Here is a 144,179-nt window from a genome sequence, read left to right as displayed (position 1 = left end):
ATCATGGAGGTCTCACGATTACTATCAAAATTAAAGCTCAGCCTCTCTCACTCAAACATTTGTTTTCTCCCCCCTTTTGTTTAGTTTTCTTTATTGAGTATGTGAGCTGAATTGGGCAAAATAGAAATGTGCTCGCACAAGAAGCAATTCAGAGTGAATGTTGCCAGCATTGGCTCTGTCATCCAGCATAGAGATTTCAACACGTACAGCTTGTCTCAGAGTACATTTGATTCATATGTGATAGCTCCCTCGACAAGAAAAGAAAGCATTTTGTATGGTTCGTCCCATCAGAGTGTCTCTAGAAGAAGTTATATTATGTCTAGAGCAAGAGAAAAAAATGTCTACCCTCTTCCTTGCTTAACAGTGTGTCTGGTTTCAAAGTTTTCCTGATTGCTTTTAGTTCCTGTTAGTAAATTGCAGAATAAAAATAACAGAGTTTATAATTTAAATAATTAGGAGATATTTCTTGGTATGGCTTTATGAATAACAGTAAAAATATTCGTGTGTGTTCCCCAACATGAGAAACAAAACTATTCTATACCTTCTTAACCCTTTGTGTGCACACCCTGACTGCAATACCCATTCTATTAAGGGAACTGAACTCCTGATTTTAGTAGCCACTTAATTGTTTTCTATGTATAGGTTTATCACTTTGTTTTGGATATTAACACCTTATCCAGTTTCTATATAAGTGACTTTTTCGTGTGTGTGTGTGTGTATGTGTGTGTGTGTGTGTGTGTGTGTGTGTCTTTTCCTGATGTTGCTCAATCCATTTCCCACCATTGATCATTGTGTCTTTTGTTTTTCTTTATCAGTTTGCCTAAAGGGTTATCAATTCCATCGATGTTTTTCAAACAATTGGCTTTTTCTGGCCTTCATATTTGCCACTGGCTTTTTTTTTAAATGGCTTTGAGGTTTTTTTCTATTTCTGCAATTATCATTAGTATTTGTTTTGTTTTTCTTGTTCTTGTGTTTCTTTCTCTGCTGTTTGTCTAGTCTTTAGTATAGAGTCAGGGACCTAATGGCATCTCTCCTTTATGTTTCCTTTCAGTTAATCTGTATCGCCACCCATGACCTATATCCCACACACTTTGCTACAGCCTGTTTGTATCATAAATATTGTCTATTTTTCCTTGACATTTACTATTTAATACCTGAGTTATATTGGAAGCCATTTTAGCCCCCATTGGTTGCAACTGTGCTCTTAATTGATTTTTAGCTTAGTTCCTTTGCGATCTATCTTGTGACTAATCAAACACATTTTGAGAACTTCGAACCTTTAAAATGTATTGAGATTTATTTTATAGCCTCAGATATGCCTTTTCTTGGTCTGGGTCTACACGCACTTAAAAAGATTATGTTCTGCTATTGTTGGTAGTGTGTCCCATTGTCATCTTCGGTTGGTGGCTTTGAGTTTTGTAAATCTTCTATTTCCTCATGGTTATCCTATTTCCCAGTTATGTCTTGTGAGGAAACTGCTGAACTTTGTAGCTGTAATTGTGGGTATTTCCTTTGAGGCCTTTCCCCCTTTGTGATACGTTTTATAGCTCTGTTCTAAGACAAAACAAAGTATAGCCATGTTGTCTTCTGTAAGCCTGTGCTATTCCTTGCTTCAAATTTTATTCTTTACCACGGAAGTGGCTTTCTCTCTAGTAACATTTCATGATATCTTTTACAATCCATTTGCTTTTAATTTGTGTTGTTAAAATTAAAGTTTATGGTGGATAAAATATGGTTTAAACGTCTTGGTTAATTCAGTACCACAGCTCTGTCATTTAATGTTTATTTAATTCATCTATACTGCCTTCTCTCTTTGAACAGTAGGATTTAAAATTTGTCTTTCTACTGATTTACTCAGTTTTGCTTCTTTGACTTTGCTCTGTTTTTAAATCTATTTTTCTATCGACTTTTAGGTTGAGTGTTCAGTATGAGTCTAATTCACCTAAATTATTGTCAACTATATGTCCCTGTTTACATTGTCACTTGCTGTGACACTATATATATTTTATACATTGTAGCAAACACTATTTTACATTTACATTTCCTTAATGTTTTATGAAAAAGAACTGCTTGAATTTTGTCATTTTCCACATTACATAATTCTTTTCAGTTGAGAGAAGAAATGAAGGTTATAGATTTTGTAAAGCTGAGTCCCATCATGATGTATATATCTTTTTATAACTTATTTACAGCCATCACTTTATTTTTGAGATTTTATCATATTCATATATGAAGATCTCAATCATTTCATGGTGTTCATCATAAGAGTAAACCGTAGTTTATATATTAATTAATCTACCTCTGGGCAACTAGTTCTTGTATTTTTCTTATAATTAATGCTATGATGAATATTTTCTTTATCTCTTTTTACACTCACCATTGCTTTTTGGTTAGACATATAGTGGGCAGCTTTATTTTACAAATGTCAACTAGAGCATTGTAGTATTGGTTTATTATTACTCAAGTATCACATATTCCAATCATATGCTATTACTCTGAATATTTATAACCATAACAAGAAAATGTTGCAATCAGTGATGCTAAACCCCCAATAAACTAAGGGGAGAAATTAAAAAAATCTATAATTATAACAAGAGATTCCAGTACCTCAATATCAGTGGATAGAACACATAAATGGAACATGTGTTATAAAAACAAAATTAAGGAACAAATGCAACAAACCAACTTGGCATCACGGAATGCACTCCACATAGGTTATTAAGGACACGGGCACATTCACTGAAAGGTAATATTCTGGCCCACTGAGATAAACCATCATCATTGTGTGTCTGTGTTTTGTTAAAATAGCAACAAATACTTGGGAAGAAACCTACAAAATCCCCAACATTTAAAACATTTATCCATACACCTCTCTGAACACTCCATGGGTTAGCTGAGAAGTTACGTGGAATATTAAACGTGTGCCTTTTGAAACAAAAAGTGTTAAAGTTGAGGGAGGTAGTGAATGTGGTTTTCAAAGGGTAATCAATAAGCATTGAATGTTTATATTGGAGTTTGAGCCTCAGATCAATGAGTTAAGCTTAGACTTCAGGAATAAATGTGAAAGGGGAAAATGTAAAACAAAGCTAAAAGTTAGGAAATGGTCTGAGTGCAGAAGTAAGTGACGTTGGAATCTGAAAACCAAACCAAACCAAACCAAACCAAACCAAACCAAACCAAACAACAGCAAACAAAACCCAAACTCAGAATATTTAAAGGAAATTGATGAAAACAGAAGGTCTTTGGAGAGAGCAATGAAGAAGGGGGTTGGGGGACTGAGTTGATCAAGAACACAAACAAGAGCCCAGAGCAGATATTTTCTATGTATTTCAAGATTCAAGGAAGAAATCCAGGAGATCTCTTGGGTATGGGAAGGATAATAAGAACTATACAATAAAAACCTTTGTGACTCTTTGACAATTTAAGGGACATGATCAAGTTTCTTGAAGAACAGAAACAAGTAATGCCCCTGAGAAGAATTAGAAAACCTGAAGAGATTATCCATCAGACACAACTGAAAACCTGTTAATGGCCTAGAAATTCCATACCCTGTTTCACTGGGTAGGTCACAGATGGCAGAGCAAACCAACAGCACTGCAGGAACTCTTCCACTGAAAGAACTGAGAGGAACACTCCCACTTTGCTTTTCTGGGGCTAGCATCAGCTCCAGGCTAAATCTAGACAGTGGCATTTATGAGATAATAACACCACAGACCAGCATTCCTGTGTACATGGCCTGAAATTATCCTTAAAGTGTGTGCTGTCATTTCAGACAGTGTTTGCTGTCATTCTCACAAAATATGTACTGTCATCCTAGCAGAGATTTGGGGATGCAAATTTGAATGGGAGTTTTTAGCATCCCACATGTTAAATTTGTTTTGTTCTAAATTTAAAGCCTGTCTCAGATTTTGACATTTGGACTTTCAATTAAAGTCAGACCTTTTGTTGAGTTTGAGTTGATTAACCTTTTGAGTTGATAACTTCCCTTTCAATAGTGCCAGGAGATCCTCTGAGGGAAGAATCTAGTGAATACTTACAGTCATAATATTACAACGTACCAGCCATTAATTTTTATATTTTAAATCAGATTAAAGTATTAACTATCAAGGAAAATTAGGCTTGCTTTAAATGTTTTATTTATTTTTTCAACCAAAGAACTAATGGATGAAGTTACTTGGCATTGTGTGTAGATAATTTTGGGATTAAAAGTCACTTATCTGAAACAAAACACAGTGTCTGCTTGCGTTGGAGTTTCAGAATAGAGTTCAGTGTCTGATTCTACCCTTGCCTTTGCCTGCTCATGCAAATATGTTCTGACCTGCACTAAAGTTTAGAGTGAAAATAAGCTTCAGTTCTACAGTTAATACCGTCTTAGCAATAACACCAAACATGAAGACAGCTTAGGGAATTCCTGGTAAATTCTCAGTGCTAAGTCTGGAGTAGACCTGGTTAACACTGGGCTGCATTGGGTTGTACCTGAAAAATTCTAAAGTTTTACACTACTGTGTTCTCTCTCTCTCTCTCTCTCTCTCTCTCTCTCTCTCTCTCTCTCTCTCTCTCTCTCTCACACACACACACACACACACACACATACACACACACACACACACACACATACAAACACACGCAGACTTTCTCTTTTTCTCTTGATCTCTTGCTCCATGACTCTTCTCTCTCCATGCCCTCTCCTTCCTCCTTCCTTCCTTGTCTCTCCCTCTCTTCCCTCTTCCCTCCTTCCTATGTCTTCCTGCTTTCAATGATTAATCTTTCCTGTGGCAAGTAAAAACAAATCTTATTTAAACAATTGAACACATAGCTCTGCCTACAAGCTTTTTGAATGTTATAGAAAATCACCTTCATTTTGCTGGTGGTACAACTTTCAGTGACTAAAACAAATGTCTGGGAAACACTGGGATTTCCCCTGTAGACTGTCTTGAACCAACAGTTGTCCAGATATGAATGGTATAACCACACCTTGTACTTTCTTGGGTAGAAGAAATACAAGTCATACTTATCCTTGAAAGGTTGTTGGTTCTGATTTTCCTTTTCTGGCAGGAATATGATACTAACCAAATTTTTAACAATTGAAAAATGTAAAGATGTTGAAATGATAAAGTTGAGAGTAGGAAGATGGTTACTAGAGGCTGGGGAGGTCAGGGAGGACAAAAAGTCAAAGAAAGACCACTCAGGGATGTTAAGTTAAAGTCAGAAGTAAAAGGCTTTGGTGTGGTAGTTCACAGGGTGACTACAAATAACAATTATGAAATATGTAGCTCAGGACTAGAAGAAAAGATAGGTGGTTGAAGAGATAGATGTGCTTAACCTGATTTAAACATACAATGTAGAATTGTTGAAGCATTACATAGTATCCAGTTATTGTGTGTAGGAGGAACATCAGAGAGTCCCACATAGCCATAAAGGTATTTCATGCAGGAGGACCTAATTGAAGACTGCCTGAGAGACCAATGGAGACAGTGCTACCCAGTCAGGAACTGCTGTTTAGAAGAGATACTTTCTTGGGATCTTAGAAGAGATGCTTTCTTGGGTCCAATGGGGGCCATGTGGAGGACTTAAAGGAGCTTGCAGCAGCATTTAGATGAGCTTGCCTTGGTGTTTCTCACCTGCTTCTTGGGTATGTGTCATTGATTCAGTGCTACCTCACCTTCATCCCCCAAGGGCAGGTAGGGTCAGGTGGTAAATAATAGTTTAGGGCACAGGCAATAACTGTATACAATTTTATGCTTATATGTATCAATTAAAAATGAAACCATTTAAAGCAACACTCATAGAAGACACCAACAATACCTTCATTTTTACCATGTGCTATGACACTTGAGAACATATATTGACTGCAGGTTAAATTATCTATAAATAGCAGGTTTGGCCCAGAATCTCACATGTGGATGTAGAACATGTTACCGATATGTTGTCTTCTATGAAAACCTGGACTGTTGGGTAGACTTTCCAGTGTTAAGAGTTCTAATAGGCAGATGTAGGCGGGTCTCTGTGAGTTCAAAGCCAGTTTCATTTACAGAGTGAGGGAGCATGGACTGTCTATGACTCTGTTGCTGCTTTTAGATCCCTTTCTCCTAACTGAGCTTATTTTATCTAGCCTCAGTAGAAGAAAACTCTAACTTAGTGTGCCCATGTGGATTGATATCCAGCGAAGGCCTTCCCTTCTCTGAGAAGAAAGAGAGGGGGTATGGGAGGAGGTAAGGTGAGTGGGAGAGAGTGGCAGGAGAGGAGAGAGGGGAAGCTGCAATTGGGATATAAAGTAAGTAGATAAATTAATAAACAAGAAAGTTAAAAACAAAACAAAAACAAAGCACACATACACACACACACACACACAAGCTTGTTTTTCAGTAGATGAATGAGTGAGTTGAACTTAGCCCTGATGAACTGATCATCAGTGTCTTGACTCCTTTCTCTACCTCCATCTCTAGGATTATCCGAACGTCATGTGTTGCAAAACAATCTTTAGAGTTCAAAAGCCAGCTCCCTTGTATAAGTCTCATAGTGATGAATCTTGGTCTGTAGCCTGGAGTTCTGCGAACAGTATGATCTCTGAGGTTTATAGCAAGTGAGATAACATGGATGTGAATCTTCCTGTATCACTGCCATTCACCCAGCCAGACTGAACAGAAACTAGAGTTATTAGCACTGGAGAGCCTTGCAAAGGTTTAGACTCTGGCACACATTAACCCTTTCATGCACATTGCAAAGTTTTCTCCTTTGTGGTCTTGTTTTTCACCATACAACTCCTCCAGACAGCACACAAACTTTCTACATAGTTGGAAAAAGGAAAGAAAATGTAGCCATGCCTCAGATCACTGTTTATTTGATGTCCACGTAATTTTTATCATCTAAATGATATTTTCTATAAAACAAGAAATCCTGTTGGTAGGATTACTTGAAGTGCATGTCTCTGTTTTTACAGATTCTCCAATGGCATTTAATTCATTCTATGGCATTCATTCATTCATTCATTCATTCATTCATTTCATTCATTCTATGGTCTAAAGAAGATATTCATTCCATACTCCCTTAACTTGTGTTTCCCACTGCCTTTAAGAGATTGTGTAGACCACATGGAAGATAAATCACGGCATCTATCTTCAATGAGTTTAAATACTTTCTGAGCCTTACTTCAAGGACAGCAGTTACAGAAGAAATTGAGTCAAAATTCAGAGCCTAGCAGTGTGTAATCCTATTTTAAAGTTGATGGAATCTTAGGGTAAAAATATGGGTTGGAGTTATATTTAGGAGGTGTCAAGGAAAGAAAATGCTTAGTGTACAAATAATTCTAGAAGCAAATATGAGTGAGTTTTCTCTGTGTTGTTGGTGGGAGGGATTGAGTGACTCATTCTATTCCTTCCAGTGGTGGGGATGTAGTGATGAGCGTGATGATTGATTGTTTGGGATGGATTGAAAGGTCGAGATGATGATTATCATTTGAAAGTATCTGGGGTGGAACTTCACATTCCACACAACAGTTGATAGGGAGTGGTTATAGATCTTTAGAGCAAGGAATGAATTGATTATAAAAGGGAATAACAATAGAAATGTAAATAAGAAATACTCAAGTTAATAAAGAAAAAAATGACTTTTCAAAGAAAAGAAGTATTCTTTTATTACTGTTGAATCCCTAAATATTTTTATTTATGTTTTGTCTGGATATATGTCTGTACATGATGTACATGTCGGGTACTTGCCGAGTCCAGAAGAGAGCATCAGATTTCCTGGAACAGGAGTTATAAACAGTTGTGAGCTGCCATGTGGGTGCTGAGAGTCGAACTCAGGTCCTCTGAAAGAGCAGCAAGTTCTCTACAATACTGAGCTATATATCTGTAGCCTCTACTGGTGAATATTTTGCAAACACTTATTCCATATATGTTTTGTTTTTATTATCAAAGCAAGTCAGTTCAATTGTGAAGTTCAAGCAAGAGACACATATAAGTCATCTTGCCTGTTTTTAACTCATATCTGAGGCTGCATGTAATAAACCTGGGTTATTTTTCTCAAAAATATATATGCTTGTACTGCAAATACATATTCATAACACAACACATATAATTTATGCAAAATTAGATTAAAAAATCTTTCTTCTGTACTTTGCTGGAATCTTTGTGACTAGATTTAACGGTACAGAGAAGACAGACGGTGATATGTCAGCAAGGATTAACTAATGTGACAAAAATTTCCCTAAGATATTTGAATAGGTAATAAAGACACACCAGGCAGGGTGTTTCTCCACCTTAAACTATTGACTCATCGATGATGGGAGAAAGAAAAAAAAATCATCAGGTGCTCATCATAGAAATAAATGAAATTAGTAAATTAAGAAAAATATTAAGATAATGAGGCCTTTTTGAAAAAGACCAATTAAGGAAAATGTTGACATTTTCATTGCCTCTAGAGTACAATGAAAAAATAAAAAGACCCAAGTGTGGTTTGATTAAATGGGACAGAGGAGGACAGACCCTGAACCAAATTGTGCAGTAGCAGATGAGATCACAGGTGGGGCATTTTCTTTAAATGAAAACAAACAAATGAACAAACCTTAGAACTTCCTTAAAATTCTGTTGCTGCACCCGATCTTTCACATTTCTTGGTAACTTTGTGTTTGGTGTAAATTGTGAGTCGGAGATTTTCACCCTAGTCACAAGCTAATGAATTAGCCTGTTACTATTTCCTGGAACCTAGTTGAAGACTATGGGATTTCTCAGTATGCTGGATAGTTTATGTTAACCTGGCACAAACTAGACAGAGTCATTGGAGAGTAGGGATCCCCAAGGGGAGAAGATGCCTCCATAAGAGTGGGCTTTAGGCAAGCCTATAATATAGAGGTAGTTTGGCTAAACCACTTTGCTCCCAGTTACCTGCCAGAGCCCTCTGGATTCGAGAATGAAACACACACACACACACACACACACACACACACACACACACACACAGACACACACAGACACACACACACAGATCCACACAGACACAGACACAGACACAGACACAGACACACACACACACACACACACACACACACACACACACACACACACACACACCCCAGTTAATTTTAAATGCCTCGACTAGCTCAAAGGCTGGGTAGTTCTAATCCTCTCTGCAGTTAGCACATATTTCCCTCCTGCAATCCTGGTATAACGCTCACTAATTCTATATTTTATCTTTATTGTCCTGGCTCTTTCTGGTCAGCTCCCTGGTCTTTGCTGCCCAAGGTGCTTCTGGGCAGCTCTTAAGGGAGGCCACATTCCTTCTCACCTATATTTCAGATGATTTTTTTTCTGTAACTTTAAATCTGATCCATCTCCATCTAAGTCATGATATTCCTTTTCTTCTTTTCTCCTAGTTCCTAGCCCATGAAAATCTAAAGGTCCTGCCTAAGTCTACACTGCCCTACCATTGGCTGTTGGATCTTTGTTGAACGATCAAAACCCAATTGGGGGCAAGGACCTCCAACATTTGCACACGCAGACTCCAGATTTTGGGGACTAGATTAATTCAAAGCATTAGAACCAAACCCCAACATTGTAGGACATTTTCTTAATTAGTGATTGAAGAGAGAGGGCTCAGCCCATTGTGGGTGGAGCCATCCCTAGGCTGGGGGTCCTGAGTTCTATTAGAAAGCAGGCTGAACAAGTAATATGGAGCAAGCTAGTAAGCAGCATTCCTCCATGGCCTCTGCATCAGCTCTTGCCTCCATGTTCCTGCCCTATTTGGTTTCCTGTCCTGACTTCCTTCAGTGATGAACTATAAATATGGAAGTGTAAGCCAAATATACCCTTTCCTCCCCAACTTTCTTTTGGTTATGATGTTTTATCACAGTAGTAGTAGCCTGGACTCAGATCTAGGATGTTGAGTTGGCCCACCTTAAACATTGAGTCATCTTTCTAGCTGCTTAAAAAAATAGACTAAGCCTTATGTTTATAATAAGCCAGCCCACTGTCACTGTGACCTCCTGTTCTATTCTCAGCTGCACATATTTGCATGTGGGCACTCACCTTTCTTTTTGTTTAATTGGATATTTTATGTATTTACATTTCAAATGTTATCCCCCTTTCCCCCTCTCCCATCCCCTTCCTCCTCTCCTGCTTCTATGAAGATGCTCCCACTCCCACTTCAACACCCTATCATTCCCCTACATTGGGGAGATGAGCCTTCACAGGACCAAGGGCTTCTCCTCCTATTGATGCCAGACAATGCTGTCCTCTGCTATATATGCGGCTGGAGCCATGGGTCACTCCATGTGTACCCTTTGGTTGGTGGTTTAGTCTCTGGGAGCTCTGGGGGCTCTGGTTGGTTGGTATTGTTCTTCCTATGGGTTGCAAACCCCTTCAGCTCCTTCAGTCCTTTCTCTAACTCCTCCATTGAGGGGACTCCCAATGGTTGGCTGTGACCATCGACCTCTGTATTTTTCAGGCTCTGGCAGAGCCTCTCAGGAGACATTTGCATCAGGCTCCTGTCAGCAAGCACTTCTTGGCATCAGTAATAGTGACTGGGTTTGGTAGCTGCATATGGGATGCCCCAGGTGGGGCAGTATCTGGATGACCTTTACTTCAGTCCCTGCTCTGCTCTTTGTCCCTGTATTTCCTCCTGTGAGTATTTTGTTACCCCTTCAAAGAAGGACTGAAGCCTCCACATTTTGGTCTTCCTTCTTCTTGAGTTTCATATGGTCTGTGAGTTGTTTCTTGGCTATTCTGAGCTTTTGGGCTAATATCCACTTATCAGCGAGTACACATCATGTGTGTTCTTTTGTGATTGGGTTACCTCACTCAGGATATTTTCTAGCTCCATCCAGTGGCCTAAGAATTTCATGTACTCATTGTTTTTAATAGCTGGGTAGTACTCCATTGTGTAAATGTACCACATTTTCTGTATCCATTCCTCCTTTGAAGGACATCTGGGTTCTTTTCATCTTCTGGCTATTATAAATAATGCTGCTATGAACACAGTGGAGCATGTGTCCTTGTTATATGTTGGAGCATCTTTTGGGTGTATGCCCAGGAGTGGTATAACTGGGTCCTCAGGTAGTACTATGTCCCATTTTCTGAGGAACCACTAGACTGATTTCCAGAGTGGCTGTACCAGCTTATAGCTGGGTTTTAAATGCAAGTATACATGTGTCTAAGTGGGTATGTGATATTACTGAATATTCACAATTTGGCTTTTGTGCTTTCCAGATATACCCATATTTTTTTTTCCCTAGCAGACCAGAAGTGTCACACAAAAGTCATCCAACTGTTTGATTTTGTTTCCTGAGGGCCACATAGTCTATTAGATTCTGTACTTTGGTCTATACTTTCAAGAAATGAGGGGGGCTGCAGTGGAAAAGAACTGTGGGTTGTCCTGTCTTTCCATGTTGTCCGTTTTCGGTGTTAGTGGCTGGCTAAAGAAAGAAGTTACAAGAATAGACAACAATACAATCAACTCTTTAGGTTGTTCGTGTTGTGTAAAATGTCATCTTTTTTTCCCCGAGTTCTAAGCAAGATTTGATGCATCGGAGAGTGTGGCATCCTGCTGCTAGTTGATGATTAGTTTTAATTGTCAATTTGACACAGTCTAGAATCAGTGGTGAAGAGAATCTCAGCAGGAGATTGTCTAAATTGGATTGGTCTGCTGACTTGGACCGCCTGTGGGAGATTATCTCTTTTATGATAAGGAGGTGGAAAGATCCTCCCTCTGTGGGTAGCACTATTTCCTGGGCAGGGCATTCTGGATTGTAGAAGAGTAGAGAAAGCAAACTGAACACAAACACGCTTGGGTGAGTTCATTGTTCTCTGTTGTTGACTGTGAGCAGTTACTTCTAGTTCCTTCAGCCTTGCCTTACTCATAATACTGGAACTGGAAGTCGGAAAAATCCTCCCTCCTGCAAGTTGCTTTCATGAGGGTACATTCCCACTACTGCAGGAGATAACTAAGGTGTCCTAGTGGAGCTCATAGTTAAAATTGTGACCCACTTCCTCATACTTAGAATTTTGTGCTGACATGACTCTACACATACGCTATTAGAGTGGGGTTGCAAGGATGGTGAGCATGCCTGAGTCTCATCTGCTCGTGGATATGTTTCATCGTCTCTTTGCCTATCATCTTCCAAATGCAAATTCAAAGACAACTATAGAGGATGTATTCTGATGTGGAAGGAGTATGTTAGACCCAGCATGCACATGGTTCTCCTGAATGTATGACTCTGAATCTCTACAGAGGAGGTGCCTGCAAAGGTGGCTCACTAGTATAGGTAAGGCATGGTGAACTTGGAGAACTTAGTACTTTTATAGGAGACAGTATGTAGGTATTCTCTTTGTCCTAGAAGAAGGCATAACCTCATGCTTCAAGGCTACTTTCTGGGATTACAACTCCAAGAAATGGGCTTAGATGAATCTTGTTAAAGGTCCTGGTTCACGGTGAATGTTGAGGGTAAGGGGTAGGCTGGATTGTTGTACGTCAACTTCACACAATCTAAAGTCATTTGACAGGAGGGAACCTTAATTAAGAAAATGTCTCTATGAGATCAGGCTGTAGGCAAGCACGCAGGTCACAGCATTTTCTTGATGGGGAGGGTCTAGCCTACTGTGGGTGGTAGCATCACCAGGTTTGTGGTCCTGGGTTCTATAAGAAAACAGGCATGAGGATCAAGCCAGCAAGCAGAACTCTTCCGTGGCCTCTGTATCAGCTCCTGTCTCCAGGTTCCTGCCCCATTTGAGTTCCTGCTCTGACTTCCTCCCGTGATAAACAGCAATGTGGAAGTGTAAGCCAAATAATCATTTCCTCCCCAATTGCTTTAGTCATTGGGTTTCATCACAGCAACAGTATCCCTAACCAAGACAAGGAGAAAGAGTTTTGTGTGTCCAGGAGGACTAAGCTGGAAGCATTCTTCTTGAACATGTAGTTAATAGAAACCTTTGGCCTCACCTGCTCATCTTCTTTGTGGCAGGTAAGGCTACATTCCCTACCTATTGGTTAGCCTGTCTCACTTAATGCTGTGATAGACACTTTAGGGAGGTGATGACGAGGGTTGGGTAGGTTTTGCTTCATAAAAATGAAGATCTAGACACACACACACACACTCATAGAAACACACACACAGACACACGAACAGACACACACACACATTCATACAAACACACACACTCATACAAACACATACACACTCACACACACAGACACACACAGACACACACACACTCATACAAACACATACACACAGACATACACACATACACACACATACTCATACAAACACACACACTCATGCAAATACACACACACATACACACACACACTCATACAAACACACAGTCATAGGAACACATACACACTCACACACACAAACACACACACATACACACACACACTCATACAAATGCATACACACTCACACACACAAACACACACATACACACACAGACAAACACACACACAGACACACAGACACACATACATACATACTCACACAAACACACACACAGACACATATACACATACTCACACAAACACATACACACACACACACACACACACACGTCTCAGAAGCTGCTTCTCCGATTATTTGCAATGTTACAGCAGTGGTTCTCAACCCTTTGGGGCTAGAGCAATGCTTTCATGGGAGTCCCATATCAGATATCCTGCATATCAGATATTTACATTATGATTCATAGAAGTGGCAAAATCACTGTTATGAAGTAACAACAAAAGTAATTTTGTGGTTGGGGTCACATGAGGAACTGTATTAAAGGATCATAGCATTAGGAAGATTGGGAACTACTGGTTTGGAGGCTGAGTTCTAGAGTCCAGAGGAGTAGCCAGCTTTGATTTAAGAGTTGTTCCTTGAGCAACGTTTCACTCAGTTTTATTATGTGCTGGGCACCATCCAAAGTGCTGGGGTATGGATGGCCATGAAGGCAGCTTTAGTTTCTGTCCACAACAGCGTGGGTAAGGAAGTTCAGTAGCTTGGGAAGTCAATAAATAAATGAAAACGTGTTGCAGATCCCCCAAGGGAAATTAAAATGATGAAAGGCTGGGAAATAACTGGATGGGAAAGGCTGAGAGTAGTTCCCTAGGAGGGACTAGTGGGTCTGCACCAGAGCGTTAAAGGCGAGGGATGAGTACTACAGCAAACTGAACTACAGGTGCTGACATCCTGGGGAGGAAAAGCATTATTTCCCAAGGTAGGACTTGCTCAGGGAGGCTGGAGACAGTGAATCCAGGGAAGGAGAGCATTGCAGGAGGTGCACATGGAACTCCTGAGTTCTTGTTACAGGTTACCTCTTGTGACAACTTTATGGTTTTCTTCCCTTCTCCCTCGAAGCCTCATCTCCCCTTTCCCCCTTTTCCTTTCTCCTCTCTTCCCTCTTTCTTCCATTCTCCCCTATCCCTCTTCCCTGCCTCTCATAGTTCTCACAAGGTATGCCAATGGTTAAGGACCAGAAATCTCCTCAACATTTAGAAGAACCAACTCGTCATCTCAGAGACTGTAGGCTCGCCTAAGGCTCACACAGCATGCTTTATATGTCTAAAGACTAAGTCGTTTTGTGAACTCTGACCTGAAAAGAATGGCAAAAAGGTGGCTCTTGGAGAGTCCTATTCACTGGAGATATGCATTTAGCTGTGTGCCAGCGTGGTGTAAAATTCCCCATGGTTGTAAGGGGGAAAAGGAAATGGGAAAAATTAATTCTAAATTGCTAAAGCAGACATGTAGAATGACCATTTCCAAGAAACTATTTTCTTGTGCGGTGTAGCCAGGTATTGTCAAGGAATTTGATTTTATTTCAAATTAGATAGCATATTATTTATGTCATGCCTAAGATCATATAGGGGAGATTATGTTTGAATATGTCCGTAACTTGGCTCAGCTGTGTCCTCTTTTGATGTAATTCTCCATCTAAGAAATCCTCCTCTTCTTGGGGGCTCATTTATTTTGTCTTTGGTCTTGTTAGGTTAGTTGGAGGTGTGGGATTCATGGATTTACTGTTTAAATTAAATTTTGTAAAGTATTTTTTATTAGTTCTCCTTTTTTTTTTTAAGTTGCCGGGAATCGAACCAAGATTTCTACGCATGTGAGGCAGGTCTCTACCACCGAGCTGCTTGCTCCCCTGCCCTTGGTCTGTTATTTCTTTACATATTATTTCCCATCGTTGTCATTCCTGCACAGACTCTGGGTTGATGAAAGGGTTGGCTTTGGCAGCAGATGTATCACGACTTGACCTTTTAGTGCCTACCTCCGACTTCACTTCCACTTTCTTAAATCACAAACTTGTTTGTTTGTTTAAACTGGAAGATCATTTACCAACAATAACCATTTACGGTATTCTTACAGCTTCCTTTCTCATTTTGTGTCTGTATTTTGGTAAGTTGGTCAGCGGCCAGTGAACTACATTTAATTCTCTGACACATTTTAACTCTTAATTCGGAAGCTACGTTTTATAACTCGCTGCGAGCTCTCATGTTGTTTCACCGAAAAGTAGAATCTGCGGTTACCTTTAATGGCCCCCTCGCACATGAAGCTAAATTTAGAAGGCAGGAATAGACATGCTATCCAGGGGGTTCTAATAGTAGAAAATATGGTTTGCTTTTCTCTACTTCAACATACCTGATTTAAATCCATAAATATCCATGCCTTCCAAGTGATGGGATAAAATTAGACTAAGTTCCAGTAAACACCATCTCTAAGCCGCAATATAAATAGGGTATCAATTATGAAGGAGTGGGAGTCACTATATGTATATAGCGATTTCTCATTAGCACAGGCAACATCCGAGCTCTTTTTACATTAGATTAAAATAGTAATTTAGCTGCTTAGTAAATGATTAAACGCAAAGAGCAGTTATGTAATCCGTTGGCTAAGAATTGGTAAATGTTGCCAAGTACTAATGATTCATTTCCTTAATAACGCAGGAAGTGCCAGGCCATAAGTTTCTGTTAAGGAGGTTCTGTCCCCACCAGATGCAGCTTGGCTGCGGGGGGGCGCAGCTCCTCAGAACGGCACGCATGCGCGGGGGGCCTCCAGCCCTATGTCCTCATGTTACCTCCTGGTACTCACAGAACTGTGAGCAAAATAACCCATCTGCAGGGTCAGCATTGCTTCTGTAGAAGCTCCATCAGGACAGTAAATAGCAATGCAGATGCCCAGTGTCTCCCTGCACTATTGTTGCCTACAGATGGTTCTCTGTTGTGCTTAAGGTTTGCTGGAGAAACTAGACCCTGTAAGTAGAGATTGGAAAAACTAGTGCCATGGTTTGATTGTGGGGGTTTTAGGGGCACATTGAGGCAGCTGGTTAGGGAAGATTTTATTGGTTTTTAAACCTCAGATTATTTCAGTGGGAAGAAGATAGAAAGTAAATATTCTGGAAACAAATGCCCGTTCAGTGTCTTTTACAGACAGTGTGGAATCTGAGGATAACTTATTTTTGTTGTTTGAAATATCTTACGACTAGAGAGCTCGGGGTTTCTTTAAATTGCACTGAAATTATAAAAGGGCTTAATTGTATTTGCTTCCAATAGCTATGCCTTTCCTTTAACTCATGGGAAGTTAATGGGGCAAGGTTAGAGAATTTGTGTTTAGAATTTAACAGACGATAACAGAGATAATATGAAACCATGGCCTAGCAGAAGAACGGTTCCAAATAGTCATTTAACGTAGAGCACCAACATCCAACAGGCTATAATAGCATCCTTGACAATGAGACTGCAGGAGGGTGAACGAAAAAATACAGTAGTTTTGATCCCGATGATGGTAATGAATGAGAAATATGCATGGTGGTGAGATCCCTAATCTCATATCCTTTCACTATGACAGTAACTGCTCTCAAATCCCCTGGTCCATAAATGGTGTGCTGGTTAGGGCTTTGTTGCTGTTTTTCTTTCAACTTGACATAATCTGGAAAGAGGGAACCTCAGTTTCGAAGATGGCTCCATCAGACTTGCCTGTAGGCATGTGTGTTGGCCATTTTTCTTGATTAATCATTGATGTGGGAGAGCTGGGCTTCTGGGGGCGGTGCCACCTCTGGGCAGCTGGTCCTGAGCTGTATGAAAAGCAAGCTGAACAAACCCCGGGGAGAGGGAGCAAACAGTAGCACTGTTCCTCCATGACTTCTCTGCTCGCTCTTGAGTTCCTGCCCTGACTTCCTTCAATTATGAACTGCGGATCAGGTTATGCACGCTAAATCAACCCTTTCCTCTCCATGTCTCCTTTTCCCCATTAATTTATTCATTTTACATCCTGATCGATCATTGCTGCCCCACTTTCCTCCCAGTTCCACTTCACTCAGTTCCTCACCCATCCTCCCTCCCCTTCTCCTTTGAAAAGGAAGAGTTCCCCTTGGGTACAAACTCACGCTGCCACATCAAGTCACTACAGGACTGGGCATATCCTCTCCTATGTAGTCAAGGCAGCCCAGTTAGGTGAAGAGGATCCACAGGCAGGTAACGGAGTCAGGGATAGCCACAGCTCCACGTCCTGGGGGACCACATGAAGACCAAGTTCCCTTACTTTTTATTATGTTATTTATCACAACGATAGAAGACAATCTTTGACACAAGGTAACACTACTGTGCACACTAATTGCATCTTCTCCATGTATCCAGACAAGAGGCGTTTAATTCATCCTTTAAATACAAATTCACTGTACAGCTAGACACTGAGGATGGGATATTAAATGAGTAGGCAACATTCCCACCACAATGGAGCGAATATTAGGGGAAGTCAGGCAATAAGCAGAATAAGAAAACATTTTAATGTATTGGTAAGTAATACTGTTATGAGGGAAAATAAAGTAGAAAACAAGGGAAGTACAATGCGAGTTGGGGATGCCTTGCTAAGGGGGTTGTGTTTAATCAATTACCTGAAGTCGATTCATAAATTACCTGTGGTGGTAGGTCTAGAGGAGAGGCCTTCCTTTGGAAGGGACCAGCCAGTGTGAAGGCTTTGTATGGGCTTCTGAATGGCCTCTTCTATTTGATTGACAGCTGGAGAGGGTGATGGGGAGGGATGTCAGCTATTATAGTGGTCCAGCTCATCAGGGCTTTCTGGGCTATTGTTACTTGATGTGAAATGGGAAGCCACTGCGGAGCTCTGAGAGAGGACAGATATGACCTGACATATTCTTAAAGGTTTAATGTAACTTCTGTATTGAGCCTAGTATTTAAGGGGCCTAGGAAGGAAACACAAAGAGTGTTAATCTATTAAGTAGAGCTAAGTTAGTGGGCTGCTGAATTGTGTCCTTATAGATGTGGCGAATACCCATTAAACTGTGGTGAGATTGGAAGGGTTGGTTTCCTCTAGGGGACTTCGAGTTCCTTTTGGCAGATAAGGAAGCATTCCTGGGTGATACAGAGGCATCCTTTCTCTTATTAGTGGTGACAGGAAAGCGAACTTGCTAGCTCTGGCCCACTGGATGTTTTAGATCTATTTCTGGAAAGCAGGTTTTACAAGGTATGCAAGGAACTTCTTTTTATTGCAACTTAAAAGCTCCCTAATTGGGTTGGGTTCAGGTTCTGTGTCATGGTTCTGTTTGCTGGGGAAGTCTAATAAAGAAGGAAGCTATGGATTCTTAGGACCAGTGCAGGATAGTAATTAGGCAGTAGGGTCCCGCCACTGGACAAAAGCCTTAAGCAGCTCAGGCAAGCACCAAAAAGAAACCTGCCACGTGCATACTGATGTAGACGCATGGCGAAATCTTAGGGAAAATGTGCTCACGTTTATTTTCCTGCAGTAATATTCTTTTCATGAACTGTTCCTCACTGTGGTAGCTGTGTCCTTAGGCTGGTAATCTCAAGGTAGCTTTTTATTGCTTTTCCCATGGTTTCCTTTGTGTATGTGGTTGGAGCTGAAAGCTGAACAACTCTCACAGATTCATCTATGATAGTGTGGATTCACCTCTGAAAAGGGGGTATGGTGGAATCACAAATGCAGTAAGTACTTTTAAGTAAATGGGTGTTTGGTTCTATTCAGCAGATGGCAGTTCGTTTCTGTGTGTCCCACACTGTGCCAGGTACAGAGGAACTGAATACGCTACCTGCCCCAGCCGAGCTAAGAGCTCCTTGGAGAGATTATTATGTTGGCATGAGACACAGCTAGCTGATGCTTAGCTGTGAGATTCCTATTGTTAAGTCCAGCGGGAAGTGAGCGAGTGAGAGACATGTGAGGCAGGGGGCAGCTGTCACACTGCTATGTGATTAATACAGTCAGAAATATCACCAGTAAAACTGGCTTCTCAAGATGTAACATTAGGGAGGGTTCCACTTACCTTTTCAGAAAAGTCTTAATAATTGACAATTCCTTATAATTAGGTCATTGAAATGCTTAGGAACATGACTGGTGGAGCCATGAGAAGATATCTGGCCATAATACTGAGAGCCTTGTTCAACTCATAGATGCCATAAATGGCTGGATGCTTGCTGAGACTTTGCTATAGCATTTTGACATACAGTTTTACAGTAAAAAGCATAAATCAAGAAACATTAAGACAACAATTGAAAACCCTCATTATTTCATGACTTCTAATGGCACCCACTGATGAATAATACCTTCAAGGTATGCTTTATGCGTTGTCTTCTGTTTCTCAATCATGTAGGTAATATATATCAGGGCAATGTCTAACTTGATAGCTTCCTTAATCATCCCACACCAAAGAGCATTGATTAGCCTCTTATTGAGCAGAACTCTTGCTATTTTGGTAAACTCAAAATGTCAGTGTCTTATGTAATCCAGAAAGTCTTTCTTTCCTTTCTTTCTTTCTTTCTTTCTTTCTTTCTTTCTTTCTTTCTTTCTTTCTTTCTTTCTTTCTTTCTTCCTTCCTTTCTTTCTTTCTCTCTTTTTCCCTTTTTCTTTTGGCCCACTTAAAGTGCACATATTGTGTCTGGGTGACTCCCTTGCATGCAATGGTTAAGTTATTGACACTGTTTCCACAGGAAGCTGTGTAGTTTCCTAGGACTTCACAGTTTTCTTCATTCAGTCAATAGTTAAGATTATTCCTGTCTGGAACAGGCACTCTTCTGTGCCCAGGAAACACATATTATTGGTGAACATGTATCTGAACTTTCTCATACAATTCTATTTTATGTGTGTGTGTGCATGTTTGTGTGTGAAGAGCTGCACATGTGTGTGTACATATGAAGGTCAGAGGCCAACGCCTGCTGTGAATCTTAATTGTTCTGCACTTCCCTCCCCCTCCTTTGGCAGCATCTCTCCTTGCACATAAAACTCACCAAGTGGCTAGACTACCTGGCCTCAGGATCCTCCTGTCTATGTCTCTCCAGTGCTGGGAATATAGGAATGTGTCATCTAAATACATGTCCATATTTACATGGGTACTGGTAATACAAACTCAGGTAGGCCCTCAAGATTTCTCAGTAAACATTTTACCCATTAAGCCACACCCCTAACCCATTCTTCTACTTTTTCTCATTTGCTAATAGCAGTACTTTTGTGTAGATTCTTTTTTTGTTTGAGGTTAATTTACTTGGCGTGCATTTTAAGAAGTGATGATACTTGGATACATTCTGTTTAATTGTAAAATGAGGATAATTTTGTTTTACTTAATACATATACTGAAGTTGTTACTGATGTGTCTGTCAGGGCTCTGGATGTATACCATGTTGTACTCCTTAAACAGCAACAGCGTGCAATCCTCTTTATTCACTTAACTCCGTGCTTTAGTTTGATGGACACAATAGCTAAGTCACTGGTACTGGCCTAGAACTTCTGACCTGAAATGGTCCTGCTACCTCAGCCTTCCGAGTAGCTAAGGTTATAGGCATAGCCCATTAACTGCTGCACCTGACTGATAGAGTTTTGAAATGACTTTAATTATATGAATCCACTTTAGTTTTTAAACATTTATTTGCCACAATCTGTTTGAAAGTCAATCTACAATCAATAGATTGCTTATAAATCTCTACATTATCAACAATGTTGCAATGAGGTCTAGGTGAATTGCTTTTATCTCCCAATATGTAGAACAGTCAATACACAGAGATGCCAAGTTAAAGGACATGTGTCATTTACAGTAGGGTATGTGTTGTCAAATTGCCCTCCAAACTGATTAGGTGCCATTTCTCTGCTTCCAAGAGTTTGTGAGAAAATCTGCTTTCCTTGATCTAGCAAAAATCCTGTTACAGCAAACTTTTTGATCTCCACCAAAATCATTTATTTTAAATTTTTTTATCTTAATTGAAATTAATCACTTTGCAGTTGGATGTCTTTTTAAGTATCTGTTGGCTTGAATGCCCCGTGTTTTCAAATTTGTATGTTGAATTCAAATTCCCATGGTGGTGATATTGGAAGGTGGGTCTGGGAGCTAATGAGGCTGTGCATAGTGAGGAGATTCATGCTTGCCAGAGAGGCCTCAGAGAGCTGCCATCCCTCTCTGCCTTCCATATGCAGAAACAGGACAAGTCAAATCCTGAACACAGGAAAGGCACTCAGCATCTGCCAATATAGTCTCTGGACTCAGTGTAAAGGATGGTGTGGTGGTTTGAATACACTTGGCCCTATTTGGGAAAGGCACTATTTGGAGGAAGTGTGTCACTGTGGGTGTGGGCTTTAAGACCCCCCCATCCTAGCTGCCTGGAAGCTAGTCTTTTCCTGTTTGCCTTCTGAACAAGATGTAGAACTTTCAGCTCCTCCTGGGCCATGCCTGCCTGGACATTACCATGCTCCTGCCTTGATTATAATGGACTGAACCTCTAAACCTATAAGCCAACCCCAATTAAATGTTGTCCTTATAAGAGTTGCCTTGGTCATGGCGTCTGTTTACAGCAGTAAAACCCTAACTAAGAAAAATAGTGAGAAATAAATTTCTAGTGTAGCTTGAGTAGACTGAGAAGCCCCATTAATTATTTTTACTTCCTTTGAATCATCTCTGTATGCACCTGTCCATTTTTTCATGCCAGACTGATCTTTTCATCAGTCAACTTTGGAGGGATTATTATGCATTTTATTTTCCAAGGATTAGGAGTGTGTGTGTGTGTGTGTGTGTGTGTGTGTGTGTGTGTGTGTGTGTATGTGTGTGTGTGCACATGCTTACTAAAGCTAACATGTGTGCATATGATCAAAGGGGCACAAATGCTGTGTTCATTATTAATATTGCTGAACTATAATATTTATAAATAATTGAATGCTTACCATGCCCAAGAAGTATGCTTAACATTTAGCAATATTGTTTTATGTATGTTTTATAAGTGTTTTTATCTTCATTTTGTAGGTGAGGAAATCAAATTACTTAGGGATTATAAGCAGTATGTTTAAGTACATGGCTGGAAATTGACTGAAGTTGGTTCAAACTCTGGCCTACCTGGTTCCAGTAAACCTGGTTCCAATTACTGTCATTAGTAGATAAATATGTACTGTTTTATTGTTTCTTTTCCAGAAACCTTAACTAGTCTATTTTTCTTATTTTATATGGGACTCAAACATTTGAAGAACTTTGGGAGTTGGGGAAGGGGAGATTATTGGCTTCTCAGCAGGACACAACATTCCAAGACTGTCACCCTTCCCTCCTTATTTATCTCTCTTTTCTCACTAGGGTTCAACAGTGGGACCTGAGCATAGCCAGGGTCACCATTGGCTGGCTTTGCCTCCCTAAACCTCAAGACTATCAGCAGTGTAATGCCAGGACTCAGAAGAAGGCTCTCTCATCCTTACCCCGCCCTACTCCTTTTTACTTTTCTAGACAGTGGCTGGCTTTTAAGACCACATGATCTACAGGATTGAGAGGTGCCAGGCTTGCAATTAGATTGCTTAGCAGCCTTGGAATGTTAAGGCCCTGGAACCTAGGGACCCCACAAAAGACATTCAGATTTAACAGACAATGGCTAACAAACCTCACGCTATACTAAAATCAGTGTCAGGCTCTTCCTGTCTGTGAACTGGAGCTACTGTTTCCATTTTGCATATGAAGAAGGTCCAGGTTCATGCCCCTGTTCTAAGAGCAGGTTCTTTGTCTCTGAGAGGGATTTGATTTTTAACTCAGATCTGTCTCTTCTCAGGGGCATATTTTATTTCTCCAAACTGGGGAGCAATATGCCAGATATATAAGAAACTGCCAGTCTAGGTTTTCATTGCTATGCTAAAGATTAAACCAAAAGCAACTTTGGGAAGAGAAGGTTTTATTTTAGTCTACCCTTCCAGGTTACAGAGCATCACTGAGGGAAGTTGGAGCAGGAACTGAAGAGGGAGGTCAGAGGAGTGCTATTAACTGACTTGCTCACCCGGTTCTCTTACCCAGTGACAGGTCCACCAGTCTAGTCCAGGGGTAGCACTATTCACAATGACTTGCTGGCCACCCCACATCAATCACTAAATGAGAAAATGCTCACAGCCTTCTCACAGGCCAATCTGGCAGGGGCATTTTCTTAATTGATAGTTCTCTCTTCCCAAATGACCCTAACCTATTTCAAGTTGACATGAAACAAGTCAGCATACCAAGAGTATTAAATTATGCATTTGGGAGCTTTGCTTTTTGGGAAATTTGATTACCTGTGGAGTACTACCTGGGATGCAGGGCATCTTCTCAGCCTTCAGTTTACATTCATAATTAGCTGTTGACTACTGACACTTGTCAGACATTGCCTAAGATAGATGTCCTTGCTCATGCACACTTACTGCGTCCCTTTGCTCTCCTACCCTCTAGCTCATCTTTTCTATTTTATTTGCTATCCCTTTGTCCTTCATGGGGGTCCTCTCAATGCTGTTATTTTTCAGTACTGTCTAGACTCTCTTCTTTCCTTACTCTACATGTCTCCCACATTCTCTAGGCAGTCAAACTCATTTTATTCGCCACCTAAAATAGATAATGTTCAAAACTCCAACCTCACACTGATCTCTCTGATTTGTATATTCAGGTACTCACTAGAACTGTCCATCGGTTTCTCCCACAGGCATTTTAAATATTGCAGGCACACTATTTCCAGATTTGCTTCGTTCTCAAGTCCTCCTCCTCCTCCTTCTCTCTCCCCCCACCCCCCTCTCTCTCTCTCTCATTTGGCCGATCATGTCTTATTGATCGTCAGCATTTTGAAATGTCAATTCCTTTCTATCCCTACTGCCAATCCTAAGAACAGCCTGCCACATTTTCCTCTGTACATCATGCCCCCAAATTGTCCTTTCTTTCAATTCATCTCCATACTGCATTCAGAATGTCCCCCCAAAAATCTAACAATGTCTAGTTTATATGTAAAGATTTTATAGTAATTTCCCATTTTCTGAAAGTGAAGTGTAACTCCTTAGTGTAACATTGATTGTGCTCTATGTCTGGCTTTCTATTTCACATGGTTAGATTCATTTCTCCCCTCTTTTTTTAAAAGTGGCCATTCATGTTTTCTGAATCTTGGGCCAATCTGGGTTAGGGCCCAATCTGTGTTTGCTGCTTTTGTTTTCAATATCCTTTATCATATGGAATTATAATTACTTAATATAATATATTTCTGCATCCTCACTGTAAGATACCCAAGGTCAGAGATTTTTACCTTTTCCACACAAATCAACAACTAATCACCAGGGTTGATGCATCATACATACTCAATAAACATTTATTGACTTTTTGTAGCCCTGAGCTTAATACTTTACAAAATTACACATGTAGTCATTTGTTTCTGAAAGAGTCCCTGATGAAAGATCAGAGAATCCAGCCATGTAGAAAACAAGAAAACCTCTCTATTTAATAGTGATTGTCTCCTGTTTCTTACATTCCCTTCCTGAAATATGGGTGGCATGATAAAATCATCCTATCAAGTACATGGGTCACATCACCTTTACTATGCTTCACTTGTGAACTTTCTTTCAGATCAGTGTGCATTTTAAAGAAGCTGGAAACACAGGAACAGCTTGACTCATCTAAAGGGAAGGGAATGGTTTCGAAGAAACAGTAGCCTACTTTTACAAGAACTAAGGTATCTATTTAGTCCTTAATTAGGGGATAACTTCTGTATGAGGAGCAAATGTTACAGAACAAGTTTACAGAATGCACAAGAGATCCATGGCCAGAACCTAAAATCACCCCCTTTAGAACACAGAATCCTAGTGAAACTCTGAGGCAAAGGCAAGGGCTGAGAGCCACCTTCATGCACAACTGTCCCAAATGTCTGTTTATGGGGCATGACAGGCTGTACAATGGTCAATGGTAGTTTTGGTGTGTTTGTTTGTTTGTTTGTTTTCGTGAGATTTGGGGGATGGGGATTCTAAGAAGAAACCTTGTAGCTGAATAGTTCCTCAGCCTTTATTTATTTGTCTCGGATTCATATAACAATTTATATGACAATTAGGTGGTTAATAGGAAACGTCAGATGTATGTTGTGTCAGTACCACAATGCCAACTTGATGACTTGGGCGAAGGGGAGGCTAATGTACCTTGACAAGTCACTTCATGGCTTATTTTCAGATCACAGGATTGCTGCCAAAATCCTCCAGCTTTCTGAAACAACACACTCATCAAACATGAATTTGACCATTGTACTCTAGATAGTTGGATAGGTCAGTATGGCCCTAGGATAACAACCAGAGGTTTATATAGCTTTTGACTAGGTTGAAGACTGAGAGGAAAATCTAAACAATTTATGTTCTTTATCTTCTAATACGGTCGGGTAAAAGTTCTGATTTGCTACCCAAGAATCCTATTTTCCATCACAAACAATGCTGCTCACAATAACAGCCAGAGCTTCATTAAGCTAAACAATAGAAGGCGAGGAAACAAAAGAGCTAATATATTAGCATTTCGTGGAACACTTGTAAAGAATATGTTAAAGTTAATGAGTCTTAGCTACTTAAATTATTTATAACACTTCAACATTTTTTAATATGTTGTCTGGAAATACAAGTTGTTCCTTGCCCTAACTCTGGACGGCTTTCTTCACTCCAGGACAGTAGAGTGTTATTAATCACCCTAGCCCAATCAGGTCTAGAGGGATATTCGTAAATGGTTGGAGTTTAGGTTAAAATAAATGAGCTCCAATACAATGCCAGATAACTATGCCAAGATTCCAGGCTTATCCTTGGCTATAGCCTACAGACATTGTTTCCTAGGATTCGACAGTCCCAGAACACTGTAAACTCAAAGTGTGACATTTCCTATAGGTATTTTTCTGGTGATGGTTTTTATCATGTGCAATGAAACAGATTCATCATGGCGTTGGGGCAGGCAGGTATAGGGACAGCTTAAAAACCAGGGGCTCCAATTGGCTGGGGCTACAGATTTCTAACAATAAGCCTAGTAATCTGGGACACCTTCCTGTGTCCTAGCATGTAGACCCCTCCCCCATTACAAACAATAGAATTATATTTCCTCCCTAGCAACCTGTTTGTGGCTTCCCTTTTGTAACCAAATGCATCCTGAAATAAGTCTTAAAAGTAAGGGAAATGAGCTGATACAGTCAGGACCAGTCTGGGGTGGATGGCAGTGAGGCAAACTGTGTCCTTTGAGAGGAATTTTAGGGGAAACCCCCCCGAGTATGGATATAATTAAAATCAGATTTGTCATGGAAAAGAACAAGTGCTTGCAAGTGAAGCCCATCAATCAATCAAAACTGATAAGGCCCACGCTCCATATAACTACTCCCCCTCCAGGACCCACAAAAGGAGGCTGCAAACAATGGCCTATTCTGAGCCAATATCTGCAACTCCACAGAGGCATTTTAGACCTCTAAGTTTGCCCCACTTCTAAACATAACCCTTTGCTCTTTGTATCTTTGCTTGTTTGTTTTTGTTTGTTTTTGAACAAGATTTCAAGAACACACAAACAGTCCGGGCAGATAACTTCCCACCCCTGAGTAACAGAATGAAGCCTCCTGAATGATGAGCCCAGAGACATCCTCCCACAAATTACCGTGCCAGGTGTTGTAGTCAGAGTGACGAACACATTGACAAACTGTTTTCCAATATGCTTTTACTACTTAACTCCCCCATCAGCAGTGATAAGATTCCCACATCCTTGTCAACATTTCTGCTGTGAATATTTATAATTCCCACCTCTCTAATAAGTATAGCATCTAATTTCATTTAAATTACTCTTTTTTTCTATTTCTAGGAGCATTGGGCATTTTTCATGTGCTTGTTACATATATATATATATATATATATATATATATATATATATATATATATATATATATATATATATTGCTTTGTTAAGTGTCTCTTCCAGTGTCTATTTTTAAACTTTGAGATATCTGTCATCTTCTTAGATTAGAGTTTTTTAAATATATAACCTAGAGACTGCCAGATGCCAATCTTTATTAGAATGTTCATTGCAATATTTTTCCATTTTGCCTTCTTGATGTTGTTCCAAAGAGCAGGTCAATAAACAGGTGTTGATGCAATGCAATTTATCTTTTACTTTGCCTTTTGTAGTTCAGGACTCTGGCACACTACTGCAGAGGTCTTTGGCTACTGTGACATTATGAATGTGTTTCTCTATTTGCCCCATAGTCTTGAAGGAGTTCATGTTTACATTTCACTCAATGGCATCCTTAGTTAATTGTTACATGTGAGGTCAAGTGAGTTACAAGGCTTGCCTTGGCTTCAAATGACTATGGTCTTGGCCCAGCACCAACTTATGAAAAGATTGTCCTTCCAGATTGATGGGTTCTTCCTGCTTGCTGCTTTTGTGACGAGTCAGTTATGCAGATACGTATACATGCATAAACATCCTCTGGACTCTGTCTCATTCAGTAGACCTGTGTGTTCTTGGTTATGTCTTTCCTATCTCAACATGACTTCCATAGATTTGACTTGCTTAAAGTTTGTCAATCTTTCCAACTTTGTTCTTTTTATTCTTCCAGGACCCAGCTATTTTATATCTTGCAAATCTAAGGGTCACCTTGTCGGTTTCCACTCTCACCTAGAACAGGAGACGGCTACTTGATGGCATTTCTCCTAGTGCTCTGTTTGATCTGTAGTAATGGTGTTAGTGATGTACAAGGATGTACTACTTCAGTGTTCTGTGTCCACTTGCCTAGTCTGTGGAGCCCATCTTTTAACCACACACTATCTTAGAAGTTGATCATATTTTACAGGCGTGATTAAGACTGAAAATCATTTGGCATAAAGGATTATGTGACTAGGCTACATTCAATTAGTTTAACACCTTAAAAGAAAAATTTCATGTTTTCTGGGGAAGAACTTCCACCCCAAAATTTGACATAAACTCATACTCGAGTTTCTAGTATGTTGACTTTGTCAATTCAGGGTTTATTGCTAAATCTACTTCTGCCTGAGCTTGTCATTTACCTATTTGTTCTAAACGTCAGAACCTGGCTGGAAAGGCAAGAAAACTGACTTTTCCTCCCTGTTATTCTCATCTCCTAGTAAAGCTTCCTTTAGAGTGTCATCGTAAGTATAGCCTATGTTTGAATGGAAAGGCAGATTTTTATAGGAGAAGGTCATGTGAAGATACCATAAAAACTATTAGAAAAGTGGTTCCTTACTTAGTGTAGGAGGGCGGATTTGAGAATATCTGAAATGCAGTTTTGTAGGCACATAGCACTGAAGGTTTCCACATGACAATTTATGCATTGTCGACAAGTCCTCCTGGATCACAGGTTCTCTCAAGAACATCATTGCATGAGTCAGTCATATAACTAGCCTATAAGAGTTTCTATGAGAATACCTAACAAGTACTGGTTGTCCTTTACTTAAGCACATGAAGTGCATTACCAGAGGCAGAGGATTCCTAAGGGAAGACATAGCAAGAAGGTGTGAGGCCCCAGTTTTTACTTTGCCTGTGGTTCACATATCACAGATCATGTAAATTCAATGAGGGCTCTCTGGGGAGTGAGCATGTTGGGGAGAACCCACTTCCATGTTTTCTCAGAGTAAACTGCTCTTGGCTGTGAAGAATGACATGATAAAATCTCCTTCAGGAAAACTTCCTGCAAAGAATCACGACTGTGTACGCATGTGAATACTTTTCATAGCACAACTGATAAGGCACTGTTGAGGAAAAAATAGGCTCTTCCTCTCTATATCTTCTGTGATACCAGTTCTTTCTCACAGGTGAAGGACTGTGTCTTCCAGATCAGGTTTTATGGATATACTATTGTAATCTTGGAGACATGTCATTGTGTGTGTAACACTATTCAGTTTTTCTCATTTGAAAAATAGACTACTTATAAGAGGGAATGAATCCTATGAGCTGGAGAGATGACTCCATGGTTAACAGTCTGCTCCTAAAGATGACACGAGTTTGGTACCAGCATCCAGATTGGGTGGTTCTCAGCCATGAAACTTCAGCATCAGGGAATCTAATGGATTCTTCTGGTTTCCTAGGTCACGTTCCCTCATGTTCACCTACAGGCACACAGACACAGACACATAATTAAAAAATAATATTGAACACAAGTAAACCAAGTCTCTTGTACTTCTAAGATCTTGGGAAAATTTTCAAACTTGATATCATTTATGATGGAAAAATGGCTACCATTCTCAGGAGAATTTTGCAAACTAGGATTAGTCTGCCATTGCTCTTCAGTGGCTCCGTTTCTGGATGTCTCATGTTTAATTCAGTGAGAAGCAGCAGTCAGGATTATGGGGAGTGCTTCCAAGCCCAGAAGTTTGCAGGGTGTTGGGAAGAAGACAGACACATCACAAGATGGATGGTGGAGCAAGTGTGTCCTTGAGAGGAGAGATAGATTGTTTAGAGCTGGACTGAATGGGTAATATTCATGGAAAAGACAGAAGACAACAGGAATTTTGCTGATGAGATGTGTGAGGCCTAAGACCATTGGAAATGTCAGATATACATTACAATTTTTTTTAACAGTAGCAAAATTACAGTTATGAAGTAACAATGAAAATAATTTTATGGTTGGGAGTCATCACAACATGAGGAACTGTATTAAAGGGTCACAACATTAAGAAGGTTGAGAACCACTTAGAGAATTTACAGAGACATGGGAAGTTAAAGATGACATAACAAATTAGGGCTATTTCTCCAGTTGCTTAACCCATGCCTTAGAGGTGTCCTGTCCATAAGCAATTAAAGTAGATGATAATTTAAAGATAGATCATAAATTCTACCTCTTACCACTTTGATGCCTAAACACTTAACCCTGAAGCGCTTTTATGTTTGGTTAAACTTCAAACTGGCCTCCCTTCTTAATTATTCTCCGTCCTAATTATTCTTTATATATCAACAGCATGAGTAATGTTGGCTTTACAGAGACATAATCAGATTATCTTTCTTTTTCTGCAAAGGGATTCTGATCATGTTCAGAATAAGACTAAACTCTTACTAAAACTTATAAAGATGTATGCACTGTCTAAAAAGCTTCCCTAGTTTAATTTTCTACCTCTTGTAGCTAGCTGGTTCTGGCACGCAGCAGCTTTCAGTGGATCCCACTGACCCTCTGACCTGGCGACATTTACCATTATGAATCTCTCTGTGTGGGATGCTCTTCCTCGGGATAATCATCCTCCCAAAGAATCCGAATCTGAGCAGTTTGTATCTCTCATCACTCTTCTCTATCTGTCTAGCCAGGCTGATTTCCCATCATACCTTTTAAACTCTAATGCATGCATGTGTGTCTGTGCCTGTGTATGGAGAGAGAGGGGGGTGGGGAATGCCATGGCTCTGGAGTGAAGGTTAGGGGATACCTTGGAGTTGATTCTCTCCTTCTATTATGTAGTATCTGGAGATCAATCTAAAGTCCTCAGGCTTGGCAGCACGCACCCTTAACTCCAGAACCATCTTGCTAGCTACTGTCATAGCTTTTAGCATGATGTAGCTCACCACTGCATGTTTGTCTGTATATCATTAGCCTGAGTCTTTCATCCTGTCATGACAGTTCTGTGGACAAATTCTCATTTTTCTTTATTCTATCTCCTGAATAAATGAATGACTGAGTCTGTGTTTGGTGTTTGCCAAAATTGTGATTGAATTGTATTTGGATCTTTTCTACTGTCAAGGAGCTTTCTTTGGGGGCACTCTCACCTTTTTTGTTTGAGGAAACATTATTTTTCTCCTTCATTCTTTGACTGAGGTTAGACTAGATTGAGATCCAACCAGAACTCATTGATCCCATATTTTTTCTTGTTTAATTTCATTCCTACTGGGCCTGTGCCACTACTTACAAAATCTTTTTGAAGCCTCTTTAACTCCTGGCCTTTTCTATCCTAAAGCCCCATGGAGGTTGAAAGCTATACCATGTATTTTGGCGCTTGGCCACATAGTCTCACCTGTAGGCTACAGATAAAAGGCAAAGAGAAGAGTATAGGTACTTAAGGATAATCTTAAATTGAGGATGTCACATACCTCTATTTTAACGCACATGCCTAGCTCCCCTAATACGAATTCTTACTATGTAATTTAGTTAGTTATGTAGCAGTTTTTCATAGAGTAGAAATCACTTGCATTTAGCCTGTATTTTAGAAATGTTTTTCCCATTTTGATCCATCAGTTTGTATTATTCAGGGAGCAGGATATCAAGACTTGAGAGTGGTCCCAAGTTTGAGCCATACTAACCTGTTTTATATATTTAGCAGCATTCCCCAAAAACCCATTTTTCTGGAAAGACCAAGCAAACTAATCAGATTTTACTCCACATTTTACACACTATGAAGCTATGCAAACACTAAATTATCTCTAATCACTCATATTATGAATACCTCCACCCAGAAGTATGAGTCCCAACACAGTCCCACATTGGTTGGGAAGAATTTATCCATTAGCAGAGAGTCACAAATATTTTAATTATTAGGTGAACCTGTCTTCAATCAGATGTCACGTTTTAACAAAGCTGTCATCCAATAACCTGAAACAAATGTCAATGTGGAATTAATTTGTTTTATAATTAACACTCAATCTTTGGTGTCAAATGGATATAATAATTTAATGGTAATAATTAGACTTTATTGTAATTAGCTTAAAAATGAAGAACACGTTCAGAGCTGTGCAAAGCAACGCAGGAAGTTGATTTTGATTTATGTGTCTTCTACAGTAGAAGATATAATAAAGATGTCAATTCTGGCCAAAACAGTCTGCAAATTTGATGTTAATTCAATAGAAATGTTAAATTTAAGGAATATTGATATGGTGGGAATTGTGGCTCATGGAGATAAGCCCAGCACTCAGGTATGCCTAGGAAGGAGGGTTACTGTAAGTTTGAGACTAGCCTGGGCTTCATAATGAGTTCTAAGCTAGCCTGGGTTACATAGTAAGAGCCTACTTGAAAAAAAAGTTGACCAATGGACTATTTATTCCTGAAAAGAGTGAAAATGATAATGGACAGGATATATGGGGCTATAGAAGAGGGAATATGTGCTACTATGGATTAAAGTTTGCCATGAAGTAAGTGTGTTTGGTAATAATATTTGAATATAATAATAGAGATAAATTAATAAAAAGAAAAAATCATGAACAGAATCTAATTTATGGTAGAGTATTATGTATGATTGTTAATCACTTCTAATCAATGGAGAAAATGTTGATTATTTAGTCAAAGATATTGAATAAGAATTGTCTTGAATTAGCAAGAAATCTATTTCACACATTAATAAAGCTCAAATGGATTAAATATTAATTAAAACTATTATTATAAGAACATTTTAATTTAATCTTCTCAGTAGACAAAATACTTTTCATTGTTTGGCATGAAGCCAGAAACCACAAGGGACAAAACACAAATCTGACTCCAGAGTTTAGAATTTCTACGTGGCAAACTGTGGTATTCATTATATTTTTGTTCATTAATATTTCTTGTGCTATTGTTACACATGAGGCACATGCATTAATGTTTCACTATGTAAAGGATTCCCACAAATCAATAGCAGAACTAAGAACAACTTGAGCAAAAAAAAAAAACAAGCAAAATATATCTAAAGGTATTTCAACCTTCTTCACTAAAAGACAATCAACACACGAAACAAATCAAAGTTGTACCTTAAAGCAACGATGATTATAACCTTCCACATATTATACTGATAGAGATTTAAAAGCTGTCTTTGTTGATAATGGTGTGATCAAAGAGGCATTTCAACTTCTGTTGTGAAAGTACACATTGTACAGTCTTGCGATGGCAATTTTGCAAAACATACTAACAATTAAAACATGCATAGCTTTTCATCCAGCAACTCTACTTCCAGAAATGAACCTCAGAGAAATCCTTGCACATGTTGCAAAGTATTATGCGAGAGCCTTTCATCTGTAGCAGTGTTTGTACTCACAAAAATACTGTTTTATCAACATGATGAAATTCCATGAAACTATCTCGAATAAGTTAATTATTTGTGTGCATACATGAAAATATGCCTGTAATACATCATATCAAGTCAGCATTGTGGTTAAAGATGTATTCTTATTATAATATTGTATATTCAATATGGATATAAAGTATGTGTGTGAATGCATATTGACAAAATCAAGTTTATGCTGTTCATCTCTGAAGTAGATTCCAGATATTTTTCTTTTTGTGTTGCTATCTTTTGGATTTATTCAGATAAAGAATATGCATTGTTCCTAGCCCAAGATGGGGAAGTGATGGCTCAGTTGGTAAAGTGTCTGTCATGCAAACATAAAGACATGAAATTTGATACCTATAACCCACATGGTAGGTAGTATAACAGCATATATCTTTTTTGTTTTTTTCTCTTTTTTTAATTTTTTATTAGATATATTTCTTTACTTACATTTCAAACGTTATTCCTCTTCCCAGTTTCCTTTCCATAAGCCTGCCATTCCCTCCCCTCCCACTCCCCCATATGGGTATTCCCCGTATACATGCCCCCTTATTGACTCCCCCATATTCCCCTGCACTGAGGGTCCAATCTTGGCAGGACCAAGGGCTTCCCCTTCCCCTGGTGCCCCAACAAGGCTATTCTCTGCTACATATGCAGTTGGAGCTTTGGGTCAGTCTTTCGGTAGTGGTTTAGTCCCTGGAAGCCCTGGTTGGTTGGCATTGTTGTTTTTATGGGGTTGCAGGCTCCTTCAACTCTTTCAATACTTCCTCTAATTCCCCCCAAGGAGGTCCTGTTCTCAGTTCGGTGGTTTGCTGCTAGCATTGACCTCTGTATTGTACAGACAGCATATATCTTAAATCACAGTGTTTGTGAGGTAGTTAGAGATGGGCAGATCCTTGGAGCTCACTGGTCACAAAGCTTAGCCAAATGAGTGATGTTCTGGTTCAGGGAGAGACCATTCCTCAAAATATAAGATGAAGAGGGATATAAGATGCCTGGTGTCAACCTGTGGACTCTACACTTTACATGCATGGATACATACATGCCTGCTCATCTGTATACATTTGCACACACCTACATGAACACATATACCCACGTCTCTGCAACACTGAACACTAAAGTACATTTTAGATTACTTGATTACAGATTGACCTCAAACTGATGTTGACTATCCCACGTGAGCTTCTCAGTACTGGGCTTATAGATGTGAACTGTCATAATTGACTTGGATCTTGAGTTTTTCATAGACTATAAATATTAATCACATTGCCAGATGTATAGCTAGCAAATATTTGGCTACTCTATAGAAATGAAATGAAAAGAAAATAAAAAACTACACCGAGATTCCACTTTTCAGAGCAGCTATTAAGGAAGTAAACAATAAATGCTGGTCTGGGTTTGAGGAAATAGAAACTCTTATTTGTTGCAGGTAGGAATATTAATTAATATAGTCATAATGCAAATCAGTACGAAGGCTTTCACAAAGATCAACTGACAATTGGTTTTACATGATGGTTCAGTAGATAAAAGTGCTTGCTGCCAAGGCTAATGACCTGAGTTCATTGTAGGCTTATATTTTTTTAAAAAAACCTTCTTTAGTAAGGGTTCTTAAACACTTCAACTTCCCTAAGGTTTGGGAGGAAGATGGCTAAAAGGGTAAGGGGTATGTGGAACTGCTTAGGGGTAGTTCTTAGGGTGGGGGTAGTCCAATCTTTATTGTCAGCAGTTTGGTCCACTAGCAAAACACCAAACATGAATCAGCAGCAGTGACTCAATCTACAAGAAACTGTAGGCTCTGCCCATCAGCATGAGTCCACTGAAGCAGCAACGAGCAGCCAGAACATCACCAGAAGTTCTTTGGCGTGTTTTTCTCTATGAAGTCACAACAGGCAAAGATTAGTAAAGAAAGCAAGGTGAACCAATGCAAGAGCAGTGAAGTCCAAGGAAGACCAACAAAAAGTACAAGGCGAACCAATGCCAGAGCCTTGTCCACTGTCTGTTGGGTTATACTTACACTCTTTCCAAACATCATGTGCCCTTTCAAGCATCCTCGCCAGTAAAACATCACATACCCTTTTACCAGACAGCTCTCAGAAAAAAGAAATACCACATGTCTGTTCTCAGCAAAACATCCTCTTACATTCCTGCTCCAGCAAAACATCTTTGCATAAGACAGTTTCCAGGAAAACATCACATGACAAAACTGAGTCTCCAATGAAACCAGAAATTCCCACTTCAATTCACCTAGAGCCCTTATGCTAGAATGAGTGAATTAACTTTTGGACAAGACTTACTCATCTATGCTGATTGAGGGGCTACTTAATATCTCTTAGTTGTAGATACCTCAGTGCTCATCAATGAATGAACGAATCACGATGAAATGGTCTATATATATAATATATGTACAATGGAGTTTTATTCAGATGTAAAGAGAAAGGAATTGTTAAATTTGCAGCAAAATAAGAAGTGGAATCATTATGTTAAATACAATAAGCTAAATCCAAGACAAATACTGTATGCTTTTTATCATGAGGAATGAAGGCTTAAATTTAACTAATTTATTTATACAGGGGCCACAGAGGTACAAAGTGAGCATAGGAAATAAATTGGGAAGAGAGAGAAAGAGAGGATAATAGAACATATATGCCATGAAAGCAGACATGATGACTATAGAACTGTTTAGGGGAAGGAGACAGAGAGGAGCAGTGTTGGAGGCAGGCAGCTAAGGTGAATAAGAACAAAGTGTAACAATATATGTGTATGTGTTAATATATTGATATACATGTATACATATGTTGGTATGTTCATATATATGTATATATTTTGATATATTGATATATTTGTATAAGCATGTCATGATGAAGCCTATTAGCTTACATGCTAACTAGGATATTAGTACAGTAAAAATACCACATCATAAAGCCATAAAATTTTCATCTCAAAACATAATTTGCTTGGAGGACACAATTCTCTTATGTATATGTGTTCTGTGATTATTTATAGGATATCTAGTCCAAGTATTATTTTAAATATTTATAACTTTTATTTTTTCCTTTTAGTGAGAATAGGTTCTTTTTTCATACAACATATCCTGACTACAGTTTCTCCTCTCTCTACTCCTTCTAGTTCCTCTCCACCTACTCTCCCCTCTCCGGATCACTCCTTTTCTTTGATTTGAAAAGAGGGCTTTGAAGAGATACCAAATCAAACATGACAAAATAGCATATAATAAGCTAGAGATCTTAATCTTTAAGTCTCCATTTTAAAACAAATGTTCTAAATCTACATTAACCACTTACATATGAATGCTGTACTCAGTAGCAGTTCATCAGATTTGTGAGCCCAACAGTGCATTTTAGCAGCTAAGCATGAAAATGATTCTTAGTCCTCACCTTGCTAAGTATTTCCAGACAAGCTGGGCAACATGGCACCTCTCAACTCAACTTGACATAGTGCGTTAGTTACTTTTCTTTCTTCTCACAAAAATATCAATGTAAAACAGCTTAACACAGGGTCCCTTACTTGGCTCACAGGTTGAGAGTATCACAGCAGGGGAAGGTATGGTGTAGGAGAGTAAGGGAGATGGTCATATTGGGTCTAGGTTTAAAACTGCTTTTCAACTGGTCAGGGTCTGCGACCCATGGGACCTTGAACAGCTTTAGGTTTTCCCATCTTAAACTTTGTAGACAGAACTTGAGTTTTGTCCTCTAGGTCAACTGAAATCCAATGAGGCTGATAATAAGGTTGGCTGACATGTATAGAAAGGGACAACTTTTATTTGGAGAAAGCTGGTTAGTTTACCTGTATAGCTCCTATGGAACCTTTCAGAAATGTATTTGAGGCATTCCTAAACAGATTATAATAAAAAGATGCATAGCTATGGCTCTTGAGCCCAGTTTGCTTCTTGTTGGTCACCACCATGGGCTAGAAGAATCCCATCTTTTCGAGGGAAAAGCAAGCCTGGATTGTAGTTCCTTGAATGCACTGATTGCTCTTGACTCCAGAAGATCTATATACCTGACCTCTGAGTTCCAATTTCTGGGCTTTTGAGATAGTTTAGCATGTAAAGATGGTTATTACCGATACTGAAAACCCGAGTTCAATTCTTAAGACTCATATAATAGGAGAGAACCAATACCTGCAACTTTCATTCTTGTTGGGAGCGATGCCCTTAAAACCCTCCATTATAGATGTTAATATTATAGTTAGAGTTAAGTATGACTGGGTTCATGGAAAATCCCTAGCTAGCTGCAGAAGGTTAATCTGGTGGTCAGGTTGCCTAATGATATGACAAACTTGTGGTGGTCAGGATGACTACTGATATGACAAACTTGTGACCTTTCTAACATCCTGCTGATGTCAGCTGATTGCCTGAAGAGCTGTGTCCTTGGCCTGTGTAAATGTTTCCCACTTCCCACCTCCCTCTGTTGCCTCTGCTATGGTATAAATTCAGCCTTGGAAAAAAATAAAATTGTTGCCTTGATCAGACGTTTTGTCTTGGTGTCTCTTGAGAGGCGGAGCCACCTTGCTGATACTGAAGGGAGGTACTCCTTAAAGGGGAATCTAAGTCCAGAGAGACAGCTGGTAACAGACTCCAACTGCCCCTCTGCTCGCCTTTCTGTTTCACAGGCACAAAGCTTGCGCTCATTTTTGTGCTGGCCTTTTTGTCCCAAGAAAGCTTCCTCATTTAGCTGTGTGACTGGATGTTATTTGTCACCTGATCTGGTTGTTCCACCAGCTCTTACCAGGCCACCCCCTAGCTTTCTTGCCTGGCCCTTTTCTTCTGTTCTTAAGAACATGCATGTCCCAGATTCCTGTTGCAAAGGTTCTAATTCTAAAACAAGGGGATGGTGCATCCCCCTAAATATTAAATTTACCTCTGCTGGTCGAAACCAGGATTGGACACGTGGATATACTTGGGGCCTTAGAACGTTTCAATCAGGTGCCAATACAGGGATTATATTTTACCATAAACTTGTTGAAAGAGCCCGTGCATTCCTACTCCCCGGCTTCTGAGAACTCACCCCAAGCCTGTGGAGGTGCTGAACACAGTGCAACGCACACGTGACTTCATCTACAGCCTGCACTCCACCGAGAGGAGCTGCTTGCTCAAAGAACTGCACCATTTCGAGTCCATTGCTATTGCACAAGAAAAATTGGAAGCTCTACCACCCACTCCAGGACAGTTGAGATATGTATTCTTCCACAGTGCGATACCTTTCATAGGGCTTGGCTTTTTGGATAACACAATTATGATTGCTGCAGGAACCCAAATGAATTGTCTATTAGAATTATTTTGGGAATTTCAGTAATGGCGGTCAACATGTTATCTTTTCTTTCTATGTATCAACATATTATTTAACTTTCAGTCATTGCTACTGTACTATACTGACTTGGGGTTTGCTTATTTCTTATATAACATGTATGAATACCTATTTATGTCTTTATTTTTTTCCTAATGGTTATAATTAAATGCTGAGGTTTTTCCAAATTATTTAAGATGTTTAATATCAGTTAAAATTGTAATTCCCTGCCTGGTGGCATCCCTTCTGTGATATTTCACAGTGAACATTTACAATCATATAAATTCATTCGATTTTTAAATGTCCATATCTATCCAAATGGAACAGTGTTTTAAGTATATCTATCTATTTCAATTTTGACCCACACTATCTTTAAGAGTCAGCAGTTAATCAGAAAGAACAATTGTCTGCACCCCCTTTTACACAAACCATACATGCTAACAGTGTACTTATTTCTGATTGGCCTTTTCCCAACCTCGAGCAAGCACAGTGAATTCTGGGTTGTGAGAGAAAGGCAGCGCTCGGATACTTCCTGTGTCTTAGAATATGGTTAAAGAGAGCATGAAGGCTGGGGATTTAGCTCAGTGGTAGAGCGCTTGCCTAGGAAGCGCAAGGCCCTGGGTTCGGTCCCCAGCTCTGAAAAAAAAAAGAACAAAAAAAAAAAAGAGAGAGCATGAAAAAGGTCAGAGAAGCCTTAGAAAAGAGAAAACGAGAAAGAGAAAAAGCTGAGAGCTGGTATCAAAATTGGTTCTACACCTCCCCTTGGTTGTTCACCCTGCTTCCCTTCCCTGTTGGGCCCCCTAGTAGGCCTTCTTTTGCTTATATCTTTTGACCCTTGGGCATTTACTTGTTTAACCAGCTTTATTAAGCAACAGGTAGATAATATAGCAGCAAAACCTATTCAGGTATATTATCATAGGCTAGCTATGGAGGATGCCTTTGGTGAGGGCCAAGCTCACCTACACATCTCCTCCCAGTCCAGGCAAGGACCTTTTTGCCCTTGAGACAAATTAGGCCAACATTCTTTTCTGCCTGCTGTCCTCCTGATGCCTTTGCTGAAACATTAACAAATCATCACCCCTGCGTGCTGAGCTGGACAGTCAATGATGGGTAAGAGGGGGATATACTCATGAATAAAGGACCTAAGACAGGAGGGCTGCCTTATCCCATGACGGACCCTGGCCACGAGATTCTCTTGGCCACATGACAAATAACGCTCCAACCTAAGACAGACGCAGTTCCCGAGGGGCTTATTCCAGGACAGCAAGGCCTTTGGTCACCTTTTCATTTGATTATAAAGAAGGGGGAGATGTTGGGAGCGATGCCCTTAAAACTCTCCATTATTGATGTTAATATTATAATTAGAGTTAAGTATGACTGGGTTCATGGAAAATCCCCAGCTAGCTGCAGAAATCTAATCTGGTGGTCAGGTTGCCTAATGATATGACAAACTTGTGGCCTTTCTGAGAAACCAACATCTGGTGGTCAGGTTGCCTAATGATATGACAAAAATAAAATTGTCGCCTTGATCAGACTCTTGTCTTGGCATCCTTCTTCGTGTCTCTTGTCCCCCATTCTCTTCCATGTACCCTCTGGACTCTCGTTGACTGTCCTGACCTCCACAAATATGTTACAGTACACACACACACACACACACACACACACACACACACACACACACACTTAAAAGTTCCTATTTCAGTTATTCATTTTTAGCTCCCCTGTCATTTAGGAAGTAAAAATTTACCCTGAAAGCAAAAGTAGGTCAATTTTATTAGTAGGTACAAAACAGTTTGTCTGTGTGTCAGTTCTTCTAAAAGAACACACTAGCCTTGCTTCCCAGAAGACTTTGGGAATTCTGATTCCCAGACCCCAAACCCAACTCCAACCCCATCTGTACTTTCTTCGGACTCAGACATTCTTTTTCTATACTCCTTTACCAATAGGCATGAATATCCTATTTCCTTTGGTACATAGAGCCTTTCGCACTGATTGGGCATGTCAAAGGCAGCACTCTGATATTAATGGGTAACGTTCACATAGGTGGAAACAAGGGTCTGAACCCAAAGAGAAACCCATGGTTCCCCAGGGGCCCTGTGTTGTGGGTTCTCTCTATCCTATGGAAAACACTATGATAAGGTACTTATGCATATGAGTATGCAGTGCGGGATGTGAGATACAGAGACTCGAGGAAGGTAAGTTATAGCTCGTGAGAGCAGTGATTCTCAACCTGTGAGTCACTACCCCTCTGGCAAACTTTTATCTCCAAAATTATTCACATTTTAATTCCCAACAAAAATTACTGTTATGAAGTAGCCACAAAATAATTTTATAGCTGATGGTGACCACAACACAAGGAATTGTATTTAAGAGTCATAGCAGTAGGAAGGTTGAGAACCATTGAGTTAGAGTTAGGAGACTAAAGGCCAGCAATGTGTCAGATACATAAAATTCCCCTGAACAGAATTGATATGGAGAATGAAGAAGAGAGGTTCAGGTGACCTTTGGTTCCTGTAATGAAAAGCCCACGTCCTTGGAGTACATAAGGTCCTTTTGTCAACAGAATTACCTGAAAACATGATTGCCTAAAAAGCCTTTAGTATAAAAGGATCTGAGAAATGAACATCATCAAGGGACTGAATGATAGGGATGTTTATACTATCTTCCCTGTCTACGGTAATAAGAAAAGAAAGGCCCATAGAGTATTCAAGGACCTTTAACATGGAATAAAAACTTGACAGGCCTTTGTCTGAGAAACCTGACTTTATGACTCTATTTTTTCCAAACAGACCTCAGACAGTATTATCCTTTCTGAACATGACCTCTTCCTGGAGCACCCTTAACTGCCTCCAATTGTTTGTATCCAGCCCATCATGAAACGCCCAAAGTATGCTTTCTAAGATGTCTTCCCTGATGTTTCACAGGAAGTGAAGTATTCATTCTACAAGCTCCTGTAGCTTAAAGTGCCTTTTAGGTGTTTATCCATTTGTACAGTGTTGTCTATTGATGACCATATGTGGTTTTACCTCCAGACAGACTGTAAACTTGTTGGACCCATCAATTAGCCAACACAATGATGGAAACATACTGTGATCCATTTAGTAAGTGGCAAACAAATATGAAGATTGTTTTGTATAGAACAGTTATTGCTATATTTTGAGGGATGTCTTAGAAATTTAGTATATAGAGTGTTTGCTTATTAAGATAATTGGGTGAGAGTTACCAGCATGAACTGAACATAAATTAGATAGACTGCATGGTCTTCAATAGCCGAAATAGTCCAAAAAATCAATAACACTATGGTTCCTATGAGCTTCTGAAATAACATGCAAGATATTCAGGCAGATAAAAATGCATTTTTATAATTATTTGAGACTGGAAGCAAATGTCATTCATAATATGCTCTCAAAGTTCATTTCACTATGCTTTCATGTTTGCTGAGTTTTTCAGGAACATGGTCACTATGTAGTTGGTGGGGCATTTTTATTATTCTTATGGTCAGAATTTTGGCAAATGTTCTCCATTTTGGAAAAGAATAACATCATTGACAGAAGTAGAGGTGACAATGAATGACAATGCATGAAATGGCCAGTAGAGAACACTTAAGTGACTTGTGCTAATGGAGGGTCTACTTGTAGGCAGCATGCAAATGTCTTCTATGACTCTACATAGGCTTGCCTGAACAGTGACTTACTAAAATACATGCTAATTTGTTATAAATTACATTCATTTAAATGTTTTATTCATTTTCTTTTTCTTTTTCTTTTTTTTCTTTTTTTTTTTTGGTTCTTTTTTTCGGAGCTGGGGACCGAACCCAGGGCCTTGTGCGTCCTAGGCAAGCGCTCTACCACTGAGCTAAATCCCCAACCCCTATTCATTTTCAATTAAAGCATTTCATTATTTTATCTACCTATCTATCTCTCTATCTACCTATCTACCTCTCTTCCTATCCAATCTATCTATCTATCTATCTATCTATCTATCTATCTATCTATCTATCTATCTATCTAATCTGCTATTTCAAGATAAACCTTCTCTGTGTAGTCCTGGATGTCCTGGAACTCATTTTGTAGACCAGATTGGCCTCAAACTCAGAAATCTGCCTGCCTCTGCCTCTTGAGTGCTGAAATCAAAGGCATTTGCCACCATTATCCTACATATTTCATTATTTTAAAATATGCACATTAGTGTTATTTACATTTCACCTTAACATAGTAGAGGGAATTTAGGAATGAAGTTGAAAACCACAGATCTGGATTGTTAGGTTCATTTGCTCCTAAAACTTGGCTAGGGAACTTGGTGTTGTATTTTTGTTGTTGTTGTTGTTGTTGTTGTTGTTGTTGTTGTTGGTGGTGGTGGTGGTGGTGGTGGTGGTGGTGGTGGTGTGTGTGTGTGTGTGTGTGTGTGTGTTACAACTTACAGGTTAAATAGGCCTATGGTCCATTGTGTCAGGGAAGGTGTGGTGGTAGGGACAGGGAAGGTGTGGTGGTAGGGACATGGGACATTTGGTCATGTTGTGCTTCTGCAGTCAGAAGACAGAGAGCAATGACCGATGGGGTAGTTCACTTTCTCCTTTATAGATCTTCTGGGATCCTGAAATGACACTACCCACAGTGAGAGCAGATCTTCCCACCTCAGTTAACCCAGTCTAGGAGCCTTCATAGACATGTCCAGAGGTGTCCTCCTAGGTGGACCTAGACCTGGGTGCTCTGTGGCACTTCCAGAAATGTGGCCTAAAAGATGCATGGTGAAAATAGAGCGAATAAACATCAGCAGTTTCAATTAAAAGCTGGTGTCTCAACACAGCTTCATGATCCATGGGGCTTTCCCCACAGCATTATCATCAGAAGTGACACAATAAACCGAATTATTCAAAGTGCTCCAAAGATGACTCAAATCATCTAACCAAATTCAGCCCCCTGTTAGCTGCCCTGCCCACAGTGGCATTCAGGACCTGGCAATGTCTCTGCTGTGGCTGCTCAGTAGGTCAGTCACTGAGAACCAAGTAGGAGTTCCTAGAACTTAATGAATTTGCCCTGGTCTTATTCCAGTATGCATTTTAATAAAGTCATGTGATTTCAAAGGCAGAGTAAAAATGGTCAGCCCTAAAAACATGCATATATGAATAACATTAAATTGATTCAACAGTTTCTTTTTATGTATTCATTTATATTCACATATATAAATGTATATTTTTATAAATTGTATATATCTCTATCATCTATATCTTCTCTCCATTATATATATATTGCTATATATCTATATATATCATACCATCAATATCTCTCTCTCCATATATGTGTATATATATATATATATATATCAAAAGAAGCTATAAATTTGAGATGGAGCAGGGAGGCATACAAGGAAGGAGGGGGAAATTGATGTGAATACAGTGCATATGTATACAATTTTAGAAATTAAAACAATGAAAAGAAATATGGGATCACCGACAAGCCTAAAAGTCACATATATTTGGGCACATATACATTCACACATACATGCACACACATACACATACATGTATATGCACACATGCATGCACACACATGTACATATATATACACATGCATGCATGCTATTAAAGAGTAAATGGAATGAGTTTTATATTTTAATTTGGAGACTCATTCCAGAGCCACTTAATTTTGAATAATTGATTGGAATTAGAAGCCCTTACTCTGCTTTTACTCTCTTGATCCATATGGCTCATTTTTTTGCTTGTGGGGACTTAACTGAAATACAAAGTAGATGCCTAGCAGAAGTGCCTGCCTGCTTTAACCCACTTTCAAAGCCTCCAAGTCAAACTCCATTTATTTACTGTCCTCTATAAAAATCAGGTCTAATAATCACAAGGAATCCTTCACACATGACCAAGTTGTTCTTTGTTTCTCGGTGTCTCCTACAGCGTTTATCTTAATGTTCTTCCATGTGTATAATTTCCCAGAAAATTTCGTACTTAATATTCTGATGGTTTCCAGTATATGTTTTGTCTCCCCACTGAGACAGTAAGTGATTCGGAGGCAAAGCCCATGCCTTAGACCAGTTCTTTGTTTTCTTGTGCTGAGCCCACAGGCAGTGCTAAATAGAGCAGAGGTCCATCATGGGGGAAAAGCTGAACAAACACATCAGAATCACAGAGGGAAGTTGGAAAACTGCGCATGCCAGTTATAACCCACACACAGACCCATAATCATTCTTCATGTGTTAGATTTTGAAAAGAAAGGTTAAAATCATAAGATGAAATATAAATAGCACAACAACAATCAAAGGGGGAAAAGTCAACTGTCACATGTGCACAGGGTATAAATACTTTTATTCAAATAAAAGAATTGTTAAATTATCCCATGATTGGTATTAGAACTGATAAGACAGCTGAGCAGTGTCCCTAGGTACAAGAACAGTGTACAAGCCAGCAACGAACCTCTACTTCATCAGCAAGGAACTAGAATAGAATACTAGACAGTAAGCTTTGACAACATCCACAAATACATAACACACCTAGAAATTAACCCAACGAACAGTAGGGAAATGCCTTATCAAAAAGTTAAGACAATATCAGGGATAGAAAACAAGCATCTGGACGAATGGAGAGACGTTCATTTCATGTCCAGGGTTGGGAATGAGTTCCAAGTCAAATATCCACAAGTGAACCTATAAAATGCCTACAAATATTCCAGATGATTTCTTTGCAATGTTGGCAGATTTTCTAGGAGTTATGTTAGACCGCTCATGGGCGTGCCAACATCAAGAATGAGGAACAGAGAGAAACGGGAAGAGGGCAAGCTGATAGTCACAAGCTAATGCACACAGATGTGAGATGCTGGTCTGTGTTAAAAGCAACACCGCTCTAACAGTGGGCAAAGGATGGGTTATTGTCTGTTAGTTGTAGAGATCCTAGTTCACTTGTTTGGGTTAAATTCCGAACCACCATCAAATCACGTCAAAATGTATGCTTAACTGGATATAGTATTCACTTTTCTAAATTGTAAGCAAACCGTACGAAGGAAAGCAGAGAACGATCTGGTTCTTGTGGAACTGTCATCTTTGTGCAGTTCCATGGGCCATTAGCACACATAAGTGTTCATTTTTACTCACAGGTACACACACCGTTTCAGTTTTTTTTGATTTTTCCAAGGGGCACAAAGAAGGGAGAACTGCAGAGCATGAAGGGTTGATTATTCAAAATGGAAAACTGTAGACTAGAAATTGCAGCTGGCACGGGGGCTTCTGGTTAGCTGGAAACATCTTGGATGCCCCCTTGGGAGTGGCAGAGGTGTCCTCAAATAGGAACCAGTGTACCCAGGACTGTGCATTGAAGGATCATGGAGCAGCATCGTCTGAAGCCAGGGCTTGGTTCCTAGTTGCATTCTGTTTGTTCTATATGTTTAAACATAAGAATATTCTACCTTAAGACTGGATTGTTAAGGTAGAAAATGGAAATTATAACAAGCCTGGCTGTTATAACTCAGATATTCTAAAAAGACACTGGTGTCCCCCAGTCTGACTACTAGACTGTTGAAACAGAGTCCCCTGAAGAGATGGGGAATTCCCCAGGAAGTTCATGCAAGGAGACAGGAAAACTACCTTCCACAAGGGGAACTTGTCTGGAAAAATATTTCACACAGTTGTAAATATTTGCCAAATAACCTTTTAGGGTAAAAATGAAGCCCACTTAGTGGTGGGGTGAGTATGCTAACCCTACAGTGCTTAGATATGTATATGTGGTCCTCATTTAAACTTCAGCCTCAGTTATGGGCTCCCAGAGATGGACTTAGGAGAGTTGCTCCACCTCTTTGTTCTCTTCCCAATGTGGTCCTATTGAATAGAGCTTTAATCTGCTTGTAACTATTAACAAACAAACAAAACAGAGTGGATGACATCTGAGTGCTGAACTCTGGCATCCATGTACATGCACACATAACATATGTTGCTGCGTACCCTCCCTATAAGAATACACTACTATAAGAATATAGCATTCACCTATCTAAGTCTAAAACGAATAGTCACAAAAATACCTAGAAATTAACCAAATGAACAGTAAAGAATTGCTTTACAAGAAACAATTAGGACAATATTAAAAAATGAGCCCAAACACTTGGACTAACAGAGAGAAATTTCTTATCTAGGGGTAGGAATATAAACCCTAGCACACACATGCATGTGTACTCCACTATAAACATGCACATATATGTACATGTGTATCCCACCACACACATATGCACTTCGCCACACCTGGACACATATAAAGTCCAAAATACTTTACTAGTCCTATCAAATTCCTGCATTTACTTGCAGGTAACTCAATACCCAGCAAGCCCATCTGTATGATGCAGAGCCAAATACAGTGGTGTCTCAGATGTGACCTTGTAGCATAATTCAGAATAGGAAATTAGAGATTGTATTTACATCTGTACTATAGAAGTGGTGTGGATATGTATAGTTCTCTTTATGCATACATACACTATATAGTATGCATGTATGTATGTACATATGTGTGTATTACTTGTGTGTCTAGAGAGAGTTATAAAAAGACAAAGTTTAAAGACTGATGTTCTTGATGAGGGGTCATAGAGAGCCTACAGTTTCTAGGGAAAGCTCACAAGTTGAAAGTAAGAGCTGATGCTGCAGTCCGCAGTCGTGAGCCTAGACTCTACACAGGAGCAAGCAGAAACCTCAGGCAGGCTTTCTGTGCTCTGTCTTTTGGACATTTCTTCCACAACAGGACAGCTAGTTCTTTGCTTTTAAGGCCTCTGTCTGCTCAATGGTCCTCAATCTTCCTAATGTTGTGTGATCCTTTAACACAGTTCCTCATGTTACGGTAACCCCCAAGTATGAAATTATTTTGTTGCTACTTCATATATGTAATTTTGCTACTGTTATGAATCCTATGTAAATATCCAATATGTAGGATTTGATATGGAACCCTTGTGAATGGGTCCTTCAACCCCCAAAGGGGTTGTAACACACAGATTGAGAACCACTGATGTAGTCAGATGAGGTCATTTGATAGAGAGTCATTAGCAGGTATACTCAGTCACAATGTACCTATGTGGTCACTCATTTTCCTATTTTCTGAATTTACTTTCACCAAAACATCTGGATTGGTGTTTGATGAGAAACTGGGCACCAACAGCCTACACAAGTCGCACAACTAATTCACCTTAACGGGGCCACAATCTCTGTAGTCAAGCTCCCGGGTTTGAAGCTTACTTACCTCCACTTAACAGTTCCTTAAACCTAGACTTACTCATGTGAGCTCTTTGTGCTTTGTGGTAATGGCAGTGCTACTCATATCTCATGACCCCTGGGAGGATTAACACATACAGGTTAGAGAAGCATCTAATGGGCATGCTCACTGAATGTTAGCTGTCGTTAACCACAGTTAAGTCATTGGTGGACAGTTTGGGGACAAGGACTGTGGAGTCATGAAATGGGTAAGGACATTAAATTAGTGGGAAGCATTCAGGTGTAAGCAAGGGGCAGGTTTCAGCAACAAGGCAAGGAGAGAAGAGGTTGGTGCCCATGCCCATGAGTTGCAGGGATTAGAATAGGGGAACATACGGGTGTCACATTTTCTTCTTCAGGATTCTAATTTTTTTTTAAATAGCCAGGAGCATTCAGGACAGTTGGCTCAACTGCTACAACCTAGCATCCTTTGTTGCTTGCAAGTGCCCTGGGGACTAGAGGCAAACCACAGCATGCTTTTGTTCCCAAAGAAGTGGTTTGCTAGGGTCATGAAATAGAGACTCCAATTACTTTATTTGGATGTTAAATGACAGGAAAGAGGGAGTCAGGAATTGGAAAGCTTGAGGGGATTTCAGAAACACAGAGTGATGCATGGCTTTCTACACAGCAGGGCAAGCACAGGCTATTCTCAACTGCTTGCCGTAGCAGAGCACCATCTCTGCCTGCTGCCTACCATGTTCGCCCACCCTTTTCCATTTATTGGCATTTATGTACTTGAGATTCACCTTTGGATATTTTCGTGGCATACAGATGTATAAAGCAGTCAAGAGGGAGATCCCTTCAAAGCCAGCTCTTAGCTCTTAGGATTCTCTTAACCTCTTAACTGACTCCCTAACCCAGCTCTGGTCAGGGTAAAATTGGTGTCTAAACAATGTCTAAACCTTGGGTGAGTGCCCCTGGGCCTAAAATGATAAGATCTGGGGACAAACTAGGGAAGTCTTTGATTGCTTCTCCCCATTGTTCTCATCATCCTGAAAATGTGGATTCCTGCTTGGCCTTAGGACTGCAGAAGGCCAATTTGAGATCCGTCAGACTTGAGCACCCCGCAAACAGCTACCACAAGCCAAGTCACTGGTGCCGGAGGAAGGAAATTAGCATTTATCGCATCTTAGTAAAAATGATGTGGCCCAGTTAAATTAGATTTCCTTTCATTTACAATAGACTTAAAATCCTATTTAGCTATAATCCAGCCAGTGTAAAACCTGTTATGAGGATCCCAATTTTCCGAGATATTGAAGCTTCCTGCTCCTATCAGAGCATCTTGATTCTATCTATTTTCATCCATCGTTAAATTTCTTATGACTGAGAATGCCGGGGGCGACCCTACCTTTCCAACTGGCTGCTGCATTCAGCAGTAACTGGACTGAGATCGGAAACATTTAGTGTATGCAATGCCTCCTCTGCTCTTTTCCACTATTTTAAACACTACTGAGGGTCACACTGGAAATCCTGCTCCGATTCTAACTGTAATCAAGCAGGAAATGGTTTTATTTTATTTTAAACTAATATCAAGCCTAAGTAGACAGCGTTGTTTCATGTAGGAGGATTGAATGGCCCATTCTGCCATTGCTTTAAACTTAACAGCTTGCAGATCTTATCACTGTCCCCATACATTTTCGGTATTGCACATTTATAATTTCCCAGTCCTTTTCTCGACATAATGGATGTTTGTCTCACTTAGGAGTCTCTGAATCCTTTGCACAGGTGATGTTTTTCCGTCACGGGAGTACCTATTGAATACTCGTTACTCATGTGTCTGTCCCATGACAACATGGCGTTCTTGACTTAATTCTTCAATGTAAGTCTTGCTACCTCCATTCAAATGAGGTGCTTCATGGAGATAGAGATCTTGGCTCAAGCTACGCATTAGAATATCTGCCTATTGAACCAACAGGTGGCACCTTGGTGTACCCAAGAGCCTAAGCTTTTCTTGGTTTCCAATTTAGGGACCTTCCAATATCACTGAGTGCCTCAAAGGGGCATCTCGTGACCATGTGTGCCTCCTAATTCCCTCTAGGCAATCATTGTCTTCCAGAATGTCATCCCTAGGTTCATCAGCTTCAGATCTGAGGGAGAAGATGGCAAGATTGGGAACATAAAGCAAGGGCAGTTGGGTATGGATCTGTGGTGAGCACTATTGCTTCCGAGATTTGCAGCATTTTTTAGTGTGCAGCAGAGTCTGAGTTTGTCTTGATCACCTGCCCTTCTCCTTCTCTACCTCCCCAACACCCTTGTATAATGGCTATTTAATAGCTTACCGTGGACTATCTGCTGAGAAGTGGGGAGGGCATGACTGCATTTTCTGGGGAACATTCACACTCTGGCTCTGGGCAGGGCATGTGATGGGAGGTATAGTTCTGGTGATGCTCGCTTTGGTGCTCAGTGTCTGGAGTGAACCTGGGAGATGATGTGACACTATTGAAGAAAAGGTGACTAAGTCCATGCCTTGAGTTCTATACACTCTGTCGAAGGGTCTGGAGTTTGGGGACAGACTTATCTGCTAGGGCATCATCTACCCTGAGTTACTGATACTTCTCTTTGAAAGGACTAAATCTTTAATCCAATCCCACTGGCTGTGGCTGATCAAGAGCCTGTGAAAAGGACATCTGTGTGGCAAAGGAAGAGGTAGGAGAGGGACTCCAGGAACGCCAGAGAAGGCTTTTAAACAAAATGGAGTTTTAGCAATCAGTGAACTTTCTGGAAAACAGTAAAAATGCCCCTCGTGGGGACAGAGGTGCTAAGCAAAGCAAGGGAAGGTGAGTGAAGTTTCTAGAAGTTGAAGAGGCAGATGTATGAAAGATACAACGAGACACGCTTTCCCTTTCCAGGTCTGTCCAGAGCGTTGCGTTTTTAAAAAAAAGATTAGAAGAAGGAATATGTTTGGTGGATGTGTAGTCAGGTATGGGAGAAGGGGATGCGTCCGCAGGCCCATTCTGAGGCATCCCTTCTTTCTTTGTTGTGTTTTCCAAAATAGGATTTTGAAATGGCCTACAATGAGGATGACTTTCTGGAGAAGGGAACTTCTGTAGCTCCCTCTGGCGTCACTCGTCTTGTACTGCAGGAAACGTTTGAAAAATGGAAACCAGCTGCTTCCCAGGAAGCCCTCCAGATTTCCTCAGTGTTGTGAATGTGGAATGCGGGCGTCTGTGACTGCAGCCATTTTCCAAAGAGACTTTATCATTTTTTCTGGCAGTACCATGCCATTCTTCCTACCTCAAGTGGGTGCTGTGTTGGATGACATACAGGATTTGGAACAAGCTAGGAAGAGAGAATGACTTAGAGACAGCCTTGACCTAATCTAGGTTCAAGTTCCCTCTTGTTCTCTTTATCTGCTGAGATCTTGTCTTTTTAGGATACTTGCCACCACGACTAGTAGCAACCAGTTCCATTCTCCAACAGTGTCTATAGAAGGTGCTATCATCAACATGAACATCAGAGGGCAGAAGAGTGCCTTAGGACAGCTTTACAGTTCTGAGGCCCCTGATGAACGTGGCTGTGAAAGGGTAGGATAGGAACCTCCTTCCAGCTTCCTGAAACTGGAGTTATAGACAGTTGTTAAGTCAGGACTGGAAGACAGGCTATCAGAGAAGACATGAGTCTTGTCACTCAAGCCTCTTTTCTTCTGAGCACTCTAGTGCTTGTAGGAGTTGACTCCCTAAACTCTGAAGTGCCTACTCTAGTATATGTGGGGATAAACCGATGCTTTTCTTTAGTGGTGGTGTGGCTGCAGCGGTCTGCACCACGTTCGTTCGTAGCTGCACCAGTTCGTTTCTCATGAAGATCTTAGGCCAGAGGGACCATCTCTCTTTTCCTGGGGCAAGGGGCCAGAGGAAGTCAGACTGAACTCTACCGGTCAAAGGAGCTCACTGTCAAGCTCACAGGTGGATTCTCCCCGTGGCCCAGATGCAGCCACATTTGAGTTTTGCATTTCTCCGAGGCTCTCTGTAGCCCAGAGGTGCCCCTATAAATGCAGACACATGCAGGATCTGAAACCGTAGGTCAAGGTTTCAGGTATGTTTCCCCTAGGCAAAGAAAACCCAGGTCTGCACAAAGTACTCCTTCAATTTTCACTGCGGGCCTGTCAGGTACTTACAAATGGTGAATACAAGCTTCCAGCATTGGGATTAACAGTGTGGAGACTAACAAAAGAGCCATGTCTCATTTACCTTTATATCTTGCCACCTGCGAGGCCCAACACTAGACAGCCTTGGGGGACTTACACGTACTAAACGCCCATCCCACAGGACTATAGTAACCCAGAATATTTTGTGCAGCACTTGGCAGCATAGAGAGACTTTTAGCTGTCAGGGTGGGTTACGTAGCTCAATAGATTGTAGCACAGAGGTTGACCTTGCAGAGGACTTGGGCGTGAACCTGAGCACCCACATGGGAGTTCACAACCGTCTGGAATTCCACTTTCAGGCGCTCAGATGCCCTGGTCTGGTCTCTGCAACCACAAGGCACGTGGTACCCACACAGACATGCAGGCAAAAGACGCTCATACCCATGAAATAAAATGTAAATGAAAAGGAAATGGCAGATACAAGTGTAAGACTTTAATCGTGAAGACCAGGTGTGTCTAGCCTTTCCTCTGGGCCATGAAGCCATGGTCAGAGGATAGTGAAGAGGACCAATAGGGAGGTCCGACTCTGTGGTACTTGTCCCAAGGACCCTACTGCCAGGCTTACTATAAAGATGAGTTCCCCTAGTTCTGAATGGAAGCTGCCTCAGATTACACTGTGTGTTACACTGGGTCCTGGAAGAAAGCCAGCAAGACACAATGAAGGATGTTTCCCTTTGTGTCCACAGATGCTTTCTAGTTACAATGGCCCTTTGTTGTGCCAGGCCACAATAGAAGAGAAATGGTGCTTATTGGCCGATTGATTCACATTCCTGTCCCGGACTTAGGCCTTGCTCTGTCAGGGGCATCTAAGGTTTCCCAGCCTTGTCTCAAGTAGTAAATTAGGTATTACTAACTGATAGGCAGATAATTGGCTTTAATTATTTTCTTTCTCTATAACAAAATTACATATTAATGTGACTTGGAGCACCTCCAAATGGATTGAGGGAGGATGCTCTACTGATGCTGGCATTGCTACTGTATCCCGTGTCAATAGAGTATTTACCCTCACTGATTCTGGGTATGGCTGTCATCCACCGTATTAATAGAGCATATGACCTAATGGTTCTTGGAATAGCTACCATATCCTTCATCAATAGACAATGTGCCCTATTGATGTTGAGATGGCTATCATCTACCATATTAATACAGCTTATGACCTACTGTCATATGCTATTGGATATTGTATCGAATTATTAATAGCATATATGCCCCCACTTATGCTGGCCATGCCTGTCATACCCCATGTTAATAGAGTATATGACTTGTTGGTTATCTATGCGACTTGAATCAATGAGGTATTGGGATACGTGACTTGATAACAAGCTTCGAATGTGTTGTTGTCTGGTCTAGCCTCTAGCCTTCTGAATCTCCGTGGTACTGGAGTTATCCAAGGAATGCTACTAACATGGCAAAATGGAAGAAAAAAATGCAAGAAGCTGGACTCTAAACTCAGTTCTTAATCTGGACCCAAACCCTGATTAGCTTGAGTGAGAGCGGCTGCTGAATCCAGACCTGGTTACAGGCCTGTGCGTGAGAAAAACAAAGGTTTCAGTCAATGAGACTTGGGGAGTAGCCATTACACAGGATTCTTCTGAAGCAGTAGCTAACTAGCACATCCACATAGACCCTTGGGTAGAAGGAATTAGCAGGAGAATTCAATAGCCGATGACAGGCCAACATAATCAAAATTACCTGTTTTTCTAGAAGAGACTTCAGAGAACATTGGCTGCTCCCAATTTATTCTCTTGCCCACTAATACTTGATTTGGTGACTTGCTCAGAGTAGGTAGTTGATAAATGCATGTTATATACTATTGAGCTGAAATAAAATATAGGTAAACCGAATATAGAAAGAAATGGCATATTGGGGGCAGAGGCCTCCTGATAGGATTAGTTTCCTCATAAGAAGAGACAAAAGACACCTTTCCTCCTATTTTCAAATATTGGAGTTTCTTTAGGAGCACTGAAGACTCAGAGCAGAGGGAATGGGAAGGGCAGTTGGACCAGTCCAGGACAAGGTCAACTTAAAGAGATCTTATTTAGATATCCTGACGCTTAGCAATGCAGCACATGAAAGTTTACCTAGGAGTCCATCATTGACCGACCCCGTCTAGGCTGCTGTAATAGAGTATCAGAGCTCAGGTGGTTTAAACAACAAAGTTATTTCTCGGGACTGTGAGACTATGAGTTATTTCTCAGACTGTGTTTAAAACCAGGGTGCCCGTGTGACCAGTTCTTGGGCAGACTTTTCCTGGTTTGCAGATGGCCTTCATCTTGTGTCCTTACATGGATAGCCCTGAGAGGCACTCTCAGTTGTCTCTTCCCACAGGCACTAATACCATCAGGAACATTCCACACTCATCCTACTGTCTCACTCCCCAAATGTCCCATCTCCAACACTGTCACATTAATACGAGGTGGAGCCAAGGATTCTGTTCAACTGTGTAATTAAATGCCCTCTTCCTCGCCATTTACATGTGATTTACTTTTTCACCACCCAGAGAATATGAGGACTACTGCAATGTTTTATCCAGCCACACCCAGGCTCTCAGCAGATCCATTTACCTGATTTCATAAAGACACAAGAAATAACCCTTTCCCATGACATTTATATATTTTTTAAAGTAAAATCTAGAAATTGAGAATTTTTTTTCTTCGGGAAAAAAGACAGAGAAGTCTGATGATAGGATATCAGCACCGTGAAGCTGTCACTGTGCCTGATAGAAGGTTTGAGCTTCCTCATAGGCTTCTCAAATCCTCCTAAATTAGGACGAGCCCTACTCATCTGCGTGCATTACTTGTTACTCTTTGTTTGGGATGAGATAGAGGCAGGCAATGAACAGTGTGAGCTGCTTCTGTTTAACATTACAGGGGGCCTCAGGGCATATGTGTTTGTACAAGAGCCTGCTCGTGCTGACATGCACTATTAGAAGTAAGCAGATCCCCTGGGTTTCTCCAGAGGCTGGGATCTGGACGTTGTTTCCTGCTGCTCCTCCACGTAACCTATGCTGACGGCTAAAGGGAATGAACTCATCTTCTTTCACGTAGCTTAAATGGGTACACCATCTCAACCTCAGGAAAAAGCCTGCTGGAATTAACAAAGGTGCAGCATCTAACAGCTGGGTCAGTTCCTAATGAATCTAGGGAGCCACAGAGTATTTGGAACACCAGGGGTGAGTAGCCTCTGATTTGAGGTCTAGGGGCCAGACTGCCAATATGCTTACCTGGGAACTCTTAAGTAGTAAATTGCTCAGAGGGCTGACTTGAAGCTCCAAGGTGAAAGAGCATGGGAAAGCACCTAGTAGAAGAATCCTGAATAGATAGTGCTAAGAGGACAGTCAGTGTCTTCTGTCCAGTGTTAAGTCTGATGGGTTTTCTCTCTCTTCCTGTAACCAATGTAGCATTATAAGGCAAACTGGTACCCAAGCAGTGCACTGCTATCTGCTCTCATTCCAGATAGCTCGGGTGCTAATCTCAATCTCGTTACCTGATAGCTGTGTAATCTGGGGCAGGTAACAGAGTCTACCTGTGCTTCAATTTTACTGCCTGTAAAGTGAAAAACACACTGTGTATTCCCCAGGATGACTGTCAGATTTAACTTAGTTAATGCATTAAAAACATCTTGAAATAGTTCATGGCACATACTATTCTTTCAAGAGGTGAATACCATACCTTTAAAGTCTTGTTTTAAAATAACTAGTGATTTTTTTTTGTTTTGGATAGAAAGATATGGGGGCCTCATGACTTCTTTGCCTGACCCAGAATGGGTAATGTTTAGTGTCCTAAGAAGGAAATTGACATTAGTTCATCCACTGGGATTGTTCAGATTTTACCAGGGTATGCATGCTCTCTGTGTGTTTACATATATATATATATATATATATATATATATATATATATATATATATGTGTGTGTGTGTGTGTATGTATCTACAGGGGTATTATACATGTATTGCATAGATATGTGTGTGCTTATATGTATGTCTGTGTATTTATCTGTGCATTTTTGTGTATATGTGTTATATCATGTTTATGTGTATATGTGTGCATATACAGAAATATGCTTGTGTGTATGTGTGTATGCTCGTTTATGTATATGTGTAGTTGTATGTTTGTATGAGTGTGTATGTGATGTCATCATGCCAACTCAATATAACAACTATCATAACCAAAATTCACAACTGGGCAGATGTTATAGTGATCCCTTATACCACCCCTCATAGTCATACCAAGCAATAATTTTCAATGAACTTAAGTGGTCAGGAATAGAATTCTCCTCAGTAGAAGAATGTTTTTATCCTAGAAAATACCTAGCACTGGACTTCTGAAGCAATTCTGTCCTTAGACACAGCCAAGAAGCCAGATCTGCTCTCTTAAGGACTCTTCAAGATGATCATACTGGAGGAAGAGAGAAGATGGGTGATGCTTTTAACTCTGTGCATCTGAGATTAGATGGAAATCCGTGGAAGAGGCTAGACTTCAAGGGGGCCCTGGAGGACTGAGAGGCAGTGGAGATAAGAAAGTGGAGATAAGACAAGAAGAACCAGCACTTCTTGACTCCCAGGACAAAGTGAACCTCTGCAGATCAATATTAGGGTTCTGAGCAAAGTCACTGGGCCATTTGAAGCCCAGACGTCAGAATTTTGTGGCTCTTCTGAGTCAAGGAGTTAATTACTAAGCTTCCTAGTCACAGACTATTCACTGAAGCCTAATGCTTAAAGAGCGATGTCCTTGAAAACAAGGGGGTCTTACTCTTGTGGGTTGACATGCAGTGGGTGTTTCTACCCAAGTCCATGACTCCATATCAGTGATTCTATAAACAATCCCTTTAAAAGAAAAAAATCAACCTGGCCTACATTTTGAGAAGTCAGTGCCACACACCGATTGGGGCATTCTTTGCACCCTCGGTGACACTGTCTTTTGCATGGACTGTCTCTCTTCCCAATCCTCTGTTCCAGGGGGCCTCAGAAGGTAATTTAAAAGACTAACAAACTTTGGCATAGATCACTTTAAGAGCCAGGATCTGGCTGGAATATTAATGAAGCCATCTAGTGACAGAGTTGCTTCCGGATGCAGGAACATATCAAAGAAGTTAGGTCCAAGAGTGTTGCTCAGCAGAGCCCCATTGCTATTATCTAGCTTTTAATTACTTCATTAAAATTCAGTCGAGGAGCTGCCCAAATCCGGTAGCATGCCCAAAGCTTGCTGGGTGATTTCCCTGCCTCTGGCCATACGTGAGTTTTAGTTCTTTTAGGTCTCGAGAGATGGAAGGGCAGATCTTAGGCAGGTGAAGCTGAGGCTACAGGCAGGGAGCTAGCAGTGCTGGGGGCGCCTGCATGCCTTCTGCACAGCTGTTTTTCTACTTTCTTCTCCCACAGGGGCCAGGATACCCTGCCTCTCTGATATATCTGGGGAAGGGGCAACTCCGTGGGAGTGCATTCCCAATCATAGAGCACAGTTGTCTCCATGCTCACGTACTCTCTAGGACCCTTGAGGAGAGATGTCCTAGTCCTAGCTCTTTTTCCTAAAGAGCAGTCAGCACATAATTTTAACTTCTATGCTGCTCACAGAACAGTGAAGATGGTGACTGTCATGCGTGCCTCTATTCTTGGCTTTATATTCTTTAAGCTTTGATATTCCTCCCTGCGACACAGAACCTGCGCTTGGTCCCCTCTCAGCTCTAGAAGCTCTCGGTCTTCAGTAGTATCCATCTTTTCAAGAGGGGGCCTCCTAGCATGAAACCACACTCTTCAACTTCCATTCCAAACTTTCTCATTAATTAGTTTCCCATTGCTGTGGTATAATACCATGCCCGAGGCAACTAACGGAAGGACAGATTTACTTTAGCTTGTGATTCCAGAGGGACAGGAATCCATCCTGGTGGGGAGGCATGGTGGCAGGTGGCTCGAACAGCTCAGGCAGCAAGAGGAGAGAGAGTTCATGGCTTCCACTGCAAGCACTAAGCAGATAGTCTGGTACAGTGGAGGTAGGGTGAAGCTCACGCTTCTCTCAAAGCCCATCCTCAGTGACATACTTGCTCCAGCAAGGCCATAAACCTCAACCTCCCCAAGTGGCTCCACTCTAATACCAAAACCTGGGGGGCACTTATTATCCACACCACTGTGCTGTACCTGCTAGATTTAATTTTTCGCCTGTTCCTTTATATAATACTTCTTGCTTTTGGATTTACAACTGTTAATGGGCTGTGGGACCTGAGAAAATACTCTCAGGGGGCTTTTACTTCTAAAACACAATGCTAAGTCAATGAATAACAGGATGGAGGTATATGGTATAGGCTTTCCTACCAAATTGAAATGCGGAGGCTCATTTGACTCTGGAAATAAGTAAAACATATAGGGTGCGAAAAAAAATCAGAAAAGCTGACAAGGACCAAGAAGCTCTTTAATGTTTTAAGAGCCTTAAGGTCCCTCCCTAAAGCTATATCAGCAGGGGCAATCGCTGGAGGGAGGAGTAGGCCCAGATACCGCAAGCACCATTAGGAGGTTCAGGGATGCAGCTCTCATGAGCTGTGCCCTGGGCTAGCATGGACTTTCAGTGATGTAACTGCTCCTGAGTCACCCATGGTTCTGAAAGTGACCCCTTACCCATACCTCTCTAAGCAATTCCAAAACACTCACTGTTCACTAGGTTGGACTGGGCATTTGTTTCTGTGATCTGTTGTTACTGCCCTAATTGGGGTGAATAGATGTCTGTTCATGTATCCCTAGGAAAAGTCACTCAACAAGATGGTAATATCCCTTCTACGTTTTATAGGGCATGGACCTTTTGACTGCTAATTTTAGTTTCAGATGGTCCTCTATATGCTTCTTGGTTTAAGTTTGTGCTCCAGATTAAATCTCTCTCTCTCTCTCTCTCTCTCTCTCTCTCTCTCTCTCTCTCTCTCTCTCTCTCTCTCTCGGTATCTAAAGATATTGTGCTGGTTAAATATCAAGTTGCCAACACCTAGAATCACCTGATAAAAGAGCCTAGATCCAATTGACTCGTGGGTACATCTGTGGCACAATTGTTTGTTTGCTATCTTAAATAAGAAGGCCCAGCCTACTGAGGGGGACACCATTCCCTAGGCAGGGGGCCCTGAGCTATATAGGTCAGGAGAAAGCTAAAAGCAGCAATAAGCAGGCAGGCAGCAACGGTGCATTTGTTTCTCTCTGCTCTTGACTAAGGATGTGTCGTGACTAACTACTTGAGTTCTTGTCTTGACTTTATTGAAATGATGGACTGTAAGTAGAAAATCTAAACACCTTCTTCTACTGAGTTGCTTTTAGCAGGCTATTTGAAACCTAAGTGAAAGTATGATACACATCTACCATTTGGGGGAGCAATGTGTTTGTTAGTGAATATGAGTCTTCGGTCCTTTCCTGCCCGCACGCCACTGTTTATTTTTCTCACTTTTGATCCTTATGTCTCTCAAAGGCCCTTCAGGGAAGAACAAGGGCAGTTCATTCAGGATCCCTGGGTTGTGGCTATTGGTGCATGCAAGGATGATTCAGTGAGAGGTTGTCCACAAGATACTGATGTGATGGAGTGTGGCCTGGGAGTCTGTGCCTGCATGTGCAGGCGGAGGGTCGGGCTCAACTGCAGACATTAGAGCTGCAGAGAGCTCAGGCCTTTGAGGAGGGAACATTAGGAGGAGTGAGTGCTGAAAATGTTCAAACCTGTCACGTTGGTAAGCCAGACAGGGATTTCTGACAGATGGTAGAAAAATGCAAGCATGCAGGTTTCGAGGTAATGAGAGCCTTCCACAGAAGCAGGTCCTTTTCCTCTCTCACCTGCCAATAAGACGACAGGACCCTTCCAAGGTTTCCTAAGCATGTTTAGCAGTCTGAGAGGAGAGGGCTTGGCAAGTCCTTGGCTTTAGAACCTGACATCACTTTGGCCCCCAGGGTGATTCATGCTGGATAAGGGTGCTAGGACACTTAGCATAGGGCCAGCAGCAACTTCTTTGTGTTCATTTTCTTTTGTGGTCGTCAAGACTTTGGTTTGCACTGACTCTCTTTTTCCTAATCTTTCCTTCATTCCTGTGTCCGTTCATCAGGTAAAACCTTTAAACATCCTCATATTATTGGAACATGCTATTATATGCATATGATATATATTCTGGTATATTTATATGTCAATATATGGTATGGAAGTGAAGGGCTATGATGGGAGAGGAAAAGGCTTTACATCAGAGAGGGGAATGATTATGACAAAGAGTAAGTAGTGCATGCTTCCTCATATGTGTGGGGTTTAATTTAACCCTCCGTGTGTGTGTGTGTGTGTGTGTGTGTGTGAGAGAGAGAGAGAGAGAGAGAGAGAGAGAGAGAGAGAGAGAGAGAGAATTTTGAGTCAGAGAAGGAGCTTTAAATGAAGAGGAGGGAGAGGGGAGGGTACTTGGGGAATGAATTAGAACAGGTTTAAAAAGGTGTATTAAGATGTGTGTGTGTGTTGGGGACTTAGCTCAGTGGTAGAGCGCTTGCCTAGAAAGCGCAAGGCCCTGGGGTTCGGTCCTCAGCTCAGACAAAAAAAAAAAGATGTGTATGTGTGTGTGTGTGTGTGTGTGTGTGTGTGTGTGTGTGTGTATAAGAAATGTCACATTCATTATTTTCTATGCTAAATGAAGTATAAAAATTAATTAAAGGAAAAGGTAAGTCTGCTCATTTCTCTGTCCAGCTTCTTGTCTGTCTTTTTGATGTCCCACCACTGGCCTTTCTTCTATCTACTTTTTGGTCTTTCTTTCCTTGTATTCTGGCCTTCTTTCTTTTGTATCTTTGTAATTGGTCTGTCTATCTTTTTCTGTCTCCATTCCAGAATCAGACAGAAATGTAAGGCACACAGCCACTCCTTTTCTCAATTGGGCATGAAAAAATATCCATGGAAGCTAATAGGGCACAGGACTCACGTGTGTGTGTGAGCATGCTTCAGCCCAAGCTTGCTCTTCGTCCTTTGCGGAGACTCATCTATACAGAGATTGCTTCTTGAAGCAGAAGGAGGGCTTCTTTTTAGTGATGAATCTTGATTTTTTTAATCCAAAGCTTCCTAAGACACATATTCTGTAAGACGTGTAAGTGACCTGCTCTAGAGAGAAAGAGAGAGAAAAAAAGGGGGATGACACGTAATTCTAGGTTAGACAATATCCTCTAGAGGGGCAGAGTTGTAAATGGTGCAGGCCTTCCAAAGATAGTGTGAACTTTGCTCTTCAGAATGGCATCTGAGCCTGACATCCTTCTCATCACCCTCATCCTGTTGTTTGAATTCTAGATCCCACCCATGAGTCTTGGTTCTTCCTACAAATGTGTATCCATATGAACTCTCCTTCGGGACACTCCCCTCTCAGCTGCAGCAAACTCCTCTGGGAATTCCTACACTACGTCTTCCAGAGTTAGGTTCTCCCTACGTCTTCCAGAGTTAGGTTCTCCCTACGTCTTCCAGAGTTAGGTTCTCCCTTCCAAGTGACTGTTCCTGTTTTTACTGTCACGTGGCCTCTTCTTGTCAGACTATGATCAAAGGACCCTAGTAAGGGAGAAGGACACATTGAACAAAATCAAAGAAGAGTAGTTACATGCTGAGTGATCAACTGGAAAATTCACACAGAGACACCACCGGTATGTCTTTAACCCAGAGGGAGGGTTAAATGGTATGATTGACCATTGAAAGAATGAAAACAGAGAGCAGATGGGAGGGATACATATGCCTCCCTCTGGACCCAACCTTGAAGAGATCTGTGGGACTTTGGTGGAGTACAGTTCTAATTTGTGCCTTGCTCTGTCAATGCCCCCTTGCCTGTGATAATTGTTGGAAGAATAGGACTGTGCTTGGGATCCTAGTGCCTTTTGAGGTCAGACATGGTGGGAAGAGATAAAGGGGTACATGTGGATGTGGATATGGATGATGGAGCTTTGGAGGATGTTTCTGCTTCCTAGATTCTAATTTTGGCCTATGGTTGGTTGGGGAAGGAAATCTCAGATCTAGATGAAAGGTGCCTCTTTCAGTCCACCCTGCTGGCTTTTCTTCTTGCCTCTGACTAACTCCGGCCTCCTTATGATAAGGGAGAACGCTCTGAGGAAGGACTCAGAATACCTCCTGTATTTGTAGATAGCTGTAGGGCTAGAATGGCTGCAACGCTAGGGACTTTATAAAATAAGGGCGTTAATGACTCATGGCCTTGTGTGATGGTCTGACACAGCAATGTAGACAAGTGCAAGTGAACATCACACTTCCCATCTCTCAGATCTCTTTAGTTTCTTGCAGTAATCCCTTCAGGAAGCATCTGTGATAGCCCATCCCACCCCCACTACTACAGTTCTTCTCCTAGAGTAGTGACATGTCATTCTCTGATTCTTTCCCTTTCCTGCTTTGGTGGTTCTCTTGGATACAGCTAGCAACCCATGGGGATGGAATCACGGAGATCCCGGAAGCTCAGTTGAAGGTAGATGATGAGGGTACCATTGTGACTGTTACAAGACTATGTCATGTCCCATCATTGTCAACTCAGACATGGCCATAGTCTCTACGGGTACTACTTGTGGACTTCGTACAGGAAGTATATCTCAACTAGTTAAGAAAATCCTGCTATTGATTGGTCCCTAACTCTTGTGTCATTGAGTCCCTGGTTGGAAACCCTGCTTGATTTAGCTTAGAAAATGCCACAGTCAAGGAAAAACTTTGTGGATGAGCTTGACCAAAACATTCGCTACACTGAAATCATGTCCCCCTCCTTGTTTTGCAGACTTGTTATCAGAATCATCTCAAGTACAGCCCGTGGAAGAGTTCTGAAATTGTAAAAGTTTGAAGGATGGGTGTATGGTGCTTGACCCTTTATAGGGTTTCTTCAAAATGATGTTACTCCAGGAGACAGTGTTTGCAAAAGGATCACTCTATGGAAAAGGAAATGAAAACTGATTTTGGGGGGAAGCGATGGAGGGGAAATTACAGGTGCATTTCTGGTTGTAACACACTCAATTAGATGTGGTAGATTTCTGCTTCACACAGAATCCCCGCCCTATACCAAGCTCTGTGGTTAAGGTAGATGGTTTTACACAGAAGTAAAGCTCACAGAGTCATCTGTGCCTCTAATGGGCCTATTCTTAATTTAGCTAGTCATTGCTTTTGGCAAAGCCACAGGCATAGGAAACTAGATCCTTTAGACTGTTCTTGTAGTTAGGATAGGAGTGTTGCCACTTTAATAAGAGGATGTAAACCCAAGCTCACAGAGGTGGAGGCAGGAAGAAGGAAGCCAGGTGACGAAAAGCACAAAGTGGTTTCTGCCGTTCTGAAGGCCAGAGGTTTATGCTGCTTCTATTCTGTATGTATTTATACATACAGAAACAAGAATGGACCTCAGCAGGCATGGCCACGTGGCACACTGAACTTACTGGGAATGTTACCAAGGGAAATAAAGCAGACCTTGAAGCAACTTATCTCCATACTAGGGAGAAAGGGGAGTCTTTATCTGTTGAGCTCTCTGCCATTTTCAACAAGGTTGCATGCTATGAGAGCAATCCTAGCCCCTTAATGCTATTCAGTTGGGCAGATTCTGGGTCTTGTGATGCTGCACTCCGTGCAAGCATGGAGCTGATATAGAGATTCCGGTAGTAGGAAGGGCCTAAGCAAGAGAAAGAAAGAATGAAAAACCATCAGAATTAAAGGTGTTTGAAAAGGCAGCATGTTCTGTGTCCTATACACTGGTCTTTTCTTTCTCAAAGTTAGGAGATTTGGAATCTACTGGTGAGAAGGGGTAGATGCCACTCAGCTCCTAAATTCTTCCTTTCATCTCCACTGCCTGGAAGTGACTGCATCCTGCTGATAGGCTCCTGGGCTCAGAGTCCTCATCCATAAGCTTAACAGCAACAGAATAGCTTGGGCTGCCCCACCTTAGCCTTCCCTGGAGACCCAGTCCAGTCTTAGCCTCTCCAAGATCCCCAAATCCTTATTAAGAAACTATGGATTTTCAGAGTAAAAAAAAAATCTATAGAGAGACTTCAGAAATAGTCTGGGGAGATTATAAAGAAATGTGGGCCAGTTTTCCAAGGAGACTTTATAGAATATTCAATAGCACTCATGTCATAAAAGGCCTATGGAGGTTTCCATAGCTGAGGCTGGCCCTGAATTATGATTCCCTGATGCACAAGCCCAGTGAAAGGCCACAGCATAACAGGTTAGGGCTTGAGTCTCTGGTGCTTGTAAAAATAAAGCCACCTCATGAAAACGCAGTAGGGATATTAATTTCCAGGGCTGAAGTTCAATTTAATAGAAAGACAGAGTAGAAAATAGAGCTGTCTTTTCAATCCTGTGGTCATAATAGTACCCCCACCTTGCACCTCTCAAGAAACTGTCTTCCGGCCAGCTCCCAGACATCCTGAAACATGCCACGTGCTTTGCTTGCAATGATAACTAGAGCCAGGTAGCTGAAGGGACAGCAATTACCGTCCATGGATGGGGAACCTGAGGCAGTCAGAGGTTAATCTACTCTCTTGTGGGCTTGGAGCAAGTAGGGGATATGCCAGTTTGCGGTTAGGAAAATCCTCTTCCCAAGGGGAAACAGAAGACCACAACTGAAGAAAAGGTTATTAATGTGCATGCCTACCTGCTTGTTCCAGTGTGGGTGGCACTTGGCATGCACATGCACATTGGCACTACTATTTTATGGTGAGCTGGATAAGTCAATATCCTCTTTATTTATTAAGAAGCAGGTTTAGTGAGATAAAGACATTCATCTGGATTATTACATATGTATGTATATATATATTAAGTGTATGTGTATATATTATGTATTATATATAGTGTATATGTAAAACATATATATGCACATATAATATATATATATATACATATAATATACACATGCGCACGCACACACACACACACACACACACACACACACACACACATCATGTAGCTAATGTCCACTCCAGGAACAGAGAATAAAGGCTGTCCAGGGTCTGTCTGACACACCTTTGCACATTGGCTTTCAAAGCTGCAGTGGACCCTCTCTCCCAGATCAAGACCTATGACCTATTATAGACAAGGACTTCCGTGACTGTGGAAGTGGGTGAGAATGGAAACTAGTGAGCATGTTTTCAGTGAGTTGTGATAACCTGGTTTTCACTGTGAAACTGACCCAAACCTTTTCTCCTTGCCTTAAAGTCTAATATTCATTGGAATGACAGTCTCTGGGCAGATAAGATTAGTTCAAAGTGAAATTTGGGAGTTCAATGGTAAGGGAGCTTGAAACAGAGGTGTGATGTCATAGAAGACTCCATGGGTGATGGAGTACAGAAAAACAAATGGAGAGGTCCTGAACTTGCTGTTGTCAAGGTCATGATCAGCATTCCAGGATCTAGGATGACTTTATCCTTGAACTGTGAGTGTTGGTTAGCATGAATGGCTCCTAGCCTAGAATCAACCCAGAGTTGATAGGAGATGCTTAAGTAGTATATGGGCCTAGGGGACTTCAGAAGATATTGCCCAATTAGGTATTTCATTCAAGTTCTCCCTCCAGAGGCTCAAGAGAACAGATGTGGAGATGCCTGTGGGACTGGGGCTTCTCTATTGGCTTGAGGTTCGGCTCTCTATAGGTTGTAGTGATTGTGCTGTGTGTGTGGTGTGTGGTGTGTGTGTGTGTGTGTGTGAGAGAGAGAGAGAGAGAGAGAGAGAGAGAGAGAGAGAGAGAGAGAGAGAACAGGATGAGCCTTTCAGAAGCTTTCTGCTTCAATAGTTGAGGAGAAATTTGGGTTTCTACAAATGGCCTGCTGAAAGGAGGCTACAGTGCCCTAAAATCAGCATCTGTAATCACACCTATCCCTTATTTGGCAGGCCTAGCATGTGTGCACACCTCACCGAAGGCTCAGGAAACATCTGAGAACTGGGGGAGGGGTAGGAGTGTGGGATATGATAGGCCTGATAGACCACGAGTTCATAGCAGTTTTAGTTATCTGAACAAAGACTTGTTTAAGATGGAGCCTTGGTATGAGAGGTTGGAGAAACCCCACCCCTCTCTGAGGGTCTACTAAGGTTAGTGAATGGAGAAGGGATGGAGAGCCTAGTGTCTCTCATGTTGTAGCAGGTTGTTCGCAAGCCAGTAGATGGCTCCACATTGTGCAAGTGATCCTAACTGAACTCACTGGGTCCCAACAGAACAAAACAACACAAAACAAGCAAGCAAAAAACTGCGAGCACGTGACTACCACCGCCATCACCACCTCTGCCACTGTGACTGCCACCTGTACCACTACCCAACACAAAACTCCACACACAAAAGTGAGTAGGAATTGCTTAGAAGAAGAAGGAGGGGGTCCGTGGGAGTGGGAAGAAGTTTAAAAAAAAAAGAAAGAAAAGAAAGAAATGAAAAGTATTTAAGAAGAGGGAAAACATTCAGGTCAAAGCCACTCCCCTCCCCCATATTAAATGTGCCACCCAACAGTCTGTAGTTTGCTGGTCAGAAGTTCAGTCCTTCCTCAGTGGTCATCTATACCATCCATAGTGTGAAGCCATTCTGCTGTTGCCAGGGAGGGCAGTAATAACCCCTTCAAGCTAATGAGGGCACTGTCTGAGTTGGTGCTAGCCATAGGACCATGGCCCTGCCCCATGCTTATGAATGGAAGCTCAGGTTTTGCTGCGGTCTGTGACATTTGAAGCTGCCACCTCTATCACACTCACAATGGATCTCATTAGCACCTGGGGAAATCTACCTGCCAGTTCTTTCCTCTCCTAAGAATGAGCAACTTTAATTGCATTCGATCACCTTTTGCAAGGACCTCGATGTCATCTTACCATTCCCCCCCCCACTCCATTTATAGTACATCTCTGATTGTGTACTTCACTTGTAGGAGGTGTGAAATGGTTGAACACATAGCTGGGGGGTGGTGGGTGGTAAGATAATGTTGAATGGCTTTAGGCTGGAGGAATTAGGGCCTCTGGATTTGTGCACAGTGAAAAAAAATCTATTTTCTGCTCACATTTCCCTCTGCAAGGTGCATTTCTAAGGCAGAGGGATCAGAATAATTTCCCCACCCACATCCTCTTACCACAGTGTGACCAGAACACACAGGTAGCTGGAGAGAACAAAAGATCTGAATCAGAGCTGTTGGCCCTAAAATTTCAGCATGTGTGTGTTAAAAAAAAAGTACCTGGGAGGTGTATTAAAATGCAGGTGCCTGATTCTGACTCTGAGATCCAAAGGAGGGAGGGAGTACTTACATTTTTAACAACCTTCTTCAGGCCATTTCAGTTCATGGTCTCACTTTTAGAACTACTGGGTTAGAAAAAAATGAATTCCAGCCAGATAGCTGAAGTGGGCCCCACTGTGCACAGAGAAAAAGCCTTTGCCAGGTAATTCTTAATTAGCTGCTGGTGAGGCAAGAGCTTTTCAGTGATGCAGCTGACAGAGCCTTAAAAGTTTGGGTGGCGATATGTCCTGTTTTGTGGAGTTTTCGGGTGAGTGTAGATCAATTAATACCTGTTAATTACTGTTAATGCCTCTTCCCCTCTCTCAGAAAAGCATCTGTATTGGGCTATGAATTATGTAGATACCCCCACTTGAAAGAGAGCTTCAGGCAATCCTTGCAAAGGGGAGAACCCGCCCCAAACATAAACTTTGAGGAATGAACTACCCCTCCCACCCTGTGTTCTTGGGATCTGAGCAAAGAAATGGCTGAGGACCTCTTCTTCAAGGTTCCTAACCAAGGGATCCTCTTATCCCATTGAAGTTTTGACGACATAAATGATTGAAAAAGGCCATGTTTCCAGAAGCATAACAATTTTATTAAAATCATGGCTTGCTCTCAAAATGTTCACATTTGCTTCTACCGAACTCAGTACATATGGTCACAGAAAAGCGCCGTATTTCCTTGTCTCAACAGTTTTTCCTCTTGTTCAACATTCAGATTTTATTTCCACAAACACAGAGCTGCATTCTACATTTGAGGATGTCATTTAAGGCCAAGAAACTCCAATAAAAACGCATTTATCAGCAGTAAAGTTTGTTTGAGGATTACCTGCTGCGAATAAAGCCAGACTCCCCTTTTAAACTGAAGCATGCTATTTCAGGAATGTGACCCCTTTCATGAATAAATGACATGGTGACATTTACAGATAAAGCAAGATTTAACTGCTATGAAAGGAGGTGACAGATGTCAGGGTGTCAATAATGATCCGTGAACATAATGGTTTCTTGCCTGAGCGCCGAGCAGATACAGAATGTTACTGCTGCCTGCCGGTGTTCTGTAGAGAATGAGCCTCTTGCTTGGGAAGAGTCTAGAAGGCTTGCAACATCACAAGAGGTACCAGTCAAGAGTAGTGGATGTCTAAAGGAGTTTGGGTAAAATCTGGCCAAAACCAAGTCCATAATGCCTTCACTCTGTATTTCACGGAGGATTCGTTTTTCTACCATGTCTGCCTCAAGGATACCAGATAAGAATTTAGTCCTTGAGAAAATCATTTTGGGGGTTGTGATTTTGTTTTCCAGAAGAATTAGGAGTTTGGAGAAAATGGCAGGAGAAAGTCTGTGGATCACTCCTATGGTGATGCCAAAGCTAGGGGCAGTGTCTGCCCAGGGTCTGTAGATGCAGGTACACACACCAAGGTCACCTCTGCATCAAGCACGGGGGCTCCCAGATGTCCAGGAAGCCCGTGACTGAAGTCAGAGTCCATGAGCAAAAGATTGTGAGTGACTCAGCCAAGTGCAACTTGTGTTTTCCAAGGGCTTTATACCTGAATGCTCTTTCCTGCTTTATATCCAGAGCCTCCTTCCTTCTTGGTTGACTCTTCCAGTTTGCCTGTTGGTGAATTTCAGTGGAGAGAGGTTAATATGTGGGTGCAGGTGTGCATGTGCATGGTGCATGAGTGGGAGACAGGGTGCTTAGTTACTTCTCTATTGCTGTTAAGTAGATGCTGCATGGTCGTCTTAACTACCACTTAACTACTTAACCACATCTGGAATGAACTAAAACCCAAGTGACTGGGTACTGGTAGTGGGTATGGGCTTGACTCACATGTGCAGCTCAAGATGTGAGCTCCCACCTTATTGCCTTAGCTGCGATGCCTTCACAGACTTCTCTGCCATGATGGACTCTTGTCCAGACCTACAGACCTTCTGTAATGGTTGATCCTAATAAACTCCATCTTCTCTGAGTTCCCTTCCTCATGGTCTTTTATCATTGTGGAAATTACTATTAGAGGTACCTTCCTCCTTTTGTTTGAGACAGGATCTGGAACTTTGCTAGGCAAGCCAGGATGTCTGGAATAAGAATACCCAAAGAACTCCATCTTCTCTGAGTTCCCTTCCTCATGGTCTTTTATCATTGTGGAAATTACTATTAGAGGTACCTTCCTCCTTTTGTTTGAGACAGGATCTGGAACTTTGCTAGGCAAGCCAGGATGTCTGGAATAAGAATACCCAAAGATTTTCACATCTCTACTTTCTAACTGAGCATGGCTGGGATGACACCATGCACCATGCACCACCAGGCTGAGTTTTTAAAATGTATCTCAGGGATCCAAATTCAGGTCCTTATACTTGTCAGGCAAATGTCTACTGACTTAACTACGGCCTTGCTTCCACACCTTTGAATCTACTACCTATATTTTTCTGTCTTGCACTTTCTCTTTCTTCAGTGTTATTGTTTTAAATGAATACCTGAGACAGAGGAGTTTATGAATATGAGGTTAGTGGTGCCTTGTGATTTTGGAAGCATAAGAACATGATGCTGGTGTCCACTAGCCTTCTGGTAAAGGCCTCAGTCAGAAAGCACAGGGAAGGAGGCATCCATAGAACAGAGAAAATTACAACCATTTCCACAAGTAAGGCACTAATCCACTCATCAGAGCTCCACCCTTATGACTCAAACATCCTCATCCCTCACCATTCTCCATCCCAGCAGTACTTCACTGAGGAACCAATCGCACATAGGCATGAATGTGACCCTTCATCTGAGAGCCCTGACCTTTCCTTGGTGTGCTCTTGGGAAGTTAGGAGCCTTCAGCATTCAGTTCCTGGAAAAGAAGCTCTGCCAATTTTCAATGGCTGATCACTGCCTTGTTCCCATTGCAGAATTATCTTTGGCGAATTCTCACCACGAAGTCGTTAAATCCAGAGTTGGGGAGATACTCACAGTTGGATCTAATCTCAACACCCTACCATGAAATCAGAGCAGGGTTCTCTGGTTTCCAGTGCTCACTGCTCACCCCAGCGACTCCTCCAGACTCCATGTATCTAGTCTAGGGCATAGCTTTTCCCACTGTCACTTTGTAGTTGTCCAGCACAGTGTCCTTCCCTTCATTTGTTACCCTGATTCTCTAACTCTTCGATGCTTTTTGCTCTGAATTGGGATATCCAATGCCTTAAGCCTATTCCAGGTCTGGACAACATTATTTATTTATTAAACTACATATTGGCGTCTTCTGGTATGTGTCTAGTTGCTGCCTCATTCAACAATAAAGACAGGGAAGCAAAGGCTCTGAGGTGCCACTCAGCTTGCCTGGGACTCCTTCTCCTAGACCCATTCTGTGGCTAGGGCAACATGTCCGTTCCCTGTACTCTAGCTTTGGTGGCTAGTCTCTGCTCTTCAATCTCTTCATAGAACAGCATTCGTCTAAGCTTCATAATTACCCTTCAGCCTGAGCCCTGTGCCAAGGTGAAGCTCACAAGTTTCCTATGATGAAACATCTTATGGGTACAAAAGCTGCTAGATCTCCTAGCACAATAGAGTGACATGCTTCAATGCCCTGCCCTCAGTATAGGGATGAGTGTGAGGTGGTTGCACACACACACACACACACACACACACACACACACACACACACACAGAGAGAGAGAGAGAGAGAGAGAGAGAGAGAGAGAGAGAGAGTCAGGTATAAGAGTGTAAGTCTGCACTTAACACAGTGGAGATCAGATAACAACTTCAGGTCTTGGTCCTCACCATCTACATTGTTTGAGACAGGATCTCTTTGCTATAGTTTAGTGCTGTGTAAACCAGGCTGGCTGACCTGTGAACTTACCAGTTCTCTTATCTCTGCCTCCTGTCTCTCTCTAGGAACACCTGGAATATAGACATAGTCTTGTGCCTGGCTTAATATGGGTTCTAAGAATTCCAATTAGCTCCTTCATGTCTGTGCGTCAAGCTCTTTACTCACTGTGCCCTGCATGTTGATGCGATTTGGATGACAAATACCATGGTCCTCTTCCCTGTCTCTGCCAGGAAGCTGTGCCCTTTAATAACAAGCAGGTCAGGCAATGAGGCTGTCACAATGGTACGCACAGCCTCCATGGGGAATGTTGGGTAAGCCTCTGGCAAAAGGAGATCTTTTAAGAACAGTAATGCTGGCCATGCACAGCCCCCACCCCCTGTATTTTACAAGTCTGAAGCACGAGGCTGCTTCTGTGTTTGTGTGTGTGACACCTAAGGCTAGTCACCCAGTGGAGCAGGAATTCAGGCAAGGGATGAAATCCCTTTCTGGCTAGAGACTTTCGTGCATCACAGCCTGAGCCTCAGAATTCAACTCAGGAAAAATAGAGGTCCTTCATGTCTAGGAGAACCATGGTCACTTTTTGGATAATGGTGTCTGCGAACAGAGCTCTGAGAAGTCTTTAAGATTTGGTATGGAAGGATAACTCTGAAGGGCATTGGTAGAGGAAGGCTATGGTTACAATGGTCCCCAAAAGGAAAGGCATAGCAGTCATCTAGTTACTTCCAGTGAGCTGAGGAAGTGATCCCCTTTTGTTCTTACACTGTCCCCTCCTCTCACTCAAGAATAAATGAAGAGAGACCCCTTTCTTCCAGATCTTGAAGGGACCACGATCATAGAGGGCCCATACCCCCATGGCATCAGCAGTATCACTGAGCAGCTCTGAACTCTGTGAACAGATCTCTGCAGAGACCCCTCTGCTTGGACATTTTGAGAGATCAAGGAATCTACCAGGTATTTCTGGGGTTCAGGTTTAGAACTGGGTTCCCCCTTAGCAAGTTCTGAGCTAATTGCAAGGCTGACTGGCATTGTTTTTTTTTTAACCCTCTTAGCAGTAACTCTTCCGTTCTGTTTAAAAGCTGACAAGATTTCATCTCAAGGCAGGAGGCTCACGATGCTGTCATGAAGTACACGTGGGGAAGAACTGCAGGTAAATGCTTTTCAGTGTAAGTCAATTTTGTCTGGAAGTTTCCTTGTGGTTGGAAGTTTCTTTGAAAACTTGGCAATTATTAAGATGTCAGTAAGCAGGGAGATGTTTTTGCTTCTGCCTCCCCACTGCCCAGGCCTGTCTACTCTGACAGCTCTCCTTTCTGGGCCTGTGCACCGAGCAGGGCAGAGAAAGGACAGCGACACTGAAGGGTGGCAGAGGACAATGATTACTCACGAAAGCCTGGGCCTGTGATGCTTGGTGTGTGCCTGCCTGCTCTCAAGACTTTTTCTTTTTGTCTGCATTTCTGTCCCTCTATAGATTCCTGACAGGTCTACAGCCCAAGCACATGTAGCCATTCTGTAGAGCCTTTGAAGAAGCATTAGTGAGGATTTGGATTATGCAAAACCAACAGGGAGGAAAAAGAAGATGTGGAGGACTCAGGACCTTAAAGCTTCCTGCATGCAGTTTGTTAAGTAGAGTGACATGAAAGTCAGCTGTTTTGCTTCTGTGTTATGTGGCATAAGAGACTGAATGGCCCTGAGAGTTCCATAGCCAAGTTGTGTGAATATGTGTGTGTGTGTGTGTGTGTGTGTGTGTGCATGTGCATGTACAAGTGTGTGTGTGTGTGTGTGTGTGTGTGTGTGTGTGTGTGATATGAGGGGACTCCAGCTACCTGACTGTATCTTTCCTTGCTTCAGAATCTCCTATGGAAGATGGGGTCCTTCTGTAGTCACAGAGAGGAAACTAGAAGATTTCCATTTAGACAGAAAAAGCTGTGGTGACCTTAGAAAGTAAGAAAATGAGTACTTCTCACATCTACCTGCACATTTGCTCATTTATGTCCTCCCTCAAAGACAACTGTTGGGTACTACTCAGGGAAGCTCTGAAGGATTTATCAAAGAAAATACTATTACTCCAGAGTCTTCCACTGGCTGCAGCATCATCAGCACCAGCATGATTTTTGTTGTAGCTGTGACTGCAGAATTTTCCTGGCATAGGAAGCTTGCAGTCCTGAAGAAGATGGCTGTTTCTACAGCTACTGGGTGACACTGTGGTCCTATAGTTCTGTCTTATAGAAGGTCATGGATTGTGAATTTCTCAGTGGGTAAGGTCATAAGGCTAAAGAGGAATGCAAAACAAACAAACAAACAAACAAACAAACAAGCAAACAGCACCACTATATTTCTGGTGGCATAGTTATATTGTGAGAGGTCTTCTGAGTTGGGAGCCATGAATGCCATGTTAGAACTGTCATCTCGCGGATGAGTCAAGTTCTTGCCTAGCTGTGCATTTCAGGACTTTAACACCTGTGTCTTCAAGTTCTTTATTTTCTGACCTGCACGTCTGACCCCTGCAGTGCAAACTTCACCAGGACAAAGCCTATGTCAGGGGATGAAATGGGTCTGATTGTTTCATAAGTCCCAGCCAGTTTTAGATGACATGGACAAAGAACATAATACCTGCTCTTAGATGGCCCCTCCTCCATGCATCTTAGCATCCACATCCACTAATATCCATGGTACCTTTGAGCAAGACTTTTGGATTGATAGTCTTGGCTTTCCTTTCTCCCTTTGGGTCATCCTTGATCTTGACACCAGGGAACGACAAGACCTATGTTTTCAGCCCCAAGTCTTGCCTGCTAGAAGGATTTTGAAGCTGGAGAATGGCCTTCCTACTTCATGGCCAAGGATAATGCTCCATGTCAATCTACTGGCAGCTGGGAAGGGGGATGAGTATTCAAATTCTCAGTTTTATTCTGTATCTCTATGAAATTTACTTGCTGATAAAACTGGTCTAAATCTAGATTGTGGGGTTGGGGATGTCTTGATTTAGGGTTCAATGACTACAGCATTCTATAGCCACTGACTCACAGCAGAAGTGCCCAGAATGGAGAGTGTCACAGGTATTCCTGATAAGACTAGGGGCATGGGAGGGTTGCAAGAGACAAGGCTATCCTCTCTGAGCTTACTCCTATTGAAACGTTACATTTTGGATGTTCAGATGGCATAGCCAGAGTTAGGATGAAACTTCACTTGAAATATATATAGGAACAAACATGGCAGGCAGCAAAGTGTTTCTAAGAAGTATGCACATGTGCATATATGTGTCTGTGCTTGTGTGTGTGTGTCCAGGTACCAACAAACACTGGAGTTAGAGCATTAATAGTTTAATATATAAATCCAGAAATAAATCCTGAGAATTGCTCATACAACTCTAATTGAAAGTATTTTCCAAGGCACTGCAATGAGAATTAATACAAACAGAAGAATGTTGTCTTTGTGCCTAGTCCCTGTCCACTGACTGGCCAGATTATTTTCCTGTTCCTGGGTGTTCACGGATGCTCCATTGCAGTGTCGGGCAGCTGAGTAGTGCTGATTCCTTGAGGCTCCCTTCAATATAGCAATGGCACTAAGCCTTGACTTCACTCACTTCCACCCTTTACGAATCCTCTCTGTGACTTTTACACTTTAAGGGTGAAGGGCACAGCGACAGTGTGCGGGTGTGGCATTTCTGCAAGTGAGTTAAGAAGCAGCTGGGGAGCAGTAAACGTGCATAGTCTTGTGCAATGCGTAGCAAGCAGGCCCCAAAGGCTTGTGTTTTCTTCCTATCCCACAGTTTTATAGCACCATACCTTTAAATATTCATTGCCATTATACTACATGAGGACATAAAGTCAGAGTGTGCTTCCACATGTCCCAGAGGGTGCAGATCCCTATAGTCTGAGTGTTAAGGACAGTCTCTACCTCTTCATAACAGTGTAGCAATAACTCCAGGCCAAAATAGTTGACCTGGCAGCTTCTACCTTACCAAGGTCATCACAATGAAACCTGTCACCATTGTCCTCTGCTGAAGTCATCTCGAGATACTTTCTCATTTTCTCTCAGACCTGGTTGATATGTCTTAAATATGTTTCTCTGAGTGGAGATCACTCGCCCGACTAAGTGAAGCTTACATTCTCTTCCCCATGTCTTGCCCTGTCTGAAACACACTGCATATTTAGCCATGAAGAACCAGTGAATGATTCTTCCATGTAAGAGCTGGTTCTGCACATTGGCTTTTACACATAAGCAACACAGGTTGGAATAAAATATATGTTGGGATGACCAAACAAGGAAGCCATGAGCGAGGGGGACTAACAAAGTTACTTAGCATTAACTTAGCAGCTCCCACTGTTCTCAGCATGGCTCTTCTAGACAGAGGTGAGACATTTGGTTTAGAGGAATGACCCAGATCCTCTGATGACCTCGGCTTGTGCCAGCACAGGTAACTGCCAACTGAATGCCCTCTCTGTGAGCCCAATGTCTTCAGGAGACAGTGAAGCCATTTGCTGGATGTACACTTCTTCATCCCATGGAATGTCCTGATATCTCCAATTTCCTGGTACCCAGATATATTAAATTCATCAGTCCAGTAGAAAGATTTTAGGTCTATACATTGTCACTATTTGGGCAAAGATCAGATACATTATTGGGACCAATTTCTCTGGGGAACAACCTAAAACAATACTGAACTAACCCTTACCATCTTGTGACTCCACATGTGATTTCCTTAGAATGGCATCTCCTGTGCGGCTCAGTTGAGGTCAAACTAGCAAAAGGTAGCCATGTTTGAAAATGGGGACTTGGGTTTGGGCCCATATGGTGTTGACATAATCTGTATATTTCTAAGCAACTTATGGCTTCTGTAATTTCCTGTATACATTGTGTTTCTTTAGGGATTTGGGCCTGGAACACTTTACGAACAAATAGTCTTGCACTAGACTCCTCCAAGTTGGAAGGAACCAATACTTTTGGCACAAGGCTAGACTCAGGAATGTGGCCAATTTGCTCCATGTACAGATGTTCCACAAAAGCATGCCTCATCCTACATCATCCTCTCAAATCACACCCCACTTCTTGACTTTACATGGTCTTGTCTTTCAGCTTGTGACTTTAAGGACTTACTCCTCTAAAATCCTTCTGTGTGGCCTTATGTTATCTTGCCAATACAATCTGTAGAACCACAGCTTCCAAAACACACCTTACAAAGCTCTTTTCCATCTGTCTCTGAACTCGGTCCCCATACCATTCCCGTGAGACACGCTTGGCACGAGTGATCCTCATTTTTCACAGATCAAGAAACCATGGCTCTGAGAGGTAAGGGACCCAGTAAGAATCATCCAGCTGCCTGGAAATAGGACATATACCAGAACTCAAGACTTCTGAACGCTGTGCCAGTGTTATCTGCCTAGCCCAGCACACTGGTACCCTTAAAACGATAACATTCTTTTTGAGCAGAATGCTGTGCTCTTCCCACAGATGCTCTGCCTTAAGTCTTTCCCACGAAGCTTCCTTTTTAATGTTGTTGAAAACATGACTGATTTTTATCATGGAATAGTCTCCTTTCTGACCTCTCACCCATTTCCAGATGCCAACTTGATACCATTCCAGCATCAAGAATAGGCTTCTTCCTGATGCCCTACCCTGATCCTTGTGCCAGTCCATCCTTGCTCTATGTTCACTGAGAAGACTCTGGAAGGGTGCAGGCTTGGCCATTAGGTGCTTGTGGGTAATCTGAGGCAACTGTAGCCGGGGAAACAAAGGGTAGTGTAGACAAAATGGATTGTAGTATTCCCTTGACTGGATGGGGGTAGGGAGTATGAAACTACCATCAACTCAACTTTAGATTAAAAATCAAAACAGTTAATTATAAAGGTGAAAAGTGGGCAAGATGGTATCAGTATTTGCTTTAGGGTCCTTGTTCTGTTTCTGACAAATGTACCATTGTTGCTAAAAATTATAAATAGTTTTTATCCTTGTTTTAATTTGGCGTATGCAGTGTTCGATATTGACTGTCAACTCCATGAAATTTCAAATCACCATAGAAACAGACCTCTGGTCATGTCTCTAAGGACATTTCTAGATTGGGTTAACTTGAGAAGGAAAGACCTAATCTGAATTTCAGCGGTGCATTCTATGATCTGGAGTCCTGAACTGACATAATGAAGAGGAGAAAGTGAACTGAGTCATACCATTCACCTACCTCTGTTTCTTAACTTTAGATGACACATGACAGTGGACTCAGGCTCCTGTAGCCTAAAAAAAGATGCTAGACCCTCAAACTGTGAGCCAGAGCAAGTCCTTTCTGCCTTAAATTATTTCTGTTAGGCATTTTGTTACAGCAACAAGAAAAGTAATTAGGACAGCACAGAGGCAAGGGTTCTTTGTGGTCGTTTCAATCACACACACTGTTCTTCGCTTCTCTTCATTCTGCCCTGTGTTTTTTAAAACCCAGCCTTCAGAGGAGTTACTCTTTCCTTTCCCATATATTTCCAGCAGTTCCCTATTATAAATGACTGGTGGCGGGTTTCAGATAGACTTTGGGGATGGGGAAAAAGTAAACCTGAAGAAAGAGGAGGATCTAGGGCCAGGATTCCTGATTTTGACCAGCAAGCACATAGGCCAAGGATCAGACCAAAAGAAGGCAATCTTTGCCTACTTCCTTTGGGGCTGGCGCTTGGTCTTAGGGGAGGTCGCCCGATGAGGGCTAAGTAAACTTTTGTGCCATGGCTGTGGTCCAGCACTTGAGGATTTAAGATGCAGCAGTGTCGCACCAGTGAGCCGAGCCTGTGCCTCAGCTCTGGGCAGATCACAATCTTTTCCTTCTGGAGCCAACTGAATTAATTGGGAAAGGGGGAGAGCCCTAGTGACTTGTGCTCTGACAAGCCCTCGGTCTCTTTGAGCTCCGGTGACAGGCAGCCAAACTTCAAAGGCCCTCATGCCCTCTTCCTCTTACCCTGCCTGTCAAGAGACTCTGTTGAGGAGCTGATGTAGGGGGGCCTGAGGGAGGGTGACCAGCCAGCAGGTCTTCCTGACATTTGTCCTTCCCTCACTGCCTACAGCCAATTCAAGATCAGCTCAGTACCCTGCTGCCACAGCCCCCAACCTCTCACACCAGGGAGACAGCTCTCCTCTAAATTTAGCAAGAGGAGGGAAAGGGAGGTCAGAGTGTTCCGGGTGAAGGCTGGAGGTGGAGGCAGAATAAGACAGTGGACAAGGGGGGGGTGGAGACTGCATGAAGGGAGTGATTTTGAGTCAGAAGTAGTTTCAACAGCCAGAGGGAGGGAGCAGGAGAGAGAGAGAGAGAGAGAGAGAGAGAGAGAGAGAGAGAGAGAGAGAGAGAGAAACTTTAAAGTTTCCACACATGTGAAATACTGAACATATCTCCTTATTTTTCTTGTACCACAGAGCATCAGTAGCATGTAATAATGGGACCATTGGTTTGAATTTGCAAAGAAGCTGAGTTAGAGCTCCTCTTCAATGCTGTGGGGACATGTTGTGGCACTCAAAGTTGCTGTCTCGGGAACCCAACCAAGGGCATTTCTGTCTAGTGCAATGCAAAGCAGTGGAGGACCTGCTTATTAAGCACCTATTGTGCGCCCTCCCAGGAGTGCACACTGCATTGTTTAGCTTGTGTATTCCTTGCAATAGTTTGAAGCAATGTTGTTCAGAATAATCTTCTTTTTATGAATGATAAAGTTGAAGCTAGGCTTTTAGATGCTAGGCCATTATTGTAGGACTTGGCTAGATCTGTCCCATCTTAAATCATTGCTCTCTCTACTCTTGTATTGGATGACAACGAATGTCTAGAAACAAACACACCTTCCTTTCACCAGAATATGGGGGTTGGTTTATGAGTATAGCCTGTTCATTTAAGAAAATCACATTTCTTTTTAAAAATCCTTCTCTGTCTCAGGCTCTTGTCTGTCTGTCTCTGTCTGTTTGCCTGCCTGTCTGTCTTCATACATATGCACTTGCATACATGTGTACATGCTTGCACATGCATGCATGTCAGCACAGCTGTGTACATACTGCAATGTAGAGGTGACAGGGCAGTGTCCCTTTCTATCCTTTTGGGGGCAGGGTCTCTTTCACAGCTGTGTGTGCCAGACCAGTCACCAGGCAAGCTTCTCTCCTCTCCTCTCTCAGCCTCCTGTCTCCCAGTGAGCGTGCTGGAAGCATGCATGGTACTTTGTCTCTGTCTGGTTTTCTGTGGGTTCTGGGAATCTAGACTCAGATATCCACACTTGCACAACTGGCGCTTCATACACTGAGCTATCTCCCCAGCCCAGAACTGCCACATTCCATAATATTCCTTTCACTCTACATGGCAAAGATTTGTCCTTTTAATCCCACCCCCATCCCCCATCACTTAGCAAGGCATCCACATGAGTCCGAAGAATTCTGGTCACAGAATGCAGACTAGCCCTGGATCCAAAGTAGGTAGGATGGCTTGGTGTCTTCCATTACCAGTGCAGGACTGCATGTACATCCTCAAGTAGCACTTTTGGGCAAGAGAAACATTGAGATGAAATATGTCCCTAACCAGATAGAAGCAACATGTTCAGGAAAGAGACAACAGCATCAGAACAACCTTGGAATCTCATTATCCCGGGAAGCTTGTATTTGTTAAATGGCTAAATGACAAGATTCAGAAAATTATTCCGAAGTATATTTATTTATGATTGTGCTATCCCTATCTGTTGCTAGGCAACCAAGAGTTCCCAGTTATCAGTGAGAGTACTAATATTTTAGGTTCTCTGTATGATCTATGGCCATCATTATGGTACTTGATGCTATGCATGGGGGCTGCTCATGCCCAGTGGGCCTCTGCTTAGAAATGACAGGCAATGTCTTCTACCCATGTCTTCCTGGCCATGCAGGCAGGGGGAGGGACGAAAAAGCATCCTAAATGGAACTCAGTTTTTGTTTTTATTCATAGAGAGGGAGGGGGAGGGGAAGAGGAGGGGGAAGGAGAGAGATATGCATGTTTGGTATCTACAAAGGCCAGAAGAGGGAATCAAATTCCCTGGAACTGGAGTTACAGATGGGTATGAGCCACCATGTGGATGCAGAGACCAAACCAGGTCCTCTTGAATTAATAGCCAGTGCTCTTACCCCATGAGGCACCTCTTTAGTCCCTAATTTTATTCCAATGAATTCTGGAAGTAAGTTTACAAAAAATAGTAAGTAAAAAAATGCAGAGCGCAACAGATCCTCCCTCATCCCACCTCGTGTGTATATGTATATGTGTGTGCATGAGTGCGTATGTGTGCATATGTGTATATATGTGTGTGCATGAGTGCATATGTGTGCATATGTGTATATATGTGTGTGTGCATGAGTGCATATGTGTGCATATGTGATATATGTGTGTGTGCATGAGTGTGTATGTGTGCATATGTGTATATATGTGTGTGTATGAGAGCATATGTGTGCATATGTGTATATATGTGTGTGTGCATGAGTGCGTATGTGTGCATATGTGTTTGTGTGTTAGAAGGCAGTGAAGGAAAAGAAAGACAATGAGGGAAGGTAGTAGAGAGAGAAAGGTATATGTGTTTTCCTTTTTTAAGATTTATGTTTATTTTTATTCATGTGTGTGTGGGAGGGTACTGAGGGTGCTAGAAGAGGGTGTCTGTCCCCGGAGTTTGAGTTGTAGGTAGCTGTGAGCTACCCAGAATATATGCTAGGAACCCAACTCTAGTCTCCAGGAAGAGCAACAAGTGATCAATCCTTCCTTCCCTGGGAGTACTTACGTCTGTCAGCAGCTACCAGGACCTCACACCATACCAGCAGTTCTGCTTGCAAAAAAAAAATCTCCTTAGTTTCATGCTTTTCCTACAGCACTGTGATTACAGATACTGCCTCAGCCCCAATGTGGGCTGGTAAGGTGAGTGGTCAGCTCTCTGCTTCTCCTGCTCTGCCTAGTTGTTCACTTACAGAGAACTTGGAGCACAGGAGTCCCCACCCTGGGTGCAGCCATATGCACCTGAGCCATGAAGGCCTATTTGTTGTACAAGAAATGACGGGAGCATTGCTGAACACGGTTTGTTCCTAGCTGAAGTGCGTTGTTTCCCCTGTAGCTCTTTTTATGTTAAAGCCTGTCTCTCCCGGTATAATCTGGTGGTTTCCTAGGAGATGCCCTCCCTGGCCACACACTCCCTGATACTAGAGTTGGATATTATCTATATGCACTAAGTATCTGCTTTGTTCACTCCCTGCTGTCTGCTCTCGCGCTCTCTGGGTTGCTTGCAAGTTTTTCACATGGGTCCCTAATGCACAGAAGAAAGGCTAAATGGATTTGCTTCCCTACATCCTCACTGGCTCTGGAGTTAGCTTTCCTGCTTACACAGAGAGTATTTTTTACTCCCTGATTATTTCCCATCTCAAGCTAAAATAAAGATGGGTGATTTTAAAAATCGAGACAAATTTGGGACATGAAGGCATCAGCAATATTCCCATGAAGATCAGAGAGGATAGGCGAAGCTGGTAACCCCCTCACACCTCAATTTCCATCTGTGCAAAGTGGGACCTCTGTGGTAAAACCCAAAAGCAGCATCAACAGTGCTGCCAACTCAGGTGGGGAGTCCCACTTCTTAAGTCTTCTCTGACAGGAAGACCAAAACACATCTCTGGGCTGGCTTCTCACAACGTGACAGGAAGACAGGGCATCCCTGAGGTTTGAGGGAGGCTGCTGTCACTATGGGAAGAGGACTTGAGAACTTGGCAGTATCCACACAGAGATACAATCTCCCATGTGTCAAAACTGTTTTTTTTTCTTAGAAGCCTTGATTATTCTAGCATGCTCTCCACCTGGTCTGATAGTCTCTCTTAGACTTTCTCTCTACTACTCGAACCACAACCAATCAAATTAGGTGGAGGTCAGGAAATACATATACCCTTTAGGGAGAACAACATATGCTTATATATTATTTCTAGGACCAAATTGGTAGTAAGACACATGTGTATCATGCTTTCCACCCCAGATTTCTGAGGGAGAAATAGCAAGAGAGGATAAACAAAGGCTAAAAGGAAACAAGACATTCATGAGTAGCCAGGAGTAGCTTGGATATTCTTCACTCAGCAGTTCTTGCACCCAAAGGATGGGAAGTATACGTAAGAAGAAAAACTACTTTGTGATTCAGGCAAGCAAATAATCCTGAGAGAAAGAATAAACAGGACTTACTTCTAAGATGTTCTCCTTGCCCCCTTCTTCTCAGCCTTGTGTTGCCTGGAGACCTTTGAAAGAACAACAAATTTGGGTAGATTCATGACTAAGTTCCAGAAAAATGGAGCAAGCACAAGGGGTTAAACCATCCATTCCTCGTCAGCTCTATTTTCTGATTCCATGGCCGGAGAGATCCTTGTCTCTGGATGGACTGGATCTGTGGACACGGCCCAGATGATGGCTGACTACATCATGGATAATAAGCTGAACTTGATGCTCATGGCCAAACAGCTAACTATATAACATGCCATCAGGAGGCTTCTCCTAGACCATCTTCAAAACATCTGGAGCATTCTATTGTTGAGAAAGACTTGAGTCTGGATATCAAGTGAAGGCATGAATCACGTTTGACTGGGACATACAGTATGGAATAGATTTGATAGTGACCCCAAATGAACATAGCTATCTGTACAGATATATACATATTCTTGGAAATGAATCACATTTCAAAGTATTAGCATTGCCGAGTAGGCTCTGTGTTTTTTTGTACAGTTCTACTGTAGATGACGCTTTTCTATAGTGTAATTGATTTTCTTTTTTAGGCAGGGGTCATTATTCTAAAGCCTGATATGAGATAACAAAGAGATTTCCTTGGAGCACGGCTTCAAAGTCATCCTACTATATGTGGACCTGTTTCATGTGGTCTCATATTCCAGGTCTTTCAGTCTTTGTATTCTGTTGCAGACAGAGCAGGCCTGGAGATACATCTGTCGGTAGAGTGCTTGCCCAACATGTATGAAGTCTGGTGCTAGGTTCCCAGCACTGTATACACTGCCATGATTTTATAATCCTAGCATTTGTAAAGTAGAATTAAGCAGGACAGAAGCCCAAGGTTCTCTTCTGCTACATAGTGAGTTTTGCACTAGGCTGGGATACACGAGACCCTATCTCAAAACATACACATTCATTAAGGGCATTTGGAAATTTCCATGGATTAATATTCTGCTTCAGTTTAATAGTCAATTATAAGTTATTTGAAGTTAAGCTTACTCTTAGATATTACAGCAAGTTACTCATCAATCAATAATTTGGTTCAAAAATTATGTTGAAAAAGCTACAAATGTAAAGGGAACTAATATTTATTAAAGCCTAATATGTGGACAGAATATCAAACATGTTATCTCATTCAATCCTGCGGGTCTCCCTGAGAAGGTACCACTTTCATCTGTTTATTGATAAGGAACTCAGGCAGAGAGATAATACATTCCATGCAATTCCCGGGTAAGAGAGTCCAGTGCATCTTTGTTACAATAAAGCAGATACATTAGTCAGCTTCCTAGTACTGGAACAAATGCCTGAGACAAACCATGCATAAAGAAGAAAAAGATTTATTTCGACCATCATTTCTGTCATGAATTTGTTCATAATGTCTGAGAGTCTGGGGAGGCAGACCATGCTGTTATGAAATCTATGGCAGAGCAAAGCCTCTCAAGATGCAAAATGGAAAAAAGGAAGCCAGGGCCCCACAACTTCATCAAGGACAAAGCACCAATTAAGCTCCCATTCAGCTCACCTCCTAATTTCTTAATGTCTCCTGGTATGCCATAGGCTAGGGACCATCCCTATAATGTGGACCCTTTGGGGAACATTCCATAACTCTTTGCTTCTGCTTTGTTAGCTTTGGTACAGCCTCCAAGCTAAGTTCCACTTTCACAGATTTCCTCTAAGAGTGGCTTGATTTGCTCCTGGGACCATAGCTATGTAAAGAGTAACTGAAATAAGCTAATTTAATTCTGTGGCTAAACATTTGCTGGGCAGCAGAAGACCCTGGTATAGAACACAAGTTGCATTCATCATCTTATTAGTGCTGCTGTCAATGATTTTGAAACACAAAGATCTATCAAAAAGGAAATAAGATGATGTGCCACTAGCTGTGTCTGCCTCAAGAGCTGACACGGCATCCTGTGGGGGGAAAGACAGAACCTGGACACCAGAGGTGAGGTTTCTAATGTAGGATGGACCGTCTTACCACTGTGCAAATCTGCAAAACCTGCCTGATCCCCATGAGCCTATTTGCTTATACAGAAAATGAGGGAAATTTTGATAGTCACTTTCTGGACTTATTGAGAGAGGAGTGTGTATGTGAACACATAGGATGTCACTCAGCTTTACTGTCATGGTTCAGACCTTTCACTCAGTGCAGTCAACTTTGTTTTCTCTAACTCTCAAAAGCCACACCTATTTCTATCTAATTCAGGGTTCTGGGGAGCAATGAAGATTGCTTGGGGACCCCAGAGGGACTACTACTTTTCTCTGTCATCACTGCAAACTCATTATAACTTGCCACCCAAGGTATGCGAGTCCTCCATTTTTCACATTATAAATGAAGGCACTCCTGAAAACAGTGAGCTTTGAGGGGAGGTTAGACTTGTCCTGTCCTCAAATCCTTAGGAAACTTCATTTACCAATTTTGGTATTTGCTCCACTCTCCTCTCTGTTGCCTTTATTTAGGAGAAGAGGTGCAATACTTATGGTTTCCTTGTGTGCATGTATGAATATGCACATATGTATGAACATGCATGCATGTGTGCAACATTCACAAAGAATGCTTAGAAGCAGAGAGGAAATGTGAAAAGAATGATTACAAAAATAGATGGGCGTATATAAAAAAACTTGGTGCTAATTGTTTTGAACAAACAGAAGTAGTGAGACTAGCTCTCAATAGGTTTGAGAAATGATCTGTCGTTAGTTAGCTTCAGGGAAATCTCTGTAGCATAATTAATTTGAGTTGAAGAGAAAATCATCAACAAAGGAATTCATCTGTGAGGGTAGACAGAAACCGAAATTTGGGGTCTGTAGTTTGCCAGGAATAGACCTGCCTTCAAGCACCATGTTCTTCACTGCTATTTCTTCTGATATCACCAGAGAAGATTGATGAGGAGAGATGTCTCAGGTTGTCACTTATGTAAGACTATCCTGATTGGAATAAGTTACTTTTTTCAATGCTGTGACCAAACCCTTGTAAAAGCAAATGAGTTGGCTTTCAGTTTGAGTTGGCAGATTCCATAATGGTGGGGTGTCATGTGACAGGGATGGGAGGTAGCTGGTCACATTACATAAGTAGTCAGTGAGTGAAGAAGAGGAAGTAAGGCCAAACAGGAAGTAAAAACCTCGAGGCCTACCTCTAGTTACTTACTTTCTCCAACGGGGCTCCATTCTCTAAAGGATGTGGAAGGTTTCCACAACCTTCCCAAATAGCACCACCATACTCAAGAAAACAAGTTGGAAGTTTGCTTCTCTGTTACAAAGTACTCTGACCACAAAGACTCCAAATTGAGCTCAATTTTCTCTGGGACTATGGGGTCAATGCAATATTCTAGAAGCAGGTAGCCATAGTGGGCAGTTACCCATGAGGTTTCATCATAGCTAGGGTTGTCCAAAGACATGAACCCAGGAGAACCAGAAACACCTCATGTTTGTCTATGATCCTTATAATGCTTGATTATTAGAAAGTCAATGATGCTTGAGGACTGGACCACTGTTCTGAATTTTCCTTAATGCAATTAACCTAACAACGAAGTGCCCTGTCTCTAGTCAGAATATAACTGACAGTGGCTCTTGGTTGCTTGTCACCTGACAGTCAACAGCATGTGCCACCTAACATTTGCATGCTGTGACTTTTGCTTAAGGCTCTGGACAGAAATTGGCTCTTGTGGGATATGTTGGTTTCAGAGAACCAATTCATTATTCCTCTGTTTATAGAATCTCTAAGAACATGTTTGTCTTACTTCTGTAAGTACCAGAGTAAGTACCATTGAAATGCATTCTATCTGTTCAGCCCAGGCTTCCTTCCTCATAACCCCTGGGGGAAAGGCCTATGTCTGCTTCTTTCCAGACTGCATCTTACCCAAGCTCTCCCAATCTAGCTCAGATTTGACACTCTACTCCCCCGTTTCTTAATCCCCAGTCTGATCTTGCTATCAAAATCAATATGAACATTTGGTCCTGAATTTAAACACCTCGTGTCATTGAAAAGGTTGAACTTTTGGCTGGTGAGGTGACTCAGCAGGTAGTTTCTTGAAAGTCTAAGTTAGATTTCTGGGATGAACATGGTTGGATGGAGAAAGCTGGCTTTGTCCTCTGACATTTACCTGCTGCAATGGAGCGTGTGTGTGTGGGGGGGGGGTTGCATGGGTGATAAACACATAAATCCACACATAAGACAAAATGTTTAAAATCTTGATCCTTCTTGAGGGTGCTACATTTCAACCTGGTGGCACGGTTCCTAGGTACTGATAACTCTTATCCAATCTCCCTAATTATTGCTTTTTTTTCTTGTCTATTTCTACAACTTGTCTCCATCAATTATGACTGCTTCTTTCAATATCCAGATCTTCACAATTTCTAGAAAATGTAAATCTTGCCTTAGAATTTTCCAGCTGCCTCCGAACATTTTTTTTCTCCTCACTTATCTTTAGAATTGACCTTTCTTTGCTTTAGGTCATTAGTGGGGCTCACTGATAGTTTCACCCCTTAAATCAAGCAAAGTTCATCTTGAGTGCACAGAAGTCATTTTACTTCAATTTGGTCATTGATATAATAGATCCTCAGAGGAGTACCCAGAATTCATGCAGACAGTTTTACTTGTCTGAGTCTGACACATCATCTTCTTCCTGTGCGAGGAGTGCCCCTCTTACATAGCACATTAAGTAAAGCTAGTGGCTAAGCCAATCAGATCCTATAGGACAATCGATTTTGGGTGTAGATTTGGGTCTTTTATGCAATTGGGTGGCATGATGCCACTTGTCTTAGTGTTTTATTATCCAATCTAAGACCTCGTTCCATCATTTGTGGAAATTAAGGACTACTATGATTGTCACTTGGAAAAGATGAAACATTTACATGTTCCAAGTACAAAGAGGAGCACAAATGAAAATCAACACTGTGACACTGAAATGCGTGCACACACACACACACACACACACACACACACACACACACACACATTGTTTTATGAGGCTTATGTTGAGTTTACGGCACTGTCTTCTGCCTTGTCAAAAGGAGAAGAAAATGGTAGGTCCCACACTTTAAAAACGAACTTTAACCTAGTGAGCTAGGGAGAAATGAACATAAATGCTTAAACACAGAGTCAACGCCACTATAGGTATTATAACACACGTGATGCAAACAAAGATGAAGCAATAAAGAACTCTCGTGGGGGGAAGGCAATCAGAAGTTGCTAGAAGCTAGCAATGGATTTATGTGTAATGAACAGGCAGCTTTTGGGTAAGCAGAAAAGGGGGGGGGTCACACGGAAAGGAAAGGGACTAGAGGAGGAGCAGACAGACACACTACATGACCATAGAAAGAAAGACTAGTATATGAGGCAGGTGTGTTTGGAGAGGGAGAGGAAGCGTTGAAGGTAAGTTGAACAGTCTTCAAATTTAATGCCTTGCCAATAAGCAGCAGCACCTGATCAAAAGCACTGGTTCACTGCTGAGAAAGGAGGGAATGCTTCATAAGGTATACTTATCTGGGAGCAAACCTATGCATTTTGGGGATTAATTTTGGATCTGGCAAATGGTATGGGGTTCCCATTGCTCAAGTACTCGTCAACCATGTCTCTTGACATTCTGAATGTGCACTCTCACCCCCTTCCTTGTTCACTGGACCTTCATGACATGGACCGGCTGACCCTAGCCTCTATCTTATGTCTAGATTGTTGACTCTGATTGGCTTCTACAACACTTAGGTCTCTACCTACAAATGTCAGTGGCAACCTCCTCCATCTGAGTTTGCTTGAGTGGAGTTTCTCATTGCATAAATATAGACATATTTTGCTTTGGTAATTCTTGCTCCTACTGAATGGTTTTCCTCTAGGCGCTTACTTTGTTGTTGTGTAGCACATAGTTTCAATGGTTATCAACATGATGGATACCCTAGGACCTAGGAATAAACACACACACACACACACACACACACACACACACACCAAAACCAAAGTCAAAGCAAAAAACTGTTACTATCAAAAGGATTCTGATCTCAATGAGTAATGAAGTTACATGGATCCCAACTTGTGGTTCCAACAGATTTTCACAAGCCCCTTGATTTCCAAATGAGAAATTTATGATAAGCAGTTAATTAGCTGTTTGAACAACGGCGAGACACCACAGACGCCACTAGGCACTCCATGCTCTCTAGAGAGGGAGGCCAGCGCTGGAGCCTAGAAAATATGCAGCATGGGCATGAGAACTGAGTGCATATAAATTCAAGTAATGTCCTTTGACTTTTCATTAAGCCGGGCATGTCCCAGTTATCCCTTAGGGACTTCCTTAATGTTATCATGGCAACATACAATTAAGTCAGATTACATTTTTTATATGCAGGGAAAGGTGCAAAGATACCATTCTAAATTATTCATCGGCTCACTTTTCACAAAACAACCCCAGATATGACTTTAAGATGTTCAATATTAAAAAATAGCAGATAATTTGATATTTCGAGATGACATAAAGCCGCCTTTCCTCTTCTCCCTGGGAGGACAAAGGACTTAATGGAACTGCACACGTGTGGCTGTGCTTATCACAATTCACCACATTACTCTGATTTATGTGGCAGATTGTGAACTCTTTGAGAATTAACAGAAGTTTCTTCCTCAGGCTGTAATATTCTGATTTCAACATTACAAAACCAGGGAGAGCTCTGAAAGGGATTGAAAAAATAGCTAAATCATCTCTCTCTCTCTCTCTCTCTCTCTCTCTCTCTCTCTCTCTCTCTTTCTCTCTCTCTCTCTCCCTCTCCTTTTCCCTCTCCCTCTCCCTCTCTCTCTCAGGTTTGACCTACTTATCATGGCATAGTCACTAAGGACTCATTAAGGAGATTTATTCAATAAAGGCACCTTCAGAATGACATCTGTGAATAGCAGTGAGGCTTCGTGCTCCCCTCCCCCTTAGTCATTGGAACAAGACCCAGTTGTTTTAAAGGAGGAAGAAAGACACTTAAGTTGCTGAGTTACAGAGCTACAGGCCAGCCATAGAGGAGCAGGCCTTAGGACTGGGTGATACTCCATCATACCTTTCTTGTGCTCTCTTAGATCTTTCTGGCTATGCCAGTTCCAAAGCCCTGGTCACTCCTTATCTAGGCTATTTGTTGAGGTTTGTTTACAGGAAGCAACTCTGAGGGATGAGGTCATGCCTCCTCTAAGATAGAGAACTGATTTTTTTTTTTTTACTCACTGCTCTAGAAGTACAGGTTTCTGGGCTCAGTGTGTTGCCCTTTGAATGCAACCTGTTTTGTGTGTGTCAACCTAGAACTACTTATACTGCCCTAAGATGACTGGGATTGGCAACTGCGCTTGTTATTGCTTCCATGTTGAGAAGCAAAGTCCTTTTAACCCTTACTTGAGCAAGCATATATGAAACCGTGCAGAGTTAACTTGTTAGCTTGTGAGTTGAGAAACATTTACACCCTTCATAGGCTCAATATAATAGTTATACTAATGGTTCCCTTTCCACCCTCCTACTTGGAAGATATGACTCTTGTAATTGTACTATGTAATTTTATCTCACCAATTGTCACCTATTCTTAGTCCTGTCTTGGCACATGCTCTTACTCCTGTCACGAGGGTTTTAAAGAGGCAGTGTGTATTATTGGCTTTTGAGAACAACCACATGCATACCATTACTATACCAGGAATTTCTTCTTCAGGCTTCAGTGGATAAGCATTGTCTTATTTACTCCCATGAAAGATAATCTCTGCTATATGGCAAACTGCTGTATCCTTCATCTTCCATTTTCAGTATTACGACATCACGCACCTGGACAAAGTCCAGTACCTTATTGAAATGCTCCTTCCTGGCCTCCTCTTCAAGTTCAGACTCAGGATACTAACAAAGCTGTGCCCTTAAAAGTCACTTGGATAGAAAGTCACCAATCACTATTTCTATTGTTCCCTCATATGTGTGAAACACATGGAGACAAGCTAATGTCGATAGCTTGTCTTTTCTCTGAGACTTCTTTCCTGCCTAGAACTGGGTAGTCATGGCCTCTTTGTTTGGAGAATGAATGTGGTTCTTCCAGGCTAGGCTTCCCTTCTTTATGCTAACTACTTTCTGTTTTCCCCATGTCCTTTTTGGCAACATGCTAGTCAAGTACAGGTCACAGTAAAACTGTACCCATCACAAGCCACATTACTCAAGGCATACTACTCCATCTGCTACTCTTTCCATCACATCAGGCACTATAAGCCAGTGATCTCTGAACATCCCATGCTATTTCCTAGTTTAAACATGATTTTTAAATACCTCATGATATCTCCCAGTTTAAACATGCCCCTGTGGTCCACATTACTTACAGAAGAAAGTCTCTCTGTAAGTGACTATCTCTCTTTCACTCTGTCTTCTCTAAAATACGTTCTCAATATTCTTCCCAGCTACTGTGAACCCACACATAGACTTCAAACTACAGCAAAAGGCAGTGCTCACAAACCCCTATTGCACCATCAGCTTTTCTCAGGTTGTCATTTCTTTAGACATCCTCAACCTGAAGTGGCTCACTTCTTCGTAGACAGGCGCTAAAAGTGCTTTAGATTCTGGCTATGCACTGTCTGTTCTTCCAGAGGACCCAGGTTCAGCTCCCAACATGCACATAGTGGCATATTACCATCTTTAACTCTAGTCCCAAGCAGATACAATGCCTTCTTCTGGCCTCCATGAATACCAGATAGCCAGCCATTCACATGGTAAGCATTCTTTCTTACTGTTGGAGATCATTGTCTCACTTCCTTATGCAAGGCCCTGATAATTGTTGGGTCATAGTACCACTCTTTTTCTGACATTATAAGCTCTGAAAAGCAAGCTGTCCTCAGATATTTCTTAGCCTTGAAATGCATATACCATGCTTCCTACTAAAAATCCTCCCCGCCCCCACTGCACTTCCTCAGAGACATTCTCAACATTAACACAGACAGACCTGAACTCCTAGTCCCACTTGAGAGAACGACTTCTCCATGTCCTTTTGCCCAAGTGAATAATACGGGCAACAGTACTGACAATCCTTGTCACATTTCTTTTCTTTTTTTTTTTTTTTGACTCTGATTCTTGTGACATTTAACCTATCCTATTTCATTTACCTCCCAAGTACTTCATTTTATAATTTGGACGAGTAATTTCTTTCCAAGTCTTATATGTTACAGCCTTGAATGTCAGCTTGTAGAGCCATTAGGAGGTACAGATTACTTGTAGGCAGTAAGGCCTGGTAGAAGTTACATCACAAGAGGCCTGCTCTTGAAGGGCATGCTGGGTCTCTGGCTTTTTTCCTTTCTTTTTTTCTGTTTATTGGCTACCATGTTATTTTGCCTTACCATGGGCCAAAAGTCAATAAAGCCAAGTGACCATAGACCTCTGAAGCCAGGAGGCTAAAATAAGACTTTCTGATCTTTTAAAAAGTCTTTTTTTAAAAACCTCATATTTTGTATGGTGATGGAAATCTGACTGGTAAACTTCTCAAATCTAAAAAATTCTTTCCATTTCTTTATAATTTTCCAAAGTCAAATAATCATAACTTGTCATTTAGGATATCTCTTCAGGCAAACTGAACTACCAAACTTCAATGCTTATTCTACCCCCAAAAAGCTTTCTTAAAAATATTTTTATGTGTGTGAATCCTTTGACTGCAGGTATGTCTGTGTACCATGTGAACGTCTGGCTATCTGGTATTCATGGAGGCCAGAAGAAGGCATTGTATCTGCTTGGGACTAGAGTTACAGATGGCAATATGCCACCATGTGCATGTTGGGAGTTGAACCTTGGTCCTCTGGAAGAACAGACAGTGCTCTTATCCACTAAGTCATCTCTCCAGTCCCCCAAACACCTTCTTAACTACTACAGTTAAAGCAAGCTTTAAAAAAATGAAAATCTGGTCACGTTCAGAAAACTCCCCTGCACAGAAAAGCACTCTTATGATAAAATCTAAACAAATGGTTCATGCAGGTTTTACTTTCATGACTGTTTCATACCTCATCAGAAACATCTTTTACAATTTCTTTATTTTTGTTCCTTCTGCTTAAGCTGCTCTAAAACCCATTCCTTTCTTTAGATAAGCAAAGCACACTTCTCCCCCTCCCCTTCTAAGAGTATAAACCTTGCTCCTGACTCAATGCTCATATTTTACCCTAGTGGCTCCTTTTTTTACTTTAAATTTTACATGTGAACTTTCCTACCTCCTAAAGACTCTCACCATTTTTTTTTGGCACTGGATTGGGTGCTCACCAATATCTTACTATAGTACTCTTCACTCTCCTTATCTCACCACTACGTGAAGACCACTTTCCGAATGTTCTGTCTCCTTCACAGGCTAAAGCATAGTCTTTAAAACCTGGGTGTCTGTGGAGTTCTTTCCCAGAAAGGTATTTGGTTCCCTGATTAGTTGTGGGCCTTCCCGAAGCTTAGACTTGTGTCATATAAATATGAACCACAATAGAACGTAGTGCATTGAAGATATATCAAAAATATTCTTTGGGTTTCTTTGGAAAGAAAACAGGTGTATCCTGTTTTCTGAAAAGTTTGAAATGTAAACATGCTGTTTAATAAAGAGATTTTTGAGTCTTTTAATTGCCTATTCTTTTAGATTAATAGTGTCTTAAGGGTGAGGAAGGGTTAATAGCTATTTAAAGAGGGCTCAGAGAAAGGAGGAAAGAACCTGTCTATGTTCATGATGACATTAATTTATGAGGAAGGGTTGGAGGAGCAAGCCAATCAAATACTGGATGCCAAATGAACATATATCACACAATTTACGAGGCAGTCAGAAGTGTTATTAAATCGGGGAACAGACAACCTTCTTAATTCATCCTTATGACAGTGATTGTAATGGCTCTCAGAACCTGATTTAACCCAAGTTCATTATTTGAAGTCTTTTCATTTTTTTTAAACATTACATTTATTGAAGTTTATGGAAGGCCTGGCTAAAACGTATACAGTGAAAGCCTAATAAAAATTTTGCCAAAATAATGGGCCTACCCTCTTTCTATACCTGGGTTTCGGGTTCCCCATCAGCATCTGTGTACATGCATAGATTCTGGTGTTCAAAATTAGAGTCTGGCGTGTATAAAGGGAGTACACAGGCTGAAGACAACACTGTACCAATTCAACCAAAATATTTGGTTATAATATGAGATTTGTTTCCATGAACAGCAACTATTACATTTTTCTTTAATGATGTTTCTGTAGCAATGTTAAGACTAACACTGCTCATTGTAAGTTCTCTAATTGAACTGTCATTCATATATTTTTAAGGGAATTTGTTGCTTAAGAAATAAGTAGTCTTGATGTATTTTTACATTTCTCTATAAAACAAGATAATCTCAAGATTTTACCAAAGCAGTAATTGCCTCCCTTTCCTCTTTCCTTTGGGATTATTTTCTCTGTGTGCTGTTCATCTCTCCAACTGGACAGAAAGCTTAATAGAGCTTGGGTGGAAGGAAGTAATCTCTCTTCCCATTTTCCTCACTGCTCCCTTTCTTTGTTCTGTAATCTCATATTCATGGGCAGACATGCTTAATATGCATTTCCCAGACTGCATGCTGCATGTGTCCAAGGATAACTTTCAATGAATCTAAACTCTAAACAAACTCTAAGTTTATTTTAAACCTTGTGATGGATTGATGAGATAGTTCAGCTGGTAAAGGTATATATTATCAAGCCTGATGCCCCCGGTTCAACCTTGGGATCCAAAGGAGTGAAAGACAAGACTCCTACCACTACTAACTGAACCTTTGATTGTCATATGTGTACTGAGGACACACATATGTAACAAATAACTGTAATTAATTTTTAAAATTAATTTTTGGTGACTGGTTTGTAATTCAATTGAGCACTTCTTGAGCATGAATTTTGTACATAACAACCTCATGTTACAGTATTGAGAGTCTGGATTTCCATTACCTGCCTTTGTAGCAGTAGTAAATTAAGCTGCTCTCATCTCCCTGGAGGGTGCACAAGCACTCCATGCTACCCGACCAAATGTTTTGGATCCATGAGTGAAACACACACACACACACACACACACACACACACACACACACACACACACAGGCTTCTGTTTTAATATGCCTTAAATAGTACTTAAATGAATGGGCACTTACAAACATCTCCAGGCCTGGAGCCCTCATGGGCCATCCCTCTCCCTGAACCCCTTACACTCTCTGTCTCTGTCTCTCTGTTCTAGACTTCTCAGGCCAGGACCTTCTCCTCCCCCCAGTTCCTTGCCTGGGAACCTCAAAGTCCCACCTTTGTCTTCCTCCCCAGCCATTGGCTGCTAGCAACCTTATTTACCTATTAGAACCAGCTGGGGACAGGGAATTCCCATGTCATTTGGGAATCAATTAGCATAATATTAGCAATAATCAAGTCCACAATATGCCTTATGTGCTCAAGTAACTCTAGAGAACTCAGTCTACCTGGGCCACATCCTGTATCTCATTGACCCTTGCTGTTGGAGCTAGCACTTGTCCACACAAAGAGATGTGGCTAAAGATGAGATCCAGGGGCACAACTGCAGTCAATCTGGAAGAGGAAGGGGGTTGCTGCAGGTTTGAAGCCAGCCTGGTGGACACAGTAAGTTCCAGACATGGATACACGACAAGACACTGATGAACAAAAACCTAAGAAACAAAAATTCAAACATCAAGCAAAAAGAGGAACAGGACTCTGCTCTCCTGAAGTCAAATGAAAGCCTTAAGAACAATACCATCTCTACTTCCATTGTTGACTCTTGATGGAAATGGGAAGTCTAATATTCATACATGGCTTTCAAACAAGCCACCAGCTCTAGGCACAAATGATGTCCAGTAGTTTTTGTGAAACGAGAAAAAAAATCTTTTGTTTATTCTTTAAAATGCCTGGGATTTTAGGACCCATTGATTTCTAGTGCCCATTAAGGACTGACTCAGAGGAGGATTAACTAAGGTGGTTTTCTTTATTTGGAGCTGTTCTGTCCAGGAGGCTGCCACGCATGTGTGAATCTCATGAGGCTGGAGGTAGATCTGCCAGAGTGAGTGACAGTGAGAAAAGTATCTCATTGTGAGCTGTGCCATAGCCTCAGGTTTCCGAGCATCTGGCTCCCATGGTGACAGCTGATCCTTCTGTAGTAGCAGTTACCATCCACTGTGCTGGAGTAGCTTTGGGTCCTTAAAGGGAATCTTTGCATGTATCCATTACGGAAAGCCAACACTCCATCAGACCATCATGTAACTTGCATCTGAATGCATGCCAGTTTGTCCTCTTGTTGAAGCTACTGGGTTTAGGAAAGAAAGAAGAGTAGAAAGAGGCAAGAAACTTTCCTAAATTGGGATATTTGACTCAACTGCTAACATAACCAATGCTACAAAGTTGTTTGGGGGAGGAAACAAGTACTCAAACTGAGATGCAACGAATGAGAAATAACAAAGAGTACATGGGAAATTCCGTGCCTGGAATTAGAGGTAAAGAGTGAACGTTGAATTGTTGATTTTTAGGTAGGTTTGAAATCCACAGACAATAATTTGATGTCCTTGAAGAGACATTGGAAAGTTTTAACATGGCTGTGAATGAATTGATCATGGTCTTCAATTTTGAAATATCACTCATTCTGGGAGCAATGTGGAGTGTGCACTCGAGAGAACTCATTAACAAATTGATAGACATGTGACATCAGGAGCTGATATATTGTTTTAGATTTTCTTCACCCTGAGCTACTTGTACCCTAGAGTGTCTGTCCCAGTACTTTGGACTGGAATGATAATGTACAGATGGACTTCTGGAGCTTCTTAATGTTACCATCTCCAAAGAGGATTCCTTATAAGGAACTCCTTGTGGGTCCCCAGTCTTACTAGCAGAAGTAGTCGTGGATCATTTATAAAATTTGTTCATTATTTAGCTTCATGTCACTCATAGATCCATAACCTAGTTTCCTTTTAGAATTTTAGAATGTAGAATCAGCATATAGCCCAGCATGAAGATTTCTCCAAATATACCCTTGATGACATTTGGAACCTCCTGGAATGTTTCCTTCAACAGGGAGTACCCTACATTTGTGGATGAACTTTCTACATTATAGTAATAGTACTTCTAAAAACTGTTTGCATGGTTGAATATCCATGGTGCATTTATTTCCTTCTGGGTTTTGTTTTCCTAAGCCTTACATAGAAGGGCAGAGTGACACAAGCTCTTCATAGTCAGCATTCAAGTACCAGTAATCTGTATTTGAGAAAGAACATTCTCCATACCTGTAACCATTGCCTAGGTTTCAAGATTTTTCAACTCTCTTCCTTTTTCACCTTGCTGCAGACATTTTCCTTTTTTTGTAGTAGCACATGGCATACTGACCCTAGTTATGACAATGAAGAGTCTTATAACCAGGGATCTTGTAGGGGCTAACTATCCAGGGTGTAACTTAAAGCTCAGAAGGGAAGAAACACAGAAAAGAAATAGAAGTTTTTTGGTGGCCAGAACTCTAACTACAGATAGATATCTTCCCTTTGGTGAGAAGCTCAGGCAACTCCGGACTGCTGTTATCTGTACTTGGTAACATTTAATCAGAAGCACCCACTGTAAAAGCTTAAGGAACACTTCGGATGAGTGTGGCTTGGGTTGCAGCATCTTCCCTTAGCCCATCGCTAGGACTGTGGTCATGGAGGTGCCTCCTTGGGTGATATTTGTTGTGTGAAGGTTTCCTGCAGTCAGTGGGGAAACTGGAATGGAAAGGCACCCTTGTGTTTTGGAGCTCCCCTGAACAATCTGGAGTGGAAGTGAGGCAGGTTTCCTCAAAACAAAGATTGTTGCCTCTAGAGGATGAGGGAAACGGGACTGGGTAGTCAAAATTAATGGCTATCTCCTATGGAAACCGAGGAAGAAAAAGTAACAAGAATGACTGTAGTCAAGGCACACATCTTTATACTTCCAAATTAAGTCAAAGACTTTGAAAGATCTTCATGACAGTGCCAGATATCTGCCCCTTTCAAAGCTGTGACTAACTGCATGAAGGATGCCATCTTACAACTCTGTGCTGTGTTTCCTGAACATCTTGTGTAAAATAGCCTAGTAGGTGCCATGGTTTCTAATCCCTGATTGATAATAAGATAATGACATTGTCTGCCTCTGTTTACCATCCACCAAATAATGCCCATTTGAATTATGGAATGGCAGAAGATGCTGAGTAGTATCCTCTGCACGGAGTATGGGAGGAGACCTCAAAAAAAAAAAAAACCCAGCCTGACTCTGGACCCTTGGATTTTCATACACCCTGAAAAAAAATTCACAAAACTCTCCTTGATTGAATTTCATCTTAATGTACCTAGAATTTGACCTTATAATTGAATGGCCACTTAGAGAAAATCTTAATAAGCAATTCCATCCCAAATATTCCTTTAATGTGATGTTTTGAAAAGTTGTTTCAGCTCCTTTAAGCAAAACGTCTGCCTGTACTTTATCGTAATGATTTTCTCAATACCTCGTCTCCCCGGAGCATCCGTGCATTGTAAGTACCTTCTGCTTGCTGCTTAAGCTGTTTATTAATCACACTCTTTCCTGGGCATCCCTAACCAGGAGAAATGACAATCTTTAGGCATTTCTCAGTTACCTACTCTAAATTGGCCCAATTACTATATGATCTTCTCGATGATTCCTTGGGATGTTTCACCCACTTCAACATTATAATTGGTTTGCTAAAGAGAAAAAAAAAGGAGGGAGAGGTCCTAATGCTTTGCTATGGGGTTTTTCTGGAGTCCAAGTTTTCTCTTAAATAGCTAAAGGACTTTGGGGTCTGTATCATTATTTCCAGCAATCACATTTAATGAGGACATAAATGTGTACTGCAATTTCAGAGACAACATACGGTTTTCCAATGCATCTATACACATAGATATTGAGACTTTCAGTGAAGAATGAGCTATGGAATTGATAATCTAACCTGAGTTCAGTAAGCATTCCTTGGATATTGGGACAATAACCCTGTGCATTGAAGGAACTTGGATATCATTTTCTTCATCTTTTCAGAACTTCTTCCTCTAGCTAGCTGCTTTCCCAGAATCTTTTCCTCCTTCCCTAAAGGAGAAATCCTTGGTCAGATTCTTCATTTGCAGCAGAGAACTCTGCTTGATTGCAATATGACCACAGATTAAATAAACACTTGGGGGTGGGTGGGTAGAGAGTGAGGAGGTCAGCTTCCTTAAGCAGGTGCTGCTTTGGGTTGTATCCCAGGACTCTAGAAATGAGGACAATGTGCCTTGTAGCTTTAGACTATATACATATATATATGTGTATATATTCTAAATAATATAGATATATTATTCTAATATATTCTAAATATATATTCTATATAATATAGAATATATATGTATACACACACATTTATAAATTCTAAAGCATGGGACTACTTTCAGAAAAGCAAATTTTACATTAACGATGGCCTTGGGTGAGAGTTAAGGAAACCTTCAGTTTGCTTCGTTTGTGTTCCTAGATTTCTCCTGTGTTAATACAGGTTTTCTCTCCAGAAAGTCAATCCTGAACTCCACCCCTTGACTTAGTGACTCTCCTGTAAGTTCTCATAAGCCCATGCTTTCCAGCATCTGTGACACTACGCAAACAGAGTCCAGTTGTGACTGGCTGCTTTCCCTCTGTCTCATTACCTTGTACCTGGCTCAGAGCCTGGTGTACTAGGCACTTGGTACATGATTGTGGAATCTAATATGAGATCAGGCTTAGTATCCTGGGAGCCTTTTCTGCAGAGAGACAACGTGGCATTCTTAACTACATACTACATACTACATGCATAAGAACATGTGGGATTTCCTTCTGCACCTTTGGTGTGGGATATTACATATAGAAAAGAGGCACAGCTTGGGGGTGTGTGGACCCAGCTTATTGCAGTAAGCTTGATGGGTGGTGTTGGACTATGCAATGGATACTTGATGGCACAAAGATCTTCTCAGTGGAACCAAGGGAATGGACTCATGGAAGGGAACCCCCCCCCAAAAAAAAAATCCTTCTTTTTAACTATCAGGGACATTGCTAGGCCCTTTTAGGCCCATGATCACTTTAATATCTAAATAAATTCTTTGGGTATATTGCTTTATTCTTAGTATTGGAGTATTAGAGAATCAGCACCATGCTCGTTGATTCCTTTATTAGATAACATGGCTCCCAGGTATTGTTATACAATTGACAATGGGTTATTAGCTAACCTCTAAGGCCAAACACTGGAGATAGAATTTCAACTCTTTTTGTTAAATTTGCCTGTTTAATTGACCTCATCAATTAAATGGACCTTGTCATCTTCTACTGCTATGCATTTAATTATGCATCATAGTAGGGCTTAAATATCAAACAACTTCTACTTCTCCAAGTTTTTCACTATTGCTAGTAGAACTCTCAGGGAGCCGAGCCTGTATTAAAATAGCAAATAAAAAAATCATAAACTGCACAAAGCCAATGCAATGCCAATCTTACCAATATATAAAAGTACCTATGAATAATATTTTGTCAAACTTAAAAGCATGCATAAATTTCTCTGTGGGACCCAAGTGTGTTAGTCATAAACACACTATAAAATTCATCTATGGGACAGCTAGAAAATTCAGCATACACTAAGTAAACACTTCTATTTAAAGTACATATTTAAAAACAGGAGGAATAAATAAATTTACTCTGTGATTACAACTGGGACAACGACAGTGATGTAGTCATTGGTCACAAGTAATCTCCAGGTACTTTCAGATCTGTATGTATACATGGTTATAAAATTGTGGGGCCTGGGAAGGTTCCAAATCTATAATTTGTAAGCTGGGGACTGAGGGGAGTCAGTGGTACAGCTGCAGGCTGAGTTGAAATACTTGCCAAATAGAGAAGAGAGGATATAAGAACCAGTTTGAGATTGAGTTCATAAATAAAGCGGAGTACTGGAATATGGTGTGTGTGTGTGTGTGTGTGTGTGTGTGTGTGTGTGTGTGTGTGTGTGTGACAGAGAGAGAGAGAGAGAGAGAAGAGAGAGAGACACAGAGACAGAGAGAGACACAGAGACAGAGAGGAAGAGAGAGAGAGAGAAAGAGTATACTTTTGTTTTATTCATGCCTTGACTTTTTGGATGGGACCCACAGGCATTGGAGTAAACCATCTGCTTTGTTCGTTTGGTCCAAATGCTAATCTCATCCAGAAATATTGTCACAGACACACCCCAAAACAACATTGTTTCATATAGCTAGGCATATCCTGACCCAGTCTAGCTGACATGCAAGATCAGCTATCATAGCTGCTATATTCTGGTCTGTTACCAGCAATGTGGGGTACCTACCTAACTTTGCAGTAGTAGATAAGTAGTATATACAGCCGATATTATAAAACTGTAGCATAATAACTCTTGGACTGGACGTAAGATGTGCAGCATAAATTTATTCTTATTAGTGTGCATTTTATGTCTCATATCTTTACCTAAAGTAATTATAGATATCAGCATATGATTGTGATAAAATTTACCTAAGAGAGACAGATGAATTGATATTAGAAGAAGGTATTTGATTACCACTTCAAAGTATTATTTTCTCTAAGACAACAAATTCAGACTTATCAAATGGAACCAGAATCTAAAATAGCTACCCCATGTTATGTACAGTGCTGATCAACTCATGGTCACCTTGGGTTATCATGTTTCTGCATTTTTTTTACATACAAATTCAGAAGGTGAGATGCTGGAGTATTTATAGATAAAGTCTTTTGGGAATCTACTCTGTCTTCATTCTTATCTGATGTTACACATTTTTTTTTATGGCATGCGACACAGGACAAACTTTTTAGTTGGAGTGTTGATGTTTTAAAGACTTATGTAGGTGCTGTCAAGATGGCTCAGCTTAATGACATGAGCTCTACATTCCAAATTCCACATAAAGGTGGAAAGAGACACCTAGCTGACTCCTTAGCATGCCCTGAGCTTCGTGTGTGTGTGTGTGTGTGTGTGTGTGTGTGTGTGTGTGTGCACATCACATATATGAAACACTAATAAATGAAATTTTGAATTCTGTAGAGAGTGTGGTTAATTTTTATATTATTTTATTGTAAATACTTCTTAAAGTCATGTTTTTAGATGACTCAAGTAAGGTAATGGTGTTTATATGACAAAGTTCTTGACGCAAAGTTTCTCTAGGATATAAGGAAAAAAAGCCTGAGATCCTAGGGTTGTATTCTCATTCAACAGGGTGTGCTACTTGAATCTGGGTACCCAGAGCTGTGGGGATATGCAAAAAAAATGCAGAACAAACATGGCATCTCTATGACACATCAATTTTGACTAGCAATTTTGGGGAAAATTGATTTGATACAAAGCCACCTTGATGCTTTATAGAGTAGAATACAAAATCTGCAGAAATTTAAAAGAATTGCAGACTGTAATTTAAAAGACATTTCATGCTTATGGCCAGCTGCTATGGGTTATACCCCATCCCCTTGGGGCTATTGTATAACCTGTTCTGTAATTAAAGTTCTTTTAGGTGGAGGAGTCTTTGGATGCTCTAAAGAAGAACATTTTTTTTTATGTAATAAACCTAATTGTTAAACACATCTACTTCCTTGATTTGGGTGTTAGACAATGCACCTGACCTGTCTTTACCTCAGCCCCCTCATTCTTAAAGATGAAGGATTTGTTCAGAATCTTCAGGACGACTGATAATCCTTTGAAGATCCCTTAATTACTGGCTCTTTAATTTTGATTGTCCCTGAGAAGCATGGGGTGGGATGGTATTTTGGGTCTGGTTTTCTTTGGGTATGGTTTGTAGCTCAGTTGCCCTGAACTGAGGTTTTAGTCTCCAAGAACTGTCTCTTTCTCCCACTGCAAATGGCTCCTGATTGTTGGTACAGAGCCTTCCTCTATCTGTCCTTATTAGAAAGAGTGATGGTAGCTACTCGGCAGGTGACAGACTCTACTCAGCCTGGTGGGGGGTGGTAGTGGCTGTGGAATCACACACCTTATTAAACATAACCCATGACAGATTGAAGTGCTGCGAACACTTGTTAAATGGTTTGGCAAAAACACAATTCTTTTTGCCAAGTAAAGACTGAAAGTGACACATCTCAAGTTTTCAACAGAACAGTTTTATACCAAGGGAGTAGCTGATTTGGATATTCGAAAAGTATCATATCACTGACAGGTTTTTTTCCCTGTATTTGCATTAAAAGTAGGCCCTTTTCAGAATTTTTAAGGTTTTTTTTTTGTTAGTTAGTTTGTTTGTTTGAGGAAAACTGAACTTGAGTGAAAAAAATGAAGTAAATGTAGCCATACAACACTGCCTTCTTGGTGGCCATCGTCTATTTGTGAATGTAGTGGGCATTGTCTCTGAGATATAAAATTCTAAGGGACCTGCTGAGGTCAACATTGCATGGATGTTTAAAGACAAGCTACTGACTTTCCACTTGCATCTATCCCTTCGGGGCTCTTCTGTAAGGGTCTTAGTCTTTTCAAAGAATTGGTGTTGAGGCTGGAGAGATGGCTCCTGGAAGAGCATTTGTTGCTTTTGAAGGTAACTGTTGAGTTTGGATTCTAGCCCCTGGGTCAGGTAGTTCACGAATGCTTGTAACTCCAGTTCCAGATAACCTGACACCTTCTTCTGTTGTCAGTGGGCACTGTCATACACACGTGCACAGATACATACAGATGCCGTGTTAGTCAGTGCTATATTGATGTGAAGAGACACCACAACCATGGCAACTCTTATAAGAGAAAGCATTCAATTGGGTCTTGCTTACAGTTTTAGAGGTTTAGTTCAATATCATCGTGGTGGGGAGCATGGCACACAGGCAAGCATGGTGCTGGGGATGGAGCTGAGAGTTCTACATCTGGACCTGCAGGCAGTGGGAAGAGAGATTGGGCCTGGTATGGACTTTTGAAACCTCAAAACTCCCAGTGACACACTTCCTTCGATGAAACCACACCTACTCCCACAAGACCACACTTCCTAATTTTCTAAAGTAGTGCCAAGCCTGGTTACTAAGCATTCAAATATATGAGCCTAAGGATGTCATTCTTATTCAAATGGCCACATCTGCACATAAAATACTTTCTAAAAAGATAAATATGGTGGTATATATTCAGGGCTAAATAATATAGCACTATGTCTAGGTGTTATCAATGACCCAAGGAAATGACTAAGAGCCTATGAATTTATTCATTAGTTTATCCAATAGATATTTTGAGGACTTACTAAATGCCGGACAGTAAGGGGTCTGAAAAACCTAATTTTTTACTTTTACTCTTAAGAGAACATTTAACCATATTTATTGGTATCTAATGGTTTGAATGCCAAAGGATGTTCTTCTCCCAATGTGTGTTTTTCTACCTGACAGCCTTGACCAGTGGATCTCCTTACGGTCTAACAACTGTTATGGTATCCTAGATACATGTGGCAACCTAAACTATTAGAGTCTAATAGCCATTCTCAACCTGTGGTTCGAGACCCCTTTGGGGGTTGAATGACCCTTTCACAATGGTCACATATCAGATATCCTGCATATCAGACATTTATATTACGATTTTCACAGTAGCAGAATTACAGTCATGAAGTAGTAACAAAATAATTTTATTGTTGGGGGTCACCAGAAGATGAAGAACTGTATTAAAAGGTCCTAGCATTAGGAAGATTAAGAACCACTGTATTAGACTGAACCAACTGCTGCTCCTGCTAGGTGGAGTCTACAGCATTCTAGGATCAACTGAATCAGATAAATACAATGAAAATTTTGCATCAAGTTAAGGATGGTGGGTATTTCTCAGTAGACTCCTTGATCCTTGGGGGCTGTTATGGCATCCTATACTTTACTTATAAATGAAATTGCAATTTCTACTAAATGTCCTATTATACTTCAACCAAGAAGTCCTAGGAAGGAAGTGATATTTTCCCCCTTCTTTGTCACCATATACCAATAGTTTATGTATATTTCTTTTTACCTCATAAGTATTTACAAAATGCAAGAAGAAAGCAGAATTATCCATGGACATTCAACCCAATTTCCTTGATTCTATAATGTTTTATGAACTCAGTGTAAATGTCAGGGAGTAGAGAGTCATGTTGGACCCTGGCAATATCTACTAAGCTTACTGTCCAGTATAAGATAAAATTCCAAGAATCTAGAATTACTTAAAATGACTGTGAAAAGAAAATAATTAAATCTAGATATGCTTCCCTTTTAAATACAGTAAATAACAATTTAAAGGCCTTTTTACCATACCAGTAAAAAAGCATCATGTTCAAGACAGTCATTAATCAAATTCTAGAGTAACGCGATAACATTTTTTTGTATTATTTCTCTTCCAGTTTCACAGCTTTCATTTAGATGGTGGTAGACTTTTATAGGATGAGAAGAAATATTGAACATACAAAAAACACATTTCTTCTAATAAATTCTTACTTAGGCTTGTGTGTTATTTTTAAATAGAACAGCATCGTCATCTTCCTGTGGGAGAAAAAGGGAAACGTATGGTCAAAACAACCAACTTTGCCTTCAGCAATTTCTTGTTTCTCATGAAAACATAAACAATTCAGTTTAGACAGTTCTGTCTATAAATACTGACTGGTTAAAGTAAAATATATGGTGCATACATTTTAATGGGCGATTCACTGACAATTGGCATAGAAAATGATAGCTAAAACCGGGGAAATAATGAAAATCTTGAAGGAAGGAGTTTTGAACCATAGCACACTTGTCTGCTTGAAAGGTGGCTGTTGAATCTCATCCTCCATGGACAAAGCCGGAAGGATGTGAAGCTAAATAGACAGTTCTGCCTTTGAAAGGATTTTCTCAGTGACAGAGAGAGAGAGAGAGAGAGAGAGAGAGAGAGAGAGAGAGAGAGAGAGAGAGAGAGAACTGAGTTTAAAAGGAGTAGAAGACATCATAGTCAAAGGTTCCATGAGTTTGGTGATTTGGCTGTGGGAGGAATGAAAGGGTCACTGCTAGACAATGTGGTACTTAAGAGACAATGTCTGATTTATGTTTCACTTCAGAACTGAAGTGTTTTTTTTTGCAATAACAGTTTTATGATATAATATAAAGACAAGGAAATAAATAGATAAGTAGGTATCTAGGGGTGTGTGTGTGTGTGTGTGTGTGTGTGTGTGTGTGTTTGTGCATGTGTGTGGTGAGGGAGTTGGGAGGTCATCTACCTGGACCTGGGAACCCTCGTTGTAGATAAGAGAGCTGTGGGCCAACTTTTGTAGCTTTTTTGATGGGGATAAAGTGGTGGTAGATAAATACTATACATGGACTGACCCTGGACTCTGACCTCTTAGGTAGCAATGCATATCCTAGTAAGAGCACCAGTGGAAGGGAAAGCCCTGGGTCCTGCTAAGACTGAACCCCCAGTGAACTAGACTGGTGGCGGGAGGGCGGCAATGGGGGGAGGGTTGGGAGGGGAACACCCATAAGGAAGGGGAGGGGGGAAGGGGATGTTTGCCCGGATACCAGGAAAGGGAATAACACTTGAAATGTATATAAGAAATACTCAAGTTAATAAAAAAAATATCGAAAAAAAAGAAAATATACTAATTTAATGTTCTAATTTTAATACACTGAATACATGATAGTGGATATACTAAGACATAAAATAAAATTTCAGTTTATTTGCAAAAAAAAAAAAGAGGTGGTGATGGTGTTGGTGGTGAGAACAATAGAAGGTGGTTCAGAAGAATAGCATGAAGGGGCAGAGGAATTTTATAGGGAAGCAGTGGAGAAAGCACCGATGGAGCACTGAAAGACTGTCAGAGTAGGCTAGAGAAAGATCAAACTGCTTCCAAATGCAAAAGAAGCAGAGAGATTTCTTAGGTAAGCCAGGAAGGTGGGGACCAGCTCCTGCTAGAAAGAGAATCCAGGGTGTGTGTGACCTAGAATGGTGTTCTTTAGTGCCCAAATTTTGGAAGAGAAAGAGGGAGCTGTAGGTTGGGTGAGTAAAATTGCCATGAAGGTAGTAACAACACACGTGAGTTCTGATAGCTTTAAGGTTTCCAGAACTGCTGGAGGGAGAAGGTTGTTCAAGGTTTTAGAGAGGATTAGCCGGGCATACTCTTATCCAATGTGAAAATAATAAGGCACCAGTTCTCCTAAGTGGACTTTGTGTATTTAGGACTGGAGCCACAGCCCTGTGATGCTGCCAGTTGGCCTAATACCTGACTGCAGCGGAGGGATGTAAAGCTACACAGGGCATCACTAGGGATCCATATCATGTGCACAAGCCATTAACTGTATCACCGACCCTTTAAATTGGTGTATAATGATGAATTATGGAGATCTGATGGTTTGGTAGGCAGAAAAGCAACAAAAGATTTCTGCTACCATGTCTTTTTCAGAGACTTCGTCAGAAAAGACACACTTCAACTTTTTTTTTCTTTTCTGTGTATTTAAAGAAATAAATTCTAACCTTGAGGGAAGACAGAATCAAAGATCTGGCAACAACATTTGTCATAAATAATGAATGGGAAACATAAAAAAGTTAATTGGGAAAAATTAAGTATCAGTGTAGTGCTTGCACAAATTAACTCATGGGAATTGTGGTGGGTTTATCTGGCTGACAAGCCGTCTGTATGAAATCCTCCTCCTCCAGCATCCTCAAGGCGCTGTGTGGCTTCTCCTCCTCCCCAGCTGATGGTGCCTTCTGTTTCCCTCTGCTGCTCTCTGAGTGCGTTTTGCTCACACTGAATCTCTGAAGTGGCTGGTCCCTAATGCATACTTTTGTGATCTCGCCACTGTGGCTGTGTAACCAATCTCAAATTCTTTCTTTCTTTACCATCAAATGTATCTTATCCATAAAACTATAGTTGTTTCAAAGCATTAATTTTCCCTATCCCATTCTAACACCCAAGGAGGGTCAGGGGTCACTTAAGCTCGTAAGGGCTTGCAAGTATAAAGACCTGAGTTTGGTTCTTAGAATCCAAGTAAGAATGCATGGTGTGGTGGCTCACATTTGAAATCCCTGTGCTGGGAACCAAAGATAGAAGGAGGCTCCATGGCCAATCGGTCTAGACTAATTAGTGAACTTCAGGCCAATGAGAATCTCCATGGGAGGTGGGCAGTGTTCCCGAGGATGACTCTGTCTGTCTACCTGTCTGTTTGTCTCTTGCACCCATGCATATGCACCTGCACATCTGCATGTGCCTGCTCCCTCTCTGTTTCTTCCCCTCCCTCCCCCTGCCTCACCCTGTGTATGTGTGTGCACATGTGTGTGATGTCTTTCTTGATTCTCTGTCTTATGCCTGGAGGCAGTTTCTCACTGATCTGTAAAGCTCACCATTTTTGCTAGTCTGGCAACCGCAAAGATTTAGAATTGGCGTGTGTCCATCCCACCTCCAGTCCAAGCATTTTGGGGCCAGAGACAGACAAGTCCAGCTTTGGGTGTGGTGCTGAAGATTTGAGTTCATTTTTCTGCTTGTGGAACATCTGCTCTTATACACAGAGCCATCTCTCTAGTTCCCACAGGGAAATTTATTCAACCATAAAGAAGAATGAAGTCCTGCCATTTATAGGTAAGGAAGTAAAATATGCCAGACTCACAAAAGCAAATACAACAAATTATCTCTTATATGTGGAATCTCAGTTCAGATATACATGCACCACACACATAAAGACAGACAGAAAGAGAGAGAGAGAGAGAGAGAGAGAGAGAGAGAGAGAGAGAGAGAGAGAGAGAGAGAGAAGCTATTTGTGGAGCTGAAAGACCTGGAGGAAGAACAGGGAGTGCAGTGCAAGTAAATATAAGCAAACAACATGATATCCCTTTTCCTTTTTTCTTGTTTTCATGTGTATGTGTATGTATGTGCGTATGTATATGTATATATTTAGTGTATGTGTGGTGTGTGTGTGCTCATACATATACGTATTTGCATGTGCCTATGCTCATACATGTATATGTGTTCATGCATGTATGTGTGTTTGTATGGAGTATGTGTGTCCTCATGTGTATGTATTTGCACGCATTTCTATGAATATGTCTGTGGAGGACATACATTAGTTCTATAATATTTCCTAATGACACTTACACATTATTATTTGCAACAGGGTCATTCAATCACACACAGAGTTGGCCGTTTGTCTAGTCTCAGTGGATAGCTTTTCTCAGGGATTCCATATTTCCATATTCCAAGATTGGAATTATCAGGGAGCCACTACACCAATCTAACATCTCCATGGGCTTTGGGGAATCTGAACTCCAGATCTCTTGCTTAAACTACAAATGCTTTAAACAACTGAGCTGTCTCCCCAACCCAAAGAACATGACACTGTTAAGGGAAAAGTTTACTATAAACCCAAAACATTGTACAATAATCACATGCTTAACAAAGGGTTCAACCAGAACAAACAGCATCCTAAAAAGATAATTAAGTTTCGAGGAAGATGGACCACGTGACATTGGGACATATATACACACAGTAATGACTTCCCCAACTCCTTCTGTAGAAAGACTTGATGGCTAGATAAGTGCACTGGGAAAAGCACTGTACCCAGACATTCTTAAAACTATTGGACATAGAAAATCTGAATTGATCCTGTTAGGCCATGACCTAAATTACATGGTTCTCTTGTTGGATTGAGGGCATATCGGGGGGGGGGGCTGACAAATATCTGGTGGTTAGTCTCTCATTTTAAATATATAGTTGGTCTTAGCAAAATGCAATAGAGATACATTAGTTTATGGAATTAGCACTGCCTATGTGAAGCCTTGGACCTGTCCCTTCACTTTCAAGTATCCCGATAAACTTACAAAACCCACACTGTGTAAAGCACCAAGACAAGGAACTTTGGAATGAAATGCAAGACAACTGACTTAGCAACTGTATCCTTATTTGTTGAATCATGGAAGATTTGTTCAAAAGTTTCCTGACCTATGCAGTATAATTTTAATAGACTACAGTGTTTTTGAGACAGAAAAGTATTTACAAATATTCCATAATCAAAGAAAAAAATGACAATACAATTTCAGTGTTTTCACTATTGTTCTACTGCCTATAAACTCACTCTGAAGTGCTAAGGAAAACATTTGTGAAGTTGGTTCACATGTATACAAGTTCACACATGAATTAAAAATTTTCACAATGCAAATTAATAATAACAATGTTACATATGTTCCCTACAAGAATCAATGTGGAAAGGATTTTAACTGACTGATATGGTTATAGAATATGTAAGTTGATTACAAAAAATATGAGAAAAGTCTGAAGAACAGTTTCTATATTGATAAATCTGCTTCCCAATTTACGTTCTGCTCTTTTGGATTTGATTTAAATAACACCAATTTGACAAAGGCGTTAATGAATTTAGTCAACTTTAATAGTCTTGGTTTTGAAGTAGATAACACATTTACTTCCAAGTTAAAGAAATTTTTTAAAAAGATATTCAGTTTTGTTCATATAAATACACTTGTTAACACAAACATTTTTGGCAACTTACTTAGTTATTTATAATTTTAAAAGCATGTTTGAAAAAAATTGGGACTGTGACTCTACTTCCTTAAAATTAAATTTTTATTGGGTATATCCTGATGAGAATTTAGCACCTGAATCAAGATGCTCTGTATCATACATAAGGGTTCAAAAGAGGCTGTGCAAAACTGTATCACTGATTATTTTTATAGTTTCATGTTGAAATATTTGGAAATATTAGACAAATGTCATGCTATTAAAATTAATGCATGCTTTGATGTACATTTCCCTGATGACTTAAGGATGTTGAATATTTCTTTAGGGGCCTCTTGGCCATTCGATATTCCTCAGTTGAGAATTCTTTGTTTAGCTCTGTACCCCATTTTTAAATAGGGTTATTTGATTCTCTCGAGTCTAACTTCTTGAGTTCTTTGTATATATTAGATATTAACCCTCTATTGGACGTAGGATTGGTAAAGATCTTTCCCAATCTGTTGGTTGCCATTTTGTCCTGATAACATTGTTCTTTGCCTCACAGAAGCTTTGCAATTTTATGAGGTCCCATTTGTTGACTCTTGATCTTAGAGCATAAGCCGTTGGTGTTCTGTTCAAGAAATTTTCCCCTGTGCCCATTTGTTCAAAGCTCTTACCTACGTTCTCTTCTATTAGTTTGAGTGTATCTGGTTTTATGTGGAGGTCCTTGATCCACTTGGACTTGAGCTTTGTACAGGGTGATAAGCATGGATCGATCTACATTCTTCTACATGCTGACCTCCAGTTGCGCCAGCACCATTTGCTGAAAATGCTGCTTTTTTCCCACTGGATGATTTTAGCTCCTTTGTCAAAGATGAAGTGAACTTAAGTGTTTGGGTTCATTTCTGGGTCTTCAATTCTATTCCACTGGTCTACCTACCTGTCTCTGTGCCAATACAATACAGTTTTTATCACTATTGATTTGTAATACAGCTGGAGGTTAGGGATGTTGATTTCCCCCAGAAGTTCTTTTATTGTTGAGAATAGTTTCCTGGGTCTTTTGTTATTCCAAATGAGTTTGCAAATTGCTCTTTCTAATTCTGTGAAGGATTGAGTTAGAATTTTGATGAAGATTGCATTGAATCTGTCCATGCCTTCCGCAAAATGGCCTTTTTTTTTTTCTTTTTTTCGGAGCTGGGGACCGAACCCAGGGCCTTGCGCTTCCTAGGCAAGCACTCTGCCACTGAGCTAAATCCCCAACCCCAAAATGGCCATTTTTACAATACTAATCCTACAAATCCATGAGCATGGGAGATCTTTCCATTTTCTGAGATCCTCTTTATTTTCTTTCTTCAGGGACCTGAAGTTCCTGTCATACAGGTATTACACTTGATTGATTAGAGTCACACGAAAGTATTTTGTATTATTTGTGACTATTGTGAAAGGTGTCATTTCCCTAATTTCTTTCTCAGCCTGTTTATCCTTTCAGTAGAGAAGGCTACCAATTGGTTTGAGTTAAATTTATATCCAGCCATTTTGCTGAAGTTGTTATCAACTGTAGTTCTCAGGAGAAATTTTTGAGGTCACTTAAGTATACTATCATATCAACTGTAAATAGTGATATTTTGACTACTTCTTTTCCAATTTGTCCCTTTGATCTCTTTTTGTTGTCTTATTGCTCTGGTTAGGAATTCAAGTACTATATTGAATAGGTAGGGAGAGAGTGGGCAGCCTTCTCTAGTTCCTGATTTTAGTGAAATTGCTTCAAGTTTCTCTCCATTTAGCTTGATGTTGTATACTGGTTTGCTTTGTATTGTTTTTTACTATGTTTAGGTATGGGTCTTGAATTCCTGATCTTCCAAGACTTTTATCATGAAGGGGTGTTGAATTTTGTCAAATGCTTTCTCAGTATCTAATGAAATGATCATGTGGATTTTTTCTTTGAGTTTGCTTATTTAGTGGATTATGTTGATGGAATTCAGTATATTAAACCATCCCTGCATCCCTGCGATGAAGCCTACTTGATCAGATGGATGATTGTTTTGATGTGTTCTTGTATTCAGTTTGTAAGAATATTATTGAATATTTGGGCATTGATATTCATAAGGGAAACTGGTCTGGATTTCTTCCTCTGTGTTAGGTCTTTGTGTGGTTTAGGTATAAATGTAATTGTGGCTTCCTAGAAGGAATTAGGTAGTGCTCCGTCTGTTTCAATTTTGTGGAATAGTTTGGACAGTATTGGTATGAGGTCTTCTATGAAGGTCTGATAGAATTCAGCAGTAAACCCATCTGGTCCTGGGTTAATTTTTTGTTGGGAGACTTTTAATGACTGCTTCTATTTCTTTAGGAGTTATAGGACTGTTTAGATAGTTTATCTGATCTTGATTTAGGTTTTGTACCTGTTATCTGTCTAGAAAATTGTCCATTTCATACAGTTTTGCTGAGTATAGGCTTTTGTCTGAACTTCCACCTCACACCAGTCAGAATGGCTAAGATCCAAAGCCCAGGTGGCAACAAATGTTGGCGAGGATGTGGAGAAAGAGGAACACTCCTCTACTGGTGTGATTTCAAGCTGGTACAACCACTCTGTAAATCAGTCCGGTGGTTCCTCAGAAAATTGGATATATTACTACCTAAAGACCTGGCTATATATCTGGGCATATACCTGAAAGATTCTCCAACATATAACAAGGACACATGCTCCACTATGTTCATAGCAGCTTTATTTATAATAACCAGAAGCTGGAAACAACCCAGATTTCCTTCAACAGAGGAGTGGTTATAGAAAATGTGGTACATTTACACAGTGGAATACTACTCAGCTGTTAAAAACAATGACTTCAGGAAATTCTTAGGCAAATGAATGGAACTAGAAGATATCATCCTGAGTGAGGTAACCCAATCACAAAAGAACACACATGGTAAGCATTCACTGATAAGTGGATATTAGCCCCAAAACTCTGAGTACCCAGGATACAATTCACAAACCACATGAAACTTGAGAATTAGGAAGACCAAAGGGTGGATGCTTCAAGCTTTCTTAGAAGGTGGAACAAAATTACTCACAGGAGGAAATATGGAGACAAATTGTGGAACAGAGACTGAAGGAAAGGCCATTTAGAGCCTGCCCCACCTAGGGATCCATCCCACATATAGTCACCAAACCAGACACTATTGCAGATGCAGAGAGGTACATGCTGACAGGAGCCTGATATAGCTGTCTCCTGAGAGGCTCTGCCAGATCCTGACAAGTACAGAGGTGGATGCTCATAGCTGACCACTGGACTGAGAACAGGGGTCCACATTAGAGGAGTTAGAGAAAGCACTGAAGGAGATGAGGTGTTTGTAACCCCATAAGAACAATAATATCAACCAGTCAGACTTCCCAGGGTTCCCAGGAACTAAACCATCATCCCAAGAATACACAGTGATGGACTTATTGTTCCAGCCGCATATGCAACGGAGAATGGCCTTGTTGGGCATCAATGGGAAGTTCTATTAAGGCTAGATGTTCCAGTGTGGGGGAATGTCAGGGCAGGGAGGTGGGAGGGAGTGGGTGGGTGGGTAATTGAGCACCTTCATAGAAACAGGGGGGGGGGCAATGGGATAGTATGTTTCTGGAGGGGAAACTGGGAAAGGGAGAACATTTAAAATGTAAATAAAAATATCCAATAAAAGAAAAAATGTAAAAAAAAGAAAAAATTTAATGTATGCAATCCTATGTTACATATCTTACTTCTGTTGGGCTATTGATTCAAAGCTCCTCCTGTAAAAAGGTATAAGAATTAGCCTCTCCCCTGATAAAATGCACACAAGGTCATAAGCTTACACTTTTTAAATCATTCAGATGTGTAGCATTCTGAGGTCTATTGGCAATAATCCGAACAGAGCCAATTGCCAAATCATTGGCTGTATGTCATATACCCAAGGCTAAAATCCCTGGCAAGGCAGCTTTAACTGGGTCACTACTTCACCACGCTTACAATGATATAGTGTCCTCCAATTTCTACCCAGCTTTTATAAGAACAAGACTAATGAATCAAATGGGACTTGATGTTTCCCTCAGCCTCTGACCCTTCACAGTAGTGAAACAAACCATTAATACTAACAGTCATCTTTAAGATGTGATATTGGTTTGATTTTGAGCACAAGGATGCAGAGGGATGGTTATTTTTTCAAGAAAAGTGAATACAAATATTCCCATTGTGGTGATTTCAATGTGTATGGCCCAGAGAGTGGCAGTATATGACTTGGTTGGATGGGTATGGCCAATGTTGGAGGAAGTGTGTCACTATGAGTGTTGGCTTTAAGATCCTTGTCTGGAAGGATCATCCCTGCCTGAATGTTGCCATGTTCCTGCCTTGAGGATACTGAACTAAACCTCTGAACCTAGAAACCAGTCCCTATTAATTGTTGTCCTTCTGAGTGTTGCCTTGGTCATGGTCTCTGTTCACAGCAGTAAAACCCTAAGACACCCACTATGGGGTTGGACCTGGTGCTACTTTTCTGTCATATCAGCACCTTGGAGGCAGAGATAGTTTCTGTTCCACAGTGCATAAAAGAAACAAACAAAAACAAATAAACAAACAAAAGAAACAAACAGACAAAACATTCAACATGTATTATATCAGAACAAATTAGTTCAGTAGTGGAGACACAGCACACTGTTTTAAAATGCAACACACTCACTTTTTACTTAACATAGCTAGTGCACCATCTACGGTGAGTGTGCAAACTATATTTTTCCATAAAGGTGAAAGCTATCTTTGGGAAATGTACAGATTTTTTTAAGTCTAGGCAACACAACTGATGGTTATGAATTTCAGACTTCAATTTGTGGCAAATTTTGAAAATCAAGTTGAGACAAAAATATACCCAAGTATTAAGTGTGCCACATCTCTTAATATTCCATGATGCATCTATAGTTAAAGTATTGAATGTTTTAAGATTTATACCAATGTATTTTTGATACTGTTAGAAATGTTTGGTGTTCTAATGATAATTTTAATGTTGCTAGGTTGGATATATATATATACATATATATAGTATTATGAGGTAAATATAACTAAAATACTGATCTTTTTAATATAACCATATCTATAAATCATTTTCTATTTTGTAAATTAATTCAAGGCATCCTTGCCTTGGCAAACACTCAAATCTTAAGATTTATGAAGTTTTCGGTGGATGTTTAATTCTAGTGTCAGGTGATGTTTATTGCTGCTTTCCCACTGCTGTGACGAGGGAACAGTTCACTGTGCACTGGCTTATCAAATTTATTGTGTATTTGCTGAAAATGTCTCAATAGTTCTTCTCAAAAGTTCGCTCTATTAGCTTGAGTTTTTGTTTTTCTTTTTTTGAAAGTGTGCCTTTCCATTTTGTACACTGCTGCAGATTTCAAAACCACTTATCATACATTTTGTGATGAGCTTTCTCCAGCCTCCTTCAGCTTTATCTCTTGAGTTACAGTACTAGCTTTTTCATGGTCACTTACCATTTCATCCGTAAAATGCCTTCATTTTGACTTGAGAAGATGCACGCTTCTTTCAATTCAAAAACTTTATAATTTCAGTGACTATTTCAATTTAATTATGTATTGTACTTTATATGGACATTATCATAATGTTCACATAAATACAATATAACACAAAAATCTGTAAAAAGTCATTTATAATTTGTTGGTATGCCCTCAGTAATATATATACCTACCATACTCATACCTACTACATCCACACACATAAACATATACACATATATAGTGTGCGTATTTAAACAATTATCCATATTCTTGATACATGCGCAACGGAGCAAATATCATATTCTCTGTATAACGTGCAATCCTAGAAAAACAGTGCTTAGTTTGACAGTAGTTCATTTAACTCTGCTTTATCATTTAAATTCATTAAAATTAACTGAAAGGAAAAACTACTTTTCTTAGGTTGCTATTCACTTAACATCTTATAGCTACGATTAGCTTGTGTGGCTATTGTAATGGGCACCACGGGTCTAGATCTTCTGGAAACCTTGTGGAGCCTCACGTTTGCCTAATACACGATTGGCTTTTTGTTAACTGAGCTAGTTGAGGAAGAGGTAGCTTGAACACAGCATGGTTTTGTAAGTCACATGCGTCAGGAAATACAAAGGAAATTCTGAAAATATACTGGGGCCTGTGATAGTTATGTAAGTTTTAGGAACCTGCTTGTCAGAGAATCCCTGCAAAGGAGAGGGAAATTGTCACACACTGCTTTCTGCTTTGGAGAGGGGAGCACAGAAATTGCTGGCAGGACCCTCAGCTCAGCAATTCTCTAACTATGGGTCATGACCCTTTCACAGGGGATGCATATTAGCTATCCTGCATATCATATATTTACATTATGATTTATAACAATAACAAAATTGCAGTTATAAAGTATCAACAAAATAATTTTATGGTTGGGGGTCACCACAACATGAGGAACTGTATTAAAGGGCTGCAGCATTAGGAAATTTGAGAACCACTGCTCTAGGTCAGTTGACAGCATCATCTACATGGAGCAATATCACGGTGGCCCGTGTGCAAAATAATAGATTGTCAGAGCCCAGAGCCAGACAATTTTCTGTAGCTTTGTCACCTTGTTAATATCATCCAGTTGTAAATGTTGCTTTTATTTCCTCAGATGATAGGATGAGATGAGAGCCTTACCCAATACACAAATGTGCAAATACACAGCTTGGGCTGACTCCGGAACATTTCTTTCTCTGCTCTAACTATCCCTAGGCCTAAGTCTGGAAGCATCTAACCTCTCTCTGTACAATCTAATCTTCCATACTGACTGATTCAATCAAGCTTCTCTTGGCTACTGACTAAATTGCTCTGCTTGGTCTCATACTAACTTTGGCAATAGGTTTTAATCTTCTGGCTACTTCTCATTATTTGGCTTCTTCAATCTTCACCTGTGTCTAGCTTGTTCTCTGAAATCTGTCTCTGTACAACTAACTGTTCTGGTAAAACTCCAATACATATACCCTACCACATACTCTCTCTCTCTCTCTCTCTCTCTCTCTCTCTCTCTCTCTCTTTCTCTCTGTCTCTCTCTCTCTCTCCATCTCTCTCTCTCTCCATCTCTCTCCCTCTCCTCTCTCTCCTCTCTCTCTCTCTCTCTCTCTCTCTCTCTCCCCCCCCTCCTCTCTCTCTCCCTCTCCTCTCTCTTTCTCTCCCTCTCTTGCCCTCTCCTCTCTCTCTCCCTCTCCTCTCTCTCTCTCTCTCTCTCTCTCCCCCCCCCCCCACTGCTTATAAGTATCTTCTCTTTTCTCTGGTGCTCTTATGTGAGTTAGGTATATCCTATTCCTGATTCATATTGTCAAATCTTTCTCTAATTCATTTCTTTGTTTGCCCCTCAATTGGATGTCACTGAGGAATATGGTTGCTTTCTTCCACAAACTAACATTAATTTCACTTTAAGAGATTAAAGGTGTGCACTAAGGGTGTGTTTTTATTTTAGCCAGGTCATACTGTAATCCAGAGTATGTCTGAATTCCAGCTGGATCATATAGACCAGAATAGCCATGTTGCTGGATTAAAATTCCTCTATATTCAGTAGACTTTTTTTGTTGGGGGATAGGTATATCAGTGGATGAAAAAGACACCACAGAGGAAATGAGACAAGCTCCAGTGGCTGAATCAGAATGCAGTTCTAAAATAAAGACTGTCTCCAATAAAGATTTGGTATGGAACTTGGTACAGATGGAATGCCTGGCAATGGAGCACCAAATAAGCATGTAGCTAGAGCTTTTCATCATTATCTGAGTCCTTGTCAAGACCACAATAGATTGGCTAGTTAGGCCCACACAACCTTTGAGAGAAGAAAGTATGTTTAAGATGAACATGGATGGAAGACGCAAGTTCATGAGAAAGAGATTCCGAATTTCTGCGGTGCCCACAGTTGTTGCATTTGTGAGTCTCCCTCGGTGGTGCCCATCCTGGTTGTTGTGTGGAAGATCCCTTACAAGCTCTTGAAGAAGAAGAGAAAGGCCTGATCCTACTCATGCATCTGTCAACTTCTTCACAAAAGCCAACCTCAACACCTCAACACCATAGTCCTAGGGTTGCCTTCACAAGCAACAGTGGGAGAAAACTCTATTCACTGTAAGAGTGTTGAATACTGCACTGAGCCATTTACCTTGAAGGAAAAGAGAAACATTCCTAAATTTTCCATCTACAGACACATGAGCAACAGCAAATACAAACTAGAAGAGCAAAAATCAAGGAAACTGGGACGATGACATGAGTAGACAAATGGAAAGTGCCACAAAGCACGGGGAGTTTTACATACTTATTAGTGCCCACTAGAGAGTGCCACGGGAGACCTAAATAGCCAAGTAGGCATCCAGATGATGTCAGGCAGTCGCTAACATCAACTCGTTCAATGTTGGCATGATGGAGGCATGGAAAGAAGTGGCACGATAACCAGTTCAGATTTGGATGGTGCTTGGGACCTCAGCGATGTGGTCTGACTTAAGCAGGAAAGTGTCTACCGTCACCAACAACTGCCCAGTCTGTAGTAATAGAGGCTAATGCTGAATAACCTAATGGTACTATTCTTTGAAAAATATCAAGTAGCTTCTTGGTAGCAAATGAGAACACTGGGCTTCTTACTTTCATTTTCACAGGGATGTGAAATTGCCAGTGTGGGTGTGTTCTTTTTGTTGGTAGAGCTTCATTCTACACCTCCATTCAATAATTTATATAGTGTTGTGTAAACTATTACATTGAACCCTAGTGGGGAAAGGGAGGGGAGAAAGGGAGTGAGGGAGGTAGGAGAAGGAGGGAGAAAGGAAGAAAGACTCTGAGAACAGAAGCAGAATCTAAGAAATGGAGGACTATAGATTACACAGTCTGCGCCATGCTAAGATGTTAGGGCTTTACAAAGGCGAATGACACAATCAGATTTACCACGAACCCCTTATTATCTTTGACTTTACTTCTTTACCACGTTTGTTGACAAGAGGAGGATGTGACGTTTGGAACCGAATTACATCCTCATGAGAGTCAGGCCTCTGTCCTATGTATGTATCTCAGAAGAAAGCCCTCTCATTTTCATAATAAAACAATTGCCAAGACAGATTTTTTTCAAGTTACAAAAACCTACAAAAGGGCTAGGGGATCTTTGCCTGCTCATATTTGTGAAAACTAAGAGTGGAATATAGAAATGCTCAAAGAGCATGTTTGAATACACTTCTTTGTAAAACATGACAGAAAGGAGTGATTATTTAAATTGGACAGGACTTTGCATTCCTGGCTCCTTGGTGGCAATGCCTTTTGTGTGAACTCTCTTACTAGAAAAAAATGTCACAAAGGATAAAAAATGAGTCCAATAAGTTTTATTCAATTTCAGAGTCTATTATATATTCTGTTTTACACAAAGCATATAATTTTAAATTTCATAGATAGGCATGGTGAACATACACTTGGTAGATATACAGCTATTTGTACGGGTGAAATTGAAACCCTCCAGGGAGGGAACATTAATAATTCCTTCCTTGTAAGACAGAACAGCTATCTCATATCCAAAACAAAGCCTGGCTAGCACAAAAGTGATTCACGGTCATTTATGAAAACTGATTACCAATCACTAGATCTTAAAGCCATGGCAACCTTTATTTTTCAATCTCATAAACAATAAAGCTCCCTTTTGTTAAACACACGAGGGACCTCTTTCCCACAGAGGAGTTAGTAGATGCAAAAGCTAATTTTCCAGATCTGACAGCAGGCATGAGAGTTGATGAATACATATATGATAAATACATATTTCAGCAGAAAGAAAATGTCAGTGTGTGTATGTATTATATAAAATTTTCTTTCAGCCAGATATTGATACAAGGGAAGGGACTCCTTTTCAGTGCCCCAAAGGCAAACATTTTCCCCGATAAGATGACTTAACAATATTCAGTTCATTAATCCCTGATAAAGCCATCTTCATATTTAGCTTAAAAGGTTCTTTCAACAAGATATTAAAATTGTAGTTTCTGTGTTTAACAATGAGAAACAGGGGATCATGGTAATTCCTGGCTTATGTCTTAATCTCACTATTTGTTAAAGATATTAGACAAATAGTTTGCCAATTTTCTGTCATCAAAATGTCCTAAGGTATAGGGATAGAACCAGTATGACCCTGTGACAAGTGAATCCTACTAGGGTCCCCTTTCCCCATTCAGTGGTTCAATAACAAGTTAGATAGATAAGAGAAAGCAACAAGGTCATTTTTCTACTGACCTTTGCCTGTTCTGTCCATGCCTGTTATGTTATCTCCCTATGGAGATAGCAAGTTCCTAAGGCCAGCTTGAAAGCCTGGGGGATCATTCACACATCATGGCATCAGAAATATTGGTCAAGGGCTACAAAATCTGATACTCCATAAACTGTAGACAGACAGCGGAGAGCTAGAAGAACAAAGACAGACGTCTCCTTACTTCCCACCACGTGCCCAATTGCTCTTGCATTTGAAAGACCTCCCTAACAAGTTTTCATGCAGGGCTAACTGGAGAAGCTTAATCAGTGCTAAACCAAACCGTTGTTTAAGCTACTTCCAAGCTAATGGACCAGAGCCGAGCAGCAGTTGGAATTCTAGAGGTACACTAGTGGGTTGGGGTCCACATTGCCACGTGATGTGACTGATGGAGGGCTAAGGTCACAAAAACACAGAGAGGAATCTTTAATATAAGAGAGGAGTGGATGAGTTCCCAGAGAGGTGACTATGCTGCGGAAAGGGGCTACAAAGTCTTCTAAAGACTTTAAAGCAGAAGTCACTTGGACTTCTCTGCACCATTTGCACAAGATTACCAACCATTTCACAGAGACTTCCAGGTAAAGAACGAAAGTGTGATGGTGTTCTTTTCCTTAAGTGTTAATCAAATGAGGCTGCCAGTCATCCACATTGGAAAACACCCCTTGGGAAAGCTGTCCGTTCCTGAAACTGAAGTAGTAGTCTAAAGTCCACCTAAAAATGTAAGTCAGCAGAATGGTCTCTCTGGCCACAGTGCACTCTCATGCCTCAGAAGTGTTTGCTTTGCAATAGTCCCTTAAGCTCAGCCTTAGTACCTCCCATGGTTCTGACAGAAATTCTGCCTGTCTATACTGTGTATTGTGTCTAATCTGAATTCGTTCTACAGGGGTGTCATGGGGAAGCCAGAGCTGAGATACTGCAAACTATTCAGCTGGTGGGGCAAAGGTAGTTCAAAAAACTTCAGTCCAGTTCTGACTTTAAGAACAATCTTTACTTCTTGTTCTGCACCACATACACAATCCCTCCTGGGTCTGTTCTAAGCTGTGTAAGCAGATAATTTCCAATTTTTCAATGACATTTTTAATAGTTGCCTTCTGGAATTCAGCTTTCAAGGGATTTCCTGATAAGAGCCATGTAATCAGGATGGGATCTCTTATTAAAAGGATTTTCTTTTTCCAAATCTTGAAAAAAAGTCTGTTTCTCTCTTCTCAAATTATCAGGCTATCTATCAATAATTGAAGGTGAGATTGAAACTATGACCTTGGCAGGTAGCGAGGAAGATTTGCTAAAGTCGTTCAATAGTCTGAGGCAGTTTTGAGATTGTGGAGTGGTTTTTGAACTGTATTAAAAGTAAACTTCTTTTTACACTCTTTGGGGCCCGAGGGACAAGTTCATTTATTCAACAAATATTTCATTTATCTAACAATGAGTACCATGGAAGGAAAGAAAAAGAGCAAATTGAGAACACTGCTACACACCTCTTCCCATGGTGTTGCTGGTGGGTTCATTTCATGGCCCAGTTACTACATTGTCACAATACCAAGAGCAGTACAACATTATCTAAATAGCCAATGTACTGAATTAAAAATGCAGATTCTAGGACCCTAGCATTCTCAGATTTAGGTACATCCAGTAGCCTAAAGGGAAGACAAAGCATCGGAATTGTACCAAGTTTGATCAGATGACTCTCATGAACACCACAGTCTTAAACTATTACAAACTGTGGCTACAGACCTGCACGTCTGACTTAATCGCTTAATCTCCACTGTTGTACTTTTCATTACTTTAATTTCTTTGTTAGGTTAAAGCAGAAGATAGTAAGAGAAATCTACCCATGGGGTTGTTTGGAGAGGGATATAAATATATGAAATTAATAAACAGTAAGTGCTTAGAAGAGTGCTTAGACATGAATGCAACTCTTCTCCATTATAATTCAACTATCGTCACTCTGGGTTTCCATTCCTCTTAGATGGCAGCATCTTCTGTGAAGATGTAGGAGCTTGATAAGTGTCATGGTATACTAACATTTATTTATTTTTGTAAGTCGCTTGGTAGATATAATGAACTACTGTGATATTTTTCTAATTCGGCTCTCAGTGGCTTTCTTCTGACTTATATTTGAAATTCTGTTCTGAAAAATCAGTATATCCAGAGACCTGATGCATTGCCACCATATCAAGCTGGGATACAGCAGTGATCATATGGTGTTTATAGATCAAGAATACTGGTTATACCAGAGGAAAAGTTTGTTCCGTGTATATCTATTAAGAGTGAAGAAACAATTTGCTTTGTATAAAACAAGCAAAAATTCCTGTGGCTCTGTGATTTCAATGGAGGGCCTTCTCTATGTTGAACTACACTAAACCCATCATTTCCTGAGCCCTGCTTCCTGCTGCAATGTAGGGCCACTCTGACCCACCAGCACAAACCCTCCTTTCATGAGGAGACACCCTGTTTTGATCTATTCAAATTACCTTAGTGTTTTACATTTTGGACAGTAATATCATCTCTTAAATGTGCAAATAAGATGTTGTCTCAATCTCTATGGGTTTGAGTCTATGGGATACTTGGGCTAGGGAGGTAAAAAGCATCAGAAAGTGGTCACTGAAAGTCAGTGTGCAGAAGAGAGACCAGAAGACCACCAAACACAGGAATAAGCATTCAAGGAAAGTAGCAATCTGTAGCTACCTATAGCATTGGAAACAATCTGCCAGCATTCACCCTTTCTCCTGTATTAACTCATTTAGAAAGAAGCCTATCTCAGTGATCACGAGTCAGAAAGAAAAAGCTGCACCACTTCGGTAGAACTGGACAGGAAGGTGTCATGCATGGTAAAATATATTTTATACAAAGTGGAGACACTATTATACTTTCTGGGGCTAAATTTAGCTAGTCAGTTCAGAACTAGATAACTGGAGACCCGCCTTGTCAGGCTCACAGGTACATCAAGGCTAATCTATCTTCTCAGAATTTGCAGTTTTCTGTGGGTGACTCTAATGGCAATCATTTGGTGACTGGCCTAGGATTCAAGGTGGAGTCCTAGTAAATCTTGCTCTTCATTCGAAGGCTACAGAGCTGGGAACCCTGACTCATTCTAGATCTCCATGAACACGACCCTTATCTTGTTCTTCATTCAAAGGACACATAGCTAAAACTCCTAGCCCTATTCTTGATCTCCATGAAACATGACCCTGGCTTTTTTTTTTGTTTGTTTGCTTTGTTTTGTTGTGCTGCTTTGTTTCAAGTCAGGGCTTCTCTGTGTATCCTTGGCCATTTTGGAACTCAGTCCGTAGACCAAGTGACCTGAACTCAGGGATCTGTTTACTTCTGCCCTCTGAGGATTAAAGACATGGACCACCACTACCTAGCCACGACCCTTATTGCTAATCGGGAGAAAGGAAGAACACTTTGGGATCCAAGGAAGAGCTTGAGAAGAGCGTGAGCAGCCTCACTGTATTAATTACATGTCTTGTGGCCACAAACTTGATGAAAACACCTTAAGGAGGGGTCCTATTGTACCCAGTCAGGAGGCAGAACCAGGTGAATGATTGTGCTTATCTTATTTTGTTTTTATTTATTTTGAGATTATAGGCCAAGGAAGGATACTGCCAACATTCAGACAGATATTCCTCAGCTAACCTAATCAAAATAATCTCCCACAAACACACCAGAAATTTGTTTTCCTGATATTTCCAAATCCTGTCAAGTTGGTCATTATGATGAGCCACCACATGCATCAATGTTGTTAAAGATGGTCGCATCATAATGCATTGGTTTCCTTGCCAGGATCTTCATCTCCTCAGAGGCAGCCTAAGAATGATGTGGCTATCAGTTGGACCTCCAAAGGATGGGTAGAAAGTGGACCGCTTCTGTGTGAGGACTTCAGCTACTTACCTGAGATGCAGAGGCCTGGCTTCTTCAGCGTGGTTCGTCCTATATTGACTCTCCAAGAGGCCTTTCCTTGGGTCTGTGACATGCCCAGCAGAGCCTGCTTCATTAGCACTGAGAATATGCCCAGTTTGCTGCTGAGCATACATCACATGATTCTTTAGCAGATAACAGGAAAGATCTTCGCCCATGGAAGGCCCTGTGTACGCAGTGCCCTGGTTAAAGCCAGGATGAAGGCCCACAGTGCCAGAGCTCATGACTCTGGGCCTCCCATGTTCTGTGTGGTGAAATTTGGTATTTGTCAGAGAAGGGACAGCAGAGCATCCTCCATATATATATATATATATATATATATATATATATATATATATATATATATTCATATAATCATCTCAAGAACTCCATGTGGCTTCTGTACTGATTCGCTGTAGTTTGGAAAATTCTTACTCTAGCGTAGAGTTGACATTTTTTGCCACATCCTACATCAACCTAACTTTGTTTTTCCATTAGGTCAAATGCCACCAGAATTGACAAATTGAGGCTCTTTAAATGTTTATTAATCTCCTGTAATTCACCGCGAATAAATGACAGAATGAATATTAGCTTATCTAATTTCTATTTTGCAGACTAGGCATTAGGGCATTTGTTTTTATTATTTTTTGACAGTTTCATATATGTGCATAATTAATTTCAGTAACATCATTAGTCTTACTTCTGTCTTAGAACTTGTATCTAATGAGTTTCTAATTCTATGGATGCTTCTCCATGCTGTTTGCTCTCTCCGGGTCTATCTGTACCATATTAATTAGGGATTGTCTCATAATTTACAACTTTTCTTTAAATGTATCAACTTTTTAAGCTCACTGAGTTGAATGAATGCTACCCATGTATGCATGGATGTGGGTCATACATCGGAGCATGGATAACCTTCCTCTTGAAAGGAAGATAATTCTCCCTCTCCCTGCAGTCATCAGTTACCAATAGATCTCCATGTAAGGGTGATATCTAGGGGCCCCTCCACGTATGCTGGAATTTTGAGAGACAGGAACCATAGCTGTCCAGGTAACCATAGCTGTTGTAAGCTGCTGTGTGTATCAGTGATATCATGAGTGGAAGGCAGCATTCCACCACATACTCTGAATCTTATACTCTTTCTTCCCCCTCTTCCTTGATGTTCCCTGAGCCTGGTGGGAGAATCAAGTTGATATATTTATCCTATCTACAGATTAGCATGCTTACATGCTTATTCTTGGCACCTTGAACAATTATGAGTCTCACTGCCCATTGCAATATGAAGTTGCTCTAACTAACTTCGAGAGCAGCGCAGATCTACTGCTACAGACATAAAGAGATTGATCTTAGTTTGACAATAGGACAATTTAGGAAAACAACAGTAAATTTTCAAGTAGGGCTTAGGACTTCCCGAGCCATGATTAGACCATGTTAGAATACCAGGCATGAATTTATTCCTATAGAGCAGGCTTCAGATCCAATCAAGAAGACAGTTGTTTACTCTCATAAATAATCTTGTCCCCCGTGCACCAATGGACACAACTTATCTTTACTGCTATAATATCCTTTAAAAGCACTGTCATGCTTCATCTTTCAGTATTCTCAGGTCTTATTGCATATTCTGTATTAGCCTCATAAATCTCAAAGTCTGACCATATTATGCAGAAACTTCAATATTTTCTGCTAGTTCCAAATAGAGTCAGATTTCTCAGCTGTACATTTGGATCCTTCCAATCTGCCTCTCTTGTTTTTTCTCTTTGTCTTGACACATTTCCACATACAACCTTGGCCTAATCTTCAGTAATGCCTTAATGAACTTCCAAAGGACTTTAATTTTGCTTTACTACATATATTATATGTATGCCTTAAGCATCTCATTCAGGTGTGAGTTCTTCAGGGTAGCATTCAGGAGGCTCCCGTGTCTTCCACACAGTGACTAAACCAGAGGGACACCACCTGCTTGGAAATTTTTTTCAGAATCTCTTGGCTAATAGCCCACAAGACATTGTTGCATCTCATATGAGCTCTTCTCTCAGGTAATAGGCACTGCTTTGAATGCTCTCCCAGCTCACTTTAACATTTTTGTTTATTTTGGTGAGTAAATTTTTATCTAAATTCCCATTTATTGGCATAGACTCTTCATAAGCTGCCTTTATCACATCGCAGCATCTTTAATTAAATCCTCATTTTATCCATAGTATAGATTATTCATGCATACTCTGCCTTTTATCTTGACCAATCTTCCTAGAAGTTTGTTAATTTTATTACTTTCTACAAAGTGCCAAATTTTGGCTTTTGTTTTTATCTTTTCTATTGTAGGTTGCTTTTCTGTTTTATTAATTTCTTCTCTTATCTTTATTATTTCTCTCTTCTACTTTCTTTGGTTTAATTTAATGTTCAATGTTCCCCACAATCTCCCCCCACCACCTTTCAGGACAGATGTTCTTTGCTCATTAACTCTCCGAGATTTTATTTTTCTAGTTTGAGCACTGGAAGTCATAGGTTTCTTGATCACTATTGTTCTAACAGCATTTCCCAATGGAGAGACTTCTGGCATCAGTACTTGGTTTTAGACATGTTTTAATATATAAAATATATTTCTTCATGTATGAGCAACTTAGAAGCCTGCCATTATATTTAAAATCATGAGGCCTTTTCCTAATTAACTTTTAGCCACTACTTCTTTTTTGCTTTATGTTGATAGTCTATAGAGTCATATCAAAGGCTTTGACATTTGCTGAGACTTTTTATTAATTTTTTCCTTGACAGTTTCACACATGCATACAGTCCGGTTTGATTACTCTCTCCTTTCTACTGTCTCTTATCTCTTTCTAATTTCTATCAACCTCTCACTCATCCCTATCAGACCCTTTCCAAGATATATAACTCTTGAGTTCATTTTGTGACCCACTTAGTTTACCCAGGGCTATCCATATGAGCGCTGAATTAAGACTGTTTATGCAAGCCTTGATGATGTTGCCAGTCAGTACATAACTGAAGACAGACTTCTACACACTACAAAAGGAAGCTTTCCTGACCATGGCTGAGAGCAGCGTCAAGCTATGAATATAAACATAAATATTGAGAAGGCAATTGGATGGAACTCTGTTTTAGTTAGGGTTTCTATTGCTATGATAAAACATCTTGACCAATAGTAATTTGGATGAGAAAGGGTTTATTTTATTTCATTCTTCTAGCTAACAGTGCATCACTGATGAAGGTCAGAGGAGGCACTTAAGGGAAGAACCTGGAGGCAGGAACTGAAGCAGGCACTGTATGGGGATGCTACTGACTGGCTTTCTTCTAATAGCTTGTTAAGCTTACTTTTATATATTTGGTTGTTAGCCTAGCCTTTAACGGCTGAGCCATCTCTCCAGCCCTAAGACTACTTTTATTACATACCGCAGGACCATCTGCTTAGGTATAGCCATACCCACAATGGGTGGGGTATTTCCATATCAATCCTGAGCATTCCCGACAAACTTGACCACAGGCTGTATTGTAGAGGTATTTCCTCAACTACTCTTTCTTCTCAGATATGCTTAGGTTTATGTCAATTTGACAAAATCAACTCGTACATTCTGTGACCTCTCAAGCTACAGAGTTTAGACTAAGGTTATGGTACAAGACATGAAATTTTCTCTGATGGAGGAAGGCTCACATTTAATCAGAAAGCCATTAGGTACCCCACAATAGCCATGCCACTATTGTACCAATGGGCACATCTTAGCTGGACACCCATCATTGTAGCACGCAGGGTCCAGTACTGAATCAAACCACTGATGTCCTTTGTCCCTCAGGCACTTCTACAGCACTTTCCTCAGTTGTGAAATCTTCTCAACAAGGAGGATGTTTTCTATGTAGCTTGAGATTAAATTCTGTGTCCTGAAGCCAAAGTGTTCATGTCCTCCGCAACATGATCTCACCATATCATTCCTTGGGTAGCCAAGGACAAAGACAATAATAACTTGTGTTGTTTCTGAAGCATCAATGTCCTCTCTGGCCAATAGCTCATAAGGAGGTATCCCATACCTTAGATTGTGATTTTCATTTCCTAACCCATGTCTTCTTGGAGTAACCTTGTCCAGCCATGTAAGGTAGTTTCATTTGAACTCTATTTTTCAGAGTTGTATATTGTGACATTTTGAGTTAAAATTTTACCCTTTATCATTACTCTCTCACCTGATATTTTTTTGTTATCATTAGTAGCTTCGGTATATAATTTCCCCTGATGCAACCAACTCATTAAAATGTACACTAGAAATGTACAAGTCAGTGATTTTTAAAAAATTGCATTCAATGTTTGGTAGTTCTCATTACTGTCTGAGTTTAGGACTTTTTTTTTCATCTCTATAAAACAAACCTGCACTCATTTGAATCTCTTTTTATTTCTCTCTCCTCCCAGATCCTGTTCTCCACCCATTTGTCATCTGCTTCCATAGATTTGTCTATTCTGGACAACTCACAGGGATGAGCGATACATGGCTTTTTATGACTGACCTCTTTTGGTTAGTATTGGTCACAGGATTTAGCCATGCTGTACTACTATGTACTGATGCTTCGATTCTATTTATGGCTAAGTTCACCTTTCTTACATTTTTATAAACGTGCTAAATCCAAATATAGTCTTAGTGATAACTTAATTTTAAAGTTCCATTCTTTTCTTGGATAAATTATGTCATATATTTTCTCTTTATGATAAACCACAACGTCTAGCCTTTTTGGTTGTTTACAGCAGGAAGTTCAGTGCGGCTTCCATGCTCAGTAACAGAGCAACTACACAGCGGCTCTTTTTCTTCTGAATTCACCCGATCCATCCATCCTTCCCTACCAGACCAAACCCTTCTCCAGGAAACTTGTCTTTCTAATTGTCTGGATCAGTGAGATCTCCCTCTTCTCCAATTCCTCCCATGGTATTTTCAGGCCTTATTCAGATGCTCTTCAGTGTAAATGACCTTCTATATTCAGTTACCAACCATTTTAGAGAGAAGCTCTGGGCAAGCATGGATGACCTCTTATATTTTGTTGTCTCTGTAGAAAGGCAGCCCAACTTTGCCTGGGGTGGTGTAGAGGATATAAAGAATTATTGAAATAATAAATGAACAGATTAAAAGAATTCTGTTTTCTTTACACAATGATTGGCTCTGCTGAGGCAAGTTTCATCTTTCTGGCTCCTAACCCCTGGATGAGGTGAGCTCAGACAAAGATGGCAATCCAGCCTGCCCTCAGTACCATCTCTAGGTCTGGCTTCTTGATCCTGTGGATATGGAAGGGGGCAAAGTGCAAGCTCTCCTTATTTACAGACTCCACGGGGTATGTAGGAGAATATTGAACAAATCATCCTTGCCAGCGCGGCCCCACTGATGCCGGAGACTCCGGAGGACTGGCAGGCATTTGTTGCAATTTTGATTTCCCAGGTTCATAGGGGGCTTAGAGATGTGTCTATCTTAAGCTCCTTATTGTCTTTCTGCATATTAAGTGTTGAAACCCGGGTCTCTATGGAACATATTCAAAAGGGAGATCAAGAGAGGAATTATAGCAGATCTAATGAAACCCTAATCTCCTTATTATTGCCACTTTAAAGGGAAAGCACTGACCAGATCCAATGGTGGACATTTCTCAAGGGACAGCTCATACCACCCAGGCAGAGCACAGAGACATAGGAGGCCCGGAGCTTACTTACCTCCCTTCTCTGTCTGAATCTACAAATCTTTACACAGTGCTGGGGACAGAGAACACTGAGGTTGAACACAAGGGGCTATGGGGACTCTGTGTTGAGGTAATGAGAAACGGCATGCCCAGATAGCAAAAGGCTCAGGAAGGACATTATCCCACCAATTTAGACAGGATCAGGCAGGCGGTAGAGAGTTATCCCCCATGGATCTTCCTGCTGTCCCAGGAATGAGCAGCTGCCCTCCCTCTTCCTCTCTTCCTCTTTGCAGCTGCTTCAGTGGTGTGTTGTATTACCACAACTTAGACGACCTACACCTCTCTCTCTTTTTTAAAAAAGAGATTAAATAGCTGAAACCCAAATGAAACCATAGCACTGTAGCCGGGCATTTAGTAGGAGAAGGGTTCATACAAACCAAATCTAATTTATAGTTGGCACTTGCAAAGGGTTGCACAGCTTTACACATAATAGAGGCTTAATGGGTATTTGTTGAATTTAATGATTTGAATCATTTGCAGCAAAACAAATTCCACTTTGTCTGAATTGCTCAGATAGGTTTCTCTCTCGCTCCATTTAGCGCAGCAGGCAGGTGAGATTTTCCACGTGCAGCCGAACCTGGATGAGGAGACCCTTGTCCATCCACGTACCATACCCTAAGCCACAGAGGCATGCGATAGCTCTGTTGAAATAGAGCTTGGCCAGGGTCCAAGTTTTTCTCATTCAGCCATTGTATAGTGCCATATGCGGGACTTGTCAATGAGAAATAACATTTATGATGAAGTAATACAAGAAGAGGGCTTCAATAAATGTCTACAGTGACAATAACATGTTATTCCTCTGTAATTTACTGAAGAGTGTTTGTGAAAGTCAGAGCTTGAGTCTCAGGGCTTCCTACAAAACCATCCGTTCCTCTTGAGGAAAGGCTTAGAAGCCCAGAAAGAAAGGTCCCAAGTGCGCATGAACCTGGTATCTTAAAGGAGTTTGATTCCTGACGGTGCGTATCTGCATGGAAACCATGACCACTATGGGGGTCTTACAGCTGTGAGGCAAGATTTTGGGGAACACACAATGAGGAGTAAGGCAGTATTGAAGGAAATGGTTGGCAAAATCTGCTGGCTGGACCGCTGAAGCAGATCAGTTGGTAAAGGTACTTGCTCCAAGTCTGACCACCTGAGTTCAGTAATTTGGACCCAGATTTTAGAAGGAGAGAACCAATTCCTGAAAGTTGTTCTATGACCTCTATGTGAGAGCCATGGCGAGTGGGCTTGCGCACGCGCGCATGCACATGTGTACACACAGAGCAAAATCCAGACAAGAAACCTTGTTGGCTTAAGAAACCGGTAATGTGTTGTTTCACCCAGTTTCCACCTGTTTTTCTTCTGCTGCTGAAAGGATACAAATTCTAATCTCTCCTGGTGGCAGGGAACACAGAGACCCAAGGAAGAACCTTTGTTACTGGGAGCTCTAGTGAAGGGAATGTGGAAAATGAATGCCCATGGGAGTTAGAGTACTGTGTGTGTTTATGAGAGAATATCTGAAAGAACAGCTTAGGTGTGAAGATACCCCCCACCCCGCGACTTACCAGCTGCTTTTAACACATAGGAAGGCTGCAAGGCATGGTTTCTGGTTCTCCACTAATAAATTTTCCTTTAGGCAAGCAGTAGAATCAAATCATTTTCAAGTCTACTATCTGCATCACAGAGATGTTAATCAAAGCACCGTTTGTCAAAATGCTTGTTAAAAATACTCATGATGGATGCCCACTCAAGACAGATTAAATCAGAGACTCTGGGAGAGAAAGGCGGGAGGGTTGTGAGAATCTGCATTTTTAACTAGCCTTCCAGTTGATCTTTATGTTAAAAACTTGACGACTAATGCCAGTGGATTGAAAACTTAGCTTCATGTGAGAAGCACCCAGAGAGCTTTGGTGGGAATCCGGCTCCATAGCCTCTGCTCCAGAGATTTCCATTTAGTTGGGCAGGCAGAGGCCTCGGGGATCAAGAAGTCTAAAATATCCCCCAGTAATCCAATGTGCTGCTAGGATTAAGAATCACTGGACCAGTATATATATATATAAAACTGAGAGAGGAAAGTGCCTGCAGAAAGGCATAGAGACAGCATCTCTATTGCTTATAGGTATACACATTTCTGATCTGATGGTTAGTAAGCAAATGAGGTGCATATAGAAAAACAGGCAATGACGTGACTCTTTGGTGATCTATTTACTGGCATAAATTATTAATTGTCAATGTAAAGATGCTTTATGTAAATGCGAAGAATCATCATATTCAGAGATGAGAAAGACTGATCTGTAGCTAGTTTGTAAATTAACTTATAGTTTTAATATACTTCCACATGAACACATACTATTCATTTAAAACATTGATGGAATTAATTCAAAGTTTACCTTGCAAGAGAAGACCATTTAAGACCATTTAGACAATGTTTAAAAAGACATAATCTGCGACTCCTAATATTTGTAAAAAATATACAAAAATAAAAGCCCAAAGCAATACCTTTTAAGAAGAAAAAGTCGTCAAAAGCAGAACAGGAAAACAAATGAAAAGTTAAAAAGAAAATTGCAGCATCAATAGCACACATCTAATTTCACAGTATTTTAGGTCCTTAGTAAAGTTAATTATTTGAGTATTAGAATCAAAACAATCGATTTACCTTTAGAAAATATAATAACATTAGATTTCTATATCTTACAACAAAATTAATTCTACTTTAATTAAACTCGGTTAAATGCTCTCTTGTCAATCAACATAAAATGTTGAGTTCTTTAGTATGCATATGTAAAGTTCATATGCTATTATTAAAAGAAATATAAATAACAAGGATATTAATTAAAAGGTTATATTTTTCATTTAAATACTGTATAAAGAGAAGAAAGTACAGAGAAGCTGTAGCAAGTTTTATCCTGTTCCATTCCACTATTAAGGATGAAAATTGCCATAACTCTTGAAAAGCACTTTGGAATTACATGTTTAGAATCTTAAGAATATGTGTGGTAAAGGTGTTTGCCATCAATCTTGAGGTCCTGAGTTCAATATTCGGGACCCACATGGTCGAGGAAAGATCCAGTTCTTGAAAGTCATCCTCTGACCTTCATTCTGTGTAAGGCATAGTACATATGCACACACACACACACACACACACACACACACACACACACACACACACACACACAGAAACTTTAAAATAATGTGTGTTTTGAATAAGACATTGAGGCATATACCCATAACCCAAGCTCTTGGAACATGGAGGGAGGAGGATTAGAAGTTCAAGGTCATTTTAGGCTACTTAGTCAGTTAGAGGATAGCCTGTGCTACATGACACCCTAACACCAAGAAACAAGCAAGCAAGCAAACAAAAATGTCATAAAGTGTCCAGAGGTTTTGATAACTAACTGTACTTCTCAGAACTTTTCATCCAGATATAACCAAAGAGGTGTATCATGTGTAGTGTTCAGTCAAGCATTATTTTTATGGTAGAAATTAGAAGCAGCATCAATGTTCATAAGAGGGAATTGCTTATATAAATGTCAGTTCAGTCCCATAACACAACTCTGTAAAACCTTAACAAACGGTTCTCTTCACAGAAAAACAATACAGGGAAAGTATGTGCTGTAAGTGAGACCACTAAAGTAAGTTTGTGTATCAGAGTTTGAGAAGATGTTTAAGCTTCTTCCGTGTTCCCTGCTCCATCAAGTCTGCACTGTTATTCGTGCACATGTGCATGTGAAGGGCAGCTATCCATGGAGGGCATTCTGTATTAATCACCATCTTGTTTCCTGAGACAGCATCTCTCACTGAGCACAAAGGTCACTCACTGGCTAAAGCTCCTTTGCTTTATCTCCAGTGTTGGGGTTACAGGAGCATGCTACCATGCCAAGTTTTCATGGGGATGGTGGAGAGCCAAACTCAAGTCTTTATGTTTGTGTGCTGGGTACTTATAGGCTAAGTCATATTCCAGGCCCAAGACTGAGTTTTGCTTTGTTCGAAATATGTTGGAAAGTAAAACAATGTTGTCTTGCTACAAGGTCTTGTTCAGCTGGGCATGACTCTTGCTTCTCTCCTGCCAGACATACAATGACACTATATAATGCTTACCTTTGTATTGTTTTCCTCTCAAAATCTAGGGCACGTGAGAAAACAGTCCTGAGAAGTGCAGAAGCTTCCTTGGGGTATGTGTTTTCCTCCTTTTTCTTCCAGTCCTTTGATCTCCTGTCACAAGCATGCCGTGTACCCACCTTTATTATATTGTAATATTAAGAGACAAGGTCCAGATTTGTGTTTGGGAAATAAAAAAGGTAGAATATTTTTTGCTGGCTAAAAAGTTTTCCTGACATGAGAATTCTTTCCTCTTGCTTACCAGACTCATAGATCATGGTTTGAGACCAAATAACAGTTAAAAGCATTATTATCTGGTAGAATATGTCCTCTCTGGGTACCAATTGTACCCGGAGACCTTTCACATTGCAGAGCCCTGGACAGGGTGGGCGGAATTTAAGTATTGATCCAATGGCATCCTAATCTCAGCACAACTTTTCTCTGTTTCATCTCTCCCTATCTCTCTAGGGTGATTTTATAAATGGACTATGGTTAGGCCACACACAAAAATAGAACTCTGATTCATGATCCAGGGAATGAGTCTAAGAAGACAAACCCTAACATCTATAGCAATCAGGTCCTAAAAGTCAGGACATGATCAATAACCATTTCCAGGTTGGAAGAAATTGGAGAAAGTGAAATTTCACCCTCCTACTAAGTAGTGCACTTCCCGCTTCTCCCAGACTGACACTATGCAATAGAGACACATGAGAACCTTGACTTATTATAACATTTTATCTTTCCTGCATGCCTTTGAGAGCCCATGAAAGATAAGTTATGGTGGCTTAGTGTCTTTATTAAGTAATATTTGTTTATTCTCATTTAAGTGGTTTCTACTTTCTCACATGCTCTGTGTATTTTTCTTTAGATATGATTATATACAGAAAAGTACTTGCCATAAAAGGAAAACAACCCAACGCATGTGTGTGAGTGCATGGGCGTGTATGTGTTCTGTTTCTATGGATAACCCTAACCACTGAAAATGTGATGCTCACAGGCTATCCATATATTCTATATACTATAGGAAATTCTATGTAACTGGTGGAATTTATTTTAAGACTTTTATTGGGCTAAACACCAGATCTGGTAAATGAAGAAAGGGGAGTTAGCTTCTTAAGCTAAGGGATGTTATTGACAGATACAGGGGAATAAAAAAGACTAAGAATGGAATGTGGTGGAGAAAGAGGAACTTAATAGGTTCTTTTCAAAATAGGTTGAGTTTCAAAGAACGGCAGGGTCACCAACAGCTCATTTAATGCCCTCAGAAGTGTTCTTGGGAAGGGAAAAACATCAGTAGGCTATAAAAACCTAATGAATTATAGAGAGGTTTGTTTTATGAAACAATTCCCTCCAGCTTGCGGAAACGACAGTTTTCTTAAGGAATGCCAGCAAATTTTAATAAAAAACAATTTTAGTTTATTTTGCCCAATAATTGTGGTCTGGAGCAGCCCACACTACTGGGAATGATGTGGGGTTGAAGTAAGCAGTCTTTTCTATATGGCTAATATTTTGCCACTGAAAGCGAGATGTAATTGTTATGCAAAACTATCCCAATTGCTGGTCTACCCTGAACTCAGTAGGTGACCCCTTCACTCTGCAACTCTCTGGCTTGTGCATCATCAGTTTCAATAGTGTACAGAGGGATTGCTCAAAAACGTTGACTGTCAAATGCGTCAACATGAACCAGGGTTAGAAAAACAGGATTAATGCAGCCTGCTTAATGAGTCTTCTCTGCTGAGTGACTCCTTGGCAAGAAGGCAAACGTCCAAGAGCCTTGAGAATGTAACTGGAGCAGTAAGAACAGGTCCACTGGTGGCGTCTCTCTCCAAGCTGTCTGATGCCCTGCCTTGCGCGGCAGTCCCTGCACACTGAATCGTTAACCTTTGGCACTGAATAGGGTTCAGCCCTTCAGAAGTGTCTTGATTATGAAAAATCTGCCAGCACTAATGGGGAACCTCTGACCCAGATGCCAGCCCAGCCTTCCAGCTCCTCAGCTGCTGTGAGTTTGATTGAAAAACGGGTCTCTGGTGTCAGGAACAAAGTAACTGGGAATTGGGCCACCTGTAATAGTTACACTTTTATGCAGACCATGAAGATTTTTCTTTTCTCTTTCTTTGCTGTCAAAGGACTGATTTCTTATATTGTCTGAACACAAAACATACAAATCACCATTGTCAACTGCCTTTTAACCATCTATTTCAGTTAGGGACCACTGCATACCAATTCCTGCTAGTTACATGATTCATTTGAGTGAGAGAGTCACAAGGACACATGCACACACACACACACACACACACACACACACACACACACACACACGCATGCAAAGATATGCACACACACATATTGATTTCAAGTCTTACAAGTCATATGCCTACTGCTTAGTGTCAGATACAAAGGCTGACAGAGTGGACTTGAGCAGCATGGAAGGCTTTGTAGACAAGAGAGAAAAGGGCCTGGAAGGTGAATAGGATAAACTCAGAAAATAAAGTGAGGATCTTTAAAGCTGAGGAAAAATGCCTGGCCTGTGGTTTAAGCCAGAATGCCCACTAGAGACAGATTGTCTCTGCATCACTAGGATTATGGGTTCCCCAGAGGCAAGTGTATTTGAGTGTGCAAACTCCAGATGATGGCACTGCTTTGGGACATTTTAAGACTCCTGGAACATGGGATCTAGCTGGCAAACATGGGCTAGTAGGAGTGGCCTTTGTAGATTACAGCCCAGACCTGCTCTTAGTCCTGTTCTTTGCTTTGTGTTTCATGAAGATGTGAGCAAGTTTTGTCATAAAGTCTTTGCTCCCTAGAAAAAGTCACCATAGCTGAAATAGTGAGACAAAACAAGTCTCTCTCTACTTAGGTTATTTCTATTAGGTACTTCATCACAGTGCTGGAAAAAAAAGTACTACTATATCTAGTAATTAGTATATGGTGCAAAATAAGGCTGATTAAACATCACCATACTTGTTGTGAATTTACAGGGTGGTGATTCAGATTGCCCTGAACTGTAGAGAAAATTTTAATCTAGCATCATGAATGCTATGATCACTTCCAAAGACCTTTATGTATGTATGATCTGTATGATCTGATAGGAGTGCAACACGCCTTTAACACTGTTAGTACACACGTTTAGTCCCAAGTAATAACATCTAATTGAGTGGTAGGTAAAACAGTGAATCAGAGAAAGATTTGACAGAATGACTTAGAGATAGGAAATCAGGAGAAAAGCTATTTAAGAGCAGTACAGGGAGAGTGAAGGCAGTCCAGTTTGGTCAACTGAGAGTCAGTGCGGTGAGTGCCCTGCAGATGAGTTCCTTTGTGAGTTCATGCAATTAATGAAGGGCAGCAGAGGCAGCTGAAGCCAGAGAATGGGAAGGAGCCAGAGGACTGGACCAGATTGCCAGAGTTGGTTTGAGGTCAGGTGAGAAGCCAAGAGAGGCCAAGTTGAATCAGTTGGCTTAGAGAGGAGTTTGAGTCAGAACAGTTGAATTGAACCAGCCAGCCAGAGTTCAGAAAGAGACAGGCGAGCTTATTCAGCAGTTAGCCCTTGACATGATAATTATATCAGGCGAGTAAAAGTTACTTTTACACTGAACTATTTAAACCCACGCCACCACTAGTTAGAAAAGACTCAACAACGAAATCTTTAAGAACTCTCCTAACACATTTTTATAGCTTGGAATTTGTCAACTTCTTGTCATAGGGAAAGATGATCACTGTAGTTTTCTCCTGAGTAAAGCCAAGATTAAAGTTTGAGCAAAGCTAACTCATCAGGAGGATTTCTTAGCCCCACTCAGTATACAGAAGTGACAAAGACACACACACATCCCCATTCTTGCCTAGCTTACTTCCTAGTTCAAATGATTGAGAGAAACCAGTATTTAAACAGAATTCATAAATAATTTATGCACTATGTTAACATGGGATGTGTTATACAGGAAATGCAATGTATACTAGTTAATGGAGTAAATATTGTAAGTTATTGAGATTCAACTCTTTTCACTGGTGAGGCTTAAGTTCTTACCACACAATCTTCTCTCTCTCTCTCTCTCTCTCTCTCTCTATATATATATATATATATATATATATATATATATATATATATATATATATCATTGCTATCCAGAGCATTTTATGACTCCATTCTCTCCAAAGAACCCCTTAACATTGAGTAGCTATTAACAAAGTCTCCAGTCTCTTAACTTGTAGAAACCACTAACCATAGTTGTGCATACTTTGTGAATATTGTGATTAATGAAACAACATAGCATATAACCTGCTGTAGTTGATTTTTCCACTTTAATATGTCTTTTCAAGGTTATATCATAACCTTTAACAGATGTATAATGGTCAACATTTTGTTTACCCTTTCATCAACTGAATAACATACAAACAGTTATTCCTTTTGGCTACTTTGAATAAGGCTTCTAAATCATATCTCACATGGTCATTTATGTTCTGTCTTCTTGGGTTCATGGAAAGGAGTGAAGATGTGGTACTGGCAAAACAAGAGGGAAGAGGTAACCCATATTTTATTTGTGCATTTAGGTATAAAAGTATTTTCCAAAATTATTTCCATTTTTTTGTTTGTTTTTCACATTCTCATCAACATCTGTTATGGTCCACTTTGGTTGTGGTAGTCATCCTAATAATATATTCAGGTGCTATTGTAAATGAGATAGTTTCTTTAATTTTATTTTCAGACCATTAATTGTGTAGAAGTAAAATTGAACTCGCTTGTTCTCTTAAAGATTTCTTTGGACTTCATCAGTTTTGAGTCTGCGTAACCACCAACACAATGTGAACATAAGTGGAAATTTTAAATGTCCGTCTTAATTATTTTTTCCTGTTTGTGTGACAAGATATCATGACTAAAGGACCATAAGGGAAGATTTATTTTGGCTCATAGTTTGGGGTACAGTCCATTATGAAAGGAAAGTTAAAGTAGCAGGGGTTTGAAGGCATCGGACATGTTGAATCTATAGTCAGGAAGGAGAAAGCAGTTAATTTCTGTTTTCACTCTACATTCTCCATTTTATATGGTACAGAATCCTGTCTCAAGGAGTCACCCACAGTGATCAAGTCTTCCAAGTTAAAGTAACCTTATCAAGATAATCCCTTACAGGCACAACTGGGGGTGATTCTTAAATCTCATCAAGGTAATCATTGAGATTTGTCACCCCAGTGTTCTCATCTTCGTTTTGCTATGTGAGGACAGCAGGAGGAATGTAATTTTTAAGTTGATGCTTAGTGTAAACTTGCATGAGTAACTGACATTCGAAGACAACTTTGAAGGTAATTAAAGCAGCTTCTTGGCGGGAGGGTGGGAGTAGTGCTCTAGGTAAAATATCCACATTGAAAATGTAAGTTTAAGAGCCATTGATGTAAAAATGGTATTTTAAGCCAGAAGACTAATGGGATCGTTAAGGGGGTGATAAATATAAAGGGAGGAAACAAGGAAAGTTAAGTAAGGAGCCATGTAGCATTGACATGAGGATTTCAGGGAGAAAAAGCACTCAAGAAGACACATATGCCATGCCTTTAAAGCTAATTATAGATGGAATATCCTGTTTCTGTATGTATGTATGTATGTATGTATGTATGTATGTATGTATGTATGTACACATGCATGCATATGTGCATATATTTAATGTTTAGTTGGTGTGCACAAGTAGTTGGCTTTATTATGATTTTATCTTAGCTATCGGCTGTATATATCATAGCATTTTGTTCTTCTTTTCTCCCCCTCTGCCCCTAGTCCCCTTTCTCCTATTTAAATAAAAACATATTCCTCTAACTACTGCTACATTTTGAGGGCCTATGTTACTTTCTTCAGCTTCTGAAAGATGCGTGATACCTGGGTGCCCTTCCTTACCAGATGAAAATCACATGACTTGCTATTTGGGAATTTGGCTTCATTGAAATATGTCAAGGTGAGGGATAGTACTTGTGTGGTTTAGAGGCTGACTGGAGTTTTCTCCGTCCTCCTCTCTCTGTGGTTCCCTTTGCCTGGAGCTTTCCCCTGGTCTCCACAGTTCTTTTGAGCCACAAATCAAGTGTGCCAGATTTTCAGCTTCTGGTTTGCAATCTCAGATCCTGTCAGTGTTATCCCATTGGAGCGAAAGTTAATTAAAGCAAGATTAAAATGTTAATAATTTTGGGGGCAATATGGCAAAAGCTGGGAATCTCTGGGGGTCGAATGAGAAGGCTTTTCATGGAAACTGAAAGCATGGGGCAATGAAAAAAATCCATCTGAATTGTCAAGCAAGTCTAATTTCAGAGCTGAATATTTGCTTTGGAGAACAATTATGATCTTTCTCATTTGAAAGAAAGTTTATGATTTGCTGTAGCTCACTGAGTATGCAGGCTATTAAATTCATGAACACAGGACCAAATATGGCCCAGGGATTTGGGGGAGAATATGAATGGCACCTCTCTGAGCTGTTTCCCTAGGTTTTCTTGTAGGTAGGAGGAATTTTTCATATCTCTAATCATTAAGTAGGTAGATTCAGAGCTTATATGTTTATGAAGATAATAATGAGAATGCTGGCCATCTTAACTCATGTAGCTCTTTATCAGCTCCCTTCAAATACCTGCTGGCAATACTAAAATGGTTTCATTGTCGATGCAGAAGGAGTCAGCTGGTTTACCTAAAGAACCTCTGTTGGATTCTGGAGGTCAACATCTCCTGTCAATCTTACCTTCCTAGGTGCTGTGCATGAACTTAGAGGAGGCTGGGGCTTTATTTTTGCCCTTGTTATATGCTATACAGATTTAATTTCTCTAGAACTACAAGGCAGTTGTGGGGTTAACTTCCCATCAGTGCAGTGAGCTTGTTTTCTACTCCTTGTTATGTCCCATGAGTGCCATATTCACACAATAGGACCAACTGATCTGTCATTGACCTCTGGGGACTTTGTGGCCTGAAACGTATTGCTTAGAGTTGTGAATTTGAAAAGAAAGGCCCAGGTCAGATTTTTTTTTTGTGTCTGAGTGAGAAACTATATTATCCACCAAGGTAGCAGTTACTCGGAAGTTTGAAGAGCTGTCCTGCACATTTGAGCTTGTGTTATGGGCTAGGTTTGTGGCAGCCTGATATCCTGTAGGCATCTCTCTCTGTGAAATGTTCACCTGTGGTTTGTGGCTGTGTTTCTTCTGCCCAATGTATTGAAGGCTCTAACCTTCTTCAGGGAAGAATCAATCTGCTAAGGAGATGGTGAAAGCTCAGCCAGATGAGCATGGAAAATTGAGTTAATATGTGTACAACACATTAGCTTAAGCCTTGGATTATCCTTGTGTCTTAGTGGCTTTTCTTGTTGCTGTGGTATAAAACATTCTGACAAAAAAAAGTCTTACGAGATAAAAGATTTATTTTGGGTCATAATTTAAGATGCAGTCTGTGCTAACTAATTTTCTGTCAACTTGACACAGACTAGAATCATCTGAGAGGAGGGAACCCCAGTTGAAAAAAAAGAAGGAGCAAACCAATGTCTCTGTAAGGTTGGGCTGTAGGCCAGCTCTACTGAGCAGTGGTTCTCAACCTGTGGGTCATGACTCCTTTGGGGGTTGCATATCAGATATCTTGCATATCAGATATTTGCATTACAATTCATAGCCGAGCAAAACTACAGTTATGTAGTAGCAAGAAAATAATTTTATGGTTGGGGGAACTGTATTAAAGGGTCACAACATTAGGAAAGTTGACTGCGGTAGAGCATTTTCTGGGCCCAGCCCATCGTGGGGGACTTTTCCTGGTCAGGCGGTCTTAGGTTCCGATAAGAAAGCCGGCAGAGTAAGCATCAGAGAGCGAGCTAGTTCCGCAGCTCTGCATCAGCTCCTGTGTGCAAGTTCTTTCTGTTTGTGTTCCTTTCCTGGCTTCCTTCCACGTTGGACTATGGATGTGGATGCGTAAACCAAATAAACTTTTTTTTTGTACCAAGTTTGCTTTGGGTCGTGGTATTTCATTTTAGCCACAGTAACCCTGGCTAAGACGCAGCCCATCACGATGGAGAAGTCAGGGAGTAGACGTTTGAAGCAGCTGCGTATTACATCTGCAGTCAGGAAGAAGAGAACAACGAATGCTTTTGCTTAACCCACTTTGTTCTTCCTACACAGTCCCGCCCTGCCCCGAAGAGTGACGTCACCCACGGTGGGTATAGATTCGCACCTAAATTAATCAAAGTAAGATAATACCCTATAGCTGTGCCCAGGGGCATAAATTTAGATACCAGCAGGTTCACAATTGAGATTAGCTATCACACCTCATCATTGGGATTATCACGATGACACTGACGTAGGGACTTTCACGGGTAGTTTTTCCATAATGTGTAGGCTTCATGTTCTCCACACTCTTACAGGCACAACCCTCTTTCTCATCTCTTCTGTGTGTTCCTGGAAGAATTCTGCAAGAGAAAGGTGTGTGTTTTAGAAATCATTTCTCTTCTATCTTTTGGCGTTACCTTGAATTAGTTGATCTTGAGTAAAAAAGTCTTGGCCACACTGACAACTCTCTCTCTCTCAGGGTTCCCTGTCCCTACTCTCTTTCACTGCTGATTAGGACTAGGAATGGGAAGTGTCACTTTCAGCCCCATGGCACTGCACTGTCCAGGGTATCATCCTTACATCCCTATATTCTGCTTATCTTCTTGCAGACCACTTTCACTGAAACATATATTATTTACTTGTGCATTTATGGGAGTATGCAAGAGGGTGGTGTGGAGATCAGATAACCTGCAGGAGTTGCTTTTCTCCTTCTATATTGTGGTTCCTGGGGATTAAACTCAGGCATTAATTTTAGCAGCAATCATCTTTCCTCACTGAGTCATTTTGCCAGCTCCCACTCTTTTGGTAATTAATGCTTTTGTTACTGAGCTTGAACATGTCATCTATTGCAGCGTGCAACCCTGACAAACACACATTCCTACTTTTGCTCTCCCCTAATGAGATACAACCTGGACCCCACATCTCCTTCGTCAGTTCCAGATACCCTACTGTCTTCTGTTCCCTTGAAAGCCACATTATCCTTACATTATTTGATGGGGCAAATGATATGCTAGTTCTTGTTTTGAATATATCACTTATCCTTGCATTTTACCTTGAAGCATGGTCCAAACGATAACCCATACCTTGACAATACTGCACCTGCCCTTCTGAGCCGTGACCAGCAGACCTTTCGGAGCTCTGTCTTTTCCAGGCTGCATTTTTAGTCTCCCTCTTATGCTCTCCCCTCCTTTTGAACATGGCTTGGGCAGCATTTCTTTGCACTGATGAGATCTAGTTCAAATTTTGGTGAATATGTTCAGAGAATCACATTAAATTGGACTGTTTAGAGTCTTTGATAACTCCGGGGAGCCCCAACCATTTGAGAAAAACTCTACATACAGACAACCTTGCTACTCACCAGCATAAGACATGAAACCCAGGAGTGATAATTGCCTTGTGTATACCTCCATTCACCCTAACTTCCTCTCTAAATTTCCTCACATACTTTGAAATACAAAGAGGGGAGCTGTGTTATATCTTCAATTATGAGATTTGAGCAGCCAAGCCTGTCACTAACACACAGAATTTTCTTCCTGAGCTCATTCAAATAAGTATCCTGAGCTCATTCAAAAGCAACTGCTATGTCGTGCAGTATCGGAGAACTCTCTGAGGACACGGAGAGGTCAAACTGGGTTATCTAATGAGCATTTGCAAGACCTCATGCATTTTGAGTAGGACTAAGATGATGTTCCAGAGATCTCCTGGTTGCTTCAGCATCATCACTCTGTGATGGGAAACAAGCCCTCTTGATTATATTCAATGGGATTTTGAATATACATTGTTTTCTATATCTGAATAGGCCTTGTTCTCTGTCTGCCATGGCAGACAATGTACTTCCTAGGCAGACAATGGCCAGTGATGAAGGGTGTTTGTCAAAGAGAAAGTTAAGACTCAGGAGAATTAAAATTAATCTTCCCAGTGCAGATTTTTCTTTGGGTTGGAAATGAGATCTGTCTTTTGTATTTCAGGCTTGGCAAGAGGTCTAGCCTTCTCACTGGGGGGTGGGGGCAAAAGCCAATGCAGCATGTTAAGTAGGAAAAGCCATACGCGAGTCACTTTATAAAAGATTTAGCCTCTATAGCATGAATGGATCTTTATTTTATGTATATTAATATATATCATAGTGACAACATGAAACTGTTATACCAGTTTGGGAAGGGAGTAGCAGACTGATCCTTTTATATGTGGAGTTTTCTGGGTGACTGAAAGTCTCCCACTCCTTTCTTTGTCTGTTAACTAGTTTAAATTGTCACCTTGATTCAATAGGATAACTTAGGAAGAGAGTCTTGATGGCTTATCTACATCAGGTTGGTGTAGGCTTATATTGTTCAAAACCTACTTTAATAAGGGTTCTTAAACACTTCAACCTTCCTCATACCTCACTGGCCAAAGGTAGGGGAGGAAGATGGCTAATAGGACAAGGGGCACATGGACCTGTTTAGAAGTACATCTTGGGTAATTCCACCTCAGGTTAATATATGAGCATGTTTGTAGGGGACTGTTTTGATTGCCTTAATTGCAGTGGGACAACCCACACGTGTGACATACCATTCCCTGGGCTTGGGTCTTGGACTGTAAAAGCAGAGAAGGTGGGCATTCATTTTCTTTCGATTGTTTATTCTTGACTCTGGGTTTGACTAGATGCTGGAGTTCCTGCTTTGACTTCCAGTAATGATGGAGTATAACCTGGAACAAACCCATTCTCCCTAATGCTGCTCTTGTCAGGGTGTTTTATCACAGCAGCAGAAGTGAAACTAAGGCACTCTGCTATGATGTAGTTCAAGAGATTTTGTGTCTCTTAATGTGTTAATAGCAAACATTGATGTGCAAGGGTGAATGCCTC

General features: G+C 40.8%; 1 long non-coding RNA gene across 5 annotated transcripts; it reads left to right on the top strand.

The window, feature by feature from the left end:
• The first annotated feature begins 64,950 nt into the window (after window positions 1-64,950).
• Window positions 64,951-137,245, top strand: LOC102556187 (uncharacterized). Of its 5 annotated transcripts, none has more exons than XR_005505780.2 (5): window positions 64,951-65,215; window positions 65,989-66,111; window positions 71,631-71,769; window positions 71,868-71,965; window positions 133,327-137,245. It is a non-coding gene; the product is annotated as an uncharacterized LOC102556187 (long non-coding RNA). The 5 variants fall into 5 exon arrangements; XR_005505779.2 differs by having other exon boundaries at window positions 64,955-65,215; window positions 71,895-71,965; XR_592952.4 differs by lacking the exon at window positions 133,327-137,245 and adding an exon at window positions 72,284-72,458 and having other exon boundaries at window positions 64,961-65,215.
• Window positions 137,246-144,179: the final 6,934 nt, after the last annotated feature.

This window comes from Rattus norvegicus, chromosome 6 (assembly GCF_036323735.1).
Source record: "Rattus norvegicus strain BN/NHsdMcwi chromosome 6, GRCr8, whole genome shotgun sequence".
In the NCBI taxonomy this organism is placed as follows: domain Eukaryota; kingdom Metazoa; phylum Chordata; class Mammalia; order Rodentia; family Muridae; genus Rattus; species Rattus norvegicus.
The sequence above is the reverse complement of the archived record's forward strand: the minus strand, read 5'-3'. Positions and strand labels throughout refer to the sequence as shown.